The sequence below is a fragment of the Anomaloglossus baeobatrachus genome, chromosome 4, assembly GCF_048569485.1.
Source record: "Anomaloglossus baeobatrachus isolate aAnoBae1 chromosome 4, aAnoBae1.hap1, whole genome shotgun sequence".
NCBI classification, from domain to species: domain Eukaryota; kingdom Metazoa; phylum Chordata; class Amphibia; order Anura; family Aromobatidae; genus Anomaloglossus; species Anomaloglossus baeobatrachus.
The window spans coordinates 75633791-75765883 of NC_134356.1; the positions used below are offsets into that span (position 1 = coordinate 75633791).

Consider the following 132093-nt stretch of genomic DNA (forward strand, 5'->3'; position numbering starts at 1 on the left):
TGCTTTAGAAGAGCAAGCTCCTCTGCCTACATGAGCACGCTTACATTGTTGTATAGCAATGTTGCACCTCAACATGCAAGAAATGTTACAGAGGAGAAGCAGCACCTGCACAATGGGATCCACAATTTGATAAATTTAAGGTTGAAAGAAGTCCATCGAGGTTAGGCTATAACCTAACATGTTGATACAAAGGAAGGAAACAAACCCTCTGAGGTACAGTGCCTTGCAAAAGTATTCGGCTCTTTTGAATTTTTAAACCTTTTCCCACATTTCAGTCTTCAAACATAAAGATGAAAAAATGTAATGTTATGGTGAAGAATCAACAACAAGTGGGACACAATTGTGAAGTTGAACGAAATGTATTGTTTATTTTAAACTTTTGTAAAAAAGAATAAACTTAAAATTGGGGCGTGCAATATTATTCATCCCCTTTACTTTCAGTGCAGCAAACTCACTCCAGAAGTTAATTGAGGATCTGTGAATGATTCAATGTTGGCTTAAATGACTGATAATGATAAATATAAGCCACCTGTGTGTAATCAAGTCTCCATATAAATGCACCTGCTCTGTGATAGTCTCAGTGTTCTGTTTAAAGCACAAATAGCATCATGAAGACCAAGGAACACAACAGGCAGGTCCGTGATGCTGTTGTGGAGACGTTTAAAGCCGGATTTGGTTACAAAAAGATTTCCACAACTTTAAATATCCCAAGAAACATTGTGCAAGCGATGATATTGAAATGGAAGGAGTATCATACCACTGCAAATCTACCAAGACCTGGCCGTCCCTCAAAAATTTCATCTCAAACAAGGAGAAGACTGATCAGAGATGCAGCCAAGAGGCCCATGATCACTCTGCATGAACTGCAGAGATCTACAGCTAAGGTGGGAGAGTCTGTCCATAGGACAACAATCAGTCGTACACTGCAACAAATCTGGCCTTTATGGAAGAGTGGCAACAAGAAAGCCATTTCTCAAAGATATCCATAAAAAGTGTTGTTTAAAGTTTGCCACAAGCCACCTGGGAGACACACCAAACATGTGGAAGAAGGTGCTCTGGTCAGATGAAAGCAAAATAGAACTTTTTGGGCACAATGCCAAATGATATGTTTAGTGTAAAAGCAACACAGCTCATCACCCTGAACACACCATCCCCACTGTCAAACATGGTGGTGGCAGCATCATAGTTTGGGCCTGCTTTTTTGTCAGCAGGGACAGGGAAGATGGTTAAAATTGATGGGAAGATTGATGGAGCCAAATACAGGACCATTCTTGAAGAAAACCTGTTGGAGTCTGCAAAGGACATGAGACTGGGATGGAGTTTTGTCTTCCAACAAGACAATGATCCAAAACATAAAGCAAAATCTACAATGGAATGATTCACAAATAAACATATCCAGGTGTTAGAATGGCCAAGTCAAAGTCCAGACCTGAATCCAATCGAGAATCTGTGGAAAGAGCGGAAAACTGCTGTTCACAAACACTCTCCATCCAGCGTCACTCAGCTCGAGCTGTTTGCAAAGGAAGAATGGGCAAGAATTTCAGTCTCTTGATGTGCAAAACTGATAGAGACATACACCAAGCGACTTGCAGCTGTAATCACAGCAAAAGTTGGCGCTACAAAGTATTAACTTAAAGGGGACGAATAATATTGCACGCCCCACTTTTTAATTATTTGCTTTTTAAAAAGTTTAAAATAAGCAATACATTTCTTTCAACTTCACAATTGTGTCCCACTTGTTGATTCTTCACCATAACATTAAATTTTTTTATCTTTATGCTTGAAGCCTGAAATGTGGGAAAAGGTTGAAAAGTTCAAAGGGGGCCGAATACTTTCGCAAGGCACTGTAGATGCTAATTGTCTCCATATTAGAGGAACATTTCCTTACTGACTCCACCTCAGCGGAATGTGACAGACCCCATTATAAGGCATTGAGGTCCATCGGGTGCTGCTAGAATCCCACCTTTGACAGATGTGCAGAACACTGTTGTTTTCGCTACTGTATGTGAACAGAGTCCAATACATCCTTTAATGATTATTTATTGTCCTGTTTTGTGTCATATAGAGAAATCCCTTAAAGGGAACGAATGATTATTTATTGCCCTGTTTTGTGTCATATAGAGAAATCCCTTAAAGGGAACGAATTACATGATTCATGGTGTCCAAACTAAGGGCAAAATAAATCTGAGACCAGTTTAAACATACATTGGTTGTAATTAATGATAGGTGAGTGTGCTCACACTGCTCGTTACTCCATCAAGCATCGAGTTGCTCCAACGTGACTTGAGTACCAAGTATAATGGAAGTCAATGGGAAACGAGCATTTTCAAAATCAGATGCTCGGGGCTTGATCAAGTAACGAGCAATGGCGAGCACGCTCACCCATCACTAGGTATAAGACAGAATCCGGTCTCTTGATTTTTGTTGCCTATGGTTCGGATAGATTTATTCAAGGGACAGGTTTCCTTTAATGGAAATCTGTCAGGTCATTTCTGTGTAGCATACTAACAGTGTCCTGAAAAAGGGCTTGGGAATCTCTTTCAGGATATGTAACATTTGCTGCTTTTGGATTACAAAAAAACACAAACAAAGGGATACAGCAGAACTCTGTAATTGCCAACAAAAAATATATGAAATTTAAATTACATTAATGCTATATAGAATATACTTAAAAAATGAAGTGTTTTGGGGCAAAATTGGCCAGTTCTTGTGAGCCCATCAACCGCGGCAAGGTGATCTTTCGTTGATGGGAGCATATACTAGTGTCATGCCTCTCTGGACTGAAAGTCTACAAATATATGGGCAGATAGTCTTGGCACTTACAGAGTGTTACTGTATCCCTTTGTGTTTCATGTAGTTTTAGCAGTTAGCACATGTTCACACTTGCTATATTTGGAGATGCAGTTTTTTAGTTTTGACATTACATGACCAAACCTTGCTGACATATTCCATTTACATCATAAATGACTAATAACATCAGATATTTTTGGAAGAAAACATTTTATTTATTTTCATTTTTTTCTTCAAAGAAAGAAAAAGCAATATAAATATTATTGTATAAAACGTGAGTGTAATACATTGACATTAGTCTATACTGGTATAAGAAGAAGGGTGAAAGCATATTTATAATCAAAGTACGGGTCAGAAATAGACACAATGAAAGGACAGATGGGTTTAATGTACATTTATATCACAAACCACACAGAAAGATACAGGAGGAATTAAAGTACTGCAGCCCACAAGTTATATACAGGGGTGAAAGGATCACGTAATTACTATATTACAATACCATCTATACTACAATGAAAGTTTTGTTATAAAGTAAGGAACTAAAGAAAAAAACAAAAAAAAAAATCACCTAGCACTAAACAACTTGTGTGACCGCCCTATTCAATAGTGTTACAAGCTCTGGAGAAGGTTATTGTATAGATACCCACATAAAGGGGCGAATTAGTGGTTGCGACCTGATGATACAGGAGAGGCATTGGCATAGTACGCAGCGGTTAGTGTATGATGCTTTTATATGGTAGAACTGTAATTAATGCTGTTCTCATTGTCAAGCAGCAAGCACGAGATACAAGACTGCTCAAGGCATCGGAAATTCGTATCTGCCTCCAAAGATCCCAGAACAGAAATTCAAGCAATAATGAATATAAAAATGAACATTTTCTTATATCCATTGCAATAAACCGGATTAATCGTTGCCCTTTTTTGCCTGAAAATATAATGTAATATATGCGAAACATAAAAAAAAATCCTTAAAAAATAAGCGTGCTCTACTTTCTCTTATGTCACATGTAAATCAATAAAAAAAAATCACAAAATATATCACATAGAAATGTAGAATTAATAAAGGGGAAATCTATCTATTTGTCTTCGAGAGTCTTACAAGAATTTATTTAGTGTTTGTGGAGTTGGATTTATTTTAATCTTTTGATTTCTGATGTCGCCTTATGAAGAGGTTTGATTTGTTTGTATCTGGGAAATTACACCTCTCTGAGAATTCATCTACAGGTGTACTGACAGTTTTGACTCCATAGTTGATTTCCAGTAAAAGCAGTGAAAATGTAATTATGTCATTGTAGTGCTCCACACATTGTAGTGCCCAATACATTGTAGTGCCCATACGTTGTTCCCAGCTTGTGCGCCTGGAGACACACCCCCCCTCCTACTCTAGCTACATTACTGGAAATGTACAGATCTTTGCTGTGATTTGATTATGAATATTTTATATATTTTTTTATCATGAAAAATGATAAAATCCTTTCCGCCAATCTTTCTTATACTTTTTTTTTTTACCAAAAAATGGCTCCTTTGGAAACTTTAATGCTTAAAAGCTAAATATCTGGCCTGCATTAAACAAGCTTACTTTATTTTTTCTCATTCTATATAAAGAATGCATAGACTCCATGCTGGGTACATACATGCAGAAGGAAGACTATCCTGTAGAAATGCCGACTGAAAGTAATTATTACACATGCATACCTTGGTACAGCAAATTAAATCGATAAATTGCTCTGTAAGAGCTGAGAATAATCGTAATCTTGTCCCCACTCCACACCATGACTTGTGCGTCTAAATCTTCTGGATTATGGCATGTTCCCAAAACATCTAATTTCCCCAAATTTCCAAAATTTACTAACTCTGACCCCCAAATGGCAAATCATTAGCATTTGTCCTTTCGTAGACATACAATGGTTTTCTCGGCTTCTTTTTTTCTTCTAAAGCCACAAATTTCATTTGTTTTGTTGAATTATTTTTATGTTTTTGTTCTTTCGAGTGTCGTAAAATTATTTTTACCGAAAATCCTAAAAAACTAATATTTATTTACCAAAGAAACGTGTTTGCTCTCAAGTCTACAACCAAACATCAACGTATTATTTTTTTTTCTTCATTTTCTTAAAATAATTTTCTGCTAAAAAAAAAAGCCACCTGGGTTAACGAAGCTTAAAGAATACGTCTCTGATGCTGATAAATTATAAATAACTATTTAGCAATACATATATACATTGGAAGAATTTCTATAAGAATGTGGAATACTACCAGCCGAGCTGGACCCTATGTAAAAAGAGTACATCATTGGTTAAGAAATGACTTTGCAAAATAGAATAATTTGGCCAATAGAAAATCTTGGCGCATTTCGAAAGGGCTCAGATATCCAGTGTCCATACTAGTATATTCATCATAGGAGCTAATAGCAGAGTGGACCCTTCTACTAGCCCTGATGATGACAGATACAACCAATTTTAACGCTCTCTTCCTTTGTAGATAAGACATTGAACATCGCTCGGAGATATTTGCTGGGGATGTTCTTGCGGGATTCTGCGCTGTTTACAAGCAGGCGTTATCTTCATTTCTTCTCCTTTTTGCCGGATTTCTTCTTGTTTCCTGAAGGTGCTCCTGCTTTTCCATCTCGTTTTCCAGCAGCGTTAGTAAGTGTTGATGTTGTTCCTGGAATGTAGATGTTTTGTCTGTAGTCTGGGACATGCTGCAGTGTGAACTGTGGTCCATAGCGAGCGCTGAGGCCCATTGTGCCTGCTCCTGGTCCGACAGCAGAACTTCCTTCAGCAGCTTCTGTTGGGAAGAAAAGAATACCAATCAGCCAAGGTGTGTGAAATAGATCACTATACTGTGTTCTGGAGCACAGTCATAAAAAAGGGTTATTCCCACCCTTTGGAAGTTATCACCTATGGTAAATTGCTGATTAGTCTGAGCCCATCCACTGGGGCCCAAACCGATCCCAAGAATGGGGCACTGCAGGGCAGAACTGCATCTGAATGGAGTGCTGGACATGTTGTCTACCACTCCATTCATTACTTTTGGGACTGATGGAAAAAGCAAAGGGGATCAGTGGATCAGACTTAAGGCCCCGTCACACTAAGCAACATCGCTAGCAACATCGCTGGTAACGAACAACTTTTGTGACGTTGCTAGCGATGTTGCTGTGTGTGACATCCAGCAACAACCTGGCCCCTGCTGTGAGGTCGTTGGTTGTTGCTGAATGTCCTGGGCCATTTTTTAGTTGTTGCTGTCCTGCTGTGAAGCACAGATCGCTGTGTGTGACAGCGAGACAGCAACAACTAATGTGCAGTGAGCAGGGAGCCAGCTTCTGCTGAGGCTGGTAACCAATGTAAACATCGGGTAACCAAGAAGCCCTGTCCTTGGTTACCCGATATTTACCTTTGATACCAGCCTCCTCCGCTCTCACTGCCTGTGCTGCCGGCTCCTGCTCTGTGCACAGATAGCTGCAGCACACATCAGGCAATTAACCCGATGTGTGCTGTAACTAGGAGAGCAAGGAGCCAACGCTCAGTGTGCGCTGCTCCCTGCTCTGTGCACATTTAGCTGCAGCACACATCGGGTTAATTAACCTGATGTGTGCTGTAACTAGGAGACTGGGGGCTGGTCACTGGTTGCTGGTGAGCTCACCAGCAACTCGTGTAGCCACGCTCCAGCGATCCCTGCCAGGTCAGGTTGCTGGTGGGATCGCTGGAGCGTCGCAGTGTGACAGCTCACCAGCAACCTCCTAGCAACTTACCAGCGATCCCTATCGTTGTTGGGATCGCTGGTAAGTTGCTTAGTGTGACTGGACCTTAACATCCATCAGCATGTTATCACCTATCCTAGATAGGTGATAGTTTCAAAAGATGGCACTAACCCTTTAAAGGGAATTTGTCAGCAGGATTTTTCAATGTAAGCTGAGGACAGCATGCTGCAAGGGTTAAAAAAGAAAAAACAACTGTGTTTCTCTTATCTGTGTGTGAGCTATTATTTACCTAAACTAAAGGGTTTATTGCTTGCCTCCTGCATGGAATAAACACCTCACAGTCAATGCACAATCTTTATTGAGAGCCTGGAATTGGAGGGCTGAATTCTTTGATAACATCAGAACGGCTGCACACAGTGATCTATGTTATACATCGTTTGTTTCAGAATCTCTTTGCCTACAACATGCTGCTCTCAGATGAAGTAGCAAAAACCCGCTGACAGATTCCCTTGAAAGGAAATCTGTTACCAAATTTTTGCCAACTAATCTGAGAGCAGCATAATGTAAGGGAACCCCTAATTCCAGCGATATGTCACTTACTTGTCTGCTTGCTGTACTTTTGGTAAAATCAGTTTTATCAGTGGGAGATTGTCACTAGAAGGCTAGTAAACTACTGCCATGTAGTCCTCCATATTCATGAATTCTGTAATCTCGCCCCTCTCACTGATTTCTGCCTACACACAGTGTACACAAAAAGCTGCCAATCAGTGGTGTTTGAAGAGGGCAGACAGTAATTTTATCACAACTACATCAAGCAGCCCAGTAAGTGACACAGTGCTGGAAATAGAGTCTCGACCACTACGTTATACTGCTCTAAGATTAGGTGGACTAGTAAACCTGCTAAGATGTAATCTTCCATATTCATGAGTTCTATCTAAGGCCTCCGACACACATCCATGCCGCCGGTACGTGTTTGCCATTTTTTGCACGTACCGGCGGCACGGAGACACGTTCAGCAATGCTACCCTATTGTAGCAGGCACACACACGTAAAACCACACGGAACGTGTGTCCGTGTGCGTTTGTACGTGTGTGCGTTTTTCTACACGCTGACATGTCCATGTTTTTTCCGGCAGCACGGGTGTCACACGGCCCGCACCTGTACCACACGGATGTAGTGTGGATGCGGTCCCGTGTGACACGCGCTGGAGAAAATACACGTGTCAGTGAAAAAAACCCAAAACAGTTACTCACCTTCTCCAGCCCTCCTGTCTGCCGCTGCTGCCACTTGCTGCCGACCGCCGCTCATTATGCTCATTTAATATTCACTTCACTGCGGCCGGCAGCAGCGGGGAGACGGCAGGGCTGGAGACCGAAGATCAGCACCACAGACAGCAGCGCGGACCACGTGCGTATGAAAATTACCGGCTCTTCGTGTGCTATCGCGGATAGCACACGTAGAACACACGTGGACCGCACCTACCCGAGACACGTACTTACCACACGCAACACGCAGGGTAAATACTTGTCTCGTGGCACGTGCGTGTTTTTAACGGAAGTGTGTTTCAAGCCCAAAGGGTACTTTACACGCTGCAATATCGTTAACGATATCGCTAGCGAGCGTACCCGCCCCCGTCGGTTGTGCATCACGGGCAAATCGCTGCCCGTAGCGCACAACATCACTGACACCCGTCACACGGACTTACCTTCCCTGCAACTTCGCTCTGGCCGGCGATCCACCTCCTTTCTAAGGGGGCGGTTCGTGCGGCGTCACAGCGACGTCACACGGCAGCCGTCCAATAGCAGAGAAGGGGCGGAGATGAGCGGCCGCAACATGCCGCCCACCTCCTTCCTTCCTCATTGCCGGTGGACGCAAGTAAGGAGATGTTCGTCGTTCCTGCGGTGTGACACATAGCGATGTGTTCTGCTGCAGGAACGACGAACAACAGCGTACTTGCAGCAGCAACGATATTATAAAAAGGAGCAACGTGTCAACGAGCAACGAATTTTCACGTTTTTGCACTCGTTGACCGTCGCCCCTAGGTGTCACACGCTGCGATGTCGCTAACGGCGCCGGATGTGCGTCACTAACGACGTGACCCCGACGATATATCATAAGCGATGTTGCAGCGTGTAAAGCACCCTTAACCCTGACCACTGACTGGCAGATTTCTGGATATGCACATTGTACACATAAAAGTGGCAATCAGTGATGTTTGCAGCATTCAAATAACTAGTTAATCTGCAGAAGTGAAAACATTGGTTTTATCAAAACTGCAGCAGGCAGCCCAGTAAGTGATACATTGATGGAATCAGGGTCCCTGCACCTGCATCATACCACTCTCAGACAGAGAAGCAAAAAAATAGTGACAGATTTCCTTTCAAACCTCATGAACATTGTTTTCTCATATAGAAACCAGTGGTATAGTTTTATGGCGTACAGGTGCAGCTGTGGTTGGAGCAAACAACTGCAGGCTTATGCTGTACAGGAACTGTGATGAGCAGACACATGGCGCTGTGTTAATTGTTAGAGTAATTTACATTGTGTGTAAGCTCTTTCTTACAGTATATCTTCCATTTGATGATGATACATATCATGGTTGCTGCATGTCTCAAGTATAACAGTTAATTCTCTCACAATATGTGAGTGCTGATGACTGAATTGAACTGAGTGAAGAGCTGTTCAACCTGGGTCCTATCCACGCACGACTTTATGCCCCTCAGTAGTGAGCTTCTCTGATGTTGGGTGTATGTGAAGCACCCCACAGGGCCTTGGGAATACTCGTCACCGGGCCAGGGAGGGTCAGGGGATGTCACGGGTGGCCATGCGTTCCTAACTCCCCCTTGTTGGTCGCTCCTTCCCTGAGACACTGTCATTAGTGGGTGGAAGCCCTAGTGTTTGGTTGGCAACCTTAAGACCCGACCCTAGCCCGGTCCCCAGTGGAGAGGGCAACCTACTGTGTGTATTGAATGAATGGGTGTGGAACCGGCACCGACCTCCTCCGGACCCGGGATGAGTACCGCACATTAAGTGAGGTGCAGTACCCCGTGGCGACTGAAGTCTCAGGGGCGCCACATATGCATCCTGGCTTCAGAGAGGGTCACTGTGCATGATCAGAAGTTGTCTGCATTTTCGGTCATGCGCACTACGCCTCTCTGTAGCCGGGACACAGGAATGCGCATGACTGGAAATGTGGACAAGTTCTGATTATATTCAGTGAGCCTGGTGTCAGAATCACTCAATGCTGCGGGGAAGAAAGCCGTGGCAATGTGCGGATTTGTACTGCGCAACTGATGATGCTAGCTGTTGTATAGCATTTATCATACCCACAGGGGTATGATCACGTACTTAATGGGCCAACTAGTCATTGAACTAACTCCCCTGCGACTAGAGGCCTAATTAGCATCTCATAAAGGGTCTTTAGAAATACTTTTTCTAAAGATCTGTTTATCTATGCTACTACATGAAGGGACTGTTATGAAGGGAATATAGATATGTGCACAGAATTGCTGATGCTTCTGGGTTCATATGGAACCTGACAAGTTCCCTTTCATTGATAGCGCACACTTAAGCGGGCTTTACACGCTACGATATCGTCAATAAATTATCGTCGGGGTCACGGTGTTTGTGACGCACATCCGGCGTCATTAACGATATCGCAGTGTGTGACACTTATGAGCAACCTTAAACGATCGCAAAAGCGGTCAAAATCATTTGCCGCGGAGAGGTCGTCCGGAAACAAAAAATCGTTTTCTGCTTATTAGCGATGTTGTTCGTCGTTCCTGCGGCACCACACATCGCTGTGTGTGACACCGCAGGAGCGACGATCATCTCCTTACCTGCCTCCACCGGCAATGCGGAAGGAAGGAGGTGGGCGGGATGTTACGTCCCGCTCATCTCTGCCCTTCCGCTTCTATTGGATGCCTGCCGTGTGATGTCGCTGTGACGCCGAACGAACCGCCCCCGTAGAAAGGAGGCAGTTTGCCGGCCAGAGCGAGCAGGTAAGTGCGTGTGACAGGGGCAGCGATTTGCCCGTGTCGCACAACCGACGGGGGTGGGTACGATCGCTTGCGATCTCGCTAGCGAGATCGCAGAGTGTAAAGCACGCTTTAGTGAGGGGCGGCCGCAGACTGTAAAAGTCTGGATGAGCGCAGTTTTAAAGGTAACCAGGTGCCAGACGGAGGTATTGCTCCAGATCCGACACATGGGAAATTAAATAAAATAAAGGAAAAATACAGAAAATAAGAATGAAGTTAGCACTTCATACTAACCGAGGCTCTGGCGTGGCTGTACACTGCTCCTGTGTTCTCTCCTTCACTTCCTGGGCAGGTCATTAATGCTCACACATATTCACTGCTTTCCCCGCCCACTGGCCGTCCTGGTGTCTGTGATTGGCTGCAGTCAGATGCGCCCCCAGCCTGTGTGACAGTGTCTGACTGCAACCAATCACAGGCGCTGTCTGTGGGTCAGTATCACGGTGTGAAAATAAATATATTTGGCGTAGGGTCCTCCCATATTATGATACCCAACACAGATAAAGCATATGGCACACAGGATGTTATCCTTGACTGGCACCAGACTTCACACAATTTGCTATCAATCAAGCTAAAATGTCTGGTACTAAGCAGGGAAACAATTTGGGGGGAGGATGCTCAGAAAGTGCTCTCTCACACCGACAGCACTTAACGCCTAATTGCATGTCAATTAAACCTCTGATTTCTTGGGAAAGTTGCAACAGATAGAAGATGTAATCAATGGATTAACTTTCATAGATCTGTATGCCCGTGTATGCGGTTTGGTGTGGGAAGGGTTAAACTTACTGACATTACTTTTAAGAAATCTGCTCGGAAATAAATAAAAATATAGTACAAATACTGATAGGCACTACAGCTCAGTGTACCTTGTGCTGTACAACGCATAGATCTCCATCTTTGAGCTGACTGATTTGATGTGCTGTAATTTCTCAGAGGAGTTAGATCATAGATGATAGCGGTGGAGGATTACCAGTGAGCTGCCATAGCTGAAGGCAAAGCTCCGCCATATGGAGCACTCCTGCTTCTAATCAATATCTATTATTATGAGGAGCAGTTATAAATCTGAGAGCACTTGTCATAAAGCTCATCTCTACCCCCCATTATACTCAAGACATTTCTCAGAGGATAAAAACTTTAAAAAGTCATAATTTTTTGTACTTTCTTTCTATAGCACATATGGCATTAAGAAATTTTTACAGTATATCTTAGGATAGATTCTTTTTTTTTTCCGCAAATAAGACTCATTTAAAGGAAATCTGTCATCACAGTTTTGAATAATATAGGCAAAGAGACACTAAATCTAACAATGTATCACTTAGATTACTGGGTGCAGCAGTTCTGACACAGATGTAGCAATGCAGCAGAGCTGAGAAAGCTGCCCCCGCCCACACCAGGCTCACTATAGACATTGTAAATAGACAGTGAGGTGCTACTTAGAGGAGAGGGCATGTCAAACTGCCCTGCACGGGGCAATGTAGTGCAGCAATGATAAGACCCTGGCGCTAAAACAATCATTGCAAGTAAACAACACCACAAACCTTGAAAACAGAGGCATCATTGAAATATCTGTGTGAACCCTTACAGCACGCTGTCTTCAGATTACATAGCATGAACCTGCTGACAGCTTCCCTTTAATCTAAAACTCAGAAAATATATATTTTCAATGTGTGTGGCATTGTATGTCTTTTTAAACCTTTTTTACATTATTATCAATAAAGAGTATTTTTAATTTATGTATTGAGTTCTGCACTTTTTTGTATAGATATTTTAATAAGTTGTACATGTTGAATCTTACATATGGCTGTAGGACACCTACTGAATGTATGTGTAGTCATGTATCACATCCTTATCATATTTTAATATACTTTTATTATATGTATATACAGTATATATATATATATATATATATATATATATATACATACAGACACACAAGCACATATATATATATATATATATATATATATATATATATATACTGTGTATGTGTATATATATATATATAGATATATATATTTATATGCATGATGTGCTTCTCTGTTGCAGTAGCGTGAGCCTGATTTAGCTATGGGGCTCCATGATTACCAGTTATTCTCCCGCAGACAACCATGACACGTCATTGATAGTGATCATTGATATTGATGATATGCGAAAAGGTCATTGAGATGTTTGATCCTTCATGACCTTGAGAATTGTCCTTTCTCGATAGCCTTGCAAAATCATGAATATCACATCCCTCTGCTTTGTACCCAGAAACTGTTTTCTCAATTTGACCCAGAATTTTTCCATTAGCTGTCACTGAAACTGACCATTTGCTGACGCCAGGATCATTGCTTGTAGTCTTTCAGTTTCAAACTGGTTGTTTGGCCACACTCCAGCTTCTTCCGTGGGTTGTTGTGCTCTAAAGAAATGAAAAGATATTTTCCTATAAGAAATAGGCCAAACATGAAGGAGTAACAGGTGTCTGCCTCTCCTGCCAGGAACGCCGAGAGATGAGGCCAACAGATGGTTAATGTTACAGTGTTGAAGAAGACATTTCAATTTTTATGCTATAATTAAACCAGGTTATTAATATTATTGAGGATGAATATATTTATATAAACAGATTCATTAAAGGGGTTGTCTTACAAACGTATCACTAGGAGTGGCAAGACCGCCATAGCTCCTCATAATGAACTTGCTGTTTTTCCTGATCTGTCATCACAGCCCCTTTCCCTTGAGTTACCGTAAGTTGTTTTTGAGATACCCACAGCACAATGATGGAAATATCTAAGGATTGTCCTTTCCAATCCCTTACTGCTCCTGTGCCGTTCCATTTCCGCCGGCTGATATTTATTTACTAGGTTCTAGATATGACGTATTGTCTTTGTAAACACTGCTGTCAATCACTGGTGATATCAGTGAGGCCAACACCTCAGTGATCCATGGAGCCAGGTTTACGAAGAGCAGGGAGATATGATGTGGGAACACCTGGGATTTGGGAGACTGAGTACCTTCCTTTATTTCTTTTACCATAGTTAAAAGAAAATGTGGTACTGGGAAACCCCTTTAAAGGGAACCTCTTGGTGTGTGATCTGCAAACTTAGGGGCACTTTGCACGCTGCGACATCGCAAGACGATGCTGCGATGCCGAGCGCGATAGTACCCGCCCCCGTCGCAGCGGCGATATCCTTGTGCTAACTGCCGTAGCGAACATTATCGCTACGGCAGCTTCACATGGACTCACCTGTCCTGCGACCGTCGCTCTGACCGGCGACCCACCTCCTTATTAAGGGGGCGGGTCGTATGGCATCACTGCGACGTCACACGGCAGGCGGCCAATAGGAGCGGAGGGGCAGAGATGAGCGGGATGTAAACATCCCGCCCACCTCCTTCCTTCCGCATATCCTACGGAAGCCGCAGTGACGCCGGTAGGAGATGTTCCTCGCTCCTGCGGCTTCACACACAGCGATGTGTGCTGCCGCAGGAACGAGGAACAACATCGGGCCGTCGCGTCAGCATAATCATGGATTACGCCGACGCTGCACCGATGATACGATTACGACACTTTTGCGCTCGTTAATCGTATCATCGAGCCTTTACACACTACGATGTCGCATGCGATGCCGGAAGTACGTCATTTTCAATTTGACCCCACCGACATCGCACCTGCGATGTCGTAGTGTGCAGAGCCCCCCTTAGTGTTATTAGTAGTTGGTCAGATTGATATACATTGTTGTAGGAAAAGTTTCAGTTAAACTTGCACTTCATTCATTGAAATCCTTGGTGTTTGTATGAATAAGCCGAGTGGACGGTACTATTAAGTGATTGACAGTGCACACAAAGATAGCTGCCAATCAGTAGTAGGACCACCTATTGTACTCATTACTACAAACTCTAGGATCTTCAATGAATAGAATGAAAGTTTTACTGAACCTTTCCCTACAAACCTATACATACACACATAGGCTATGTGCGCACGTTGCGTACAGTCTCTGCAGAAATTTCTGCAGCGATCTGAAGAGCACACGTGCGCTTCAAATCGCTGCAGAAAATGTCCGTAGTGAAAAAAAAAAAGCCGATTCCATGCGCTCTGCCTGCAGCTCCTGCCATAGACAGAGCAGGGGCTGCCGGCAAAGCGCACGGAAGAAGTGATATGTCATTTCTTAGAACGCGCGCTTCGGGCAGCAGCCGAAGCGCTGCGCTCTAAGACGCCACGTGCGCACGGCCCCTGCACAATCTCCATAGATTATGCAGGGGACACAGGACGCATGCAGTTATGCTGTGCTACAAAGCGCAGCGTAACTGCATGTAATTACGCAACGTGCGCACATAGTCATAGACAGTATAGACCAAAGTTTGGACACATCTTCTCATCTCTAGAACAACTGTTAGCAGGCCTTCATGGTAAAATAGCTGCTAGGAAACCACTGCTAAGGACAGGCAACAAGCAGAAGAGACTTGTTGGGGCTAAAGAACACAAGGAATGGACATTAGACCAGTGGAAATCTGTGCTTTGGTCTGATGAGTCCAAATTTGAGATCTTTTGATCCAACCACCGTGTCTTTCTAGAAAAGGTGAACGGATGGACTCTACATGGCTGGTTCCCACCGTGAAGCATGGAGGAGGAGGTGTGATGGTGTGGGGGTGCTTTGCTGGTGACACTGTTGGGGATTTATTCAAAATTGAAGGCATATAGAACCAGCATGCCTACCACAGCATCTTGCAGCGGCGTGCTATTCCATCTGGTTTGCGTTTAGTTGGACCATCTTTTATTTTGCAACAGGACAATAATAATAATAATAATAATAACAATGACCCCAAACACACCTCCAGGCTGTGTAAGGGCTATTTGACTAAGAAGGAAAGTGATGGGGTGCTACGCCATATGACCTGGTCTCCACAGTCACCAGACCTGAACCTAATCGAGATGGTTTGGGTTGAGCTGGACCGCAGAGTGAAGGCAAAAGAGCCAACAAGTGCTAAGCATCTCTGGGAACTCCTTCAGGACTGTTGGAAAACCATTTCCGGTGACTTCCTCTTGAAGCTCATCAAGAGAATGCCAAGAGTGTGCAAAGCAGTAATGAAAGCAAAAGGTGGCTACTTTGAAGAACCTAGAATATAAGACAGATTTTCAGTTGTTTCACACTTCTTTACGTATTTCATTCCACGTTTTTTAATTTATAGTTTTGATGCCTTCAATGTGAATCTACAATTTTCAGAGTCATGAAAATAAAGAAAACTCATGGAATGAGAAGGTGTGTCCAAACTTTTGGTCTGTACTGTATATGTATATATATATATATATATATATATAAAAAATAATTTTTCTCAGCTTCTCATTACCAGGCTCTCCACAGATCAGACACCATGACAAGTTCCTTTTAAGTCCATCCTCGATTGGGAACCAGTGTTGGACTTGAGTACTTTTGGCCCACCAGAAGAAATTGTCTTCAGCTGGACTCCTTGGTCCCATTATTGGACAGAACTAGAACCCATAAGATGGGCCAGTTCTACACTACTAGGAGCAGTTTAAAGGGATTATCCACTACTAGGGAGCACCCATTCTTTTTGGCCTGCATAAATTAAAACAAAATCTATATTTACTTCTTGGACCAGTACTTCTCCTCTATTACCCTATGTCCCTCGATGGTCTCCAGACATTTCTTATTTCCATCCAACATAAAGGACACTAACACAGAAACCTGAAAGCGGCATCGACCACTGATTGACTGCAGGGACATTGTTTGTCAGTAAATCAGTGTGTGATGTTGGCTGAGTGTAAAGGAGCAGTGCGGTCTAGAAGTGAGTACATATATTTCAATTCATTCAGCATCCTGGTACCATTAGTAAGGGTATGTGCGCACGTTGCTTTTTACCTGCTTTTTACCTGCTTTTTTGCTGCTTTTTCTTCTGCGCTGTTTAATGCCAAAATGGATGTGTTCTTCTATTCAAGCAAAGTCTATGGGAATTTGGGTTTCTTGTTCACACTATGTTGTTCAAAATGCTGCCTTTTTGTGGCAGAACTTTGGTCAAAAACTCAGCTTTGCAGTGCAAAACCCAAATGGCAAAAACAATTGACATGTTGCTTCTTTGAAAAGCTGAGTTTTTGACCAAAGTTCTGCCTCAAAAAGGCAGCATTTTGAACAACATAGTGTGAACAAGAAACCCAAATTCCCATAGACTTTGCTTGAATAGAAGAACACATCCATTTTGGCATTAAACAGCGCAGAAGAAAAAGCAGCAAAAAAGCAGGTAAAAAGCAGGTAAAAAGCAACGTGCGCACATACCCTAAAGGGTTGTGCAGTAGTGGTCCCCCCACTTGTTAAACCTTAACAAGCACAAACAAACATTGTGTTAAAATAAGGATAATGAAAATTGGGTTTATTGATGTACAGTCGTGGCCGAAAGTGTTAGCACTAGAGATGAGCAGACTCGTGGAAATTCGGATTTTGCTGGTCAAGTTGAACTTTTTTGAAGTTCGGTTTTGGACCCGGATGTGACCTGAACTTCATTTGTAGTCAATGATTGGCCTAAATACAGAGAGCCTTAAACAGAACACTTCTGGGGGCACATGGGTGTTTTTTTCCATTATTCTTTGTTTGGTGCACACTACATCCGATCACGCTGTTGTTACCCCCAGTGCAAACCGATGAAACACTGCAAGTGGATCGCAGTGGGCTGAGCACCGAGCGTACCTGACCACAGCGATGCTTGCGTGAGTGGTTTGCATACGTAAAGTACCTGAATTTTGTTTCCTTGGAAAGTCTGCATTCGTATCGAACACTGAACTTCAGGTTCACTCATCTCTAGTTGACACCTTTGAAATTGATCCAGATAATGAAGTATTGCTTTCAGAAAATTATAACAATTACTCGTTTTGTCATACACATGATTATTTCCTTTGTGTGTATTGGAACAACACACAAAAAAAGAAAAAAAATGTAAATTGGACATAATTTCATGAAAAACATCACCAAAGACGGGCAGGACAAAATAGCTGGCACCCCCAAATTAATGGTTGGTTGCACACCCTTTGGAGTGAATAACTGCTATCAATCATTTCCTATAACTATGAATAAGCTTCTTACACCTCTCAACTAGAATTTTGGACCACGCTTCTTTTGCAAACTGCTGTCATATATGGAGGTGCCTTGTTCCAACAGTTATTTGAAGATCTCTCAACAGATGTTCAATGGGATTTAGACCTTGACTCATTGCTGCTATTTCAGAACTCTCCAGCGCTTTGTTTCCATTTATTTCTAGGAGCTTCTTGAAGTATGTTTGGGGGTCATTGTCCTACTTGAAGACTCATGAACTAAAACGCAAACCTCTGACTCTATGCACTATATTGTGACCCAAATTCCTTTGGTAATTTTTAGATATCATGATGTCTTGCACACAGTCAAGGCACCCAGTGCCAGAGGCAGCAAAACAAACCTAAAACTTATTTGAACCTCCACCATATTTGACTGTAGGTACTGTGTTCTATTCTATGTAGACCTTATTCCATTTTCAGTAAACAGTAGTTTAGCTTATTCACATACATTTTGGCATATTGCATTCTAGTATTTTTAAGTTTTTGGAGATGATCTTTCAACCTTTAGATTGTTGATTTCTTTCATCAACTTTAGTTCTCAAGTCATCAGACAGTTCTCATGTCTTTTTTCTGTTCTCCATGCTTAATGTGGCGCACACAGACACACAATGCAAAGACTGAGTCAACTTCTCCCCTTTTTATCTGGTTTCAGGTATGATTTTCATATTGCCCACACCTGTTACTTGCCACATATCAGTTTGAAAGAGCATCACACCCACAATTTTGAAAAGGTGCCAATATTATACGGCCAATTTTTGCAGTTTTGTGTGTATGAAATTCTGTTTCATTTGCTTTTTTTCTCAGTTTTTTTGTGTTGTTCCAATAGACACAAAAAAATAAACATGTTTATGACAGAACATGTGTAATTGCAATTATTTTATGGGAGAAATGCTTCATTTTCTGGAACAATTTCAGGGAGCCAACACTTTTGACCATAACTGTATAGACTGACATCTATGAAAAAAATCGCACTCACACTTCTGCAACAATATCCATTAAATAGCTGGGGATTAAGACATGAATTATTTGTTGTTTGGGGGGGGTGGGGCTGGGGGTTGCCACATGTGACTGGTCACTGGACACCACTAATGAATATGGTTGGAGTAGTGTGTCTGCCGGAGGTAATTGGTGGCTGCTCTATTTCTGCTCATGTGATCAACTCTTGCTTGGCGTAAGAAACATCATTTTTTTTATTTACACCATTGCACTGATTTATTTTCTAACGTGTTTTTTTTCCAAAGCTGTTTTTTACATTAACCCATGTAGGACAACCAGAAGACAGATAAGAATAATCGAACTGGCCCCCACAAGAACTGGTGAATTCCCCGGTGGGCCCCTGAATTCTCCGACCACCCTCTTAGGGCATTAATTGACACAATATACTTGATTTCCTTATGTACAGACAAGGGCAGTATTGAGTCATTCATTTAACAAGCTACCCCAATTATTATATAGGAGCAGAGGTAATGTGTGAATGAGGGTGATGATATATTTCCTTATAGCTGAACTGTGGCCCCCAGAGTCAATATTACTGGTGGATCCTTGGCAGTGGCACCCAGGCCGACACTGCACATAGGTGTTAATATCATATAGCAAACAGTAAGGTGCACGTCTACTTTGTAGAAAAATATAGTACAAATATCAAATTACACTTCATATGCATTATATACAGGGTCTGGAAAAAAGTATTCATACACTGAACATTTCCACATTTTTTCATGTTACGCTCCATATCTAAAATGTATTTTTAGAGAATTTTATATGATATACCAACACAAAGTAGCAATTATTTGTGAAGTGTAAAGGAAATGATAAATGATTTTCTAAATATTAAAAATATATAAATCTGAAAAGTGTGATGTGCATTTGTATTCAGCCCCCTGTAGTCTAGTACTTCTATATAAAATCCTGAGTAACCAATTGCCTCCAGAAATCACCTGACTGGAAAAATTAAGTCCACATGTGTAATTTATTCTCAGTATAACTAAAGTTGTTCTGTGAAGGCTTTAGACGACTGTTTGAGAATATTAGGGCTCAAAAAAAGCATCATTAAAACCAAGAAAAAGACCAGACAGGTCAGGGAAAAAGTTGTAGAAAAGAGAAAAGCAGGGTTAGGTTATAAGTTATAACCGAAGCAGCCAAGAGACCCATGATCACTCTGGAGTAGCTGCACATATCCACAGGTCAGGTGGAAGAATTTGTCTATAGGACAACTATTAGACATATACTCAACAAATCTACCCTTTATGGAAGCATGGGAAGAAGAAAGTAATTTTTGAAGGCAAGCTATAAGACGTCCCATAGGCAGTTTGCAAAAAGCCCTATAGAAGACACAGTTAGCATGTGGAAGAATGTGCTCTGGTTAGATGAGACCAAAAGAAAACATTTTGGGCTAAATTCAAAATGTTATGTGTGGTGGAACACTATTACTGCACATCACACTGAAAAAACCATCCCCACCATCAAACATGGTGGTGACAGCATCATGCTGTGGGAATGCGTTTTTTTTTAGGAGGATGATGGATGGAGCTAAATACAGGGCAATCCTGGAGAAAAACCTGTTAGAGTCTGCAAAAGACTTGAGACTGGGGAGTAGGTTCATCTTCCAGCAGGACAACGGCCCTAAACATACTGCCAGAGCTACTATGGATGGTTCAGATCAAAGCATATTCATGTGTGTGAATGGCCTGGGCACAATCCAGAGATAAATCCCATTGAAAATCTGTGGCAAGACATGAAAATTGCCATTCACAGACACCTCATCCAATCTCACCCAGGTAGGGATATTTTGCAAGGAAGAATGGGCAAAAACTTCAGCCTCTAGATGTGCAAAACTGGTAGAGACTTATCCAAAAAGACTTGCAGCATTAATTGCAGCGAAAGTTGGTCCTACAAAATATACACTCAGGGGGCTGAATACAAATGCACGTCACAATTTTCAGATTTATGTTTTTAAAATATATAGAAAACCATGTATCTTTTCCTTTACACTTCACAAATACTTGCTAACCCTGTGTTAGTACATCACATGAAATCCCAATAAAATACATTTAATTTTGTGGGTGTAGTGTGAAAGACTGTGGAAAGTTCACAGCAGGGTATGAATACTATTTTAAGGCACTGTATATATTCATTAACAATTGTTACAGCATATATGCTCAATTTACACTACATTGACATTTGCCGTTGAATAGTAGAAATGAGTAGAACCTCGGAATTTTGGGTTCACCTAGTTCAGCCGGACTTTAGATAAAGTTCACTTCGGGACCCGGACTTGAGCTGAACCCCATTGGAAGTCAATGATTGGGCAGTCTACGCCCATATAAAGCCAGCCAAAAATAGAGCATTTTCAGGGGACGTAGGGTGGGTTTTTTGTTTTTGGACCCACTACATCCAAAAATGTTGCAAGCCAATCAGAGACTGCAAGTGGCTCGCAGTGGGCCAGCATCGAGCGTACCCGAACTCAGCGATGTTTAATCAAGTGGTTAGCATACGTAAAGCACCCCAATTCCAAACTCGGACACTGATTTTTTACAGTTGGCGTCTGCTCATCTCTATTGCCCAGGGCAAATCTAGCAAAACAGAAATGTGACTTGAAGTAAATGTAAAATATGCAAAAAGTTCTAGAGAAATCAAGAGACCCATAAAATCTAGATTACTGGTGGCTTATTCAAATAATTCTGGAGAAACTTGCCAAAAGTGATGTGTATAGGGGTGTCCAGACTACCGCAAATATTTTGGGAAAGAAATTCAACCTGTCTAACTCTTTGATCTCACAGTAGATAAGGCACTGGCTTCGGAGTCTGGTAGCACTGTACTCCTTTTTTTCCCTTAAGAACACATGGATGCATCCTTAACCGAACAAGCATGTATATGGATAGTAAACAGGAATATCTATCAACTATCAACAAGTATAATCTCCTAAATTATGTAATTAAACTGTCAGAGGCATTAATATAGTTGGTGCAGGGGTTGCAATCACACCCTTGACCTAGCCTAGGGAACAACAAAAGGCCTCTTTGGCCCATACGAGATGGCCTATTGGAGATTTTGCATTGAGGCTCATGAGCTTCAAGTTACAACATCACTGGAAACTATGACACTTTATAATACTTGGTACTATTTCTTTCTCCATTAGGAAATGTTACTATAGAAAAACATGGCAATAACTCACCCACTGGGTCCGGGTCTCTGTGCCTGGGTGAAACGCCAGTCCGTGTTAGGTTGTCCCTGCTGAAAAAAAACAGAAAAGTGTACTTAACGGGTATTCAGATCAGCCAGATTCTATTCTCTGCAAACAAAAATTCATCATTTTCGTTAGTTCACATGAATTACTTAGAGATCCACTTCTGAAGAAAACATGACACATAAAAGGTACTTTCCATAAAACTTACCATATGACACACCCAAGTATATAGTGTAGGAAAAATGATTATTGTGTTTTGTAAAACTTCCTGGCCCCTGATTTACCGGAGCTAGACAGTCTGAACACCAATATTCTTCATTTTTTTAGCGCTTTAGTGCAATGATCTGCAACCTGTGGCTCTCCAGCAGATGCGGAGCTATAACTCTACAGGTTGGACATCAACGCCATGGAAGAAGAAGGTATATAAGAGGGGAAATTTAAGGGGTAAACCAGAAGTTTGTAAACTAGCTCTTGATCTTCTCATTCATTGTTCAAACAAATTTGGTACAGCAATGAATATAAGTGAAAGCATGAAAAATAATCATCAAAATTATTATTACCAAATTTTGAAACTCATTTAGTGACAAAATATAAAGTTTGACAAGGTACACACTGCATGTGTGCTCCCGCTCAGTCGAACAAGCTCAGGAGGTATGCCCTCAACAGTGGCCACAGTCAGGATATATGCTGAGACATCCATCTCCCATAAGGACCCATTGTAAGTATAAATACACAACATAGGATACGTTTCTACGTTTCCTTGCAGTGTTCGCTGTATATCAAAGTCTAGCCTGCTTTGCTTTCCTATATAGAAAAACAAACAATATACTGCCTCATAGACAAAAAGGGAAAAATTAGAAAACCAGTCCCAACCACAAAATCCAAAGAATTCATTCAAAATGTATTAAAATCCAATGTGCACACAGCAGTATAGAGCATGGATAAACGTACATGGCAACGCGTTTCTGACCCTTACTTGTAATGCTTTTCTGGCACTTAAGGTTCTTAGTCATTGACTAAGAACCATAAGGGTCAGAAACGCGTTGTCGTGTACGCCTATCCATGCTCTGTACTGCTGTGTCCATTAGATGTTAATCAGTTTTGAAATAATTCTTTAGATTTTATGGTCGGGACTAGTACTGGTTTTCTATTTTCCCTCTTTTTTATTTAATAATTTTTTATTTTATTTTCCCTCTTTTTGTCCATTGAAGTTTTGATCATGCACTACCCAACCCAGGTGAGCTGATTTTTCTTTTCTTTCCTTTATATACCGCCATATACCTGCCAGACGGTGGAAAGAACACACTTTTGACCTCTGTCCGGTGAATGGCCACCTATAGGCCCGTTGCTGTGTAGCTTGGGGAAAGCTCGGGATATACACTGTAGAATAAGTGCACATAGAGTTTTGGGGGTACTTTGCACGTTGCGACATCGCTACTGCGATCTCGTCGGGTCAAATTGAAAGTGACGCACATCCGGCGCCAGTAACTACATAGCAAAGGGTAAAGCCTAGATGCACCGATAAACGATCGCAAAAGCGTCGTAAATCGGTGATCTGTGTAGTGTAGATGTTGTTCCTCGTTCCTGCGGCAGCACACATCGCTGTGTATGAAGCCGCAAGAGCGAGGAACTTCTCCTTACCTGCCTCCACCGGCTATGCGGAAGGAAGCAGGTGGGCGGGATATTTACGTCCTGCTCATCTCTGCCCCTCCGCTTCTATTGGCTGCCTGCCGTGTGACGTCGCTGTGACACCGCACGACCCGCCACCGTAGGAAGGAGGCAGGTCGCCGGCCAGAGTGACGTCACAGGGCAGGTAAGTGCGTGTGAAGCTGCCGTAGCGACAATGTTCGCTACAGCAGCTATCACAAGAGATCGAATCTGCGACGGGGGTGGGTACTATCGCGCTCTGCATCGCTACAATCGGCTAGCGATGTTGCAACGTGCAAAGTACCCCTTAGTCCTATTTGTTTCAACCAATGGTATAATTTCGACCTAACATTTCTAGTGATAGTAACATTTATTGATGCGTTTATGGCCACCAAAGAAAAATGTATGATATTTTACAATCACAAGAGAGAAAAATTCTATTAGTAATGCGACCAGTTACTATTAATGAAGGTATGACTGAATGTGGAACATGCTATGGTGGACTGCAGGCAAATCGACCCAATAATATTTGTGCATTAGAATCATTGACACATTTAGCTCTGCTACATCTGCATGAATTTTCCTTTTTCTATCACACAGCTGGATGGTTTTGAAATAAATAACACTGAAATACACATAAATCTGCTACTGTTCATGTTTTATATTGGAAATGTTTATTACACTTGGCCCAATACTGTTATCCGAATGTATTTCCATAATACTGAGAATATTACATAAGATTATAAAAAGACATAAAAGCAAACAGTTGCTCTAATAAATTCCACAACTAAACAGATTCATTCATTGGCAAGCAAGTATAAATTACAGAGAACTTCCGATCTCCGGCTTTGAGTTGCGACGTCTTTCTTCGTTGTGTTTCGCTGTAATTACTATTACTATTACTATTCTTGCTGTTTTACACAAAACTTTGCCACAACATCTGTATTTTATTAACCAGATACAATGTGACACATTCCGGACCCCGCTATACAGTCCTGTGGTATGTGCCATTGGAACCCGCACAGCTCCTCACATCGCCTTGTGGCTGTGAATGGTACTGCAGTCCTCTCCCAGTCAAAGCCCCTTCTATCAGCTGATCAGTGGGGGCTCTAAACATTAGGCCCTCACTGATCTGATCTTTATGACCTATCCTAAGAATAAGTTACGAATAATAAAGTTCATAGAAAACCATAGTTAGTTATGTACTAACACCACTGGAACTTTGACTATTGAGGTATTATTATAGGCAACTCCAACTTTTCTTCATGTGTGATATCAAGGGTTTTCTTTGCCAGGGACCTCACACAGCTAAATAAAATAAACATAGGTGTTCTGAAAAATGTACAATTAGTCAAAAACATTTCTTTATAACCCCACAGAGCTGGAATTTCAGGAAAACACTCATCAGCCAAACAATTCCCCATAGCTCAGCTTCCTATGAGTCACTTACAGAGGTGGAGGATGGGAATAGTAAGATACTGGAATTGACTGATACTTTCAAGTTGTGAGTGGAGTTTGGCTTAAAGGGAACCTGTCACCACTTTTTTTGGCTATAAGCCACCACCACCGGTCTCTTATATACAGCATTCTAACATGCTGTATATAAGAGCCCAGGCCACTTTGAGAACATAAAAAACACTTTATAATGCTTACCTAACGGTTGCTGCGGTGAGCCATATGGGTGTCTCCGTTCTTCGGTGCCGGCGCCGCCTCTTTCGGCCATCTACGTCCTTCTTCTGAAGCCTGTGTGCATGACGCGTTTACGTCATACACACTCGCCGGTCCCGCGCAGGCACACTACAATACTTTGGTCTGCCCTGCTCAGGGCAGATCAAAGTGCACCTGCTCAGGACCTGAATGCCGGCGAGTGTGTATGACGTCGGACGCGTCATGCACTGCGGCTAGAGAAGAAGGAGGACGAAGATGGCTGAAAGAGGCGGCGCCGGCACCGGAGAATGTTTTATATACATAGATTATACATAGATACAAAGAATCAAATCTGACTCACACATCCTAACAGAATAAAGTAAAGGTGAATTTCTCACGTCACATCACCACTTGTGAGAAATTCCGGGCATGCCGCTGACCGGCAGTAACTTATGAAGCTTCGTTCTGAGAAAGTTCTCAGAACAAAGCCCCATAAGAATCAATATCAATAAGCGTAGTGAGACATTACTTCTTTGGATTACATCGGAACTTTGAGGATTTCTTTTTAATTAATAAATTGGTGAATGAGGGAGTGTGGGGTAGTGTTTCTTCAAATAAACTTTGTTACCCTGTGGGTGTGGGTGGTTGTCTGATAGATTCCTCTCCATTACTAACCCCTGGGCTTGACGTCAGCTGTCATTTCACAGCTATCAACCCCAAAAATATTACCTTGATTACCACAGCACCAGGGTAAAAGGGAAGAGCCGGACAAAGTGTCAGAATTGACGCATCTAATGGATGTGCCACTTGTGGGCTATTTTCAGGCTGGGGAGGTACAAATAACCATTGGCCTTCCCAGTCTGATACTAGCCCTCAGCTGTTTGCTTTACCCGTGCTGGTTATCAAAACTAGGGTGGAGCCCACACCATTCTTTAAAAATTATTTATTTAAATAATTAAAAAAAACACTGTGGGATCCCCTCTATTTTTGATAACCAGCTAATGTAAAGCTGACAGCTGAGAGTGGCTAGCCCGCAGTTGTCTGCGATACCTGTGCTGGTTATCAAAATAGGCAGAAGCCCAGGTTTTTTTTCTGGCTGTCTGTGTTCGAGTCCCAGTGTTCAGTAGGAACCGGGATTCACTCATTATTACACACTCATTATTACACACAATTATTAGCCAATTTTAATAGATAGATTTTATATAGTAAGTTTAGTTGCTAAGATCCAGACTCGCCATGTACTTCTGCTCTCTCTTGTGACCCAAAGTGAACCTGATGATCACACACTTTCATTTCCACTGCCTAGAAAACCAGATCATCAGGGGATTTCAGGCAATCCCAGCACTGGGATTATTTGTATCATGTGCTGAATTACCATTTTCAGCGGATGTTACTCTCTATGTTAATGAAGGTTTCTCAAGATGATTTTGCATGTCCTCTGCTTTTATATTAAGAATTGGTAATAACAAGATTTCTATCACTAAACAGCTTTTTTATATACCGAACATTTTATATATCTATATATATATATATATATATATATATATATATATATATACATACATATATATATCTATACACACTGCCATTGTCTCTGTGAATACATACATCTCCGATCCTCTTAACCATATGACACATTTGCATATGTTTAGGAATCCTCCTTAATTAAAAAAATATCCTGTTGAAATCATAAAAGGGTTTTCCAGTCCGAAAGAAAAGTCTTCAGTCACTCTATATAATTGCAGAGTGCTGAATCATGATAGTGTGTGATGTGCACATTGTCACGATTTGCATGTGACCACATGTGTGTGATTTGCAGTCACATACTGACTAGACTTTCCTGTGCTTATCTCAATACAATATTGAGAGAAGCCAGATGAGAAGCTGGTGGGCATGTGATCAAAAATATGCAAATTACTTACATATGGTCATGTGACCATCCACTTGCACAGGAACTTTAGGGAAATTATCGCACACTGTCAAGATTTAGCAGTCTGCAAACACATAGAGTAACTGCAGACTTTTTCTTCAGCCTGGAAAACTCATTTAAATCAATCTCATTTCAAAGCAATTTCTCAAGGAAGCCATTTTATCTGGGAAAGTTGGGTAAAAAAATAGGATCCCATTTATAGCAACCAGTTTACTTAGAGCCCATATAAATGAGCCAAATGCAGCAGGTAACAGACCACTGATTGGCCACATGCACGTGAAAATCGTTTAATGGTCGTTTAGACAGGCTAACCCAAATTTGATACGCACAGAACAATAAATAATTATATTTTGATCATTCTCATTAATGTGATCCTTCTGTGTGCACAGAACTTCATGTGATCAGTAGCATGTCGCCTATCTACACAGGATGATAATTTTTTGAAAATATGTGCACCCAACAAACTAACGTTTTGAATGTTCTTCAGGTAATTACCAGACTCTTTAGATGGGCGGATAATAGGAAAAATACACTACTGCAAACACTCATTGTCCAATTATTGGCCCATGGAAAATGAGCATTAAAGGGAATCTGTCACCAGGATTTATCACCTAATCTGAGATCAGCATAACGTAGAGATATAGACCCTGATTCCAGCGATGTGTCACTTACTAGGCTGCTTCATGTAGTTTTGGTAAAATCACTGTTTAATCAGCAGTAGATTATCATTACAGGACTACTTGGCATGCTGCAGGTAGTCCAGCACATTCATGCTTGTTCTGCAGCAAAGAAAACAGTGATTTTATCTAAATGACACAACAGCTTAGTGACACATCGCTGGAATCAGGGTCTCTACCTCTACATTATGCTGTTCTCAGATGGGAGAGAAAAAACATGGTGACAGATTCCCTATAATTTTGCGATAAGATATTGGAGATGGGAAGACCACTTTAGGCATCACAGAAGAAATTAAGCCTGGTTAGAAAACTGATAAACCATTAGAAATCTCTCATATTGGTGAGATTTGTCCTTTGGGGCTGCAGGAATGCTGAGTAAAATCATATGTAGAAGCAGCAATACTGACTGTAAAGAACATGGACCGATGTCTATGGATTATTTTTTAATTGTATGAGAAAATGCATTTACTCAAGCTATAAATACACAATTAATCAGATCTCATGCACAAGATTGTATTATGGGTCAGAGCAGTAAGGAGCAGCACTAGGGCACCAAGATATATCTGTATCTGTATCATTTTGAATGCAGACATACAGGTTTAGTTTCAGATATCCGATGCTATACTTGCGGCTTTATTGTTCAAATTACTACATCTGTTTTGCCGAAACTAAAAATGTAATTAAATATACTAATTTGGGCGCTTGGTGCACCCTTGGTGTTGCTAAGAAGCTCAGTGCACCGTTACCCTGCTTGCTTGCATGCCCCGCCTCCCTCACTGATGATTGACAGCCTAGGGCATGCAATGCCTGCAAAGAAAGTTCATGCATGTCAGTCACCAGGGAGGGACGTGGGGTCAGGCAAATATTGGACGAACGGTACACTGAGTGTCTTTGAAACACAGAGGGTGCGTCAAGGAACCTTATTTGCATATTTGATTAAATTTCAATTTTGGAGGCGGCAATTAGAACACTAACAGTATGATTTTTATATGGTCTGTATCCCCTAAGACTTTATGTCTTTAGGTTGTGCTGTCAGTTTGGGCTGACAGGTTCCCTTTTTAGATATTCCCACTGACAGGAGAATTTCTTATTTATCAATTAGAAGCCGAACACATCGGCTCACATCTGCTGCCCCACCACCGTGCGGAGCCGCCTCCCCACCACCGTGCAGAGCTGCCACCCCACCTACACCCCACCTACTGTCTCCTCCCCAATATCCTATAGAATGTAAGCCTGCAAGGGCAGGGTTCTCTTCCCTCTGTACCAGTCTGTCTACTGTACTTGTATATGTATTCTGTATGTAACCCCCTTCTCATGTACAGCACCATGGAATCAATGGTGCTCTATAAATAATAATAATAATAATAATAATTGAAGTCTTCGTAATCATTTATGAGGAGACACCTCAAAATTACCTTTCAGAAGCAAAATATAACAGTGTCTGTCTTTCTATAATTACATCTGTTTTTTTCATAGTAAAGGCCCAGTTACACGTTACGACGTATCTAACGATATATCGCCGGGCTCATGGATTCCATGACGCACATCCGGCGTTGTTAGCGACGTCGTTGTGTGTAACAGTGCTGAGCAAGTGTTAACGATCAAAATACTCACCTTATCATTAATCGTTGACACGTCGTTCATTTTCAATAAAATCGTTGCTGTTGCAGGACGCTGGTTGTTCATCGTTCCTGCAGCAGCACACATCGCTACGTATGACACCGCAGGAACGAGGAACATCACCGTACCTGTGGCCGCCCACAATGAGGAAGGAAGGAGGTGGGCGGAATGTTACGCCCGCTCATCTCCGCCCCTCCGCTTCTATTGGGCGGCCGCTTAGTGACGCCGCTGTGACGCGAATGAAGTGCCCCCCTTAGAAAGGAGGCGGTTCGCTGGCCACAGCGACATCGCTAGGCAGGTGAGTCCCATGTGACGGGTCCTAACGATGTTGTGCGCCACGGGCAGTGATTTGCCCGTGACGCGCAACCAACGGGGGCGGGTGCTTTCACCAGCGACATCGCTAGCAATGTCGCTGCGTGTAAAGACCCCTTAATACTCCAAAGGAAAAACTGTAAACAATCACATATTACCCCAGCCTTAACTCATAAATCGATTCATTCCCAGTTCACCAAATAAGGAACTTGTAACTATTATCTATTCTAGGATAAGACTTTGTTTGGCCCTCAATAAATTTTTATCTTTTGCCCAATTGCCCAGACAGAAGAAGCCTAGATAAACATTTTGGACAATAGCTTACACTTCTCCTCTTCATACATCAGCAGATACTGAGTCATGAGTACAAAGAACTACAATTCATTATAATATCCAGCTATTAATATGAGACTAAAATTTCTATAACACTACTTATAATGAATACAGACTATCTCATATTAATTCAAGATTAAAATTCTTATAACATCCAATTTTGCGTAGAACCTATAAATATCGAGCATCATATGCCACCAAACAAAAATGTCACCCTTAACCGTGCAGAAAGTGTAAACTAGTGATGAGACATATGATGATACATCAGGTTCTGATCAGATACTTTGTAATGACCTCTGTACTCCAATATCTCCCTCCTCCGGACTGCAGGATCCATGGTCTTCAACACAACCCAGCTGTACATATAAGAGGTTTAGAAGATTTATCCGCACTGTTGGAGTGACCTAATGCCGCCCACTCTTACTTGTAGGAGCGCTGATCTAACCTGTTCTCGTATGTTGGAAGGAACTGAACTATTACTCAATCTGTTTGCTATTCTATTATTTTACAGGAACAGAAGCTAGGACTGAGTAATCGTATATCACAGCCTGAAAAATACGCAAGTGGATAGTGAGAGTTATCACTAGAGATGGAAATAGTGCATTCAACAGACGTGCACTGAGATTGTCATGATTTACATTCGTCATTTTCCACAATAGAGTACAGAGCCACAGAAAACCCACTATACACAAGAAAAGCATACAAACTACATGGATGAGTCAAATCTAGGACACATCACTGCAAGGAGCAGTAACCGTGCTAATCATTCAGCCACCGCATTGTCCAAGGTAGCAATGGTCCAGATTTATGTGATTAGATTGTTTCAGGTTTAAAGTGGTTTTTCACTACTGGACCCGGTCGGACCCGGTATAAAGTAAAATCAGTGTATACTCACCTGCAAAGATTTGGTGCCACTGTTCTCGCAAAGTGAAGGGACATTGTTGTGTCATGTGCAGGGTGTACATCACCACTGGGAACAGTAATACCAACATCACTGGAGGTGAGTATACACTGTTCTCATTATGCGGTCCAGAATTGATTAAAATGGGGCTGCGAAGAAGAGAACAACCTCTTTAATTTTGTTTTAACCAAAAGGTTCTGAAATGGACATGAAAACAGGATAATTGACCGCACCAGGTTGCATGCAATTTTTTCCTGTTTTGCTTAAAGGGAGTCTGACACTAGGTTGTTGCCACCTAATCTGATAGAAGCATAACGTAGATGCAGAGATCCTGATTGCAGCGATGTGTCCCTTACTGGGCTGCTTCGTGTAGTTTTGATAAAATCCCTGTTTAATCAGCAGTAGATTATCATTACAGGACTACTTGGCTTGCTACAGGTAGTCCAGCATGTTCATGAGCTCTGTATAACTGCTAAATCTGCAGCAGCAAAAACATTGATTTTATCAAAATGACAGCAAACAGCTCAGTAAGTGACACATTGCTGGAATCAGGGACTCTGTCTCTACATTATGCTGCTCTCAGATGGAGGAGCAAAAACCTGGTGACAAATTCCCTTTAATTTTTTCTTAACCATAAGGTTCTAAAATGGATATAAAAACAATACCACGTGACAAACATAAAAGTTTGCATGCAATGTTTTCCTGTTATACCTAAAGCCCCTTTAGAGATCTATCCCTCCCAACACTCCAATACGACTCACCCTTGTTCTTTATGACATTGCCTCTGCCAGACTTCTCTGGCATTGGCTTTTTCCTGGGTAGAACAAAAGTATCCAACAGGCTGAATCGTTGTCTCCCCGGCATTATTATTAGGGGCGCACATTAAACTTTCGACCAATCGGGGTGTTTTAACAACTTTAGTCTAATATAGTGTTAGAATATTACTTTAGATTGCTGCATTAAAGAATTTACTTTATCAGAGATCCAATAATAACAAAAGCTTAAATATGTTAAAACAAGACGTAAAAACTGACTTCTACCTTAAATACTGCCATATTAGAAAAATGAGTCGAGTTGAAAAGACTTCAATTTCGCACTCCGGGAGATTTATGCAAATCAGTTTTCTGTAACATTTTTGCATAGATCACTACTGAGCCAAACAGAATAGAAGCAATCTGTTATAGGTGGGTGTTATGCGTAAGTAAATTTATATGATTAATGCTGTAGGGGGATTAAAGTTGGCACTTGGTAGTAATAAAAAAAAGTACAAAAGCACAATGTCACAAAATAAAGAGCAGAATACGTAATAACAGTGCAAAATGGGATAGTTCTCACCTGAGAAGCATCTCTCATGGTATTAACATCTGTAGTTTTGTCGAACAGCTCTCCCATTGTAGGAATTGTGAAAGGCTTCAGAAGTGTGAGATTGATATTTTCCGCTCCTTGGGAAAAATATGTTCGGTAGCAGTGGCCTTCTGGATTGGCAGAATCTGTCCTAACCTCCATGTACTTTAGTGTGCCATCCATGTTGAAATACAGTGTTGGTTGTTGAATCCCATGGCAGCTGTCTTGATTTGATGGATTTAAGAACCAGCAAGGATATTGGCACAAGTGAAGGTCTCTTTTAAAACATTTTACTACCAACAGCATCAAAGTAACCAAAAACGCCAAGGTAATGGCCACCAGTGAAATGACCAGGTACATCAGTATGTCAGTGCTGTTTCCTGAATACAGAAGAGAAAACGATGTTCTAGAGCTATCGGCGTTGTTCATCAAGGCCACAAGAAGTGTAACGGTAATGGATAAAGATGGGTATCCCTTATCGCTGATCGATAACACAAGCTTCTGCTGGGATTCATCAGTTGGCAAGAAATTCCGGACAGTTTTAATTTCTCCAGAATAAGATGATATATTGAAGGGGAAATCGTTGACCGGTTCCACAAAACTATAGGATAACAAAGCATTTTGGCCTGAATCTGAATCCAATGCAGACACTTTAGTGACCAAGTAACCCACCGGCACAGTTTTCGAGATATTTAGCTCTCTGGAAAACTTTGGGTATAGCAGCTTTGGAGGGTTATCATTCATATCCAAAATAAAAATATACAAAGTCATATTGGTAGACAGTTTTGGATCTCCATCATCCTCTACTTGAGCAATGATTTCTAAAACATTAACCTGTTCATAGTCAAATGAGCTGGTGGCATAAATGACTCCACTTATGGTGTTGATTGCAATGAAAGATGAGACAGTTACATTTCCAACCTGGTATTCAACTATTGAATAGGTAAATTTGGCATTCGTGCCTTCATCTCGATCAAAAGCAGATAATGTATAAAGTGAATGTCCGGGTTCATTGTTTTCAAGGATAAATGTATTGAAATCTTCATTTAAGAACATTGGTGGATTATCATTAACATCAGAAATATTTACTGTAATTGTAACCTTAGAGGACAGTGGTGGAAATCCCAAATCCCCGGCAGTCAACACTACTTCATATAGTGAAACATCTTCTCTATCAAGGGGGTTACTTACAATTAAAGCATAGTGGTCCTTGAATGACTTTATTTTAAATGGTCCATCAGGTGACAGAGACAATTGTACTTCCCCATTTTTTCCTGAATCCATGTCAATTATGGAAAAAAGTCCAATAGTTGTTCCAACAACGGTGTCCTCAGGAATCTCACCCAACAGGGACGTCAGCAATATCTGTGGCACGTGATCATTGACATCTTCAATTGCTATCTGAACGATGCAGCTGCCCTCCATTTGTGGAATGCCTTTGTCTTTCGCTCGTACAGTAATCTCATAAAAGTTAGAGGTCTCAAAATCCAAAATTGCATTTGTCGTAATAATTCCCGTGTCTGGATCAAGAGAAAATAACTGTCTGACGGAAACTGGTGTGCGACCATCCAAAAAGTATTCTATTTCAGCATTCACACCCTCATCCAAATCAGAGGCATTTAACTGAATTATTGGAGTGTCCGGAGGTAGATTTTCTGTGACATTTATTCTATAGAACGTCTGTTGAAACATGGGAGCATTGTCATTGAAATCTAAAATAATGATCATTATTTGTGCTGCCCCAGACTTTGGAGGGTCTCCACCATCGAAGGCAGTGAGGATGAGCTGATAGTCTCCTCTCTCCTCTCTGTCCAGAACCTTCTCTATGACCAGTTCTGGAGACCGAGCGCCATCGTTTAGACTTCTCGTGGACAGTGAAAAGTACATGTTTGCACTTAAACTATATTGTCTAACCCCATTGATGCCTGAGTCTCGATCTTGCGCTTCTTCTAAAGGGAACCTGGCACCTGGATATGCAAATATCTCTGTTATTTTTATCATTTGCACTGAGCTTGAGAACATTGGAGAATTGTCATTTATATCTAAAATTTCGACTTCCACTCGATGCAACTCCAAAGGTTTTTCAAGCACGACTTCTACAGTCACTAAACATTGTAAGGTAGAACCACACATGCTTTCTCTATCTATAGTCCTATTTACAAAGAAAGTGCCATTGTGTTGGTCCACAGCAAAATACTGACCACCTCCTGATGACTTTAGCTGTACCCTACGCTCAGACATAATAGCTGTTGGTAGACCCAAATCATATGTAATATTGCCAACTAAGGTGCCTACTTCTGCCTCCTCCAACACAGAATATTGAAGGTTTTTAGAAGATCCAGAAGAGAAAAATAGAATGATTACTTGCCATTTCCAAACTGTTGTGGAGATCTGCAGACCCATTATTTCAATGTCATCCCTAGTGTGATATGTCCTGCTGAAGCCACATGTAAATGTATATGAGCCCAGCCCGTGTCTCAAGTATGTACAGGGTTTACATTGTAATGTCAGCTGTGCATTCTCCTCTACAAAATATGGCCATGGAGATTACTAAAATGGAATATGGGGAGGAGAAAATACTACACCCGCACATACAAGAGTTTTAATAGTAAAAAAAGTAGCAAAGTTTTCAGATAATTTATCACGTCTATCAAAGAAAAGTTACAAAAATGTTTCGAAAGCACTGACTAGTATAATGCACTTAAAAAGTAGTAAGAAAGTAAAAAAGCAAAAATTAGGAATGTGTTTGAACTATATATAGAGTAGTGTACAACACCACTTATTACTGCTCCATCATCCATAATAATTAAAAAAATATATAATTTTCTCCTTCGATTTGTTTTGCTTATTAGCAAATCTGACATCATCATTCAAGACATTGCAGAAGTTCATGTAAGAAATGGGAAATGTGCTGCCCTCTGCTGGATCTATTCAATATATATGGAATGTGAAATCCAGAAATAGCTGCCTGGGGCTCTTATCTAGTATGTGCTCTAGATGATGTATCGATCAAACTACTTTATAAATTGCAGGAAAATCCAATTAAAAAAAACAATCATCATATAACAGAACAGAATATTGGCCATCTAATTATAAATATTGCACTTTATAAAGCGTGCCTCTAAGTAAAAAAGCAACAGCAGCAACATATGAACTTGTTACCAATTAACTATGCAACGTACAAACCCCAAACTAGGCCCTATCTCACCTGTGCTGTGTCCCTCCACTCAAACTGCCCGGAAATAACGTCATCACTTTCATTGACAAGTTGCTTTAACTGCGGGAAGTTCAAAGACTTCATCATGTTCAGTGTGTCCCTATTAATGTCTGACGTACCACCTGCCTTGGAGTATTGCTTTTGTAGACTTCCTGGCATCATAGACACCTCCATGTACCTGAGCGTGCTATTGGGGTTCAGCTGTAAAGTTTTTTGGGTATGCCCGATGTAGTTGTTCATTTCAGAGTTGGTCATTTGCCGTTTGCTCCTAAGACATTTGGTCAGCAAAATAATCAATGTTACAAATGATACTACACTTATGGCAACAAGAGAAATAATAAGATACATAGTTATGTTGGGGGTTTGTTTGGCGCCAGACGGTAGATCTGCAGAATAACGGCTTTCTTTGGATGAGCCATCTTCTAAAGAAATTACTAAGGTGGCTGTAGAGGACAATGCAGGTGTCCCATTATCTTTTACCACGATACATAGGTTTTGCAATAAGGAATCTGTCTCTTGGAAGCCTCGAGCCAATCGGACTTCCCCAGTATGAGGAGCAACTTTAAATAATGTGAGATCTGTTGCTTTAGCGATGTTATAATTGAGCCACGCATTGTATCCAGAATCGGCATCAACCGCTACAACTTTAGTTATCAAAGAACCAGCTGGAAGAGACCTTGGAATCGGCTGCTGTGCTGGAAGATGTCGTGAATTTCCTGGATAAAGTATTGAAGGGTGATTATCATTTTCGTCCAGAATGTGCAAATAGACCGTACTGTTTGATGATAATTTTGGGGTTCCAGAATCCTCTGCTCTGATTGTGAACTGAAGAACCTGAGCTTGTTCATAATCAAATGATTGCTGGGCATAAATGTTCCCATTCTGAGTGTCCATGTAGATGAAGGACATGGCCGGGGACCCATTGATGAGACTGTTAATTATGGAAAAAGTGATCTGTGCATTTTCTCCAAAATCCTTGTCAGATGCTGAGACAGTACAAAGTAACGCTCCCGGCTTATTGTTTTCTTTTATGTCTACATTGACCACTGATCTTTCGAAGCTTGGTGGGTTATCGTTGACATCTGTGACAGTTATGTTTATTGCTGTTTGTGTCTTAAGTTGAGGATCTCCAAAATCTGTCGCCTGAAGTATTATTGTGTATTGACTTGCTTGTTCTCTGTCCAGGAATCCATGTGTAACAAAGGAATAATGGTTTTGAGTGGATGTGATAGTAAATGGAAGATCTGTAGAAATTTCTAATTGTACTTCCCCGTTTTTGCCGCTATCTTGGTCACTAACTCTTAAGAGTCCCACAGTGGTTCCTGGAGGGGTATCCTCTGGAATGGATGATACCAAAGAAGAGATAAGAATTTCAGGAGCATTATCGTTGACATCTTCAATATCCACTTGGATTACGCAATGTCCTTCCATTTCTGGCATCCCATGATCCAGAGCCTTAACTGAGATTTCATAAGAATGATGCTTTTCATAATCCAGTTGTCCCTTAAGTCGTATATCTCCTGTTTTACTGTCCAAACTAAATACGTTGGTTATATCATCTGATGATATGTCTTCAAAGGTATAACGAATCTCCCCGTTGGGGCCTTCATCCTTATCTGTTGCATTTAGTCTTATTACAAGAGTATTTAACTGTGCATTTTCTTTTAAACTAATCTTATAGAATGCATTATCAAACACCGGGGCATTGTCATTCTGATCTATCACAATAATCGTGATTAAACATGTTCCGGATCTAGGTGCACTGCTACCATCGAAGGCAGTCAGGACCAATCTGTGCTCCCCTTGTTCTTCCCTATCTAGAGCTTTTTCAAGGACAAGAACAGGGGAGGGTCTTTCATTTTTTCGGGTCTGTACATTTAAAGAAAAATATTTGCTTTGACTTAATTTGTAGGTGCTCACGGAGTTGATACCCAAATCAGGATCTTGAGCTCTTTCTAGAGGAAATCTCGTACCCACTGCAGCTAGCTCTGTAATTTTTATGGTGCGTTCTGCGTTCTGAAAAACAGGTGAGTTATCATTCGTATCCAGAATTTCTATTTCCAAGCGATAAAGTTCCAGAGGCTTCTCGAGAACGATTTCCACAGGCAGAATACAGTTTACATTTGTGCCACATAACTTCTCTCTGTCTATTCTACTCCTTACTATTATTTCTCCGCTTTCTAGATTGAGAGCAAAGTATTGCTGGCTTTGTTCAGACCCCAGCCTCAGAGCTCGTTCTGAAATCCCCGCTGTGTTTAATCCCAGATCCTTAGCAACGTTGCCTACTAAAGTCCCAGGCTCCGACTCTTCGAGTAAAGAATATCTCAGCTGTGCAGAAGCTAGTTTCAAGATACTGACACAAAATAAACCCATTACTTGCCAGTGCCGGGAACTGCAGACTCCTTTCCGCTCCATTTGTAAATGTTTTCAGGATGAAAGACGATGAAACGTGGGAAAATAAAATGAACACGACGTGAGAGAGAGCAGAGCGGCTCTGTCTGCTCCAATGTGCTTTGCAGATCTGCTTTCCCGGACTGCTGTCACTTTAGTGCGCTGCGCAGAGACATTGAATGGTAACAATAGAGTTTCCAAGAGAAGAAATCATGTTGCCATCTAGTGGTAAAATTTTAAACAGCATTAGAAAAACAACATGTACTTTTCCTTTGGATGCTTTTCACATAGCAACAAAGGTACTAATCTCCCTCGAAAACCTCGACAAAGCCTCCTGATCTTTGTTAAATGATCAGATTACAAAATTAATCAAGATGGACCGTAAGCCAAAAACAAAGAGCTGACTTACTGCAGAAAGCGGCATTACATGTTCTACAGTAAACAAGAAAAAATTATATATATATATATATATATATATATATATCTGTCTGAAATGGAATACACCAATAGAGTCAAGACACGATCACTAAAAGACAACAAATCAGCAGCCAAACCATAGCGTGTCGAAAACAGCCACGTCCATTCAATATTCTTTAGGAAAAATAGTGATGTATATTATATATGTACGAAACTTATTATTATGAACAATATGAATTGGTTTTCATGTTATTCTTGATAAATGAGTCACTGATACAATAAGAAAACAAAACAAATTTACCAAACACATTTACATTAAAATGGGTCCACGAATATATATGTGATATGTTGGTTATGTCAACAACAACAGATTATCCCGCCTGCCCTGGGTATCTGGAGACGTCAGTAATGTTATTGTCAAACCTTACATTAAGAGTATGGGCGTTCGTTATGAATTTGTTACAAATCCTAAAATTCTGCCAGGAAAAACGCAGTATAAAATACTTACCTTTTTTATGCATTTTCCCCCATTCATTAGAAAAGGTGAAAAATACTGAAAGAATTGACATGCTGCAGATATGAAACTGCCTCAAATCTCCAAAGTAAAAAATAAGCAGCGTGAGGATGACTATGATGGTACTTGACTGTGTCAAAACTTTCCAAAAAGAAAAGCGACAAACAAGAAAACAGCAAATACTTAATATGTGCACATACCCTTCTAGGTATAGTGAATATCATTGTGTGTATATATATATATATATATATATATATATATATACATTGCCATGGGTAACCATGGATACCTAAGGTCTTACTGAATCAGGAGAACTATATATATATATATATATATATATATATATATATATATATATAAAATCAACTGAATGATACTCACTATACCTAGAAGGGTATGTACACATGTTAAGTATTTGCTGATATATATATATATATATATATATATATGATACAGAATTCACATTCTACATTCACTGCACTTAATCATGAAGATAAGAACGGAGGGCACTCACCGTTTTTAGGCAGAAGAAAACTTGTATTTATTAGTTACATGGAGAAGGCATAAAATAGGACGGAGGGGTGAGGGACTGCCACACGCGGATGACAGCTGTTACGCACCGGCAACCGGCGCTTTGACAAGTCCCTCTCCAAGATCCTATCCCAATATGCAGTAGGTGTAATAATAATATTAGCAAAGACCTCCAATTAGAAATGTAGTATAGTTCGTCTAATTAACTATGTTGCTTACCTTAAGTTCAGGACAATGCAGGACCTTAGGTATCCATCCTTCCCATCCATGCATATAGTCACAGTTAGTTACTTGTGGTCATAACAATAGATACCGAAGGTCCTGCAATGCCCTGAACATGAGGAAAGAGACATAGCTAATCAGGAAAACTATACTACATTTAGAATTGGAGGTATTTGCTAATTTTCTTATTATTACACCTACTACATATTGGGATAGGATCTTGAAGATGGGAAAACCCCTTAAAGTAAATTATTTACTGTTTTTGTATCTCAGGTGATTATTTGTTTTTATATCCACATCCATCCCATCCACGTGTATTTCACTTATGGAATGGTGCTCGCTAACTTTGTCTTTCACCTGTATAACCCAAAAGAAAAAACAGGTTTTTCGCCGCGCTTGAAGACCACAGACATTGGTGTCAAACAGATGATTCTTTTTATTTCATTCCTACGCGTTTCGGAGAACCCATTTGTCTCCTTCTTCCTTTTCCCTGAAGAAGGAGACAGTTGGGGTCTCCAAAACGCGTAGGAATGAAATAAAAAGAATCATCTGTTTGACACCAATGTCTGTGGTCTTCAAGCGCGGCGAAAAACCTGTTTTTTCTCCAGTTTCCTTTTGACGTTCCACTTGTGCAACAGGGCTGCTGCTGGACCGCTTAGGCGCTCACTCTTTGCTGTTAAAGGAGTTGTGACTGGCACAACCCGATCAGGTGAGTGCACCACTTCTATATGATTTGCCCAATATATCGAGTAAGACCCTATTGCGCCTTTTCTCTCCTATTTAGTTTTACCTGTATAACCCAATTAGCTTTTACATGAAGGAAAAAAAAGCATGAAAACTGCTCTCTTAGGGCTTGTTCACAAGTTGTGTTTTTTTTACACATTTTTTGAGAAGGAAAAACGCAGCATTTGACAATGGATGAGATTTCTGTAATCTCACCCACATGCTACGGTATGCATTTTTTCTTTGCAGATTTGATCACTCAAAGGTTTGTGGTTTTTTTTTCAAATCTCCATCAAGTTAATTATTCAGACTTTTTCACTCATTCAAATGAATGGAAAAAAAACGCAAGTAACAAATCGTCAGAACAGAATTTACACAATGTTTTTCTGGCTAACAATCTAGTTTTTGCAAAATCTGTTACAAACACTAGACGTATCTCTTTGTTTAGAATATCAAGGTCAGTTTTCCTGTTAGTACAGGTATCGCCTGTACATTTCCTCTTGCATTTAGACAATTTTTTTATCCATTTTGTATAAAAGGGTATCTGTCACCGGGTTTTTGTCACCTAATCTGAGATCAGCATTATGTAAAGACAGAGACCCTGATTCCAGCAATGTGTCACTTACTGGGCTGTTTAATGTAGTTTTCATAAAATCACTGTTTAATCAGCAGTAGATTATCATTACAGAACTACTTGACGTGCTACAGGTAGTCCAGCATATTCATCAGCTTTGTATAACTGCTAGATCTGCAATAGAGGAAACATTGATTTTACCAAAATGACAGCAACCAGCTCAGTAAGTGACACATGGCTGGAATCAGGATCTCTGGCTCTACATTATGCTGCTGTCAGATGGGGAGTAAAAAAACCTGTTGACAGATCCCCTTTAAGAAGAACCCCATTTGATTATTAAGGGAAAAACCTGGGCTCCCTTATGTGTCCTGTTTTAAAATGAAGGAAAAAAGTGCATGATACAGAACTTTATCTTCCTAACAACTGACAGATATCGGAACCCAGATGCAGCCAATGTTAGTCAATACGGTCCATCTGCTTCCTTTTGCATCGGTTATGCAATGAATCCTTTTTGTCCAATGAAAACAAGTTATCACCTATTTGTAGGATAAGTGATAACTTTCTGACCTGAGGGGGTCCGACCTCTGAGATCTGCACCGATTGGCGAACGGGAACTTTTCATCCCTGATGGGGCACTTTTATCCCTATTACAAAATGGAGGAGCAGGTCAGATATCTGACACATAAGGAATGAATGGAGCCGAGGTGGAGCATGTGGACTGCCGCCTCCATTCCAATAGGGATAAAGTGCCCAGTCCCTGCCAATCACTGCGGGTCCCAGTGGTCAGATCTATTGTTCAATATCCTCCAGAGAGGTGATAACTTGTTCACCAGACAACTCCTTTCATTACATTTGCTGCTTATAAAAATGGAACAAACAGAATGTAAAACTGCAAGTGTGAACGCGGCATATTATGATCAAATAATACAATATACTCACCTCTTACTTTAACGTATGTTTGCACGCCACCATTATGGACACACACTCCCTCTCACCCACGGTCAATCACATTATCTCCTTAAAACTATTGACATTTTTCCATTTTAAGTAGATTTTTACATAATCGTGATAACAAAGACTATATTCTAGTGTCTGCACTAATGTAGTATACAGTTTATGCAGTAAATACTTTTTACCAGAGAGATACAGTGTAAGCAGAAGCCACCTGACCTTGCGATACATAATATTGAGATGTCCCAAACCGGTTGACCTTGAAAAAGTCAAAAGAAAGTGACAGAACAGATTAATCATATGGTTGCGGTCTGACATGTAAAACAAGTAGGACACTTTGTCCATATTGTTAGAATTGATTATAGAACTTGATGGATTCTGGCCCATGTGCTGTTAGATTTCTAAAACTTGGCAGTATAATTGTAGGACACAACTGTGACGCGGACATAAAATGACGCCAGGTTGCTTGGACCGTCCATTTGTCTTTACTCGACTCGAATTGGAAAAGTTTAAGAGAAACTATTGGACATGTTAAAAAAGTGTCGGACAACAAAAACATAAACACTGATACAGCTGATCTGCCCCTATGTATGTAAGCTTCATATCGGCCTAAACATTTTTACTATTCATATGCACTTGTAAATATTGTTACCTGTTTAATGAGATCTGTAGATGAAGAGTCACTTAATGCGTTAATCCCAATCCCGGAATCGTCAGACTCAATTGGATTCTCTATTGGAGCAATCTCTCCTGGTTTGAGATATGCAAACTCATTTTCGGTTGAGTCCACGGCTATAGACATATCACATGGATATGGCAGAGTTGATGCTGCATAATTCACTGGAAATCGTGGTCCAACCTGAGAATACATATCCGCTGTTAGGTAGCCAAATGTTTTAGGATGACTTGACCTTGATCTCCTCCATCTTGATATTATTGCAGCCATAACAGTCAAAGTAAACAGAAAAGATATGGCCGCCAAAGCTATCACAAGATAAATGTTCATGTTGGATGAGAGGTCCGAGTTCTGTGATTCGGTATTTAGTTTTGAAATATCTTGTTGAAAATTTTCAGCGATTACTAGATTTAGGGTCACAGTTGTAGAAAGAGGTGGCTTTCCATGGTCCTTCACAATCACTACTACAGAGTGTTTCAATGGGTCTTTCTCTTCAAAAGTACGAGATGTTCTGATCTCACCACTGTACTGGCCAATGGTAAAGGATGATGGTTCTGGACTGCTCTGGAACTCATAGGAAAGCCAGGCATTGTGGCCAGAATCGGCATCTACTGCCACCACTTTGGTTACTAAATGACCTTTTTGGGAAGAACGAGGGACTGTTTCATACTGTGCTGTCCCACCTCTTCCACTGGAGGGATACAGGATCTTGGGATGATTATCATTTTGATCTATAACGTAAATTCTTACAGAGACAGTGCTGGACAATTGAGGATTTCCATGATCTTCGGCCATTATTTGAACTTCAATCTCCCGCAACTGTTCGTAGTCAAATAGTCTTTGAGCATAAAGGTCTCCAGTTTCAATGTTAATGGAAAGGTACGATGATACTGGTACATCACCTATATTGGTGTTGATGATAGAATACTTAATTTTACTATTGTCATTAAGGTCCAGATCAGACGCCTGCACTGAAAAGAGTGAGGAACCTGCTGCTTTATTCTCTGGGACATACACATCATACCTTGGCTGGTCAAAAACAGGAGCATTATCGTTTACATCTGTTACCTCCAGCCTAATGGTTTTAGTGGTGGACAGCGGAGGAGATCCTTTATCTGTGGCTGTAATGGTGATGTTGTAGATGTCATTTTCTTCTCTGTCCAAGATATTTGATGTTTGGAGTCTATAGTAATTGCTAGATGATGACATGATTTCAAAAGGCAGCGAGCCTGTGATTTTGCAGGAGATATCTCCATTTGCTCCCGAGTCGACATCGCGTATGTTAATAAGTGCCACCAGTGTCCCCGGTAATGCATCTTCCAGTAACGTGTTGGAGATAGATGAAAGGACGATCTCAGGAGCATTGTCGTTTGCATCAATAATCTTCACAACCACCTTGGCATGAGAGACTAGGCCTCCTCCATCCTCAGCTTCAATGATCATGTCATAGCTCTTTGTGGTCTCGAAATCCAGATAACCTTTTGTTCTAATTTCTCCAGTCTTTGGATCTATTGAGAAAACCTGTTGAGCTATTTTGTTGATATGGCTGAAGGAATAGGTAATCTGTCCATTTATACCTTCATCTCCATCGGTGGCATCTAGCTGTAACACCAGGGAATTGACGGGGACATTTTCAGCCATGCTCACCTGGTACAGCTCTTTTGTGAATAATGGGGGATTATCATTTATATCACTGACACTTATTTTAATGACAGCGGTCCCCGTCTTTACAGGTTGGCCTCCATCCAAACCTGTTAGAATAATTTCATAAGAGGACTGCTGCTCTCTGTCCAGCATCTTCTGCAACACCAGCTCTGGGTATCTTCTACCGTCGTTACTTATTTTTTCACGCAGATTGAAAAAATTGTTTTCAGAAATTTTGTAGCTTTGTAAAGAGTTAATTCCAGCATCTAGATCCACTGCATTTACAAGTACAAATTTTGTCCCAGGATGGGTCAATTCACTTATTTCTAAATTAATGACGCTTTTGGAAAACACAGGAGGATTATCATTGATATCCAGGATTTCAACCGTCACTGGAAACACAGACAAAGGATTTTCAGCCACAGCTTCCAGGCTTAGGAAACAACTGGATGGCGTCTCGCAAACAGTCTCTCGGTCTATCCTGTCTGACACATAGAGGTTGCCATCTTCTAGGTTAACATGAAAGAAATTCTCTGCATTTACAGCGGAGAGGCGGAATTTCCTCATTGTCAACTGCCTGACATTCAGACCCAAGTCCTTCGCAATGGCCCCTACCAAAAAGCCTTTCTTTGTCTCTTCAGGAATAGAATAACGAAGCTGACCAGAAATAGCCTGAAGCCAACAACAGAGTAACACAAAGCATATTACTTGCCATTCCATTGTACTCCAACTTCTTCTGCCCCTGATTTCCTGGAGAACCTTTGTAAAAAGTTGTGGTCTGTCCTCAAAGTGCAGCAGAAATCTCCTCCACGTCTAATTGCTGATGGATGAGGATGAAGTGCAGGAGGCGCAGTCTTTGTGAGCCTTACAATCCCGTGTATCAGGGGAGGATGTCTTTCCTAGTCCGCTCCATGTATTTACTGAAAACTCCAACGGCCCTGCACGTCTAACAATGTCACCATAGTGGGCAACAGCGACACACAGTGGCTCACCTCGGAAACGCAGGTCCAATGCTTCCTAATTTTTTTCAAATTTATTTTACTCACTTATGTAACACTATTAATTGCACAGCGCTTTATGGGTGTGATCATCACTATTACCCTATTTTATATAATTATCTAACTCGTATATCTCAAATTTACATACATAATTTAATTTGGTAGCATTACCCAATCAGTTATACTATAGATGCACTTTATACAATGATCAGTTATGTTATATTGTGGAATTATTAAAATAGAAGATAGTTAACTAAGGCCACGTTCACACATTGAGTATTTGATGAGTTTTTTACCTCAGTATTTGCAGCCAAAATCACCAGTGGGTGATAAATACAGACATGTTTCTATTAGGCGCCGCTTATATCACCGGTATTTTGCTGCAAAGCTGGATCCGTTACAAATGCGTTTCAGTTCAATTCATTTCCAATGGAATCGCGGCAAGATGCGGTCACATGCGGTTGCGTGTGTCATACACAACCACATGTGACCACATCTTGCTGAGCTTGAGACCGTGAAGAAGGCAGCTTATTGTCTCCGCCGAAACGCGTAGTCTGTTCGGCGTGATGTCTGCACCTTGCCATTGAACTCTGGAAACTTTTTTAGTCCATTTGCAATAAATTTGGGATTTTAATTACAATACCTAAAGTCTCCATTCCTGCTGGACCTTTCCACGTTGATTTTCTACATTGTTGGATTTGTTCCCAGTCCTGGTCCGTGCAACACAGAGAAAGCAGGTATATATTATCCAGAGTTCGGAGGACAGCTGGTCCACCTTGCATGTTGATATATATATATATATATATATATATATATATATATATATACAGTATAATCATCCACTACAGTGGATATACTATCTACATCATAAACCTCCTAGTTATTCTCTATCTTTCACTGAGAATTACAGAAAGTCCTTTCTCTAAATGTAGTTTTTCATTTAAATTGAATGCAAAAAAACCAAGTGAATTGTAATCAATAGGCCGAAGCACTTTACAGCAGCATCATCTGAAGCAGCTTGTAAAGCATTGCAGCTGTCAATATGAAGTATGCACTTAAGACATCAGTTGTCAAGGCAAACAAGCACATAGGAAGAGCTGAAACTGATCTATACCAGATAGTACTAATTGTTTATAATGCCATATCAAGCACAGACATGATATGATGGGCCTAAAGCCGAACACCGGCCTCTTTAAAGGGAACCAACCAGCAGGTTTTTGGCATCGGATATCTCAGTAGGCGCATGTGCAGATTCCGGAGCCAGTTTGTTGAAGACAACGTCAATAGCAATTCGCACGCGTTGACAACAGAGGTAACTTGAGACTTCAGGATTCTCATTCACTTTACTAGCATCCGGAAACCTTTTAGGTTTTGTGACAAATCTGCACTCAACACTCAAAAATGCATCATAAAATGCAATAAATACGCTACATGTGCACACAGCCTTAGGCCTCCTTCACACATCTGTGAAAAACAGGAACGTTTTTCAACGTCCGTGGTGAAGGTACCTATAGGTATGCATGTGTCCATGTGTGTATTCTTTGTGTGCTATCTGTATGACATCCGGATAGCACACGGAGAGCATGAGCTGACATATTTACCTGTCCCCAACACTGCTGTCTCCTGCGCTGCTGTGCGGTGAGTGCAGTGAATATGCATGAGCATAATGAGCAGGCCAGGCAGAGACAGGTAAGAATAAAAATTCATTATTTTTATGTGACTTTAACTTTCTCTGGTACGTGTCACACTGATGTCACATGGATCACAATTGTGTGCGGTCCGTGTGACACCCGTGCTACTGGCAGGAAATAGACATGTCTCCGGTACATAGTAAATAAGCAATGGCACTTCCACTTTATAAAAAAATTGTGGACAATGGGGTGCACTTAAGGTTCCAAGGCCACAGATTTCAAATAGAAACAAGTTACTCCCAAGGTTGACTGAAATGTGTATTTATTCAAATGTGCATGAAAAAAATGTTTTTGGTCCCTCTGGACCTTCTTCAGTTGAACATTGTCTGGGTGAGATGCCTGTGCAGGATGGCAAGAAACCGCGGTGTCTCCGGTACATGTGAAAACTTGGATGTGTGACCAAGCCCATTGATTTTAATGGGTCTACAGGTACGTGTGAAAACGGACGTCACACGTACCGGAGACACGAATGTGTGAAGGAGGCCTTACTACTGCAAATAAGTAGGTTTTCGCTAAAATGGAAAATATATCTGTATAAAGACGCAATATTACCTAACAATCTCAAAATTTCTATATGATTGGGCAACAAAGGCCATAAAGTACAATATATTATTGCTTTGTATTCTAGTCCATATTACTGGCATTGGCATTGTTCTTACAGATAAGCGAATCTGATGATATTCAGCAGTTTGTTCGAATTTAACAAAAAAAAAATTAGATTCACATTGAATTTGTGCAATATGAATCGAATGCTCTTTATTGCATTGTGGAGTCTCTCTGAACCCTACAGCATAATAAACATAGAAGGTAAAGTAAAAAAATGTATACTCACCTCGCCGCTCATCTGTCTGACCCCACAGCCATAGCCTGGTCCTCCTTATCGACTCCTCTTTCTTTGCCGCGTTACATCCTCTTCACTCTGCGCCAGGTCTTCCGTAGCCTCTGTTGTCACGAAATGGATCACCCAAAGCCTAGTCGAAGGCTTGCATTTTTTAACCCATCCAATTTCCAAAACTGGCATTTTTCTGGCTGCCATTTTGATGAATTTGCACAAAAAAGTTGGGTTTAAGAAATGCAATTTTATTGTGAACAAATTTGGTCAATCTTTAATATTAATAGTGTAGAGTGTCTCTCCTGCATATCATTGGGCACGGACATATACAAGAGACGGGGATATGGTAATGATTGTTATTATATGAAAGTAATTTTTTTTTATTACTTCACAACTTCCACCTCTTTATATATCGGCATGAATGTCTTCAATGGGCTCCCCAGACGAATGATAGACAGGTGGAAGTTACATGCATTGAGCGACATATTTAGATTTTACGTATTCCTATGTACTTTAAATTTTATGGACACTTTAGTAGATTATCATAATAAATATTTGATCAGTGTAAATAGATATCGATTTTTAATGCACAAATGAACAGATAAAATGACAGTACTTCACTAGCAGTCAGTGTACCATGGGATGCACCACACACAATTCTTAGAAATGTTATTGCACTGTTAAATTATTTACTACTGATTCTAATATTGCCATATAGGAGAAATGTTTACTTTTTAATGCAAGTAAAAACATTTCATTGCACTTTTTATACTGTACTACTCAAGGCCATAGGGCGCGTGCCCACGATCAGGGTTCACAGCGCTTTGGACGCAGCGTGTTTTCGCCGCATCCAACACACTGCATTGTACATTACAAGCACAGTGGATGGATTTATAGAAATCCCATGCCCACTGTTCTTGTTTTTCCCGCAGCGAAAACTGACCTGCGGTTCGGATTCCCGAGCTGCAGCATTTCAATTCTTTGCTGTGGAGACGCGAGTGTTCTCCGCAGGAAGAACAGAAGAGAGAGACCACAACTGCCCGAGTCCGGATCGTGGGCACAAGCAGCTGCATTCTCCTGCGGAGGAGACTTGTGGCCCAGCAGGTCTGGAGTCAGACCTGCTGTGTCCAGGAGACAGCGGGTCTTGATCGTGTGCACGTACCATAACATAGCATAGAGGTGACCAAAGCAACTAAGTCATTTGGCCACATGCTTCTTCTATAGGTCTTTATAGAAAAAAAAAGTAATCAAAAGACATATACACAGAAAGTCATTTTACAACAGAAATGAATAGAAACTGTCTTTCAAACTTTTTTTTTGAGTGATTTTTGTTTGTCATTTAGCGCAGAACAGTTCCAAAAGACTCCTCAGAAACCCTAATCTACTGGCCTGTTCACATGTTAGTGCTTTTTTTGCAGACCAAGTGTCCATATTAGGGTGCGCTCACATGACTCGCATGAGTCTCGCATTGCATCACCGGGCTTCTCTCCTGACAGGAGTGGGTCGGCTGCATGTATTTCTATGCAGCTGACACGCTCCTATTCGGAGAGTGTGCAGCTGTGCCGGGTGATGTGATGTGATACTTGTGCAAGTTATATGGCTCGCGTGAGCGCACCCTTACAAAAAATATTGTGACGTCTGTTTTTCATCCAAGTCATTGATCAAAACTCGCCCATAGAAATCTATAGGTATGTGAAAAACGTGGGTGGAATTCCAGTGGCGTCCTAGTACTCTCTATTTTTCATCGACTGATAGGAGAAGGTAGGAAACAGTCATCAGTTTTTTGTTTTTTTTCTCTTTTGAATACGACACAAATGATAAAACACTGATGAAAATCTGATTGAGAACACTTATTTCACATGCGTTATCCCCCTTCCCCCAAAAAATCCCCCCAAACATCTAAATGAAGCCTTCAACTGATCTGTGTTGGAGCAAATGTGCTTACACGCAGAAAATGAATTCTACACTTTCTAAACAGATTTAGATTTGGAATTAAATTTGAATTTAATTGGAATAATTTCGTATATTCTTTAATAATAAATATCTCGGACTTTTGCATCCGCTCTCTTCTTTCTGAGTGAGACAGCCACATCCAACTAACAATACATCTAGACTACAGTGCTAGCCAGTGAGTAAAAAAAAAAAACATAGGAGGAACGTCTAAGAATAGAAATATTTATTGTGACCAACCAACAACAAACATCTAAAAAGAAGTAAAAACAGTCACATTGTTCAAAACAACCACCATACGGTAAACAACTCAGGTCGGGACAGATATAGACTGGAAAGTTCCCTCATTTCAGCAAAATATATAACAAGGATGCCAACGATATAAAGAAACGTCCAGAAAATATACTAAGTGCTGATAACAAGAAGTAAATAAATAACAAAGCAAGTACAATCCAGTGTATCAGGGTTAGATAACATGGAAAAACATGTCCAGAAAGTAACCTAAATACATGGGAGGAGTGGTTACTGAGCAAGGACAATAAAGTGCAACCAGAGACCAAACACCAATGGGAGAGGTTCCCTTCTTTCTAGTTCATTATGAAACTTTTTAAAAGGGAATCTGTCAGCAGGTTTTTGCTATATATCATCTGATAGGGTAAGATAGCCTGATTCCAGTGATGTGTCATTTACTAGGCTGCTTGGTGTAGTTTTTATAGAATACCGGTTTTGTCTGATGTAGATCTAGCAGAGCTATGTCTTCTGGGCTGTGCATAATTCCACCCACAGCAATGACTGACAGCTTCCTGTGTACACTGTACATTGTCAGCAAGCTGTCAATCAGTGGTGGAGGCAGGGTTATGCAGATTAGCCTGACTGCTCTGCCTCAGGCCTCCGACACAATCACGTGAAAAACACGCACGTGCCGCGAGATACGTATTTTCCCTACTTGTTGCGTGTAGGTAAGTACGTGTCTCTGGTATGTGCGGGCCACGTGTGTTCTCCGTGTGCTATCCGCGATAACACATGGAGAACCGGTAATTTGCATGCTCACGTGGTCCTTCCTGCTGTCCGTGGTGCTAATCTTCGGTCACCAGCCCTGCCGTCTCCCCGCTGCTGCTGCTTCTGGCCGCAGTGAAGTGAATATTAAATGAGAATAATGAGTGGCGGTCGGCAGAAAGTGACAGCAGCAGCAGAGACAGGAGGGCAGGAGAAGGTGAGTTAAGCTTTTTTTTTTTTCTTTCACTGACACGTGTGTTTTCTCCGGCGCGTGTCACATGGGACCACATCCACACTACATCCGTGTGGTACGTGTGCGGCCCGTGTGACACTTGTGATGCCGGAGAAAAACTGACATGTCAGCATGTAGAAAAACACACACACAATAGGGTAGCATTGCTGTACGTGTCTTCGTGCCGCCGGTACGTGCAAAAAATGGCAAACACGTACCGGAGGCACGGATGTGTGTCGCAGGCCTCAGATGTAGTCCTGCAGTTATAATCTCCTGCTGATAAAATACTGATTGTATTGAAACTACAGCCCACAACCTAATAAGTGACACATCCTTGGAATCAGACTCTCCTGCCCTGTATTAAGCTAAAGACCAAAAACCTGTTGACAGATTCCCTTTAAGAGGCTTGAGAGGTGAGAAAAGTAGCAAGTATTATGGTAAATATGCAACTTTTTTTATAGACATTTTTTTCTGTAAGTCTCTTATGTTTCCTGGTAATATTTTTCAAAAATCAAACAAAATAAAACAAAAATAAAATACTAAATCAAATAAAACAAAATTAAACTATATGTATGACTGAGATGTTTGGTTTCTTTTTTTAGTTTTTTTTCTTTAGATTAGTTTTGCATGTTTATAGTTTTTTTTTTTACAGAGATGCATACTGCTATAATTCACTTATACATGGACAGAGACGTTCATGAGATGCCAGCCACATTGTCACAGGACTTATAAAAATAAAAACTACACCCCTCAACACACTTCTACACTCTACAAAAAGCAAAACATTTTTTGTTGTCTGTTGCCCAGAGCAACCAATCACAGCGCAGCTTTCATTTTTACCAGAGCTGTTTAAAAGGTGACAGCTGCAATCTGATTGGTTGTTAGGGCAGCAAAGACAGATTTTTATTTAGGACAGTTATGATCAATGAGAGCTCATTATGACTCAACCATGAGGCAGACAATGACCAGGAATAGTGTGTATGGAAGCATAAGGAAAAAAAAACATTATTCTCTCAGAGACAGCACTAAACACGGGCAGTTTTGTCATATTAAGTCACAAAAATTAGTTATCTTTATAGTTAGGCCAGCCGTATAACAGGCATGTGTGGAACTGCTCACTACTGTAATACCCTAATGACACAACATTATATGGTATGATTTAGCCGCTAAATAATTCCTCAAAATGGCAACTGGGCGACTGAATAAAAGATGGAGACGTGAGAGACTACTGAACCCTTCTCAGCCAATCAGCAGCTCCTCAGAGCGTCACATGACTCCACAGAAGCAGGAAGAGCTTTCAGTTAACCTCATGATTGTCACTTTGGGGGCTGTATATTGTGTGCATTATATTATTGCATTAACACATATATGTCCTAATTTTAAAGGTGTTGTCCACTACTTGGATGACAATTCTTTATTTAAATGAAATAGTCCCCCCCTGTAAAGTAAAAATAACAATTGCACATCTCCCACAGAGGCGCCTTTCCAAAAATGTCGGCACTTTGTTGGCCGGAGTTGGTGAAACATTGTTAGGCCACATGAGACATGCAGTCAGTAAGTGGCCACTATTGGGTTGTGGTGCTCTCACTTCCCTCACATGAATGTCAGACAAGCAGAATAAATGAGAGTCTGCAGCCCAATAGCGACTACTAATTGTTTTCAGGGATTACGTGGCATAACAATGTCCCATGAACCCTGGCAAGACTCAGTGGCACCACTGTGGGAGGTGAATATCTGTTATTTTTATTTTATAAGGGTGACTACTTTGTTTAAAAAGGAGTTGTCCAGGTATTGAATAACGTTTTAACTAGAATAGATCTAAAAAAAATAGTAACGGTAATCATATAAAGTATATAGAAACAGCAAAGACAAGATATTTCACTTTAATGGTTTCACAAAAGTGAGTACACCCCTCACATTTTTGTAACTATTTTATTGTATCTTTTCATGGGACAACACTGAAGATATGACACTGATAGAATATAAAGTAGTCAGTGTACAGCTTGTATAACAGTGAATTTGGTGCCCTCTATATAACCCAACACACAGCCAATAATGTATAAACAAAACAAAAGTGAAAATGCACAAATTGTGCCCAGTTAGCCATTTTCCCTCCTCATGTTATGTGACTCATTAATTTTACAAGGTCTCATGTATGAATAGGCACTAGGTGTTTTAAATGTGGTGTTCTCGTTCACACACTCTCTCATACTGGTCACTGGAAGTTCAACATGGCACCTCATGGCAAAGAATTTTATGAGGATCTGAAAAAAATAATTGTTGCGTTTCATAAAAATGGCCTAGGCTATAAAAAGATTTGCAACACCATGAAACTGAGCTGCAGCACTGTGGCCAAGACCATACAACGGTTTAACAAGACAGCTTCCACTCAGAACAGACCTTGCCATGGTCGACCAAAGTAGTTGAGTGCACGTGCTCAGCGTCATATTCAGAGGTTTTCTTTTCAAAATAGATGTGTGAGTGCTGCAAGAATTGCTGTAGACGTTATAGGGGTGGTGGCTCAGAATATACATCACACACTGCGTCAAATTGGTCTGCATAGCTGCAGTCCCAGAAGGAAGCCTCTTCTAAAGATGATGCACAAGAAAGCCAGCAAACAGTTTGCTGAAGACAAGCAGAATAAGGACATGGATTACTGGAATTATGTCTGATGGTCTTAAGAGACCAAGATAAACTTATTTGGTTCAGATGGTGTTAAGCATGTGTGGTGGCAGCCAGATGAGGAGGACAAAGACAAGTGTGCCTTGCCTACAGTCAAGCATAGTAGTGGGTGTGTCATGGTTTGTGGCTGCATGAGTGCTACTCACTGGGGACCTACAGTTCATTGAGGGAACCATGAATATCAACATGTACTGTGACATACTGAAGCAGAGCATGAACCACTCCCTTCGTATTCCAACATGAAAAAGATCCCAGACACACCTACAATACGACCACTGTTTTGCAAAAGAAGCCGAGTATAAAGGTGCTAGGCTCGCCAAGCATGTCTCTAGAACTAAACCCTATTGAGCATCTGTGGGGCCTCCTCAAACAGAAGGTGGAGGAGCGCAAGGTTTCTAACATCCACCAGCTCCGTGATGTGGTCATGTGGAAGTGGAAGAGGATCAAGTGGCTCCTGTGAAGAGAGTTAAGGCAGTGCATGAAAATAATAGTGACCACTGACCACACCAAAAATTGATTGACACTTTGGGCACAAATTGGCCATTTTCGCTTAGAGGTATTTTCTCTTTTGTAGCCAGTGGTTTCGACATTAATGGCTGTGTGTTGAGTTATTTAAAGGACAGACCAAATTTACACTGCTATACAAGCTGCACACTGACTACTTTACATTGTACAAAAGCATCATATCTTCAGTGTTGTCCAATGAAAATATATAATAATATATATTTTCAAAAATGTGAGGGGTGTACTCATGTTTGCTATATTCTGTAGGTACTAAAGATGAGCGGAACCATAGAAGTTCGGGTCCTGGGGGTTCAGACAAACTTTTTATAAAGTTCTGTTCTGGACCTGGACTTGACCTGAATCCCAATAGAAGTCACTAATTGGGTAGTTCTGGTCTCCGCCCACATGCAGCCATCCATAAACAGATCACTTCTGAGAGAGGGTGGGTGGGGTTTTTTCTTTTTTTTGTGTGTGCACACTACATTCGATCATGCTGATTTTACCCCCAATCTGGGCCGGTCAAAGACTGCAAGCGGCTCGCACTGGGATGAGCATCAAGCGTACCCATGCATAGCACTGCTCACTCGAGTGGTTTGCACACATAAATCACCAGGACTCTGAACCTGAACTCTTTGACTTTTTTTTTTTTTTAAAAAGTCTGTGTTTGGTACAAACTCTAAACATCGAACATCGGGTTCACTCATCTCTAATAGGTACCATTGATTGCAATTAATATTTATTTATTTAAAAAGTAAAGTAAATACATACCTGAATCAAATGATTTTCTGCAGCCAACGAGTTCTTTAAAGGTTCACTTCCAATACCAGAATCATCAGCATCTATTAGACTGTCCACAGGAACATTGTGTTGGGGTTTCAGGAAAGGGAATTCCTGCTCACTTGGATCTAGAGTTACACAAACATCATAGGAATATGGCAGAGGTAATGTCCCAGGGTTAAACTGTGAAATAAATCGGGGATCCACCTGTGGGTATAGACTTGTACTCAAGGAACCAAAAGAAGTCGACTTAGACTCTTTGTACTTGGAAACTACTGCAATAATCACAGTCAACATGAAGAAAAAGGAAATTAGTGCCAAGGCGATCACCAAGTAGAATTGGAGGTTGAACTGAGATTCCTCCTTATTTGACTGACTGCTCAGCTCAGGAAGGACCTGATGAAAATGATCAGCAATCACCATGGTCAGAGTGACTGAAGCTGAGCGGGAGGGAATCCCATTGTCTTTAACTAGAACCACAATTCCATGTTTCATGATGTCCTTTTCATGAAATCCACATGATGTCCTGATCTCTCCTGTGTGCTGGTCAATGGTGAAGAGTGATGGTTCTGAAGATTGTAAAAAGTAAGATAACCAGGCATTGTGTCCAGAGTCAGCGTCCACTGCCACCACCTTAGATACTAAAGAGCCTTGTTCAGACGTCCAAGGAACCATCTCAAATGTTGAGCTATCAACTTCTGGTGATGGATACAGAATGACTGGTGAATTATCATTCTGGTCTACTATAGATATTCTTAGTGTTGTGCTGCTGTTCAGAGATGGAGATCCATTGTCTCTGGCGATGATTTGGATATTAAATTCTTTATTCCTCTCATAATCAAATGACTTCTGAGCATAAATGACCCCAGTTACTGGATTTATTGAGATGTAGGAAGACAGGGGATCATCATCATTTTCTATAGCCACTATAGAATATGTTATCTTTGCATTGTGCTCACTGTCCAGATCTCTTGCTTGCATACTAAATATTGAAGCTCCTGCTAAATTATTTTCTCGTACGAATGCAGTGTAACCTAATTTCTCAAACATTGGAGCATTGTCATTGACATCTGACACATCAAGCCTAATAACCATTTTAGAAGTATTTTCTGGAGACCCTTTGTCTGAGGCTTGTATTGTGATGTTGTAGGATGATATCTTTTCTCTATCTAGACTGCGTTTTGTGACAACTTTATAAAAATTACCTGCTGATGATATTAGTTCAAATGGTAAATCCCCTGTTATTATACATTGAACTTCACCATTTTCTCCAGAGTCACGGTCATGAACTTTTACCAGCGCCACCACAGTACCAGGGGGAGAATCCTCCGGAATAAGATCGGATGATGAGGTTATAGATATCTCAGGAACATTGTCATTTTCGTCTGTTACTTCTATTAAAATTTTGGTATGAGCAGCGAGGCCTCCTCCGTCTTTGGCTTGCACAGAAATGTCATAATATTTTGTCACTTCATAGTCTAAGCGTCTCCTTGTTCTAATCTCTCCATTCTTGGAATCAATAGTGAAGGCTAGAAGAATGTTTTTTGCTGTGGTACTAATAGAATAAGTGATCTGTGCATTGACTCCTTCATCTTCATCACTTGCACTGACCTGCAGAATTGTAGAATTCACCGGTATATTTTCTCTGACACTTACTTTATATACATCCTGTGTAAATACTGGAACATAATCATTAAAGTCAGTGATGATGATATTGATCAGGGCAGTGCCTGTCTGTACAGGATTTCCCCCATCAGAAGCTGTGAGAATGAGTTCATGCTTGTTCTGTGTCTCTCGGTCTAGAGGTTTCTCTAGTATCAGCTCTGGAAATACACTGCCATCAGTGCTGACCTTCTCTCCAAGAGCAAAATACTGGTTCTCACTGAGTCTGTAGCTGATCAGAGAATTAACACCGACATCCAGATCTTCTGCTTTTTGCAAAACAAATGTTCTTCCTGGGGAGGACGATTCACTCATTTCTATTCTAATGGTATCAAGAATAAATGTAGGAGGATTATCATTTATGTCCTGAACATTAATCTTTACACTGAAGACATTCAGAGGATTTTCCACCACAGCATCAAATGTAAGGACACAATCAGCTACGTCTTCACACAATGTCTCCCTGTCTATCCTATCAGCAATGTACAGGTTTCCATTATCCAGATTTATATTAAAATATTTCTCAGACACATCAGACACAATACGTAATTTCCTTCTGGAGAGATCCTTAATATTTAATTCAAGATCTTTTGCTAAATTTCCTACAATAGAACCTTTTCTTAATTCTTCATTAATGGAATAATGAATCTGACCAGAGACTGAATGACACAGCCAGGAGAATAAGAAGGGAAATATTACTTGCCATCTGAGTCCTTGCACTGATTGTCCTTCCTGTAGTTGTAATCCAGCCATTCTTCTTCTTATCAGAAATAAATTGTAAAATTCCTTGCTTTTTGTATTCCAGAAAAAAAGGATGAATTAATTCTTTATGAGTCCTGTACCCAGCACATCCCAGTGTGAAATGCTGTGTATTTCTTCTTGCAGTTGAACACTGTCTGCATCATGGAGGAGATTCTGGATTTGCAGAATATTTTCCTTATTGGTGAACAGCGGCGCTCTGAGGTGAATATGGGGAACTGCGGCGTCAGTGACAGGTTTATTGTTAAGATAGTATTTAAAATTTTGAGTAGAAATTTTTTAAAAAACTATATTGTTATGACTTTAATAGGAGGTAATTCAACAAAATCAATATATTTACTATATGTTCTATAATACAAATTGGAAAACAACCATCACCTTGATTTCTATAGTGCACTAGGGTGAGTGGTACAAAAGAACTGTAAGTATGGGGTCACAAGATCATATAAAAAATCAGTCCCATTCTCATCTGGAAAAGTGGAATGATTTTTTCTCACTTGTCATCCATGTTCTCAACGTGTGCATTGAGTTCTTTTACTCAGCAGCTATTAATGTTTTACAGGACTATTTAGGCTACGATCCCATGATCAGTATCAATAAGACCACGGAGAATATTCCAGCGAGTTCATGTGAGTAGTTCAAATTCCCAAAAACTTTATTCCGTAGAAAAAAACCTTTAAAAGTAGAGGAAGGCATAGCTGAAATGCATCTCATCTTATTTCAACAGCAGAACCTCTGTTTGACTTACATTTTGTATGTGAACTACTGTTAAAGTTTTTTTTTCTATGGAATAAAGTTTTTTTTTGGAATTTCAGCTACTCACTTGGGCTTGCTGGAATATTGTCTGTGGTCTCTTTCATACTAAGCCAGCGGGAACTGCTGCCTCTTCTCCGTGCTGAACCTCCAATGTCAAGAATCACATACTTTATAGATTGTCAATAGCGATAAGCTGGCTAATTTGCTGTTTGTTCACGATCAGTATCTGTTGAGTTTCTGCGCCATCTCCGCTCCTTGTTTACTTGCGTTTTTTAATTGCATTTTTGATGCTGGATTTTTTGCCATCCTTTATAAAGTAGTATAGATCTCCTGATATAGCCATGTCTCTTACCTCATGTACAGAGCATTTTAGCTTAGGTACCTATGGTTACGACCACGAGCAACTAACTAATTGTCACTGTATGAGCGGACGTAACCATGGATACCTAAGCTGCAATGCTCTGCACATGAGGTAGGAGACATGGCTATATAAGGAGAACTATACTACGTTTGTAATTTGAGGTATTTGCTGACATTATCATTATTACACCTACTACATATTGGGATAGGATCTTAGAGATGAGAATACCCCTTTAAGATGAGCATACAAAATGCCATTCCTAATGACTTGGGTTCTAAGTTTATATTATTAGTTTCTGTACTCTGCATAGGAAATTTGTGCCAAAAGTCAGTGTAATTTTGGTGCATGGTGTTACAGCTCAAGTCAGATCCCTTTTCTGGTGTGTAAGTAGGAAAAAATATGTTAAACATATATTAAAGGTTTTGCATAGTATGTAAAACAGTTTTGGGGTGCAGCTCAAAGAGCACCAATCACCAGGATTTTCCTGTATAACCTAAAGCCAGTGGCACTATCAGGCTGATTCTATACATACCTTTAGTTGTCAGCTCGGATGTATAGGTTTTAAAACACAAGCAAGTTAAGCTTGTAAAATGAGCAGTTATTTGATTGGCAGCAGCTGCCGATCAGCTAATAAGCTGGGGTGGGTATTCATAGTGATTCCCACCCCCCTGCCTGTCCATCCTCCCACTATCTATTTTTTATGCTAATTCCATTATAGACGTTTGTGGCTATAAATCATGGTGGCTAAAAGGACCTGTGCTGATATCATACCCATGTGCCCAGAAGGGGCATGGCCTCAGCCTACAGAAAAATAATGTTGCTTCCTGGTATCAGCTATATTGGTTTAGGCCCCGCCCCTTCTGGTCACATGAGTATGACATCAGTAAAGGTCCTTTTTTCCACCATGATTTAGCCACAACCATTAGTAAAACACTTCTATAATGGAATTAGCATACATAATAGTGGTAGTATGCACAGGCAGGGGGGCAGGAATCAATATCAAACACAACCCCAGCTGTCAGCTGCTGCAGCTGCTGTCACTCAAAAAACTTTATTTTACAAACTTTACTTTCCTGTATTTCAAAACCTATACATCCTAGCTGACAACTAAAGGTATGTATAGAATCAGCCTGATTTAGGTTATATAGGAAAATCCTGGTGATTGGTGCGCTTTAAGCAAGCATTCCAATGTATTTATCTTATCTTTATTTCCACAATTGTGTTATTTAGAATGGCACAATGATTATTTACTCTGTATTACAATTGAAAATACACTCAACTTGCAACATCAACAAGGACATTGATTTGAATTATAGAAATCACAGGATGGATAGACATTTTACTGATATGCAAGTGATGACAAAAAGCATTTTCAAAACGTCCCCATTTATTCAGTATCAACTATGAATGCCACATATGAAAATCCCCACATTAACAGTCTCGACTCCTATCAATGAGGTTATTAATGGTTTTATGAGGAAGGTTCTGCCACACTGAATGTACTTGGGAAAATCATGAAGATACGCTGCTGGCAGCATGGCTAGCAATCCAGTGATTTTAACAATTCCACGACTTTTCCTTCTTGTAATTGCAATTTCTGATGTTGATGAGTCTATAAATATTCTTTATGTTATTTCAAATTTTTAAACTTTTTTTAAACCCTAATATTTTCTTTAGTAATCATTATACATTATGCTATAATACCATTTACATATATATGATTATTAGTCATGAGCCAACACTAGATATTCGGGTTATTCGTACCGAATACCTAGGACTATTCTAGTATTCTTCACAAATAAGAAACCTAATGTAAGTCAATGGGGGATTTTTCTGGTAAATCTTCAAGGAAAATGCTCTGGTTCCCCATTGACTTGCATTAGGCTGGAATAGTTCTAGGTATTAGGTAAGAATAACCTGAAGCTGAATATTTAGTATTTGCTCATCACTAATGACTATATTACTATATGTATAGCTAAGATCGCGCTAAGCATGCCATAACAACTTACTATACGAAAAGACAAACCTAATGTCATTCAGTTAAAGTAGTTGTCTGATCTTATTAAATGGGTGAAATATCAATGTGCTTGTAAAAACAATTTATTACTTATTAGAAACCTTTTTTGTTTTAAAAAATTTAGGTATTTTAAATTCTATAGTTTATTGGTTACCAGTTACCTCTGCAGTATATCAGAGAAGGCCGGTTTCCAAGGCAAGGAACACATGATTAGAAGCTCTTTGCTTTAAAGCACACAAGTGCTACTCTAAGGGTGGTGTCACACACAGCGACGACGACAACGACGTCGCTGCTACGTCACCATTGTCTGTGACGTTGCAGCGACGTCCCATCGCTGTCGCTGTGTTTGACATCCAGCAATGACCTGGCCCCTGCTGTGAGGTCGCCGGTCATTGCTGAATGTCCAGCTTCATTTTTTGGTCGTCGCTCTCCCTCTGTGACGCACACATCGCTGTGTGTGACAGCGAGAGAGCGACAAAATGAAGCGAGCAGGGAGCAGGAGCCGGCGTCTGGCAGCTGCGGTAAGCTGTAACCAGGGTAAACATCGGGTAACCAAGGGAAGACCTTTCCCTGGTTACCCAATATTTACCTTCGTTACCAGCATCCGCCGCTCTCGCTGCTAGTGCCGGCTCCCTGCTCTCTGCACATGTAGCTGCAGTACACATCGGGTAATTAACCCGATGTGTACTGTAGCTAGGAGTGCAGGGAGGCAGCGCTAAGCAGTGTGCACGGCTCCCTGCTCTCTGCACATATAGCTGCAGTACACATCGGGTAAACAACCCAATGTGTACTGTAGCTAGGAGTGCAGAGAGCCAGCGCTAAGTAGTGTGTGCGGCTCCCTGCTCTCTGCACATGTAGCACAGCGACGCGTGTCGTTATGATCGCTGCTGCTTCTACTGTGTTTGACAGCTAAGCAACGATCATAACAGTGACTTACAAGGTCGCTGTTGCGTCACATAAAATGGTGACGTAACAGCGACATCGTTGTCGCTGTCGCTATGTGTGAACCCAGCTTAAGACTTTTCAGAATGGTGGATTTAGTCAACTTCAGCCCCCTGTTCTCCCCTGATGATAGATAGGCAAAGTTGCTTCTACTTGGAACATGGAAGATTACACGGTTCAGGTCAGTGGTGCAACCTTAAAGGGGTTGTCCACTACTTTTACATTGATGGCCTATCCTTACTATAGGTCATCAATGTCTGATCGGCACCCGCACCCCACCGGTCAGCTGTTCTCACTCCCGGCGGCAGCATCCGGAAATGCTCAGTTCCGGCACTGCTCCATCTTCTGATAGCAGCCGTAGTCGGGTTTTGCACATCCGCCTTCTATTGATTAGACTATGAGGCGGATGTGCAATACCTGGCCACGGCCACTATCAGAAGACGGAGCAGCGCCAGAATTGAGCATTTCTGGCTGCCTGCTGCTGCCATCAGCACCAAAAATAGCTGATCAGCGGAGGTGCGGGGTGTTGGACCTTGGCCGGTCAGACATTGATGACTTATCCTAAGGATAGGATATTAATGTAAAAGTAGTGGACAAGCCCTTTAATGCTGTCCCAAAACTGTCAATTATCAGGAGCACATTGCCCCTCGGCAAGCAGGAAGTCAGGATTCAGAGGAGAGGTGCGCTCCTGAATGAAAAACTTGAGAAAACCCCTTTACCATTGATTTGTTTTCCCATCCAATGTATGGATGGCAATCATGTTATAGGAAAATCCTATTATGCTTACAAAGAAAAATCATTTTCTTAATTTTCCTCATGTTTACTATGTTGATCATTGATTGTTGAGTAGAAAGTGTTAACTTTAGAAAGAAAAATTTGCATGTGTCTGAACTGCCCTTCTCCAATATTAGAAAATAATGCTCTTATAAATGTTTCACCAAGGCCAGTTCTACATTTAATAGAAGATTCAAATTCCTACTATTACCGCTTCCCAGTATTGGTGCCCAATTGCAAATGCTATATGTTGAGTGAAAAACCCTTTGATGCACTGAGTACAGAAGATATATACCACAGAGATAAGATATAGCTTTAGGGGTAGTTCTCACATAATGAGATCGCTAGCGAGATTGCTGCTGAGTCAGAGGTTTTGTGACGCACCAGTGACCTCATCAGCGATCTTGCTGTATGTGACACTAAGCAGTGACCTGGCCCCTGCTGTGAAATTGCTGATCGTTACAACCTGCTCTGGTTCATTTTTTGCTCGTTGCTCTCCCGCTGTGAAGCACACATCACTGTGTTTGACAGCGAGAGAGCAACGATGAGAATGTGCAGGGAGCCGGCTTCTGACAGCTGCGGACGCTGGTAACCAAGGTACACATCAGGTAACCAAGCAAAGTGCTTTGCTTGGTTACCCGATATTTACCTTGGTTACTAGCGTACACCGTTCTCAGGCTGCCAGTACTGGCTCCCTGCACACATAGCCAGAGTACACATCGGGTAACTAAGTGAAGTGCTTTGCTTAGTAACCCGATGTGTACCCTGGCTACAAGTGCAGGGAGCCAGCGCTAAGCGGTGTGCGTAACCAGTGTAAATATCGGGTAACCAAGCAAAGCATTTTGCTTAGTTACCCGATATTTACTTTGGTTACCAAGCGCAGCATCGTTTCCACGAGTCGCTGCCGGCTGGTGGCTGGTCACTGGTCGCTGGTGAGATCTGCCTTATTGACAGCTCACCAGCGACCATGTAATGACACACCAGTGATCCTGACCAGGTCATATCATGGTCGGAATCGCTGGTACGTCGTTTAGTGTGATGGTACCCTTAGACTCACTTTGTAATCAGGTTACAGTTGTTGACAATAGAAGTATATAAAGAGGGGAAGAGGAGGAGAGAGCATTTGAAAGGAGAAAAAGGTGCAAATACACAGTGATGTTGAGCTGCTGTTACATTTTACTAACTCACTCAAGTGCCAGACTCCCATCTACACAGCTCACTACTGAAAATAATTTTCATTTATGCTGATACTTCAGTGTGTGATACATTGAAAAAAGAAGACCAGGATCTCAATCTCATGTAAGTATGACAGGAGACAGTATAGCATTTAGTCTCTACCGACTCTAGAGCTTAACTCTAAAGCTTAGTTCTAGAGATGAGCAGACTCATAGAAGTTTGGGTTCTCCGGGTTCAACAGAACTTTAGATAAAGTTCTGTTAAACTTGATCTGAACCTCATTGGAAGTCACTGATTGGGCAGTTTGGTTCTCCACCCACATACAGCCATTCATAAACGGAGCACTTTTGGGAGAGGGAGGGTGTGGTTTTTCATTATTTTTTTTTTACACAGTATATCTGATAATACTGATTTTACTGTGAGTGCAAGCCATTACAAACTGTATATGGCTAGCACTTGGCCGAGCAGCGAGTGTACTTGATGCTCACACGAGAGGTTTGCATACGTAAAGCACCTGAACGCCGAAATCGAACACTGATTTTTTTTTTTGTAAAGTCTGTGTTTGGTACAATTAACAAAACTTAAAGCTCGGGTGCATTCAAAACTGACAAGTAGAAATATAATATGAATCGACTGATATCTAACACATTATCATTTTCATAAATGTAATTTACATAACAGCCATTTACAATGTCATAAACATACCTGATAAGTCAAATTATCAACAGGTTGACCACTCTTTAATGTTTCATTTTCCATGCCAGAATCATCAGCATCTATTAGACTGTCCACAGGAACATTGTGTTGAGGTTTTAGGAAAGGAAAATCTCTCTCACTTGGATCCAGAGTTAAACAAACATCATAGGAATATGGCAGAGGTAATGTCCCAGTGCTAAATTGTGAAAGAAATCTGGGATCCACCTGTGGGTATAGACTTGTACTCAAGGAACCAAATGATGTAGAAGATTTGGACTCTTTATATTTGGAGACAACTGCAATAATCACAGTTAACATGAAGAAAAAGGAAATCAGTGCCAAGGCGATTACTAAGTAGAATTGTAGGTTGGACTGAGATTTCTCCTTATTAGACTGACTGCTCAGCTCAGGAAGGACCTGATGAAAATGATCAGCAATCACCATGGTCAGAGTGACTGAAGCTGAGCGGGAGGGAATTCCATTGTCTTTAACTAGAACCACAATTCCATGTTTCATGATGTCCTTTTCGTGAAATCCACGTGATGTCCTGATCTCTCCTGTGTGATGGTCAATGGTGAAGAGTGATGGATCTGAAGATTGTAAAAAGTAAGACAACCAGGCATTGTGTCCAGAGTCAGCATCCACTGCCACCACCTTGGATACTAAGGAGCCTTGTTCAGAGGTCCAAGGAACCATCTCAAATGTTGAGCTATCAACCTCTGGTGATGGGTACAGGATGACTGGTGAATTATCATTCTGGTCTACTATACATATTCGTAGTGTTGTGCTGCTGTTCAGAGATGGAGATCCGTTGTCTCTGGCGATGATTTGGATGTTAAATTCTTTATTCCGCTCATAATCAAATTGCTTTTGTGTAAAGATGACCCCACTTACTGGATTAATGGAGATGTAGGTGGGAAAAAGAGGCTCTTCTTCAGCACTTTTAGACATTATAGAATAAGTAATCTTTGCATTGTCTTCACTGTCCAGATCTCTTGCCTGAATACTAAATATTGAAGCTCCTGGAGAATTATTTTCTGGTATAAATGCAGTGTAACCTAATTTCTCAAACACTGGAGCATTGTCATTGACATCTGATACATCAAGCCTAATGACTTTACTAGAAGTTTTTTCTGGAGACCCTTTGTCTGAAGCTTGTATTGTGATGTTGTAGGATGATATTTTCTCTCTATCCAAACTATTTTTTGTAATTATTTTATAAAAGTTCCCTGTTGCTTTTAACTCAAACGGTAAATCCCCTGTTATCATACATTGAACTTCACCATTTTCTCCTGAGTCAGGATCATGAACTTTGATCAGAGCTACCACAGTACCAGAAGGAGAATTCTCCAGAATAAGATCTGATGATGAGGTTATAGATATCTCAGGAGCATTGTCATTTTCATCTGTTATTTCTATTAAAATTTTAGCATGAGTCGCGAGGCCTCCTCCATCTTCAGCTTGTACAGAAATTTCATAATATTTTGTCACTTCAAAATCTAAAACACCCTTTGACCTAATTTTCCCACTTTGTGAGTCAATATTGAAAGCCAGAAGAACATTTTCTACTGTGGTACTAATAGAGTAAGTAATCTGGGCATTGACTCCTTCATCTTCATCACTTGCACTGACCTGCAGAATTGTAGAATTTACCGGTATATTTTCTCTGACACTTACTTTATATACATCCTGTGTAAATACTGGAGAATTATCATTGATATCATTGATGATGATATTGATCAGGGCAGTGCCTGTCTGTACAGGATTTCCCCCATCAGAAGCTGTGAGAATGAGTTCATGCTTGTTCTGTGTCTCTCGGTCTAGAGGTTTCTCTAGTATCAGCTCTGGAAATACACTGCCATCAGTGCTGACCTTCTCTCCAAGAGCAAAATACTGGTTCTCACTGAGTCTGTATCTGATCAGAGAATTAACACTGACATCCAGATCTTCTGCTTTCGGTAAAAGAAATCTCCTTCCTGGGGAGGTTGATTCACTCATTGCTATTCTAAATTTATCATGCACAAATTTGGGAGGATTATCATTTATATCCTGAATATTAATCTTTATATTGAAGACATTCAGTGGATTTTCAACTAAGACATCAAATGTAAGGACACAATCAGCTGCAACTTCACACAATGTCTCCCTGTCTATCCTATCAGCAATGTACAGGTTTCCATTATCCAGATTTATGGTAAAATATTTCTTAGACACATCAGACACAATATGAAATTTCCTTCTGGAGAGATCCTTAATATTTAGTTCAAGATCCTTTGCTAAATTCCCTACAATAGAACCTTTTCTTAATTCTTCATTAATGGAATAATGAATCTGACCAGAAACTGAATGACACAGCCAGGAGAATAAGAAGGGAAATATTACTTGCCATCTGAGTCCTTGCACTGATTGTCCTTCCTGCAGTTGTAATCCAGCCATCCTTCTTCTTATATTTATAATCCAGCAGAATTAAAAGCAGAAAATAATCCGTCTTCTCTATGTGTCCTGTACCCTGCACATCCCACTGTGAAATGCTGTGTATTTCTTCTTGCAGTTGAACACTGTCTGCATCATGGAGGCGATTCTGGATTTGCAGAATATTTTCCTTATTGGTCAATAGCGGCGCTCTGAGGCGAATATGGGGAACTGCAGCGTCAGTGACATTTATTGCTGTCAGTGAACTTGGACAACTTAACAGTACAATCGTAAGATATCAAATATAATAATTTTAAGATGGAATTCTAGAGTAAACTTTCACATATTTAATAACCTTTTGATATTTTTCTGGACATAGCTGAACTCCAGTCTAATATTAGAAATAAAAAATAGAGAACAAAATGTGACAGAGCTCACATAGCAAAGTACTGTAATTAGTACTGAGTTGATCTTTAATTATAGACACAAATCTACGTGAAGTAAATACTTTTTCTACTTTAAATAATATCATTTAGGCACAAAAACATTAAATGTGATCTGTCAGCAGGATTTCACACCACAAACTATTTATATGCACATGTAGCTCTTTCAAAGACAAATCCAGCAATACCTTTACATGGCCAGCCTGTTCCTCCATCACTGAGAAATAAGCATATGAATATACAAATGAGGATGTAGAATTGAAGCTTCTGTCACTCCAGCTCTATTCTATACTGCTGCCTTCTCCCTCCTTGACTGGCAGTCTCTATGCTGTGTGAATTCAATCAAAGGAGCTGTCAGTGAAGCAGGAGAAGGTGGCACTGGGTAAGGAATAGAGCTCGACTGACATGCTTTAGATCATCCATAGCCATTTGCATATTAATTCAAATGCTGATTTCTTAGTAATGTAGCAATGGACTGGTCACATAAAGGTATTACTGAACTTGTCCTTGAAAGAGCTAAATGTGCAAATAAATAATTTGGAGGGGGTGAAATCCTGATGACAGATTCCCTTTAACAAATTTCAAATAAATTACTCCTGGGAACTTCAGTTTTAGGCTGCTGTTATTCTTGATGATCCTCAATAAAGTCTGTTGCTTTCCTTCTTTCATGGGTTGGGTTTAATTGATAGGATGCCTGTATACATGAATATACACAGTAGCATTGGCCCATTGAAGTTCTAATCATGTTTACAGGGGCCCATTTGGTGTGACAGAGAGCTTGCCATAGTCAAACCACCATGGTTACTGTTTACCACTGCGTCTAAGGGAAATCCTTTGAACTATAATCAAACTAGTTGAAAGCCATGTCACACAACCAGCATCCACCGTGTGGAACAGGCTCACCATGTAAGCTTCTTTTAAATTGTTCTGCCATACATATACCGTTCATGCATGATGGTAGTACTGGGCCAAAGCCAAACAAGGGGCTAAAATGTACTAGAACCTCCTTGGCCATTTCAAGCTAATGGACCTCATAGTAGTCATTTGGCCTCTCAATCCCAGCATAGTCCTTTACTCACTAGTTGAATAAAGAGGGCAGAGCTTGAGAAATCGCTTTACTCATGAATCTGGAGGATTCATAGCTGTAATTAAGCCATATTCCTTCATAGTTACTCTTAGCCAAATGCCATAATTATTGTATCCACTATTTATCCAAATAGGAGAGCAAATATGTTCCCCAAATATGCTGCCTTTACCCAGTGACCCATAGCATGCTGACAGATTTGCGGTCAACTCACCGTTAGTAGTAAATGTCAGGCCTAGCGTCAAAAATACAGCACAGAATAATGTTAATGGTCCACTAAGAGTAGATAGGAAAGAGTGGAAATATTAAAGCATAACTTTTGTTAGGTCATATAAAATAATAATCAACCCGGTCAAAAACACTAACAAACACAAAAAACACAACTAGCAAACACAGACAAAGTAACATAAAGGCACACCTGAATTGATATTCCATGGGTGCCAATAAAAGCACACATACACCTCCTGCTATGCAACACCCCAACACAAAGCAACTTGTTGGTATATCCTATGGTGTCTAAGCCAGAAATCAAGATTGATTTATAACATGGAGGCTCATATAGAAATGTGATATCGAAAAGGAAAAATGTCACCAGAAATGTGTGACAACATCAACGGTGCTTTCATCAGGCAATCATATGTGGGTACAGGACTTGGTCATAAAGCCCAAAATCTTACCATACACGAGAGTGTAGAAAGAGCTCACGACATGTTTCTGCATATAAGATCCATCAGGGAAGTATAGAATGCTGTTTGGCCCTTGGCAGCATAAACCTCTCCAAATACTGTATAGCGTCTATGTTCAAGAGTTGTACTTCCTGGCGCCCACTGAAAGAATGGACTTCATTCTATATTGCTGTGGAACACAAGATGTCACTTTCTGGCGCTAGATAGTCTGTGGAATGCATATATAGAACACAGACCATATTGACTGTGGTGGAACGCATATGTGGAATGCCTGACGTCATTTCTGGGTTCCAGTTGAGTCGTGGAATACTCCTGTGGAACGCAAACCAGATTTGACGTGGCAGCAGAGCCTCAGCGCTCCAAGATACATATAATCCATGACAGACTATCAGAGTCCACGGATAGCACTTGCACCAACCATTATAACGTATATTTGTCTTCTTGTGGCAATCAACAATCTTTGAAAATACCAGATATTTATCTATATACCTCAGCGACACAAAAGAGACCAGATAGGTCATTATACCAAATGTGTCCTATAATAGCAATAGGGAGGGGTAATAGTCATAACCCCCATTTACCATTTGAGAGCTAAATGAAGTATACAAAAATGAAAAATGAGTTTAGTGACTGAGGAACAGCAGAGAGAGACAATAATGTGACTCAGAAAAATTAGACTGACCTAAAAAAACTCAATTTGTGTTCAAAACAGAAAAATTATTACAGAATAGGTACAAGAAAAGAGTATTTGCTAACCTGCCTCTATATCATCCTATCTAGCAGCTGAGATCTACCTAACCACAAGGGTTGGCACCCCAAATATTGCAAATTGGCACCCCTCTCAATGTCGACTAACCTTCACTACTTGACTGTGTATCTTCATGTTATATCAAATAAAGCAACTAAAGGAAAGCTGTTCATTTAGTTCTAATAGGGACACAGTTTTGAGGTGATAAATACCCTCGGACTCTTGTTGCAAAATTGATCTACCCAATCCCCTCCCCTAACAGATGTATTTACTTTGCAAAGGCCTACTAACTTGATACAGGATGTAGAACCCCCATGGATGGAGTCAATGTGTTTAGCTACAGGTGTATCACGTTTATTGATAATATTCCTATTATTATTATTATTATTATTATTCCTATTATTATTATTATTGTTATCTGATTCTCTTGCGGAATTCACGGTTTTGCCTATATAATCCAATCTACAGGGGCATATAGCTTTATAAATAACTCCTCTTGTCTGCCAGTAAATAAGAATGTAATGGTGTTGACTTTTCTACTAACCCTACTTTCAAAGGTTTTACTTCCTGAGAGCAAGGGACAAGTTACACAGCCATGACACCTATAGCAACCCAAAATATCCATTGATAGCCAACTGGTCGACTCCAAGGGAGGAATGTAATAACTGCTAACAGATCTATCCCTCAGTGATCTCCCCTTCCTGAATGAATCTGATGGTAGGAGGCAATAGAGTCACTAATTTCTCTATCCATTTTAAGGATAGGCCTATATTTTTCATTGATAGATCTAATTTTGTTGGCCCCACTGTATAAGTAGTAATAAATGGTATCTCATTTACCACTCTTTTTTCCGGTGTAGATGTAAACAGTTGTGTTCTGTCTCTCTGTTTGTCCTCAGCAAATGCTTCATTCAAAATTCTCTTGGGGTATCCTCTTTCAAGTAATGTAGTATGTTTTGTCTTTCTTCATATTTTCAATGAACAATACTGAATGTGGTATAGACAGCGTTAAATTATGTAATTATATGCAGAAGAGGAGGAAATTAAGATTGCAGCTATGATTACAGCACCTGGTGATGACTCTCAACTACTTTGACAAGCTTCAAAAGGAACCTGAAGACCCACCTCTTCCGACATGCCTAAAACCTGATGTAACCCTCAGTCTGATATAACACCGCACGACCAGCTCTACCATAACCTACTGTATTCTCACCTATCCCTTGTAGACTGTGAGCCCTCGCCGGCAGGGACCTCTATTTTTCTGTACCAGTCTGTGCCTTGTATTGTTTATGATTATTGTACTTGTCCCTATTATGTATACCCCTTTCACATGTAAAGTGCCATGGAATAAATGGCGTTATAATAAATAATAATAATAATAATAATAATAATATTTTGCCATTGTTAAAGTAAGGGTAGAGTTAATGTCTTCAGACCAGTCAAAAAGTCATTAGGGTGTGAGATTTCACTTTTGGAACAAAGACTTGTTTAGGCAATGTGGCTAAGCTGGGTGGATGCTGGAAGTGTCTCTACTTATTATGCAGTTATATATTCTACTATTTGCTATCATGTAAGGAACGCCTAAATTTATGCATGGTATGCTTGTACTTTTGAAGACTATAAAAGAACCTATTCTCATTAAACTAATTTGGAGAGTTTTGCAAATCACAGGCCTATGTATTTCTTTAATTCTCACCTGCACCATAGAATTAATCCCAGAAACTTTTAATTAGAGTAAGAATTACTTCAACACCATATTGTGGGAAAATGTTCCATAGTTGTAGCAGACTTTCATGCATCCACATGGACCATGTAGATCATGTACCTGAACTTTCATTTTCCAACTTCACAAAATTATAGCCTTATGTTTGTTTCACCAGTGCCAGCTTAAATTTATTGATGCCTTGCATGGTACCCACTGTTATGGCATTACCAAAATGGTTCCAAAAGATTGCTATACATTGACCAAATGGTACTGCCATTCAGTTAGAACAAAAAAGAAATTCCCATAGAGTGCTCAATGCAAACCAAAAACAGTGACCAAATACTGTAATAGTTCTATGCATCAGATATATATATATATATATATATATATATATATATATATATACGTTGCTGCCACTCCGTGGTGTGGGTAGAGTTATACAGAAATTAACATTCGGAGAACTGGCAAATTTGGAATCAGGATCTATGTCCCTACATCATGCTGCACTCAGACTACATAGCAAAAACCTGCTGACACATTCCCTTCAAAGAATTGTTCTTGCTTCAAGAATGGAAAGGAAGATGAGAATGTGCACTTCTGCTCCATTTATTATCTTTGAGACTGTCCAAATTACCTATACTCAGCATTCTCCAGAAGTTTCCAGAAGTTTTTTTTGTCTTTGTTTGTGAAAATAATGTAGACTTTACGTGTAGTATGTACATTTCTTGGGCGCAAATTATATCCTAGAAGCTTTAGATGAACCTCTGTAAATGTAATCTAGGTAGGTAAATGCAAGTTTTGCATTTTGTGATAAAAGTCAATGCAGTGTGATCGGTAAAGTAGCCTATCTGCCACTACTTTATTTTAAACCTCTAAAAGTTGACATCATCAACAATCACTTCTAAAAATAAAATAGTAAACAAATGTCTTGCAGAACATACAAGGACACTTTTATATTGACAATTAATTCTTAGCTATACCATATTATTAGACAAAATTGATTTAATAAATCTAACCATAGATGAGATCTTACTGACAATAACAACGTATTTCCTATCCATAGGATAGAGAAGTGGGTAATTGGTGTCCTTGCCCCGTGACCTACATCACAACCAGGCGTACTTTGTCCTACGGATATCATATACCTACCTAATACTTTAACTTTGAAACCGGAAAGGGTCACATAAATATATGTAAAATATATTTGAAAACAGCAATCAAAGTTCTCAAGAAGATATTACGTCTAATATTTTTGTTCTACAAGAAGCAAACATGTAAACGATCTATTACATTTAACTAAAAGTTGTTGATATCCAACATCTCAATATTTTATTATGTCAAGTTTGTAAAATCATTTATAATGTTATGAACATACCTCAGATATAAGATTTTCTACAGGTGGACAATTCCTTAAACTGTCATTTCCAATACCAGAATCATCAGCATCTATTAGACTGTCCACAGGAACATTGTGTTGGGGTTTAAGAAAAGCAAATTCTCTCTCACTTGGATCCAGAGTTACACAAACATCATAGGAATATGGTAGAGGTAATGTCCCAGGGTTAAACTGTGAAATAAATCTGGGATCCATCTGTGGATATAGACTTGTACTCAATGATCCAAATGAAGATTTGGACTCCTTATATTTGGAGACAACTGCAATAATCACAGTCAACATGAAGAAAAAAGAAATCAGTGCCAAGGCAATCACCAAGTAGAATTGTAGGTTGGACTGAGATTCCTCCTTATTAGACTGACTGCTCAGCTCAGGAAGGACCTGATGAAAATGATCAGCAATCACCATGGTCAGAGTGACTGAAGCTGAGCGGGAGGGAATCCCATTGTCTTTTACTAGAACCACAATTCCATGTTTCGTGACATCTTTTTCGTGAAATCCTCGTGATGTCCTGATCTCTCCTGTGTGCTGGTCAATGGTGAAGAGTGATGATTCTGAAGATTGTAGAAAGTAAGACAACCAGGCATTGTGTCCAGAGTCAGCGTCCACTGCCACCACCTTAGATACTAAGGAGCCTTGCTCAGAGGTCCAAGGAACCATCTCAAATGTTGAGCTATCAACCTCTGGTGATGGGTAAAGAATGACTGGTGAATTATCATTCTGGTCTACTATAGATATTCTTAGTGTTGTGCTGCTGTTCAGAGATGGAGATCCATTGTCTCTGGCGATGATTTCGATATTAAATTCTTTATTCTTCTCATAATCAAATGACCTTTGAGCATAAATGACCCCAGTGACGGGATTCATTGAGATATAAGAAGACAGAGGATCTTTTCCTTCACTTCCTGTCATTATAGAATATGTTATCTTTGCATTTTCCTCAATGTCCAGATCTCTTGCTTTTATATTAAATAATGAAGCTCCTGGTGAATTATTTTCTAGTATAAATGCAGTGTAATCTAATTTCTCAAACACTGGAGCATTGTCATTGACATCTGATACATCAAGCCTAATAACCTTTCTAGAGGTCATTTCTGGAGATCCTTTGTCTGTTGCTTGTATTGTGATATTGTAGGATGTTATTTTTTCTCTATCTAGAACATTTTTTGTAACAAGTTTATAAAAATTACTTGCTGATATTAGTTCAAATGGTAAATCCACTGTTATTATACATTGAACTTCCCCATTTTCTCCTGAATCACGATCATGAACATTAATCAGCGCCACCACAGTACCAGGGGGAGAATCCTCAGGGATTAAAGAAGATAATGAGGTTATTGATATCTCAGGAGCATTGTCATTTTCATCTATAATTTCTATTAAAACCTTGGCTTTTGCTGCTAGACCTCCTCCATCTTCAGCTTGGACTGAAATTTCATGAAACCTTGAGACTTCATAATCTATTTGTCTTTTTGTTTTAATTTCTCCATTTTTTGGATTAATAGAAAAAGCCTGAAGAATATTTTTTGCTGTGGTTCTAAAAGAGTAAGAGATCTGTGCATTGACTCCTTCATCTTCATCACTTGCAGTGACCTGCAAAATTGTAGAATTCACCGGTATATTTTCTCTGACACTTACTTTATATACATCCTGTGTAAATACTGGAGAATTATCATTGATATCATTGATGATGATATTGATCAGGGCAGTGCCTGTCTGTACAGGATTTCCCCCATCAGAAGCTGTGAGAATGAGTTCATGCTTGTTCTGTGTCTCTCGGTCTAGAGGTTTTTCTAGTATCAGCTCTGGAAATACACTGCCATCAGTGCTGACCTTCTCTCCAAGAGCAAAATACTGGTTCTCACTGAGTCTGTAGCTGATCAGAGAATTAACCCCGACATCAAGATCTTCTGCTTCTTGTAAAAGAAATCTCCTTCCTGGGGAGGTCGATTCACTCATTTCTATTCTTAGTGTATCAAGAATAAATGTAGGAGGATTATCATTTATATCCTGAATATCAATCTTTATACTGAAGACATTTAGTGGATTTTCCACCACAACATCAAATGTAAGGACACAATCAGCTGCAGCTTCACACAATGTCTCCCTGTCTATCCTATCAGCAATGTACAGGTTTCCATTATCTGGATTTATACTAAAATATTTCTCTGAGATTCCAGACACAATACGTAATTTCCTTCTGGAGAGATCCTTATCATCTAATTCAAGATCCTTTGCTATATTTCCTACAATAGAACCTTTTCTTATTTCTTCATTAATGGAATAATGAATCTGACCAGAGACTGAATGACACAGCCAGGAGAATAAGAAGGGAAATATTACTTGCCATCTGAGTCCTTGCACTGATTGTCCTTCCTGCAGTTGTAATCCAGCCATCCTTCTTGTTATATTTATAATCCAGCAGAATTAAAGGCAGAAAATAATCCGTCTTCTCTATGTGTCCTGTACCCGGCACATCCCAGTGTGAAATGCTTTGTATTTCTTCTTGCAGTTGAACACTGTCTGCATCATGGAGGCGATTCTGGATTTGCAGAATATTTTCCTTATTGGTCAATAGCGGCGCTCTGAGGCGAATGTGGGGAACTGCGGCGTCAGTGACTGATTCTAACAGACATTGCATTTGGAGGGCACATACACTGATAGTTTATAATAATAATAATAATAAAAAAATACAATAAAAATTGAATGTTACTATATTAGAAACAATGAATGACTTATAAGAAGATATCTATGGTGGACCAGAACTTTAGTTACATTTTAGATACAATATATAGATAAAATCATATCTCTATATATATATTTAAATGAAAAACATTATCAAATAAGGTATGGCAAATTTTGCGTGTTATACTGTATATTTTGCTTTTTCTAAATGACCTTTTGTCCCAATATAATAAACTATTTTTAAATAACTACCAGGTCTACTAATTTTTAATTATAAAATTCCTATATAGCAAAAAAGGTTTAAAATATGCTAACAATCATTGCTGTGATGCTTATTAATTACATTGTAAGTTACATATCATATAGTATAAAATACAATTTAGATTAGTAAAATTAGCAAATTAGAGATTCTCTGCTTAGAACATTTTTGGGCTTTTGGTAAATGAGTTCTATACCAATAAGTTGATGATAAGGTGCCCTGATTTTGGGAGCCGCAATCTTCAATCCTGTGGGGGAGTACAGAAGCAAGTGTTCAACTTTGCTGTAGTTCCACCAAAGGAAAAATTAAACATTACATAAGTTTTATATGTTTTTTTAATACATGGAACCCACTAAGATCTCAGCCTTGTACTAAGAATCCTGATCCTAAACCATGTTGGCTATAGACGTTCATTAGTGATAGACTCTACATTTTAGCCAGGCCCTACTCTTTAGCTGCCACCCAGCCAATGGGATATAAACGAATGAACCACCACAAGGTTTTCAGAAGCATTTCAACATATTAACTGTATCAGGAAAATTCAGATCATTATGGAAACTGACAAATACATTGGCGCTAAGCTTACTGTTTCTAAAAAATAATATTTCTGAAACATTTCCCAATATCCATGATGCTGAAAGTATTGTACTTATAATAGTGTTTTCAGAGCTTTGAAATGTCCAAAACACATAAAATACACAAAAATATCAACTTTACAAAAAGATCCTTAAAATTACATTGTGTATTTGATCAAAATTCACAAACATTGAATAAATGAGGCTATGTTCACATGTCCTGTAGTCATCTGTTAGAATTGATCCATTGGGAAACTGATTTCAGCTGGATCAGTTTTTTAAACATTAGAGTCTATGGACAATGGATCCATTAATGGATTACTTTTTAGCCATCCATTGTACTTGCATTTGTAATAGTTCCATTGTTTTTTTAACGGATCCATTACAAATAGAGGATAAATAGCAATCCATTAACGGATTTGTCCTCCATAGACTCCACATGTTTTAAAACAGATCCGGCCGACATGCGTTATTTAACAATAGCCATAAAAGTTATGTTTGCATAACTTTTTTACAAACGGATCTCTAACGGATCCATGATAATGAATTACTACAGGACATGTGAACTCAGCCTGAGGGTTTATAGAGGTTTTCTCAAAATTGTAATTTATTGTATTATGTAACCGTAACATGGAAAACTGTGTTTGAGCATGTGGTGTAGGACTGACAGACACTTTAAGAACTATCTGTAAGTGTCCCTATTTTAGCGATGGGTGCAAGCATAATGATACAAATATGAATCATGAATCGTTCTAGCCTAAAAGATGAGATTTTCCCTCCTAAATCCAAGTATTGATTAAATGTATCAACATTTGACTGAATCAATATATTTTACTCAAAAATCTTAGGCTGATTTCAAAACTGATAGCAGCAGTTTATAGTATATGTGGCTCCTAGGAGCTACACCCCCTTACAGAAATTAATTAAGAGTAAGTATACAATTGGTTTTAAAGCATATTTTATGTGAATGGATGGGACATTTTAATTTACTGCAGCCATATTCTACATATCCAATTTTTTTTCCCTATTTTTCTCTGGGATCTAGTGATTGCAATCTTTCAGTAGACCACTCTGGTCTCCCAGAACACTAGAAAATCTTCACCTTACATAACCTTACCTTACCTTACCTTACCTTCACCTTACATAACAATGTGCCTGAAAGACCCAGACGAAGACAAATCCATCTGAAAATGATTTGGGAGGCTGATAACTTGCATTGTTGATTTACAATTAAAGCTTTGGAGCAATTAAATATCGACCTGCCCATACTCTATTCAGATAAAAAAAAAAATCTTAATGATTTGCACTAGTTGTCCCAATTAGAGATGAGCGAACCTGAGGGTTGATATTCAGAGTTCGGGTTCAGAAACCGACTACCAAAAAAACAAACTACAGGTCCGAAGTTTGAGTGAGTTACGAGTGCAAACCACTCAAGGGAGCAGTGCTGTGTTCAGGTACTGTATGAGTGATGCTCAGCCCTGAGCGAGCGCTTGCAAAATTTGAACGGTTCATACTTGGGGTAAAATCAGCATGACCAGATGTAGTGTGTACACACACAAGAATTTTTTTTTGAGAAACTTTGCCCACCCTTCCCCGGAAGTGTTCTGCTTATGCTTGTCTGATGTGGGTAGAGCCATGAACTGCCCAGTTACAGAATTCCATTGAAATTTGGATCAAGTTGGGTTCACAAACCAAACTTTTTTAAGGTTCAACTGTACCTGCAAAAACGAACTTCCAAAGGTTCTCTCATTTCTAGTCTCAATGGAACCTGCCCAAAACATCTTTCAGTATGTTAAGAAGGAAGCAGTTTACTATAAAATGGTGGTAGCTAAGTGTACTCATTTAATAGCCATGGTCCAGGACAGGATGGGTCGTGTAACCCATACTGCCCTAGCTTTGGTATTTTCTACTTTCAGTTAAAACACCATTTCTACATAGTCTTCTATTTTAGACTTTACGTTGTAATGTTGTAATGCCCACTATACAATATTATTCTTATAAGTAGGATATGACATTGATATTAATGTGTGCAGGTTGGGATCAACACCTCTTATTGCTCCCAACTAGCAGAATAAATAGGTTGCAGTTCTAGCTTTTGTTCATGCAGTAGTACTCTAGTATTTACTGTATTACTACACGACCATTGATAAATGCAGTGAGATTACCAGGGTATTTCAATGAATACTCTGCCCCTGGTCAGGGGGGTTCAATGGAGCAATGGTATTGTCTGGAAAATTATTTTAAGACTCTTACAAAAATATGAATTACATCCAAATGGTTCTCCTTCAGATTATCAGAACTCCAAAGGTTTGTTAGCCATGCACGGTCAAGAAAGGATTAGGCACTGTTCACACTTATTTATTAATTATATTCCGTGTATGTGCTGGAGAGGTCATCAATAAAGTGATCAGAGTTGGTGCGAATTTAGCTGAAGGACCGCCGCAATGATGATGTTAAACCAGGCTGGATAATCAAAAGAAGAGTCATGGAGGCCAGGAGGTATGAGGTGGTTCTCAGGTCTCTCTTGTCCGGGCCACTAAACTGGGTACTGTGAAATGATTAGCACCAACTTTAAAACTAATACATACAAGAAGAGTTGACTTCACTTTATCACTGTATGCTGTGCATTCGTACATAGAGACAAGAATTAAAAAGCTTTTAAAAAAATATATAGAATATACCATATGATACACCTCTTTTTGTATTACTGCAGTCATAGGGGTCTCATATAGCAATGAAAACATACACAGTGGCATATACATCCCAGCTGTGATGCTAGCCACGACTTATGAGGAGTGTGGCCAGGAGCGTAGACAGGAAATCCGGGGTCTGTTAAGAGGAGGACACATATAAGTACAAGGAGAAAACAAAGGCATAGTCAGGGCAATATCTGAGGGTTAAAAGTCCAGGAAAGCATGTAATAAGTTCAGGGGGAAAGCAGAGATGCAGTTAAATAATGGTCCGAGGTCAGAGAACAAACATCAGAGCAGAGACACACCAACAGCACAACTTGCAGAACCAGAAAATTCAACTGGCGATGCCCTGGGCTAGCATGCTCAGTAAAGAAGCCTGAGCAATTACCAGGAAGGTGGTACCCCTGCGTAATCAGCACCAACATTGGAATCCTGTGAACACACTGCTAGCTCAATAACACAGGAAAGTGCAGCAGAGCATCTCAAAAGGCATGATGCTCTGCACAGAGGAATCGTGATATCAGCCCTGTACATCTTTTTGTCATCTAATAATCAAGTTTTAATGTCATGGTTTTCATATTAAACTATATTTAACTTTAAAGAACTATTTCTTACTGTAAAGTAGTAGAATTCCTGATTTTAGTAGACATGTAGGAAATTTGTACATTAAATAATGATCTTATGTGACGCTAAGCAATCACTTATTGATTGGTGGGAGCTCTAGCCCAAACCCTACAGTGCCTTATAATAAAAGGGCTGCACTACTAGATAAGCAAAATATCTTCTTCAAAGTTTGACCAACATCATATTACATTCCAGAGATTACATTCAAGTGATATTATATCTCACTGATATTCTAGAACATTGCATTAGGCGAGTATTCTTTGTTGTTTAAACTTAATTAGCTATGAACCCATCTAAATAACCCAAATGGAGAAAACAATAAATTATTTAATTTAATTATATGAATCTGTCATTTTTTTTAGACATAACCATGTTAGTTGAGGAAGTAATAATAGACAATTCTTGACAGACATGTCTCAATTACTAGATAGAGAACAATATGAAACATAGCTGCACTATGAGATTATCTGCAGGTGAAGAGTTCTTTAAAGGTTCATTTCCAATACCAGAATCATTGGCATCTATTAGACTTTGCACACGTACATCACCAGAACTCTGAATCCGAACTCTGTTTTTTTCTTTAAAAGTTTGTGTTCGGTACAAACTCTGAACACCGAACATCGGGTTTGCTCATTTCTAGTAGGTACCATTCATTGCAATTAATATTTATTTAAAAAACCAAACCTCTCATAGTAAAGTAAATACATACCTGAATCAAATGATTTTCTGCAGGCGAAGTGTTCTTTAAAGGTTCATTTCCAATACCAGAATCATCAGCATCTATTAGACTGTCCACAGGAACATTGTGTTGGGGTTTAAGGAAAGCAAATTCCCGTTCACTGGGATCCAGAGTTACACAAACATCATAGGAATATGGCAGAGGTAATGTCCCAGGGTTAAACTGTGAAATAAACCTGGGATCCACCTGTGGATATAGACTTGTGCTCAGGGAGCCAAATGATGACTTAGACTCTTTGTATTTGGAGACAACTGCAATAATCACAGTCAATATGAAGAAAAATGAAATCAGTGCCAAGGCGATTACCAAGTAGAATTGTAGGTTGGACTGAGATTCCTCCTTATTAGACTGACTGCTCAGCTCAGGAAGAACCTGATGAAAATGATCAGCAATCACCATAGTCAGAGTGACTGAAGCTGAGCGGGAGGGAATCCCATTGTCTTTTACTAGAACCACAATTCCATGTTTCGTGATGTCCTTTTCGTGAAATCCACGTGATGTCCTGATCTCTCCTGTGTGTTGGTCAATGGTGAAGAGTGATGGTTCTGAAGATTGTAAAAAGTAAGACAACCAGGCATTGTGTCCAGAGTCAGCGTCCACTGCCACCACCTTAGAGACTAAGGAGCCTTGTTCAGAGGTCCAAGGAACCATCTCAAATGTTGAGCTATCAACCTCTGGTGATGGGTAAAGAATGACTGGAGAATTATCATTCTGGTCTACTATAGATATTCTTAGTGTTGTGCTGCTGTTCAGAGATGGAGATCCATTGTCTCTGGCAATGATTTGGATGTTAAATTCCTTATTTCTCTCATAATCAAATGACCTTTGAGCATAAATGGCCCCAGTTACTGGATTCATGGAGATGTAGGAAGACAGGGGATCTTCTTCATCACTTCTATTTATTATAGAATATGTTATCTTTGCATTGTCTTCGATGTCTACATCAGTTGCATGAATACTAAATATTGAAACTCCTGGTGAATTATTTTCTGGTATAAATGCAGTATAACCTATTTTCTCAAACACTGGAGCATTGTCATTAACATCTGATACATCAAGCCTAATAACCTTTCTAGAAATCATTTGAGGAGACCCCTTATCAGAGGCTTGTATTGTGATGTTGTAGGATGATATCTTTTCTCTATCTAGACTATGTTTTGTAACAATTTCATGAAAATTATGGGTAGATGAGATTAATTCCAATGGCAAATTCCCTGTTATTATACACTCAACTTCACCATTTTGTTCAGAGTCAAGATCATGAACATTTATCAGTGCCACCACAGTACCAGGGGGAGAATCCTCTGGAATAAGATCTGATGATGAGGTTATAGATATCTCAGGAGCATTGTCATTATCATCAATGATTTCTATTAAAACCTTAGTATGAGCAGCGAGGCCTCCTCCATCCTCAGCTTGCACTGAAATTTCATAAAACTTTGAAAGTTCATAATCTAATTGTCCTTTTGTTTTAATCTCTCCATTACTCATAATAAATGTCTGTAGAATATCACTTGCTGTGGTGCTAAATGAGTAAGTGATCTGTGCATTGACTCCTTCATCGTCATCACTTGCACTGACCTGCAGAATTGTAGAATTCACCGGTATATTTTCTCTGACACTTACTTTATATACATCCTGTGTAAATACTGGAGAATTATCATTGAAGTCAGTGATGATGATATTGATCAGGGCAGTGCCTGTCTGTACAGGATTTCCCCCATCAGAAGCTGTGAGAATGAGTTCATGCTTGTTCTGTGTCTCTCGGTCTAGAGGTTTCTCTAGTATCAGCTCTGGAAATACACTGCCATCAGTGCTGACCTTCTCTCCAAGAGCAAAATACTGGTTCTCACTGAGTCTGTAGCTGATCAGAGAATTAACACTGATATCCAGATCTTCTGCTTTCTGCAAAAGAAATCTCCTTCCTGGGGAGCTGTACTCACTCATTTCTATTCTAATTGTATCAAGAATAAATGTAGGAGGATTATCATTTATATCCTGAATATCAATTCTGACACTTCCAATTTTTAAGGGATTTTCCACAACAGCATCAAATGTAAGGACACAATCAGCTGCAGCTCTGCACAATGTCTCCCTGTCTATCCTATCAGCAATGTACAGGTTTCCATTATCTAGGTTTACTCTGAAATATTTCTCTGAGATTTTAGACACAATACGTAATTTCCTTCTGGAGAGATCCTTAACATCTAATTCAAGATCCTTTGCTAAATTTCCTACAATAGAACCTTTTCTTAATTCTTCATTAATGGAATAATGAATCTGACCAGAGACTGAATGACACAGCCAGGAGAATAAGAAGGGAAATATTACTTGCCATCTGACTCCTTGCACTGATTGTCCTTCCTGCAGTTGTAATCCAGCCATCCTTCTTGTTATATTTATAATCCAGCAGAATTAAAAGCAGGAATTAATCCGTCTTCTCTATGAGTCCTGTACCCGGCACATCCCAGTGTGAAATGCTGTGTATTTCTTCTTGCATTTGAACACTGTCTGCATCATGGAGGCGATTCTGGATTTGCAGAATTTTTTCCTTATTGGTGAATAGCGGCGCTCTGAGGCCAATATGGGGAACTGCAGCGTCAGTGACAGGTTCTAACAGACATTGCTTTTGGAGTATATACACAATTAAAAGACAATCAAAATACTTAGAAATTGAATCTTACTATATTAAAAACAATGAATGACCTATAAGAAGATGTTTATTCTGGACCAGAATTTTAGTATATATATATATATATTTAAAAATTTAAAATAATATTATCGAGAAAGGTATGGCAAATTTAGCGTTTTATATATTTTGCTATTTCCAAATTACTTTGCGTCCCCATATAATAAAATATTTTTAAGTAACCACCACGTCTGCTAATTTACAATTACAAGATTTTTATATAGGAAAATAGGTTTAGAAGATGCTACCAACTATTGTTGTGATGCTTATTAATTAAATTGTAAGTTATATACAATATTGTATAAAATACACATTAGGATTGTAAAACTGGCAAATGAATGATTCTCTGCTTAGAATGCTAAATATGTTTGGTTTTTTTTGTGTTAAATGAGTTCTATACAAATAAGTTTATGATAGTGTGCCCTGACTCTGGGAGCCGCAATCGTCAACCATGTGGGGGAGTACAGGACCAAGTGTTCAACTTTGCTGTAGTTCCACAATAGGAAAAATCAAACATTACACAAGTTTCTATTAAGTATCTTAAAATTAGTAAAAGTCCATTGCTATTGGGTTACCTATTATGTTTATTACCATTTAATAAGTTTGTCTTTCTGATCCTGTGCTCTTAAAGGAATTCTTCGGAAATGTGAAAATATTAATAAAATAAATATAATTACAAATCCATTCCTAAACTCCTTTAATTACAAAACTCACACTCAGCTTTTCCTTCACAGGTAATCAATATAGTGCTGTCTTTCTAAATTGCCTGAACTGTGTCCTAGAATGTTAATAGGACAGGTGCCTGTGAGTAGAAATGACCGAACCTGAGGTTTGGCTTTTGAATCGAACACCAAATTTAAAAATCAAGGCTCGAATTTGGGGTTCGGATGCTAAACGTGCAAACATAACTTGCGCAAGCAACGCTGTGCTCAGGTACGCTTTGTGCTCAGCCCTGTGCGAGCCGCTTTCAGTGTTTGAACGGCACTCACTGGCGAAATTAAGAGTGTGCTCGGATGTAGCGTGCCTCAAAAAAAGTTTGAAAAAGCCTGAACACCCTCCCCCGGAAGTGATCTGCTTATGGCTGGCTGTATGTCAGTGGAGACTCGAACTGCCAATCACTATTTCCAAACCTCATCGTGCAAGGTTTGGTTACGTAGAGGTTCGGTTCATTTGTGAGCCAGCTAGCCAGCTAACAGAATATTAAAGAAGGAGCCACCATGAGCTTTTCAGAAGCATTTCAACAAATTAACTGTATCAGGAAAATTCAGATCATTATGGAAACTGACAAATACTCTGGCGCTAAGCTTACTGTTTCTAAAAAACAAGTTCCCAAAACATTTCCCCATATACAAGATGCCGAAGTATTGTACTCATATTAGTTTTTAATGAGCTTTGAAATGTCCAAAACACTTAAAATACACAAAAATATCAACTTTACAAAAAGACAAATAGTAGTAGATTGTGTATCTGATCTTTCACAAACATTGAATAAATGAGGCTATGTTCACATGTCCTGTAGCAATCTGTCAGACCAGATCCATTAGGAAACTGATTTCTGCTTGATCCGTTTTTTAAACACAAGTCTATGGACAATGGATCTGTTAATGGATTGCTATTTTGCCATCCATTGTACTTGCATTTGTAATGGATCCATTACAAATGGATGACAAATTACAATCTATTAATCTATCCGTCTTCCATAGACTCCACATATTGTCCTGGCAGACATCCCTTATTTAACAATGTCCAAAAAAGCTGAGTTTGCACAACTTTTATGCAAATGGTTCTCTAATGGATCCGCGATAACGGACATCTGAACTCAGCCTGAGGGTTTATACAGGTTTTCTGAAAATTGTCATTGATTATGTAACTGTGACGCCCTGGCCTGTCAGGTCGTCACAGGGTATTGTGCAATCTGCCCTTCTGCACAGTCTTCACCTTCTCCTTGGTTACGGGTTCCTGACCTTTGGTGTTGCTAAGAACAAGCTAATCAAAATCCTAGAAACACTCTGCACCACACCTACCAGACATACCAGTGGCTGACCTGAAGGGAATAGGGTCACCCACTTGGGGGGTTGGTTCAGGGGAGGTCAGAAGTGTTAAGAGACAGTTAGTTGAGGAGTGACTCTCAAGAAGAGAGGTCAGGAGCTGGGCTCCTTCGTTTACTAGGTGGTAGACGTTGGTCTGGGCCTGGTAGGAGCTGGACCCCGCTTGCAGGGGGATCGTGACAAGGGGCACGGACTGTCAAGGAGGACAGCCGGCGGCCTTGTGCCATCACCTGGCAGGGACCAGGGCACGACAGGGTACGTGGACCCTAGGTCGAGAAGGAGCTTCAAACGTCTTGACAATTTACCTGACGAGGACGGAGCCTTCAAGATCCGTTCTCCACCCGCTCCAAAATCGGGGTACTAGCGCAACGAAGGGGATAGGACTTTCCCAATACATAGTCCAGAAAATCCCAAGCGTGAAACCTGAGATCAAGCTCACCCAGTTAGCCATACTGGTGAGCGAGACTCGATAGTTCCAAGCTAGAGGGACCATTTAGAAGAGAGGTGCCACAGAAAAGGCCACAGGCTAACAATCAACACCATAGGGCACGATATCCAGGCGTGCTCCTTCCCTGCAGCAGAGGTACTATGAACTTTGGTTTACCCAGTTGTCGGTGTCAGCGTTATTGGACTGAGTACTAAAACGATCCCTGACCGTATTAACGGCACCTCCCTGCCACTAACACCGAGTCCCAGGGCATCTCCCCCTACCCGTGGAGGGGTTAAACATCTGGCTGCCCACACCATCGCCACCGGGTACTCCACATTGCAGTGGTGGTACTACACCTTACCACGCACCACGGGTGGTGTCACAAACTGTCCAAACAATCCCCTGTAAATAACCCCCCTTTAATTCCGAGTGGTCGCGCGACACCAACCCTTGAGTCCAGAGACCCCTCGAGCCACCGTGGATCCGAGCAGCGGCGGCAGGCTGCTGACGCGGGGGCGGTACATAATCATAGGATGGAGCGGTGTTTGAGCATGTGGTATCGGACTGACACTTTAAGGACTACCTGTAAGTGTCCCTATTTGAGCGATGGGAGGCAAATTCAGCACTGTGCTGCCCTCTGGTCAGAAGTTTCACATAGACAAGTTATACATGAAATTTATGGAAAAACCTTAAATTTTTAATACGAAAATATATTTACTTTTACAACAAACTTTTAAAAATTCCATCTCTCACATTGATAATCGCATATTTTAAATATTCCATCAAGTTCAAAGGGAATAGGAGAAGATATAGGGAAGGGGCACGAGTGCAAGCATAATGGTACAAACATGAATCATGAACTGTTCTAGCCTAAAAGATGAGATTTTCCCTCCTCAATCCAACTATTGATCTATCGTATCAGCATTCGACTAGATCAATATAGTTTGCTCAAAAATCTTAGGCTGATTGCAAAACTGATAGCAGCAGTTTATAGTATATGTGGCTCCTAAATGCTATACCACCTTACACAAATAAATTAAGAATAAGTATACAATTGATTTTAAAGCATATTTTATGTGAATGGATGGGACATTTTATTTCACTGTATCCATATTCTACATTTCCAAATATTGTTTCCCTATTTTTCTCTGGACTCTAGTGATTGCAATCTTTCAGTAGATCACTCTGGTCTCCCAGAACACTAGAAAACCCTTAACAATGGCCCTGAAAGACCAGAGAGGATAACTCCATCTGAAACTGATTTGGGAGCTGAAAACTTGCATTGCTGATTTACAAATAAAGCTTTGGAGCAATTAAATATAGACCTGCCTATGTTCTTTTCAAATAAAAAAAAATAATCTTAATGATTTGCACTATTGGTCCCAATAGTCCCTGCCCCAAACATCTTCCAGTGCCATAAGAAGAAAGCAGTTTTCTATAACATGGTGGTAGCTAAGTGCACTCATTTAGTGGTCATGGTCCAGGACTGGATGGGGCGTGTAGCCCATGTTGCTCCAGCTTTACTATTTTCTGCTTTCAGTTAAAACACTATGTCTACCTAGTCTTCCATTTTAAACTTTTTGTTGTAAAGTTGTAATTCCCACTATACAACTTTATGCTTAAAATTGGCATGTGACATTGATATTAATATGTGACAGGATGGGATCATCATCTTTTATTGCTCCCAACTAGCAGAAAATTGAAGTCGTGTAGCTGAGACAGTGGTAGTTTTGCTCATGGAGCAGTACTCTACTTATTATATTACTACATCTGCAGCTATGGACAATTCCCATAGGACGATTGATAAGTGCAGTGAGGTGGCCATGGTGTTTTAATAAGCGCTCGGTCCCTGGTCAGGGGCTTCTATAGACGAATGGTATTTCCTGGAAAAAAATTTTAAGACGCTTACAGAGAGATGAATTACATCCAAATGGTTCTCATTCAAGTATCAGAACACCACAGGTTTGTTAGACATGCTAGGTCAAGAAAGGATCAGGAGCTGTTAACACTTCTTTTTTTAATTATATTCCATGTATGTGATGGACAGGTCATCAATAAAGTGATCGAGTTGGCGTGAATTAATTTGCAGGACCACCGCAATGATGATATTAAGGCTGGATAATCAAAAGAAGAGTCATGGAGACCAGGAGGTATTAGGTAGTTCTCAGGTCTCTTTTGACCTGGCCACTAAACTGGGTATTGTGAAACGATTAGCATCAACTCTAAAACTAATGCAAGCAAAAAGAGAGTTGACTTCACTTTACAATTGCTTATGGCAGCGAGTCTGCTGTGTATTCCTATAAATGAACAAGAAATAAAAAGCTTTTCAGGAAATATATAGAATATACAATATGGTACACCTTTTTTTTTATTACTGCATAGTAATAGGATTGACATATATCAATGTAAATCAAAAAGGGTCCGTGGAGCCTCTGTTAGGAGACTCAACATGGAAAATAGCCAGATATTCCTCTGGGAAGTACTTAGCCAAGGAGTGGCTCCTTTTAGGAGACCACCATAACCACCATATTAAGTGGCCCTTTTAGTCAATATCCAACTTTTGACGAGTTTAAAGATATGATAAGGGAAATACCAAGGCCAGGTATCCATCCACAGACAGCTGTTTCGTGGTATTGCCCCTCATCAGTGTGGAGTAGGATTCTGGCTAGGTGGGAGATATGCCTAGTAGACCAGCAAGACAAAACAATAACTGATCTCGGGGAGACCATCCAGAGAAAACACTGCCGGCAGCCAGCGGAGGCACTCAACACAGTGAAATACTAGGTGCATTGCCCCTTGGGAAGTATGCAAATCAAAAAGGGTCCGTGGAGCCTCTGGTAGGAGTCTTGACATGGAAAAGGCTCCACGGACCCTTTTTGATTTGCATACTTCCCAGGGGGCAATGCACCTAGTATTTTACTGTGTTGAGTGCCTCCGCTGGCTACTGGCAGTGTTTTCTCTGGCTGGTCTCCCCGAGATCAGTGATTGTTTTGTCTTGCTGGTTTACTAGGCATTGCTCCCACCTAGTCAGAATCCTACTCCTTACCGATGAGGGGCAATTCCCCAAAACAGCTATCTGTGGATGGATACCTGGCCTTGGAATTTCCCTTGTCATATCTTTAAACTCGTCAAGAGTTGGATATCAACTAAAAGGGCCACTTATTATGGTGGTCTTCTAAAAAGAGCCACTCCTTGGCTAGGTCCTTCCTGGAGGGATACCTGTCTATTTTCCGTGTCGAGACTCCTAACAGAGGCTCCACGGAAACCTTTATAATTTGCATACTTCCCAGGGGGCAATTCACTTAGGATTTCACTGTGTTGAGCGCCTCCGCTGGCTGCCGGCAGTGTTTTCTCTGGCTGGTCTCCCCGAGATCAGTGATTGTTTTGTCTTAATAATATGAATCAGTCATTTGTTGAGAAATAACCATGTTAGTTGGGGTAGTAATAATTAACTTTTTTGGACAGACATCTCTCAATTACTAGATACAAAACAATATGAAACATACCTGCTTTATGAGATTATCTGCAGGCGAAGAGTTATTTAAAGGTTCATTTCCAATACCAGAATCATCAGCATCTATTAAACTCTCCACAGGAACATTGTGTTGTTGCGGTTTAAGGACAGCAAATTCCCGCTCACTGGGATCCAGAGTTACACAAACATCATAGGAATATGGCAAAGGCAATGTCCCAGGGTTAAACTGTGAAATAAACCTGGGATCCACCTGTGGGTATAGACTTGTACTCAGGGAGCCAAATGAAGACTTAGACTCTTTGTATTTGGAGACAACTGCAATAATCACAGTCAACATGTTTCATTATGTCCTTTTCGTGAAATCCTCGCGATGTCCTGATCTCTCCTGTGTGCTGGTCAATGGTGAAGAGTGATGGTTCTGAAGATTGTAAAAAGTAAGACAACCAGGCATTGTGTCCAGAGTCAGCGTCCACTGCCACCACCTTAGATACTAAAGAGCCTTGTTCAGAGGTCCAAGGAACCATCTCAAATGTTGAGCTATCAACCTCTGGTGATGGGTACAAGATGACTGGCGAATTATCATTCTGGTCTACTATATATATTCTTAGTGTTGTGCTGCTGTTCAGAGATGGAGATCCATTGTCTCTGGCGATGATTTGGATGTTAAATTCTTTATTCTTTTCATAATCAAATGACCTTTGAGCATAAATGACTCCAGTTACTGGATTCATGGAGATGTAGTAAGACAGAGGATCTTCAGCATTTCTATTAATTATAGAATATGTTATCTTTGCATTGTCTTTGATATCTATATCAGTTGCTTGAATACTAAATATTGAAGCTCCTGGTGAATTATTTTCTTGTATAAATGTAGTATAACCTAATTTCTCAAACACTGGAGCATTGTCATTAACATCTGATATATCAAGCCTAATAACCTTTCTAGAGGTCATTTGAGGAGACCCTTTATCTGATGCTTGTATTGTGATGTTGTAGGATGATATCTTTTCTCGATCTAGACTACGTTTTGTAGCAATTTTGTGAAAATTATTACCTGATGAGACTAACTCAAAAGGCAAATCCCCTGTTATTATGCATTGAACTTCACCATTTTCTCCTGAGTCAGGATCATGAACATTTATTAGTGCCACCATAGTACCAGGGGGAGAATCCTCCGGAATAAGATCTGATGATGAGGTTATAGATATCTCAGGAGCATTGTCATTTTCATCTGTAATTTCTATTAAAACCTTGGCTTTGACTGCTAAACCTCCTCCATCTTCAGCTTGCACTGAAATTTCATAAAACTTTGAAAGTTCATAATCTAATTGACCTTTTGTTTTAATCTCTCCATTTCTAGGATTAATATGAAATGTCTGTAGAATATCACTTGCTGTGGTTCTAATAGAATAAGTGATCTGTGCATTGACTCCTTCATCTTCATCAGTTGCACTGATCTGCAGAATTGTAGAATTCACCGGTATATTTTCTCTGACACTTACTTTATATACATCCTGTGTAAATACTGGAGAATTATCATTGAAGTCAGTGATGATGATATTGATCAGGGCAGTGCCTGTCTGTACAGGATTTCCCCCATCAGAAGCTGTGAGAATGAGTTCATGCTTGTTCTGTGTCTCTCGGTCTAGAGGTTTCTCTAGTATCAGCTCTGGAAATACACTGCCATCAGTGCTGACCTTCTCTCCAAGAGAAAAATACTGGTTCTCACTGAGTCTGTAGCTCATCAGAGAATTAACTCCGACATCCAGATCTTCTGCATCTTGTAATAGAAATCTTCTTCCCAGGGAGGTCGATTCACTCATTTCTATTTTTATTGTATCAAGAATAAATGTAGGAGGATTATCATTTATATCCTGAATATTAATCTTTATACTGAAGACATTCAAGGGATTTTCCACCACAGCATCAAATGTAAGGACACAATCAGGTGCAGCTCTGCACAATGTCTCCCTGTCTATCCTATCAGCAATGTACAGGTTTCCATTATCCAGATTTATACTAAAATATTTCTCAGAGATTTTAGACACAATACGTAATTTCCTTCTGGAGAGATCCTTAACATCTAATTCAAGATCTTTTGCTATATTTCCTACAATAGAACCTTTTCTTAATTCTTCATTAATGGAATAATGAATCTGACCAGAGACTGAATGACACAGCCAGGAGAATAAGAAGGGAAATATTACTTGCCATCTGAGTCCTTGCACTGATTGTCCTTCCCTCAGTTGTAATCCAGCCATCCTCCTTCTTATATTTATAATCCAGCAGAATTAAAAGCAGAAAATATTCCTTCTTCTCTATGAGTCCTGTACCCGGCACATCCCAGTGTGAAATGCTGTGTATTTCTTCTTGCAGTTGAACACTGTCTGCATCATGGAGGCGATTCTGGATTTGCAGAATATTTTCCTTATTGGTGAACAGCGGCGCTCTGAGGCGAATATTGGGAACTGCGGCGTCAGTGACTTTCATTCCAACAGAAACCACTTTTGGAGGGAACATACACTATAAATATGTTATCTTATAAAATATAGTGAAAGCTGAGGTATTTCACAAAAATGGAATAAATTAATCTTAATTTTATAGCTGGTGGGAACTAATATAATGAATGACAGGTAAAATATACCTCTGCTTGACCTGATCTATTTATTTTTCATCTCTATTTATTACACATTATGAAAATTAAACTAGTTTGTTTTCATAGTTTTTAGTATAAATGTATAATGATTCTAACAACTTAAAAAGACCATAGTCTTGGCATTACTCCTTTACACTATTATTCTCCCTTTCCCACCTACACAGGGATCTGGCTGTCAAGTCTGTTGGTTAAATTGCTTGAGCTTTGGAGTGAAATTGAAGGAAAAAGTATCAACAAACAAATAGATTTGTACAATGACATTATATCCAAACATATTAAGAATATTATCAGTTTCAAGTTTAGAGGGTCAGGCAGACACATATAGGCAAAGCTAGTTATCAGGAAGTCAAAGGTAAAGAATAGAAGATCATCCAAGAGTTAATGAAACAGCCTGTCCTACCATTTGTTCACGAGCTCATGTGACATAACAGCCATCAAGACTGACATTTAGCATTACACACTTTAACATTGTTGACTAGATGGAGTACATGTTACCCAACAAGATAAGGGAATATTCTCTCTTCCGGAAATTTGGACGCTGAACTGAATTCTTTGTAAAAATTCCAAGTTTGGTCACAAAAGCCTAAAAGTTCATGTCCATAAAGGGATAAAAAATGGCACAAAGCATTAAACAAATATACATCTGACAAATGTGTTTCGTACACTAATCCTTTATCATTGTATCCAAGATACAATGATTAAGGACTATCATCCAAAAACGCGTTTGTGAGATGTAAATTTGTTAAATGTTTTGGGACATTTTTTATTACTTTATGGACCTGACATTTTAGCTTTTTGTGAATAAACTTGGAATTTTTACAAAAAGATGGCTCTCAGAATCCTACTTCCTATTTTCATTACTGAACATCCCTTTCAGAATCTGCAGTAACGTTCCTTCTGGGATAGGTGAGCTGACCAACAAAGATTTTTCCTGAACTGAATAGACTGAACAATGAGCCTACTGCCGAAAATTGATGGACACATTAGTCAGAGCAACAAGCAGTAACAGAGCAGTGAGTTCTGACAAGGTGGTAACCAGTGCAAAAGCTGGGACAGATGAATAAATTCCTTTAATAACAGTTAAGCTCTAAACATCAATCAAAACCCACTCTTTATTTGTCTTCCAGCCAAGAGAAGGCATAATCAAGAATCTTGCTGATAACTTTGCAGACAGATACTGTTGTCAAATTTTTTTTTATATACAAAAGTTTTAAAGTCCTTAAAGGGAATCTGTCAGTAGTATCAACTCTCCTAAGCTGTCCATATGGGCATACAGGTCCTAGACAGCTGAAGAAAATTATACTTTGATATCTAGGATTTGATGTCTTATTCCACAGTAATCCACATTTTATGTCATATATAACATAGCTGTTAAGATCTATGGGTTGGACACCGATCTCCCTGGGAATCTACCTGCAGAGCTTTTGTTAAATGAAATGACGCATTGCCAGTGTGAGACATGTAATGACTAACAGTCTGCTCTTCTGATCTCACTACAAAATTTCTTTTCAGTTAAAATAACCTCTAGAGGAAGAATCTGCAGGAAATATGTGTTCTGCCCTTAAATCTTAACAGCTCATTAACATTTTAAGGAAAACCTGGATTTCTCAGAAGTAAAACACCGTACTGCAGATATCAAGGCTTCATTTTATTCAACTTTCCTTGACCTGCATGCTTATGATGATTGATCCTATTGACAGATTCCCTTAACAACTTACTCCTATGTATTCTCCACATGATGTATGGTATGGCAGTCTATGGAAATTATGGAGATAACTGTGTACTAAAATTAGTCATCAGGACCCCTGTTCTAATGATGGTGGGGTCCAATGGATAGGTTTAAAGGGAAAATACATGTATCACCAAAATATATTTAACTCTATTCAAAGTTTTCTAAAACGTATCTGAAATTGCAAATTTATAATGCTTGACTTCAAAATATTCATATTCCAAGACCGATAGCTTAAGTTTCCAGTATAGTTATACAAATCCTATGCATAGCATCTTATACAAATTCCTCAGAGATATTCTGGTGGGCATTTGTGAACTCCAGTCCAAAACGTCTTCCGGTGCCTTAAAGTGGTTGTATAATTTATCTATCTTCAGGAGTGAATTCTTCCTCAACCTTTTAGTAGGAATCTAAAAGGTTAAGGAAGAATTCACTCCTGAAGATAGATAAATTATACAACCATTTTAAGGCACTAGAAGACGTTTTGGACAGGGGCAGTGCACTTCTGATTCATTGACATTTTGGACCAGCGGCATAGTTGTATCACTGGCCCCAAACATGCAATTAAAGCTGAGTCAGTTTTGCCTGTGGAGCATCAGAGGAGCACAGTGACATTGAAACTGCTCAGATCCAGGGATTCAGCCATCATTGTAGGATGGTCTAAAAACTCTATTGAAATGATCTTGTAAACAATGTGTTCATTGCCTTGATGACTGGCCACTGCTGATGGACTGCAGTGGTGGTAGGTAACCAAGGCAACAAGCAGTAAACAATAAATTTAAAATTCCATGGGTTTAAAGAGTGGAGAGGAGTTTTAATGACAAGTAAATTGCAAAGTTACTTGCTTTTACTTTATTATAATGAAAATAAAACTTTAAGAACTATACATATTTATATCCTACAACACGGTTCTAAATTGGTATACACATTTCTTAGCCACTGTACATAACAGGATAGGTAGTGTAGGCCGTGCTTTAGTATTTAAAAAGAAACAAGGAACAGCAACAGTCAATTGTAAGGCAGGAAATTAGACAACTAATTGGGCCAATTAATGTTAAGAATATATAAGATCACAAGCTGCTCCTATATCAGTGACAAATGATTGTAACATAGATTTACTGTTATTTGCTAAAACACTAAGGATAACATATGGCACTTTATTAAACCCAGTGACATACATATCAGCCTTATAAAACTTTCTGTTGATCAAGGTTTACTTATAAACTGTTTAATTGGAAAACCCCTTTTACTCAGGAGCTCTACTTTATAATGTTGTGTAGCAGAATTACCGATATATGTAGTTTACTTGGAGTTCCATGGAAGCGTTTACTTTTTTTAAGTCTTTTTCAAAGTATTACTAGTAATGGTGTGGTATGTTGTTACTAAAAATATTGTGTAGGACAGGATATCTCTCTTGATTGGTGGGACCTCTAGACCAACCCATCCTGGTCCTCATAATGAAAAGGCTACATTACCAGTTAAAGAGTAACCAAGGTTTCTTCTTGATTTTCATATATAGCAAGCAGTGAGGATCTGGATACTGAGACCCCAGCAATTGCACTATAGCCCTTAAGAAGTGTGCACCTGGACAGACAGGAGAGTACAGCTCCTGTCTGAGAAAGCACAAAGTCCAAAGTATGAACTTTAGGCACTCAAGTCTATGCTTTCTACTAAATTTATTCTCCAGCTGTGTGTATGCTCAGACAGGAGCCACTGGCGGACACAGACAGAAAAAGTCCCCTGTGCAAGAACAAAATATGGGCCCTTTGCAGCCCAAAAACTCATCAAATGCAAATTCCACCTGCTTTGGAGGTGATAATTGGCACCCCAACCTCTTTGGCCCCTGTGTGATTACGCAAGCTGCACCAATGATATGTCTGCCCCTGACAGGTATGGGGCGCTGGACTGTGGATTTAATAGAAAGCATAGTCATTAATTATGCTTTTTATTGCTTCCATTTTCCAGTCTGTGTGCTCCTGTTTGCTTATCTGTTCAATTATCAGGCATCTTAAGTGTGATCGCTTGTGATGTCTCAGGATACAGACACCTGCTGATATACAGGAAATGTAAGAGCCTGCTAAATATGAGAACTTAAAAAAGTTATCCACTACCCTTTATCATTTCACTTTTTATTTATCAATCATGCCACTATGTGCCACTAAATGCATCCATGCTCTTATTACAGTAATATAAACCTTTTATCATGCAGATAGCATCACTTGGTATCCATCACTTCCTCTCCCCAAGCTTACTGTGCTCTGTTACTACAACTTCCATCATGCAATGCAGTACCCTGTGAGCTAGTACTTAGCATGTCCCCTCCATTCTCCACCCTCCAGTGATGAAGATATTGGGAGATACCAAGTGTCAGAGTGGCCCAGAGTAGGTTCCAATACATGCATCTGAAAATTGCCAGATGGCCAGTACGGCCCTGCCATTGTGTTTGTTATGCAAATTTCAGTGCTTTTCAGCAGTCCATGTCAGTGATTGTATTACTTAAACCATTTACTTTTGAAAAGCAGAGCACAGCATTTCTCTAGCAAAGGTATCAGCCCCTGCTGTTTCGGCTAGATAAAACTGTAAGCTCAGCTTGTATTCGACAGTTAGGCAGACTAATTGTGTCTTCAGGATGCATGCTCAGGCAGCTGTCATTCATCCAAAACGTCCACACCCACCATCAGGAGCCCAGTGACAACTTCCTTTCATTTAGTTTGATTTCTGTGCCAGAAAAGAAGGTATTGATATAGAAGGGTTAATAGTTTCTCTTTTTCTTTATTAAAGATTTATTGTTATTAGTAAGTATATCTGATGGTAGTTCATAGTCATTATGGAGCCTACGGAATAAGAGACAGACTCAAGGATTATTATGGTTTCTAAATGTTCTTCTTATCTCATATGCATGACTCTACATTTTTGTTTTGCTAAAACTTAAAGGTCATATGAACAATTAGTAAAGTTCAGCTCGAAGTTTTTTCTTTTTCTTTTGCAATATCACATTGATCTGTAAATGGTATAAATAAACTGTATTTTGATGAAATAAACAGAAGAAATTGATCATGCCCACATGGATGCTGGTCTTTTCTCTCCGAGCGCTCGATCTTGATTAGGTCTGAAGAGGCCTACCTCAAGAGGACCTCACTGGTGATCCCATAAGCTGACTTGTGACAAAACAGAACAGCTACAACAGTTTGGTGCCCAACGTGGAGCCGTGGCCAACCAGCCTATTCGGAAGAAGTTTTGGGGACTCTTGAGACAGTGAAATTTCAGCTGCAGCAAGGTGAGAAGCTTTATTCTTACACTTCATTTCACTCTCTCTGATTTCCCGAATATTCTGGGTAAGGCTGTACACACGGTTCAAGAACTCTGGCATCACCAGTGAGTATTGTTTTTTTCATGCATGTCTGAATGAGAGTTGAAATATAGAGTAATAAGATAATCTGTTGTCCGTCCATTAACTGATTGCATAGAGTGCATAGCACGGAATTTGGGATAGTCTCTAGTCTCTGTATAATTGCATTTGCTGTGTTGCTGTGTTTTGTGTTTTTGTGGCAATACACTGGTCTAGGGATATGTGTTCATAAGTGGTTTCATATTAATGCCTAGATAAAGTAGGGAGGCAATAGGTTGTTGTATATTGATGAGAAGCCTCTGAATAACAAAGTGACAAGTAATTGTGATAAGAGACTTGGTGAAATAATATGTATGTATAAGTCTAATGGTTATATGTCATACTGTGGACTGTGAAAAGATGTTCCGGTTGTGAAATGTCACAGGGCATAGCCATATAGAGTATTTGAGTGGATACCTGACATATGTATTTTTTTCCCATCAGTATCAAGAGCGGTTTAGATAATTTTATTTGCATGTGAGGTTAACTGATCCTTGGAAGGTGTATTGTTACCTATGCTTCTGGAATCAATGAATGAGTAAGACAAGTGGTCCTGGGATCTGTCCTTATAGTGAGATATTGTGTGTTTCTTCCCCTCAAAATGGGGATGAAGGTTTTATAGTAAAGTAGAATATTAGTGCTGTGAAGGTATATAAGTGGTCTCAATTTTCTGCAGGGATTGTGTATTATACCAGTGGGTATTAGGATTGTGTTTTGGAAGCTGAATCTGAACGAGATAACACTCTTGCTAAACAAACTGTGTGCTGCTGACATTCTTTTGGGAGGGGTCAAGTGAACAGCTGCGCGATTTTCTGCCCTCTGTGAGAAGTCAGCTCTGTTAATTGTTTTGGTTTAACTCTTACGTTTGTTGCTGAAATACTTTGTAAAGGACCAGCATGGAGTAGCCAAACTGCACACATCAGGTCAAGTGGGTTAGAGAGCCGTGTGGCCTTCCCACTTACATGGAGGTGGTCTAGCAGGTGAGAGGACTATCACACCTGGTCCTTCCTGCTTTAGTCATCTGGTCTATTGGGTGAGAGAGGTTTTTAACCCTTCCCAATACGCCCTACAAGTGTAGCAGGTGAGAGTGAATGCTGATTGAGCCTTCTTGCTACCACTTGAGAGCCCATTCTGACTTGCCAGGAGACGTGTGGCCTGTTAACAAGGTTCAGGGACACTGAGAGGGCATTTGCAGAAAGGTGGGCTGTGTGGGAATAAGTTGAAGCCATGGGCAACTTGTTCAGTGTGCAGCATGGGGCTCCAGCAGGATCCAAAACAGCCAAACAGATAGTGCAAGAAAGAGAAGGCAAAGAAGCAGTGAAAAATGTCAGACCGATACTCAAAAAGGCAGACATGCCAGAGTACGGATGTTTGGATGTTGAGAAATGGCACAGATTCAGGGAAGAAAAGAGAGGTTGGATAAAAGACAAGAGGGTAGAGCAACAAGTAAATAAATGGTGTCGTGTGGCTGAAGAGGTGCAGCATTGTGGATATAAAGAGACCACAGCGGGAGATAAGGTGTATTATGAATGTTTTAATGCACCAAAAGCAGGAATTGTGACTGCTACCGCCCCCCCTTCTCATAAGCAGAAACCCAGACCAGATGAATGGACTTGTAAACATTGTAGTCAGAAAAACCCAGACTGGAGAGGTACTTGTGCTACATGTAATGTTACTCGCCCTAAGCGGATTGCACTAAATCCTGTTCGAACCAGATCACATGTGATGACAGAGGACGCTGACACTGAGACAGAGGTAGTGAAGGAATTGAGTTTTGCGGAGGAAGCTGACGGTGAGGAAAGGAAAGAACGCGCTGGGACCAGTACAAAAAAATCAGATACATCCCGACCGAGGAAGGTCACAAGAATCAGACAGACACAGGAATATTACCCCTGGAGCCCCTCTGACCAGCTAGCTATGTTGAAACAGTTACCTGACCCTGAAAACCAACCTTTCCCATTTTACAGGCAAATACAGACAATACAGGTGACTTATAAATGCACTTGGGCAGACCTCGAGAGTTTGGTGACTGCAAAAGCAGGTGACGTGCTGGGACACATAATTAAGACGCATACTGATATGATGAAGGAGCAATCATGGGTCATGGACGTTGAGTCTGAGAGGTCTGGAATGACGTACTGTGAGGCATTGAAAGGATGGGCTACAAAGAAACAAACAGAGCAGTCTGTACTGATGACTGACGTGACACAGCAAAAAGGGGAGAGTATAGAGACGTACTTTGGGAGGTTACAGCTGAAGTGGACAGACATGGGGTACAGTGCAAGAAATGACCTTGATATCAAAATATTGGTGAATGCATTCATTGACGGTATGAATAAGTTTTTACGAGAAGCAGTACAGACGGCCAGACCTGAGTGGAGAAACATGGACCCAACAGACCTTCTGCAAGTAGCTAAGGGGGTTGAACTGACAAAATGCAAGCGACCAGTTATGTATGCTAGAGCACAAGGAAGACAGTGGAAGCAGAGAGGGGGGGCACCAGGTGACCGAGCGACCGTACAGTGCTGGAATTGTGGACAGAATGGACATTATGCCAGACAGTGCAAAAACTCCAAAAAGGAGAGTGAGCAGACTGATTTCCCTCCTCCCTTGCCTCTGACCTAGGAAACCGGCAACCCAGTGACAAATGTGTACCCTGTTTTCGTTCCCTCAGGACCTGGTCCCACCTTACTTACGACCATAACCATGCCAGGGGGGAAAGAGGCAGAATTTTTAATTGACACTGGGGCAGCCGGCACTGTGGTACATAAAGACCTGATAATGCCAGACATGATTACTGACGAGACTGTGGAGTGTGTTGGGGTGGAGGGATTGGTGTCTGAAACTCCCTTGACAAAACAGATGAAGCTGAGATTACAAGATAGCCAGGAAATTCTCACAAAGCTTATTGTTAGTGAAAACACTCCTATGAATTTGCTGGGGGCTGATGTGTTAAGTGCTATCCAGGCTACCATACAATACACCCCAGAAGGTATTACAGTCACAAGTCCCCTCTCTGACAAACACTTGTGCAAGATTGCAGCAATGGTGTACATGTCCAAATCTGCGAGAGTGTCCGATACCAGAACTAGTGAAGACATAGCAATGCAACAAGTTCCAGACATTGTATGGGCAAAGGGAAAAACTGATGTTGGTCGGCTTCCTATTCCCCCAGTCATGATAAAATTAAAAGAGGGCTCCACTCCTCCTTGTTTAAAACAGTATCCCTTAAGTCCAGCCAAATCAATGGCCCTGACCAGAGATATAAGAGAATATGTGGAAGCAGGAGCTCTAGTACAAAGGTCCTCCCCCTGTAACACTCCCTTGTATCCAATCAAGAAAAAAGGGCCCAAAGGTTCCCCTGACACGTACAGAATGGTGCATGATTTGAGAGCTGTCAATGCTGTCACTGAGAGTGTAACACCAATTGTTCCAAACCCACATACCTTACTGTCACAAATCCCAGGGACCTCCAAATGTTTTACAGTAATTGATTTGGCAAATGCCTTTTTCTCAGTGCCTCTACACCCTGACTGTCAGTATCTTTTTGCCTTCACACATGAGGGGAAACAGTACATGTGGACAGTCCTCCCGCAAGGAGGAATGAATTCACCTACCATTTATTCTACAGCTATGGCAGGAATTCTGGAGCAGTGGCAACCGCCTCATCCACAGGTTACGCTATTGCAGTACGTGGATGACCTTTTGCTCTGCTGTCCAGACCAGACGTCCTGCAAGGAAGCCACAATTTCTTTGTTGTGTTTTCTGGCAGAGAATGGTTGCAAAGTTTCACGTGAAAAATTACAGTACTGTAAGCAAAAAGTAACATTTTTGGGTCACTGTATCTCTGAAGGTACGAGACACCTGACTGAGGAGAGAAAACAAGCAGTCCAAAATCTCTCCTTACCCAGGTCCCACCGGCAACTGCGCACCTTTTTGGGCTTAGTGTCATACTGCAGGCCTTGGATAAGGTCTGCCTCGCAAATGATGCAACCCCTCTATGATTGTCTGTCATCTGACCCCTTTGACCTCACTCAGGAAGCTATTGATTCCTTTCACTCCCTTAAACTACTCATTGTATCTGCCCCAGCCCTGGGTATTCCAAATTACGATCAACCATTTTTCTTGTTTTGCACAGAACAGGGAGGGCATGCGACAGCCGTCCTCACACAGCAACATGGTGACAAACAAAGACCAATAGCTTACTACTCAGCGCGATTGGACCCAGTTGTCAGAGGGTCACCCACGTGTGTCCGTGCTGTAGCGGCTGCTGCAGTACTGCTAGGGAAAGCTTGCGAGATCACATTGACATTTCCCTTAACAATTTACTCCCCGCATGACATTCATGCTATACTTGTGCAAGTCCAACCAAAACACCTGTCTATGGCCAGACAGCTCAGACTTGAATGTGCCCTTCTGATTCCTGAGTATGTCACCCTCAAGAGGTGTAATGTTCTGAATCCAGCCACCCTTTTGCCAGTAGATTCAGAAAAGGGGGAATTGGTGACAATGGTAGCAAGTGAGGATGAATACTTTGACATGACGCACGAGCATGACTGCATAGAGCTGATGAGTCAGGAGACAGCAGGTTTTCCACATGTCTATGATACACCTATTACTAATGCAGATTTTGAGTTTTTTGTAGATGGCTCCAGATACCACCTGGATGGGAGATTCTACACTGGATATGCAGTAGTATCCTCACATGAGGTAATCCGAGCTGAACCACTCCCGCCGCACATGTCCGCGCAGGAGGCGGAGCTAACAGCGCTCATTGAGGCGTGTAGAGCGGGTTCAGGTAGGAAAATTAATGTTTATTCAGACTCAAAGTATGGATTTGGGATCTGTCATGATTTTGGCCCTATCTGGAGAAGTAGAGCTTTTCTTACGTCAGCTGGTAAGCCTATTAAAAATGCAGAATTGGTAAAACAGTTAATGGAGGCACTAATGTTACCAGTCCAGGTTGGCATCATTAAGGTGAAAGCACACACAAAAGGTGACTCACTGGAGGTAGCGGGCAATAGAAGGGCGGATGCGGCTGCGAAAGCAGCGGCAAAGAGGCCTAGGGATCAGAGGATAGTGGCAGGGAGCCAGCAAGTCCCAGCCACAGTGAGTCTGGATGTCCTGAAATCCCTCCAGCATCAGGCTGCCCAAACAGAGAAGGAACACTGGGGGAAAATGGGAGCTGGGCTGAACTCGAATGGAGTATGGGAAAGTAAGGACAGGTTGTGTTTACCAAGGTCCCTGTTCCCTATGATGGCACAAGCAACACATGGCCCCACTCACGCCTCAAAAAGTCACATGTGTAACCAGGTGAATGCCTTCTGGATCGCTCCTGGCTTCAGTTACGTAGCCTCCAAACACGTACAATCCTGCATTATCTGCGCACAACACAACCCAGGTAAAACAGTAAAAGTCCCTAAGAAAGCAACACCCAAACCGCTCTATCCGTTTCAACGACTGCAAATAGACTACATACAACTACCCAAGGTAGGAGTGTATGAATACGTCCTGGTATGTGTAGATCTCTTCTCAGGATGGGTTGAGGCCTATCCAGTAAAATGTGCAAATGCTAAAACAACTGCAGAAAAACTGATGAAGGAACTAGTCTGTCGGTATGGCATCCCAGAAGCCATAGAAAGTGACAGGGGTACACACTTCACTGGAGAAATAATGAGGGACATTATGCAGGCCCTGGGAATAGAGCAGGCATTCCATACCCCTTATCATCCACAGAGCAGTGGAAAAGTAGAGAGATTAAACGGGACACTTAAACTAAAAATTCAAAAGGCCATGGCAGAGACAGGAAAGAATTGGGTAGAGTGCTTATCCCTGGCACTCTTTTCAGTCAGACACACTCCAAATAGGAAGACAGGCTTGTCTCCTTTTGAAGTCCTTTTTGGTAGTGCCCCAAAAACAGGTCTCTACTTTCCACAAGTGTTACAGATGCAACACGGCACTATGACAGCCTACGTCCAGGCCTTACAGGAAAGACTTAATGTGGTGCATAAACATGTCTTTTCATCCATTCCAGATCCCAATGCAAGTGCAGATGTGCATCAGCTGAATCCAGGTGATTGGGTGGTCGTGCGCAGACACGTGAGAAGGAGCCTAGATCCACGCTTTGATGGCCCATTCCAAGTCCAGCTGACCACATCCACCTCAGTGAAACTTGAGGGAAAACCCACCTGGATCCACGCCAGTCACTGTAAAAAGGTCACTCCACCGGCAGAATGACAGTTTTGCTAATTATCCTGCTAGGTGTAGCAGGGTTGCTGCAACAAACAAAGACACTGAGCGAACTTTTTAATACGGACTGGGATAATAAACTCATTCGCCACCATATTTCTCTTACTGAGGACATGGAGGGAGAAAAGCCAAAAGACTGTTGGATCTGCACACACAGTCCTATTTCTTCAAAGACTATGCCTTATTTAGCCTTACCTCTGGAACCACAGGAGGTGTTGGTACCAGACTGTATACACAATGAAACCTGGACTCAATCTAGATTTTTGGGAGAAGATGTACCTCGTGATGTATCTGCTACATTGACTATAGTTGGATGGGTCACTAAACCCTGGTTCCAGCTAAATATCACTCGACCCGATGGATACTCGTGGTGGATGGAATACGATTCAGACATGGGCATAATTGCCAAAATAAAGACTAAGATTCCTCATTCGGGCCCCATTCCTCATGATGGATTATGGTTCAGTCTTCAATACAATGGTGTTGGAAATTGTGGAAAAGACAATAACTGTTTCTATATACATACACATGACTCAACCAAGGACAATGAGACAGTATATCAGAAGGGTATTGAGGGCTGTACATCATCATTTATTAGACGGACTTTTAGGAGGGAGCGGGGTAGCTGTATCTCGGGTATGACCGGAAAACAAATGAACAATACGTGGTGTGCTCATAAAGTCATGAAGGGGCTTCTGAATCTGCTTTATTGTGTACAAAGTCAAACTCACTTTTGTATTTTCCCAGAGGGAGTGTTTTTGGTTTGTGGGAATCGTGCTCACAAGTGGGTGAGCCCTGACATGAGAGGGGTTTGCACACTTGCCAGACTTACACCAGCCACTTTCATAGTTCCTCATAGTGAAGTAGATGTAGCAGCTGTCCCAATTCATACCTTGTATAAACGAGCAGCAGATAATAAACCCCGGCCAAATGGTAGGCCTCATGTAGTAGAATTGGGAAAAGCAAATAAGGTATTTAGTGCTATTTTCATACACCCTTTCTTAATGCAAATGTGGGACAAGCTAGTAGAGTCCACTGACTACCTGGATGATCAAATTTTTCGGGTTCTTGAGATTCTAAATGCTACCAATGCTATACAAAAACAATTAATTGTAGTCACTAACCAGCATACTATAGTACTAGACTTTGTGACAGCAAAAGACGGCGGAATGTGTCAAATAATTGGTCCTGCCTGTTGCCATTACATTGACCCTGCAGGCAACCTCCAGGTTAGAGCAGATATACAGAAAACAAGTGAACTTAGGGATAAATGGTTAAAAGAGCACGATGCCAACAAGGACTCCTGGTGGGGAAATACATTTTCTTTTATGAATCCAGCCAATTGGTTTAAAGGCATAGCAGGTTGGGTTTCTGGCATTATACAAACCTGTATGCAAATATTGTTGTTCTGTCTACTGCTTTATATAGCTGTAAAAACATTGATATATGCATTACCTAAACTATTGAATAATGTATGTTCTAAGAGTCCCAGCATTGAACCCTCTGTAGTTTACTACGGACCCCAAATGGCCTCTGCTGACCGGGAGTAGGTGTCCACACTGAGGGTGGATGGGTGAAGTGGTAGGAAGACCCCTCATGGGTACTAAGCCCATGAGCCAGCAGCTCCTGTTTGGACGCCTACTGACCCTGTAGTGAAGGTTAAACCATTTACAAAAGGGGGAAATTGATATAGAAGGGTTAATAGTTTCTCTTTTTCTTTATTAAAGATTTATTGTTATTAGTAAGTATATCTGATGGTAGTTCATAGTCATTATGGAGCCTACGGAATAAGAGACAGACTCAAGGATTATTATGGTTTCTAAATGTTCTTCTTATCTCATATGCATGACTCTACATTTTTGTTTTGCTAAAACTTAAAGGTCATATGAACAATTAGTAAAGTTCAGCTCGAAGTTTTTTCTTTTTCTTTTGCAATATCACATTGATCTGTAAATGGTATAAATAAACTGTATTTTGATGAAATAAACAGAAGAAATTGATCATGCCCACATGGATGCTGGTCTTTTCTCTCCGAGCGCTCGATCTTGATTAGGTCTGAAGAGGCCTACCTCAAGAGGACCTCACTGGTGATCCCATAAGCTGACTTGTGACAAAACAGAACAGCTACAACAGTATCGACCACAACAGAGGAGGAAGAAGAATCTGCATAACAATCCAGTACTATGTGATCCCTGCTGAGATGCGCTAATAGAAGCTAGACATTCAGTACTAGTATATTACAAAAGGTATTGTTTTGAAGAGCTAAGATATTATGGCAAGGGGGTAAAAAAGTCTTGGAAAACTCCTTTAAGAAAACAGTTTAGTACTCTTTAAGTTGGCTGGTTCTTTCATGATTACATGATAGGATATACCCTTTACATGTTACTTAAGATCTTAACAATATTTAGTAATGTACACATGAAAACAACACATATATGAATAAAATCTAAAAAAAGGTTACAGTGGTGTTGATTGCAATGAATGCTCAAGACACTGAACAGTATCATAAAACCCAATAAAATGATAGTTTTATAATATTAATCACTTGTGATTATAAATTACAATCAACTAGAACTATATGAAACATACCTGAGAACTAAGATTTTCTGCAGGCAAAGAGTTCTTTAATGTTTCATTTCCTATTCCAGAATCATCAGCATCTATTAGACTGTCCACAGGAACATTGTGTTGAGGTTTAAGGAATGCAAATTCCCGTTCACTCGGATCCAGAGTTACACAAACATCATAGGAATATTGCAGAGGTAATGTCCCAGTGCTGAATTGTGAATTAAACCTGGGATCCATCTGAGGATATAGACTTGTACTCAGGGACCCAAATGATGTAGAGGATTTGGACTCTTTATATTTGGAGACAACTGCAATAATCACAGTCAACATGAAGAAAAAGGAAATCAGTGCCAAGGCGATCACCAAGTAGAATTGTAGGTTGGACTGAGATTCCTCCTTATTAGACTGACTGCTCAGCTCAGGAAGGACCTGATGAAAATGATCAGCAATCACCATGGTCAGAGTGACTGAAGCTGAGCGGGAGGGAATCCCATTGTCTTTTACTAGAACCACAATTCCATGTTTCATGATGTCCTTTTCGTGAAATCCACATGATGTCCTGATCTCTCCTGTGTGTTGGTCAATGGTGAAAAGTGATGATTCTGAAGATTGCAAAAAGTAAGACAACCAGGCATTGTGTCCAGAGTCAGCGTCCACTGCCACCACCTTAGATACTAAGGATCCTTGTTCAGAGGTCCAAGAAACCATCTCAAATGTTGAGCTATCAAACTCTGGTGATGGGTACAGAATGACTGGTGAATTATCATTCTGGTCTACTATGCATATTCTTAGTGTAGTGCTGCTGTTCAGAGATGGAGATCCATTGTCTCTGGCAATTATTTGGATGTTAAATTCTTTATTCTTCTCATAATCAAATGACTTCTGAGCATAAATTACTCCAGTTACTGGATTCATGGAGATGTAGGAAGACAGAGGAACTTCTTCAACACTTCTAGTTACTATAGAATATGTCACCTTTGCATTGTCTTCACTGTCCAGATCTCTTGCCTGAATACTAAATATTGAAGCCCCAGGTGAATTATTTTCTGGAATAAATGCAGAATAACCTAATTTCTCAAACACTGGAGCATTGTCATTGACATCTGACACATCGAGATTAATGACTTTTCTAGAACTCATTTGAGGAGACCCTTTATCAGATGCTTGTATTGTGATGTTGTAGGATGATATCTTTTCTCTATCTAGACTACCTTTTGAAACAATTTTATGAAAATTATTGGCTGATGAAATTAACTCAAAAGGCAAATCCCCTGTTATTATACATTGAACCTCACCATTTTCTCCTGAATCAGGATCATGAAGTTGAATCAGCGCCACCATAGAACCAGGGGGAGAATCCTCCGGAATATGATCGGATGATGAGGTTATAGATATCTCAGGAGCATTGTCATTTGCATCTGTTATTTCTATTAAGACCTTAGCTTTGGCTACTAGACCCCCTCCATCTTCAGCTTGCACTAAAAGTTCATGAAATCTTGAGGCTTCATAATCTAATTGTCCTTTTGTTTCAATCTCTCCATTTTTTAAATTGATAATGAAAGCCTGAAGAATGTTTTTTGTTGTGGTTCTAATAGAATATGTGATCTGGGCATTGACTCCTTCATCTTCATCACTTGCACTGACCTGCAGAATTGTAGAATTCACTGGTATATTTTCTCTGACACTTACTTTATATACATCCTGTGTAAATACTGGAGAATTATCATTGAAGTCAGTGATGATGATATTGATCAGGGCAGTGCCTGTCTGTACAGGATTTCCCCCATCAGAAGCTGTGAGAATGAGTTCATGCTTGTTCTGTGTCTCTCGGTCTAGAGGTTTCTCTAGTATCAGCTCTGGAAATACACTGCCATCAGTGCTGACCTTCTCTCCAAGAGCAAAATACTGGTTCTCACTGAGTCTGTAGCTGATCAGAGAATTAACACCGACATCCAGATCTTCTGCATCTTGCAAAAGAAATCTTCTTCCTGGGGAGGTCGACTCACTCATTTCTATTTTTATTGTGTCAAGAATAAATGTAGGAGGATTATCATTTATATCCTGAATATCAATTCTGACACTTACAATTTTTAAAGGATTTTCCACCACAGTATCAAATGTAAGGACACAATCAGCTGCAGCTTCACACAATGTCTCCCTGTCTATCCTATCAGCAATGTACAGGTTTCCATTATCCAGATTTATATTAAAATATTTCTCAGAGATTTTAGACACAATACGTAATTTCCTTCTGGAGAGATCCTTAACATTTAATTCAAGATCCTTTGCTAAATTTCCTACAATAGAACCTTTTCTTAATTCTTCATTAATGGAATAATGAATCTGACCAGAGACTGAATGACACAGCCAGGAGAATAAGAAGGGAAATATTACTTGCCATCTGAGTCTTTGCACTGATTGTCCTTCCTGCAGTTGTAATCCAGCCATCCTCCTTCTTGTTATAATTATAATCCAGCAGAATTAAAAGCAGAAAATAATCCGTCTTCTCTATGAGTCCTGTACCCGGCACATCCCAGTGTGAAATGCTGTGTATTTCTTCTTGCAGTTGAACACTGTCTGCATCATGGAGGCGATTCTGGATTTGCAGAATATTTTCTTTATTGGTGAATAGCGGCGCTCTGAGGCCAATATGGGGAACTGCGGCGTCAGTGACTTTCATTCCAACAGCAACCACTTTTGCAGGGAACATACACTAAAATTATGTCATCTAATAAAATAGAAGTCAAAGCTGATGTAATTCACAAAAATGAAATAAATTTACTAAGAAATTTACTTTTATGGTTGGTGGGAACTAATATAATGAAAGAGAGGTAAAAACATACCTCTGCTTGACCTAAGCTATTTATTTTTAATCCCTTTTTGTTATGCATTATGAATTTTAATCTAGTTTGTTTTGATAGTTTTAAGTATAAATGTGTAATGATTCTAACAACTTAAAAAGACCATGGTCTTGGGATCGCCCCCTCCCAAGGACACACTATTGTTCTCCCTTTCCCATCTACACAGGGATCTGGCTGCGAGGTTCGTGGGTTAAATTGCTAGAGCTTTGGAGTGAAATTGAAGGAAAAAGTATCAACAAGCTGATCCAGAGCCAAAGAAACTAGTACAATTACAGAATTGTAGCCCACAACATATTAACAGTATTATCAGTTTTACGTATAGGAGATGAGGCAGAAACATATAGGCAAAGATAGTTATCAGGAAGTCAAGGGTGAAGTCTAGAAGACCATCCAAGAGTTAATGAAACAGCCTGTCCTACCATTTGCTTACTGGATCCTATGAAATAACAGCCAGCAAGACTGACATTTGGCATTACACACTTTATTATTATTGATTAGACAAAGTACATGCTACACAACAAGATACTGGAATAGTCTCTCTTCCGGAAATTTGGACACTGAACTGAATTCTTCGTAAACATTCCCATTTTATTCACAAAAGGCTAAAAGGTCATGTCCATAAAGGGATAAAAAATGTCACAAAGCACAAATATACTTCTGACAAATGCGTTTCGTACACTAGTCCTTAATCATTGTATCCAAGAAACAATGATTACGGACTAACGTCCGAAATGCGTTTGTAAAATGTAAATTTGTTAAATGCTTTGGGACATTTTTTTTTATGGACCTGATTTTTTAACCTGTTAATTTAAACTTAGATCTTAACAGCTCATTAACATTTTAAGAAAAACTTGGATTTCTCAGAAGTAAAACACCGTACTGCAGATATCAAGGCATCATTTTATTCAACTTTCTTGACCTGCATGCTTAGGATGATTGATCCTATTGACAGATTCCCTTTACAACTTACTCCTATATATTCTCCACATAATATATGGTATGGCAGTCTATGGAAATTATGAAAATAACTGTGTACTAAACTTAGTCTTCAGGACCCTTGTTTTAATGATGTGGGGTTCAACGGATAGGTGTAAAGGGAAAATACCTGTATCACCAAAATATATTTAACTCTATTTAAAGTTTCTAAAACGTATGTGAAATTGCAAATTTAAAATGCTTGACTTCAAAATATTCAGATTCCAAGATCGATAGCTTAAGTTTTCAATATAGTTATACAAATCCTATGCATAGCATCTTATACAAATTCCTCAGAGATATTTTGGTGGGCATTTGTGAAGCCCAGCCCAAAATGTCTTCTGGTGCCTTAAAGTGGTTGTATAATTTATCTATCTTCAGGATTGAATTCTACCTCAACATTTTAGATTCCAGCTTACAGGGGGACACTTCTGATTCATTGACGTTTTTGACCAGCGGCATAGTTGTATCACTGGCCTCAAACATGCACTTTTGGATGCTGAAAGCTGAGTCAGTTTTGCCTCTGGAGCATCAGAAGAGGACAGTGACATTGAAGCTGCTCAGATCCAGTGATCCAGCCATCTTCGTAGTATTGTCTACAAACTCTATTGAAAGAGCTTGCAAACACTGTGCTCATTGCCTAGGTGACTGGCCACTGCTGATAGACTGCAGCAGTGGTAAGTAACCTAGGCAACAAGCAGTAAACAATAAAATTTAAAATTCCATGGGTCTTAAAGAGTGGAGAGGAGTTTTAATGACAAGCACATTGCAAAGTTTCATATTTTTACTTCAATATAATGAGAATAAACATTTAAGAAGCATATATATATATATATATATATATATATATATATATATATATATATATATTAGTATACAAAATTTCTTAGCCACCGTACAGAACAGGATAGGTAGTGTAGGCCGTGCTTTAGTTTTCAAGAAGAAACAAGCAACAGCAACAGTCAATTGTTGTAAGGCGAGAAATTAGACAACTAATTGGGCCAATTAATGTTAAGAAGATATAAGATCATAAGCTGCTCCTATATCAGTGACAATTGATTGTAACAGAGATTTACAGTTATTTGCTAAAACACCAAGGATAACATATGACACGCTAATAAACCCAGTGAAATACATATCAGCCCTATAAAACTTTCTGTTAATCAAGGTTTAGTTATAAAGTGTTCAATTGGAAAACCCCTTATACTCAGGAGCTTTATATTATAATGTTGTGTACTAGAATTATCGATATATGTAACTAACTTGAAGTTCCATGGAAGCATTTACATTTTAAGGATTTTTCAAAATATTATTAGTAATATTGTGTAGGCTAGGACATCACTCTTGATTGGTGGGCCCTCTAGACCAACCCATGCTGATCCTCATAATGGAAAGGCTACATTACCAGTTAAAGAGTAACAAAGGTTTCTTCTTGATTTTTTATATATAGCAGGGAGTCGGGATCTGGATACTGAGACCCCAGCAATTGCACTATAGGCAATAAGACGTGTGCACCTGGACAGACTGGAGAGTACAGCTCCTGTCTGAGAATGCACAAAGCGCTGGCAGACACAGACAGAAAAAGGCCCCTGTGCAAGAACAAAATATGGGGCCTTTGCAGCCTAAAAGCTCATAAAAATGCACAATTCCACCTGCTTTGGAGATGGTAATGGGCCCCCCAACCTCTTGGACCCTTGTGTCACCGCACATGCTGCACCAATGATATGCCCGCCCATGACAGAAGCTGTGCACTGGAGTGTGGATTTAATAGAAAGCATAGGCTTCAATGATTATGCTTTTTATTGCATCCATTCTCCAGTCTGTGTGCTCCTGTTTGCTTATTTAATCATTTCTCAGGGGTCTTAAGTATGATCACTGTGAGGTCTCAGGATCTAGACACCTTGTGATATACAGGAAATTTAAGAGCCTGCTAAATATGAGAACTTAAAGAAGTTATCCACTACTTTGAATCATTTTAGTTTTTATTCATCAATCATGCTATTATGTGCCACAAAATGCATCTATGCTCTTATTACAGTAATATAAACCTTTTATCATGCAGATAGCATCACTTAGTATCCATCACTTCCTCTCCCCAGGCTTACTGTGCTCTGTTACTGCAGCTTCCATCATGCAATGCAGTAGTCTGTGAGCTAGTACTTAGCATGCCCCCTCCATTCTCCACCCTGCAGTGATGAAGATATTGGGAGATACCAAGTGTCAGAGTGGCCCAGGGTAGGTTCCAGGCGTTCCATCTGAAAACTGCCAGATAGCCAGTATGTCCCTGCCACTGTGCTTGTTATGCAAACTTCAGTGCTTTTCAGCTGTCCATGTCAGTGATTCAATTGCCAAACCGTTCACTTTTGAAAAGCAGATTGCAGCATTTCTCTAGCAAAGGTGTCGGCCCCTGCTGTTTCTGTTGAATGAAACTGTCAGCTCAGCTTGTATTAAACAGTTAGGCAGACTAATTGTGTATTCAGAATGCATGCTCAGGCAGCTATTATTCATCCTAAAACATCCACACCCATCATCAGGAGCCCAGTGACAACTTCCTTTCATTTGGTCTGATTTCTATGCCAGAAAAGAAGGTATCGGCCATAACAGAGGAGGAAGAAGAACTGCACAACAATCTAGTACTATGCGATCACTGCTGAGATGCACTCATAGAAGCTATACATCTAATATAAGTATGTTACAAAAGGTATTGCATTGAAGAACTATGATATTATAGCAAGGGGTAAAAAAGTCTTGGAAAATCCCTTTAAGAAAACAGTTTAGTACTCTTTAATTTGGCTGGTTCTTTCAAAGTTGGCCCCCACCAGTCAAAATGTCATATATATCCCACAAAGGGAAGACTATTCTCCCTGCGGAGACCTGACAAACCAGTTTGGCTGCCAGTGAGGGGACTTATAGCTGCAATGCCCCTCTGGGAAATATTCAAATTGTCTCTCCAGGGAAGAAGAAGACAAACTCTAGCACCACGAGGGGAAATCCCCCCAAAACACTGTGTCTGCAAATTGGGATTCTGATCTGGCATAAATGCAAGGTCATACGAAAAGGCTTGTTTAAAGGGCCACTTTTCACTTTTAGGATTGCTACTTCAAATAGGAGTTTGTCTCCTTCTTCCCTGGAGAGACAATTTGAATATATATCCCAGTGATATGTTAAAAATTGACATGATAGGACCTTTACATGCTACTTATGATCTTAATATTTAGTAATGTACACATTAAAACAACCGATATATGAAAAAAATCTAAAAAAAGTTTACATTGGCATTGATTCCAGTGAATGCTCAAGACATTGAACAGTATCATAAAACCCACTAAGATGATAGTTTTATAATATTAATCACTTGTAATTATAAATTACAATGAACTAGAACTAGATGAAACATACCTGTGAGCTAAGGTTTTCTGCAGGCGAAGAGTTTGGTAATGTTTCATTTCCTATTCCAGAATCATCAGCATCTATTAGACTCTCCACAGGAACATTGTGTTGAGATTTAAGGAAAGAAAATTCTTGCTCACTTGGATCCAGAGTTACACAAACATCATAGGAATATGGCAGAGGTAATGTTCCAGTGCTGAATTGTGAAATAAATCTGGGATCCATCTGTGGGTATAGACTTGTACTCAATGAACCAAATGAAGTAGAAGATTTGGACTCTTTATATTTGGAGACAACTGCAATAATCACAGTCAACATGAAGAAAAAGGAAATCAGTGCCAAGGCGATCACCAAGTAAAATTGTAGGTTGGACTGAGATTCCTCCTTATTAGACTGACTGCTCAGCTCAGGAAGGACCTGATGAAAATGATCAGCAATCACCATGGTCAGAGTGACTGAAGCCGAGCGGGAGGGAATCCCATTGTCTTTTACTAGAACTACAATTCCATGTTTCATGATGTCTTTTTCGTGAAATCCACGTAATGTCCTGATCTCCCCTGTGTGTTGGTCAATGGTGAAGAGTGATGGTTCTGAAGATTGTAAAAAGTAAGACAACCAGGCATTGTGTCCAGAGTCAGCGTCCACTGCCACCACCTTAGATACTAAAGAGCCTTGTTCAGAGGTCCAAGGAACCATCTCAAATATGGAGCTATCAACCTCTGGTGATGGGTACAGGATGACCGGTGAATTATCATTCTGGTCTACTATAGATATTCTTAGTGTTGTGCTGCTGTTCAGAGATGGGGATCCATTGTCTCTGGCAATATTTTGGATGTTAAATTCTTTATTCTTCTCATAATCAAATGACCTCTGAGCATAAATGACACCAGTTACTGGGTTTATAGATATATAAGAAGACAGATGATCGTCTCCATCACTTCTAGTTATTATTGAATATGTTATCTTTGCATTAACGTTACTGTCTAGATCTATTGCTTGAATACTAAATATTGAAGCTCCTGGTGAATTATTTTCTGGTATAAATGCAGTATAACCGAATTTCTCAAACACTGGAGCATTGTCATTGACATCTGACACATGAAGTTTAATGACCTTTTCAGATCTCATTTGAGGAGACCCTTTATCAGAGGCTTGTATTGTGATGTTGTAGGATGACACTTTTTCTCTATCTAGATTAACTTTTGTAACAATTTTATGAAAATTATTGGCTGATGAGATCAACTCAAATGGCAAATCCCCTGTTATTATACATTGAACTTCACCATTTTCTCCTGAATCAGGATCATGAAGTTCAATCAGTGCCACCATAGTGCCAGGAGGAGAATCCTCCGGAATATGATTAGATGATGAGGTTATAGATATCTCAGGAGCATTGTCATTCTCATCTGTTATTTCTATTAAGACCTTGGCTTTGGCTACTAGACCTCCTCCATCTTCAGCTTGCACTAAAAGTTCATGAAACCTTGAGGTTTCATAATCTAATTGTCCTTTTGTTTTAATTTCTCCATTTCTAGAATTGATAATGAAAGCCTGAAGAATATTTTTTGTTGTGGTTCTAATAGAATAAGTGATCTGTGCATTGACTCCTTCATCTTCATCACTTGCACTGACCTGCAGAATTGTAGAATTCACCGGTATATTTTCTCTGACACTTACTTTATATACATCCTGTGTAAATACTGGAGAATTATCATTGACGTCAGTGATGATGATATTGATCAGGGCAGTGCCTGTCTGTACAGGATTTCCCCCATCAGAAGCTGTGAGAATGAGTTCATGCTTGTTCTGTGTCTCTCGGTCTAGAGGTTTCTCTAGTATCAGCTCTGGAAATACACTGCCATCAGTGCTGACCTTCTCTCCAAGAGCAAAATACTGGTTCTCACTGAGTCTGTAGCTGATCAGAGAATTAACACCGACATCCAGATCTTCTGCTTCTTGTAAAATAAATCTTTTTCCTGGGGAGGTATACTCACTCATTTCTATTTTTATTGTATCAAGAATAAATGTAGGAGGATTATCATTTATATCCTGAATATCAAGTCTGACACTTACAATTTTTAAGGGATTTTCCACGACAGCATTAAATGTAAGGACACAATCAGCTGCAGCTTCACACAATGTCTCCCTGTCTATCCTATCAGCAATGTACAGGTTTCCATTATCCAAATTTATACTAAAATATTTCTCAGAGATTTTAGACACAATACGTAATTTCCTTCTGGAGAGATCCTTAACATTTAATTCAAGATCCTTTGCTAAATTTCCTACAATAGAACCTTTTCTTATTTCTTCATTTATGGAATAATGAATCTGACCAGAGACTGAATGACACAGCCAGGAGAATAAGAAGGGAAATATTACTTGCCATCTGAGTCCTTGCACTGATTGTCCTTCCTGCAGTTGTAATCCAGCCATCCTCCTTCTTATATTTGTAATCCAGCAGAATTAAAAGCAGAAAATAATCCGTCTTCTCTATGAGTCCTGTACCCGGCACATCCCAGTGTGAAATGCTGTGTATTTCTTCTTGCAGTTGAACACTGTCTGCATCATGGAGGCGATTCTGGATTTGCAGAATATTCTCCTTATTGGTGAACAGCGGCGCTCTGAGGCGAATATGGGGAACTGCGGCGTCAGTGACATTCTATTAGACACTGTTTTTGGAGTACACTATAAATATGTCATCTTATAAAATGTAATAAAAGCAAATATACTTCATAAAATGGAATGTGATGAGTTTACATATAATTTTAGTTTTGTAGTTGAATGGCAGGTAAGAACGAAGATGTTTATGATTCAGCCTATTCAGTTAATTTTTTGCTCCTATTCAATAAAATGATTCATCATGAAAACTGAATGTCATATTACAGTCTGGTGAGGATTGTCAGAATTGTGAAATTTCATGTCAAATCAATTTTAGGATCTATGGAAATTCTGATTTGACTTTGTGTCACCATAATATAGGTAATATATATATATATATATATATATATATATATATATATATATATATATATATATATATATATATATATATATATATATATATATATATGTGTATATATATATATATACATATATATATATATATATATATATATATATATATGTATATATATATATGGTCTCTTGATTTTCAGTCACAAAATTCTTGCAGTTTTGTTGATTCTGCCATCCGCACAAATAATGCCTAATATTGGGCTTAAAAGTTCAGGAAATATAAATAAGTCATAACATTTTGCAAGTTAGAGACTGTCAGCTTTGGACAAAGTTTGATCAGTTCTAATCTATAGGGGACTCATTCAGAAAGTGTTTACCTTCCCTATAGTCCACAGGGGAATTAAATGTTAGACTGGTCCCTAAATACCATAGGGTATGGTATTTGATTATCTGTAAATCTGCTCAGTTACTCCCCTTCACCACCCGGCAATGTTCCATTTTTTTTTGCTTTTGTTTTATCCTCCCCTTCTTCCAAGAGACATAACTTTTTTATTTTTCCAACAATATAAAATAAATATGAAGGCTTATATTTTTCATGACAAGTTGCTCTTTTGCATGAAGCCATGCAGTTTACCATAAAGTGTTCTTTGAAAAAATCAGAAGTTTGTAAAACTAAAATTTTGCTTTTGGCACCATTTTCCCAGACCCCTAACGTTTTTACTTTTCGGGATCTTGGGATAAGTGATTGCTTGTTTATTTTTCGCCCTAAGCTGACATTATTATTGATACCATCCTTGGGTAGATGTGATGTTTTGATCGCCTCCTATTTTATTTTATTGCAATGTTTTGGCGGCCAAAGAAAGTAATTCTGGCTTTTTAATTTTTATTTCTCGTTATGCTGTTTACCAATCAAATTAATTTATTTTATACTTTCATAGATCAGACATTTCTGAATGCAGAGATACCACATACAAATATTTTTAATAGTTATATTTTCAATGGGGAAAAATGGGATGATTTTAAGTTTTTTCTATTTTTTATATGTTGAAAAACTTTTTTTCACTTTTTATTTTATTTACTAATCCCCTTAGGAGGACTTGAAGCTGTGATAATATGATCGCTTGTTTTGTACAGAGCAGGGCATGATAATCAGCACCACTCTATACAGTGGAAACACTGACTTCCTATGAACACGGGCTCGCAGCTGCCGTTCACTGGAAGTTCATCATAACAGACATATACAGTCATATGAAAAAGTTTGGGCACCCCTATTAATGTTAATCTTTTTTCTTTATAACAATTTGGGTTTTTGCAACAGCTATTTCAGTTTCATACATCTAATAACTGATGGACTGAGTAATATTTCTGGATTGAAATGAGGTTTATTGTACTAACAGAAAATGTGCAATCCGCATTTAAACAAAATTTGACCGGTGCAAAAGTATGGGCATCGTTATCAATTTCTTGATTAGAACACTCCTAACTACTTTTTACTGAGTTACTAAAGCACTAAATTGGTTTTGTAACCTCATTGAGCTTTGAACTTCATAGGCAGGTGTATCCAATCATGAGAAAAGGTATTTAAGGTGGCCACTTGCAAGTTGTTCTCCTTTTTGAATCTCCTATGAAGAGTGGCATCATGGGCTCCCCAAAACAACTCTCAAATGATCTGAAAACAAAGATTATTCAACATAGTTGTTCACGGGAAGGATTTATATGTTCCCAATGACTGTGGGGAACAACCCATTGGTTTCCCACAATCAGGTCATGGGGCCGCCAATGGTAGTGGAGAATGACGTGCTTGCTACTGGCGTGTGTAAAATCCCATTGTCAAAGATTGACCCCGGGATTTAACTGCTTAACATCAGCAGGTGGATCAGAGTTGCCCAGATCAGAATAACCAACATGTGAAGGTAAAGCGAGTAAGCCAGCATCAAAGCATGGGACACGACCTATGACGTAAATAATATACATCATGGGTCGTGAAGGGGTAAAATGGGAACTATCAGAAATAAGAAGTAGATCACTATTTATTGCATATTCTAAATATAAATAACAGTTTTGATAAATGATTTAGTATAAATTTGTAATGAGTCTGAAAACTTAAAAAGGCTTCCATGGTTATTCTTGACGTTACCAACTACCAAAGACTCATTATTGCTCCCCCTTTCAGATCTACACAGGGTGCTGCCTGCAGAGGACCTTGGGTTAAACTGAGCCATTGGAGCAAAACTGCAAGAAGAGGTGTTAACAAGCTGATTCTGAACCAAAGACATGGAAACAATGACAGACTTCTATCCAAATCTATGGTCAGGGGTTAGTGAGGCTCAAATCTAGAGGTTTGGGCAGAAATGTTAAGGCAAATATATTTTATCAGGTAGTACAAGGGTGAAGCATAGAAGACCTTCTTAGAGTTAATCAAACATGGGTCCTACCATTGGCTCTATGGCTTTCTCATGTGACATGCCGGCTACCAAGACTGATATTACAAACTTTAATATTATTGATTGGATGAATTACCGCTGCAGGACAAGATGGGAGAATACTCTCACCACAGGAGAATTGGAAACTGAAAAGAACTGGATGGACAGTCAACCTACTGCCAAACATTCATGGACACACCAACCAGTCAGAGCTAAAAGCAATAGCAGAGCAGTGACGCCAGGCAACGGTAGTGGCCGGTACAGGAATACGTTAAAAATGTTGACATTTGTCTGGATTAAATTGTAGATATCTCCATTCATAAGATATCAATCTACCATCCAGTACCTCCTGGGTAAATATTATCACTAGGATATAGCTCCTTCTGGATAAATATCATCAGTAGAAAACAATGTTAATATCGTCCACAGCAACATAGATTAGTACTCAAGAGAAGTTTCCAACAAGTACTCCATCACATCTTTCTTGTGATCACTAAGACGATATACAGCTCATTTTCACAGAAATCCCATTTTGGATTATTACAGATAATAGCATTAAATGGAGCTTCTGTCCCAGGCGTGTTGCTTATTCACTACGTCAAGTGTGTCAACCATGTATGATCATAAAAGGGCTAAAGTCTATTTAGATAGGCTGAAAAGCAAACGTCACATCGAAGGAAGGAGGGGGGGAAGGAGATAATCCAGCACCGACGTAATAAAATATGTCTTTTATTCAAAAAATCATTAAAAGTTGATTCCAACCATAGTGCAAAGAAAATAATATGCTATACGCATTTCAGAGAAGATGGACTCCTTATTCAAAAGCAAACGAGCTTCATAAAAACACTTGCACCCGATTATCAGCTGATGTAAAGACATAGTCAACCAACCCATGAGAAAACAGAATGTTCATTTGTCAGATGACCGAATTGTTTATGCCGACAAAAAAACTTTGTTATTGGCCGTAAGTCATCATCCTGTGTAAACAGTGGATTTACTCCTGACAAAGTGATGCTATTTGGGGACAAAACAATTATATGTATGGACAAAACAATCATTTATGTTGCCTATTCCCAACAGACCAATTGACTTGCTTATAGACGATCAAAGCTCATAAAGGGACGAAATCTTACTGTCTGGAAAAAGTCTTTAGGCTCTGTTCACTTTTTTTCATTATGAATGGTGCATGTGTAAGGAAATCCCTTTAAATTGGATATGCAAAAAGTAAATTTTTTGAGAATATATGCCAGTGTGTGGTCATATTTTTTCACCTTATGGTAAAAAAATCTTTTACTTTTTGCTCTAATTCATGTGACATATTCCACTAAATGGAAACTGAGTAGCCTATATATTAGCATAGTATATGGGTTCAAGTAGAACTTTCACTGATGAGAACAATTATAGTTTCATATAACACATCTACTTTGTTAAAGGATTTTTTTTTAGGTATTACAAATAATATTGTGCTGCCAGAGTATGCAATCACTTCTTGATTGGTGTGACATCACACAATCCCCGCAGATCTTTGTTATGAAAGGGCTGCTGTAAAGTCAGCTCCCCGAAACTTTTTTCAGTGTAATTGTACCAATAAAGCATCAGAACACTTAATAATAAAGTAAACCTCGCAAAGAAAAAAACATTTCATAATCAGTTGGCGATTGCAAATTAACATGTACAGTTAAGTTACATTTCTGGATGTCTCATTTTCTAGATGGAAAGCAACATGAAACATACCTGCAATATGAGATTATCTGCAGGCGAAGAGTTCTTTAAAGTTTCATTTCCAATACCAGAATCATCAGCATCTATTAGACTGTCCACAGGAACATTGTGTGGAGGTTTAAGGAAAGGAAATTCCCGCTCACTTGGATCCAGAGTTACACAAACATCATAGGAATATGGCAGAGGTAATGTTCCACTGCTAAATTGTGATATAAACCTGGGATCCACCTGTGGATATAGACTTGTACTCAGGCATCCAAATGAAGTCGACTTAGACTCTTTGTACTTGGAGACAACTGCAATAATCACAGTCAACATGAAGAAAAAGGAAATCAGTGCCAAGGCGATTACTAAGTATAATTGTAGGTTGGACTGAGATTCCTCCTTATTAGACTGACTGCTCAGCTCAGGAAGGACCTGATGAAAATGATCAGCAATCACCATGGTCAGAGTGACTGAAGCTGAGCGGGTGGGAATCCCATTGTCTTTTACAACAATCACAATTCCATGTTTCATGATGTCCTTTTCGTGAAATCCACGTGATGTCCTGATCTCTCCTGTGTGTTGGTCAATAATGAAGAGTGAAGGTTCTAAAGATTGTAAAAAGTAAGACAACCAGGCATTGTGTCCAGAGTCAGCGTCCACTGCCACCACCTTAGATACTAAGGAGCCTTGTTCAGAGGTCCAAGGAACCATCTCAAATGTGGAGCTATCAACCTCTGGTGATGGGTACAGAATGACTGGTGAATTATCATTCTGGTCTACTATACATATTCTTAGTGTTGTGCTGCTGTTCAGAGATGGAGATCCATTGTCTCTGGCAATGATTTGGATGTTAAATTCTTTGTGCTTCTCATAATCAAATGACCTCTGAGCATAAATTACTCCAGTTACTGGATTCATAGAAATATAAGAAGACAGATGATCGTCTCCATCATTTCTAGTTATAGAATATGTTATCTTTGCATTATCATTACTGTCCAGATCTCTTGCTTGAATACTAAATATTGAAGCTCCTGGTAAATTATTTTCTGGAATAAATGCAGTGTAACCTAATTTCTCGAACACGGGAGCATTGTCATTGACATCTGAGACATCAAGCCTAATAACGTTTCTAGAAATCATTTCTGGAGACCCTTTATCTGAGGCTTCTATTGTGATGTTGTAGGATGACAGTTTTTCTCTATCTAGGCTACCTTTTGTAACAATTTTATAAAACTTACTTGATGATGATATTAGTTCAAATGGTAAATTCCCTGTTATTATACATTGAACATCACCATTTTCTCCAGAGTCCCTATCTCGAACTTTGATCAGAGCTATAACAGTACCAGGAGGAGAATCCTCTGGAATAAGATCTGATGATGAGGTTATAGATATCTCAGGAGCATTGTCATTTTCATCTGTTACTTCTATTAAAACCTTGGCTTTGGTTACTAGACCTCCTCCATCTTTGGCTTGCACTGAAATTTCATACAACTTGGATAATTCATAATCTAAATACATTTTTGTTTTAATTTCTCCATTATATTGATTGATACTAAAAACCTGAAGAATATCACTTGCTGTGGTTCTAATAGAATAAGTGATCTGTGCATTGACTCCATCATCTTCATCACTTGCACTGACCTGCAGAATTGTAGAATTCACCGGTATATTTTCTCTGACACTTACTTTATATACATCCTGTGTAAATACTGGAGAATTATCATTGAAGTCAGTGATGATGATATTGATCAGGGCAGTGCCTGTCTGTACAGGATTTCCCCCATCAGAAGCTGTGAGAATGAGTTCATGCTTGTTCTGTGTCTCTCGGTCTAGAGGTTTCTCTAGTATCAGCTCTGGAAATACACTGCCATCAGTGCTGACCTTCTCTCCAAGAGCAAAATACTGGTTCTCACTGAGTCTGTAGCTGATCAGAGAATTAACACCGACATCAAGATCTTCTGCTTCTTGTAAAAGAAATCTCCTTCCTGGGGAGGATGATTCACTCATTTCTATTCTAATTGTATCAAGAATAAATGTAGGAGGATTATCATTTATATCCTGAATATCAATCTTTATACTGAAGACATTGAATGGATTTTCCACCACAGCATCAAATGTAAGGACACAATCAGCTGCAGCTCTGCACAATATCTCCCTGTCTATCCTATCAGCAATGTACAGGTTTCCATTATCCAGGTTTATACTGATATATTGCTCAGACACATCAGACACAATATGTAATTTCCTTCTGGAGAGATCCTTAACATCCAATTCAAGATCCTTTGCTAAATTCCCTACAATAGAACCTTTTCTTAATTCTTCATTAATGGAATAATGAATCTGACCAGAGACTGAATGACACAGCCAGGAGAATAAGAAGGGAAATATTACTTGCCATCTGAGTCCTTGCACTGATTGTCCATCCTGCAGTTTTAATCCAGCCATCCTTCTTGTTATATTTATAATCCAGCAGAATTAAAAGCAGAAAATAATCTGTCTTCTCTATGAGTCCTGCGCCCGGCACATCCCAGTGTGAAATGCTGTGTATTTCTTCTTGCAGTTGAACACTGTCTGCATCATGGAGGCGATTCTGGATTTGCAGAATATTTTCTTTATTGGTGAACAGCAGCGCTCTGAGGCCAATGTGGGGAACTGCGGCGTCAGTGACTGGTTCATTCTTGGCAAATGCATCTTAGATTTTGTGTATAGGAATTTATAAAAAGTGTCCATATTATTGAAAGACTTTTATAGTAAATGCGATTGCTACTTTAGAAGTAAATAATTTTTCACAAGTAACATAAAAAAACAAATATTGGTACAAGAAATAAAGTAGAAAAGTGGTATAATGCAATTATTTCTATACTGATATTAAACTAATAATAGTAGCTAGAGATTAGATACACAAGGCTTATTTTGACTTTTTACTAATCTTTATCTCATAATATTATTTAAATAAATGTTGCTTTTCAATGTCTCCATATTAGGCAGATGTGAATCATAACTAATGTTAAACACTTAGACTGTGTTCAACTTAAACTTTTAATGATTAAAAAGTCAACATATACCTTAAATCATACATGCAACTTCTAAGCACCAGCAAAATGACCAGGTATTGCTCAATGATTACTAGGAAAGTCATGACATTAGTATAAGGTCCCATCAAAGAAAGGTCACCGCTGCCGCAGTTGATGGGCACACAAGAATTAGCCAATTTCTGAGCTAAGAACCTTCATTTTTCTAAGTATATTCTATATAGCCTTAATTCAGTTTACATTTCTATATTCTATGTTTGCATATGTCTTGGTGCTTACAGACCGCTGCTGTATACTTTTGTTTGGTTTCAATTAACATATGTTTGAGAAAATTAAATAGTAATACAGTTTATCTCCTAAAGTTGCTTAGGTTATGCTTAGTAGAGGACATGTTCAGTCTCAACTTGTAAGAATTCAGGCGGGCAGAAAAAGCTGCACAGAAATTTCCAGTTGAATGTTAATTGGGTGCTGAAAACCCAATCACATAAATGAGATGGGGATTATTGGCTGATTTTCATGAGTTTGGATGCACAAACATCAATGTCAAATCCCACACATGTGAATGAGGCCTCATCCAACAGCTTTCTCCTCCTGGGCACACACCAGTCTCTATAAATTGTATGTCCAGCCCTGGAAGATCTATCTACAGCTTCCAGCATTTTTCTCAATGACAAGCAACTCATATCTCTCTTTTCATTAGAGTATGATGCTTCATATCTTTCTGAAAACTTTCTTAAGATTATTTGGAAATAAAGTTGATAGATAACAACCTTTATCTCAGATAATGATCTTTCTGTATAACAATAACACAACAAATCTTACAATACTAAACTACTCATTACCATATATTTTCATTTATCCATCAGATGCCGATAAACTTTTGCTGTTATACCTCCTTCTCCTCAACTGTATACCTTACTGTATCGGTGACTATGCTGATGATGAAGATGTAATTGGCACTATATCCCTGATCAATAGTTCTCATAATGCAGGTGATATTTAGCATAGCATAGCATTGTAGTTTCTCCAAGTGGCTCATGTCTAAATTCAGTCTATAATTGGCATCTGGTAGACTGAATATAGCAATTAAATCACAGGAATGACCCCAATACTTGCAAATATAAATTTGAGTTACATAAGTCCACCTTATCTTAATAAGAATTTGAATGATGCCTTGTACAATACAATAGTACTAAAATAATCATGAGTTTCTGTAATGCTCATTGGTAGGTACAAAATACTACTACTAAATAAATATGGTGTACCCTACATCTGATTTATTTTAGATGAAATACTATTTCACATATCTGATCAGTTGGAAAAATGGTGGACTTTCTCTAATTTGATGGACTTTCTCTAATTCCAAAAAGGCAGTGACATTATGATTAGGGATGAGCAAACCTGAGGTACGGAGCACGTACCCAACACAGACGCTATGAAAAAAACACAGTTTGGGTGCTTTACGTTGGCAAACCATTCACGTGAGCATCACTGTGCCCCAATACACTCAATGCTTAGCCAAGTGCAAGCCTCTCGCAGTGTTATAATTGCTCTCACTGGAGGTAACAACAGCATGATCAGTATTAGTGTGGACCAAACAAAAACAAATGGAGAAACCCTTCCCACGCACACCTGGAAGTGATCTGTTTATGGCTGGCTGCATGTGAATAGAGACTCGAACTGCTCTAATAGTGACTTTCATTGGGGATCAGGTCAAATCCAGGTCCCAAACTGAACTTCATCTAAAGTCTGTCTGAAGCCGCCAAATTGAACTTCAACGAGTCCTGTCATCTCTAATTATGGATAATATTGCATGAAGAATCTCCGCTAATTATAAGCACCAACAATGATCAATTTACTTCACAGAAGACACTTGCCACGCTTATTATCTTCATTATTAGGCACTTACAGATGTAGCAAAGTTTACCTTAAGATTTCATAGTACTGGGATACCACAGGAGAAAAAAAGTTTTATTTGACACAGAATATGACATCGCTTAATGGCTCGTGCAATGTTAACTTAGTCCTAACCTTAATGTCAATCTCAATGTTAACTTAACTTTAGACTCTCATGTGAGATAACCTTCTGTGAAAGATGTCAAGATTGTGCAGATAAGTCAAGCTAATCTTTGCTACATCTGTATTTAATAGGTTTCTCATATCAACAAAGCTTTTCTAATGTCACACCAATTATCCCGTTTTTTTCCCCATAGAGCAGAATTTATGACACACTGCTAACATTGACATGAGGCCCCACTCTAACAAAATCAGAAGGAATGATAACACAGGTCTGCAATGGTAAAATTGTTTGAAAAGGAAGAGGTGATTTTTATATACTTTGGATCACAGAACTCAGTAAAAATATATAATAGAAAATAAATCCATCAATTACAGTTGTTTCACAAATACTAACTCCATAGGTTTTTTCTTGCACTATACTTTGATCCCTTTGTGTGACCTTTGGTGGATGCTTTTGGTGTGTCATAATTTACTCCACTACTTTTGATACCTTTGCATAATTAAGAAACATTATGGAAGTTATAAAAGTGTATTATGCGTACTTTGGTATAAAATTAGATGATCAGTACAAGTCGTGGGCCACACATGTATTCTGTTCTGTTTGTGTATAAGATCGACAATAGTGATCAAAAAGGAAGAAAGCGAGCTTTCATTTTGGTGTGCCTATGATCTGGAAGAAACCATAAAATCATAGAGATGACTGCTATATTTGTATGTGCAACATGGAGGGATTCAACCTTAAAAGTAAGAAGGAGATTGTATACCCAGGTCAGTGCCTCATGGTCCAGGAATACCTGTCCATTCACCTGTGGAGAAACTTGAAGATAAGCCTGATTCAGAAGATTCAGAACATGAACATGAGGATTCTGACAAAGACTTTCATACTAGTCCCAATGAGCTATCACTTTTCTCACAGTTCAAATTAAATGACTTAGTCAGGGACTTGGACTTTACTAAACATTCTGCAGAATATTCTGCAGAACTTTTAGGCTCTAGGCTAAAGGAAAAGAACCTGCCAGCTCCAGGTACCTGTTTTTCATGGTACAGAACCAGAGAGAATCCCAAACTTTTCTCAAGATGGTGATGTTATGTATTGCAGTGATGTTCCTGGGCTGATGGAAAAATTTAGCATTGAGTACAATGAGAGTGAGTGGAGATTCTCTATTGAGTCATCCAAAAAAGTCTGAAAGCTGTTCTACTGCACAATGGCAGCAAGTATGCTTCAGTGTTACGGGGGGCTGTCTGATAATAACCGAAAGGAGTATCAGACAGTCAGGGTCCACCGTGCAAAGACTTTGCTGCAGACTATGGCAGAGTGCGATACCTCTGTTAACTCACAGAAGGATATAATAAGAAAGTAAAGCAATTCCTCCCTTACTTGGAGGGTGTGTGGAATGATCTCTGTTAATAATCACAGAGACAAAGGCAATGTGTGCGAAATGGCACCTACCTAGGTCCGCTCTTCTAGTGGTGCAAAAGAGACGAACAGCAGCGTAAGCCGCACAAAGCTCCTACCTGCGTTCGCTCCACTAGTGTGCGAGGACACGAACCACTAGATATGGCACCTGCCTAGGTCCGCTCTTCTAGTGGTGCAAAAGAGACGAACAGCAGCGTAAGCCGCACAAAGCTCCTACCTCTGTTCGCTCCCCTAGTGTGCGAGGATACGAACAACTGCCAGACGCAGTATAAGGAACGTTACCCTAGCGGCAACGTCCACCTACGAGTACAATCACAAGGCCCAGCCAGACCATGTGCCTCAGGCACCTGCCTATGTCCGCTCCCCTAAGAGGTAAGGATACGGACAGCAGCCGAAGCTGTAAGGTATAAGAACGCTACCCTGCCGGTAGCGCTCACCTAGCATAGACAGAGGAATGCCTAGAGGAACGCGCACAGAGCGTCTACTCATATGCATGAACCAAGAGGACTGAGCACCATGCGGCGTGTGTCAGGGTCTTATATAGACTCTGTGCCTCATCCAAGATGGAGGACACCAGAGCCAATCCGCTTCCAGAACGACAGGAGTGACGTCATGCTGGCCTATCACCGAGCAAGACGTCACAAGCACATGACCAGCGACCAATCGGCATAGAAGGTGTCAGAGACATGTGACCTCGTGTCAGCGATGATGTCACCCGCACATGTGCAATGGCTCCAAGATTGGACTTAGTCTCCGGCGCTCGCACATGTGCAGTAGCAAGAAATCTGGACTTAGTCTCCAGCGCTCGCACATGTGCAGTAGCAAGAAATCTTGACTTAGTCTCCAGCGCTCGCACATGTGCAGTAGCAAGAAATCTGGACATAGTCTCCAGTGCTCGCAGCAACCGTAACAGTACCTCCCCCTCAAGGGCCCCCCTCCCGGCGACGCAGATAATCGGCAACTAAGTCGGGAGCATGGACAGCCTCCTCAGGCTCCCAAGAGCGATGTTCCGGGCCATAGCCCTCCCAATCTATCAAGAAGAACCTGCGCCCTCTAACCATCTTAGAACCAACTATGGCTCGTACCTCATAGCTAGAGCGAGAGGAATCAGAGGCAGGAGAGTGCACTTCACGAGCGTGAGGTAAAATAGCCGGCTTTAGCAGTGAGACATGGAATTTGTCATGAATCCTAAGATGGACAGGTAACTTCAATTGATAGACTACAGGATTTACCTGTCGAAGAACCTCATAAGGACCCAGGAAGCGAGGAGCAAATTTGACAGAGCTCACTCTAAGTCTCACGTGTTTTGCAGAGAGCCACACAAAGTCCCCTGGAGAAAAGACAGGAGCCGGGCGACGAAACCGATCGGACACCGTCTTCATACGGTCCTTAGCTGCTTGGATCGACTCTTGAGTCCGATCCCAAACCTCTCTGGCATTAGTTGCCCAGTCGGCCACAAGAGGAGGAGGTGCAGCAGCGGGAAACGGTACCGGTACCCTAGGGTGTTGCCCATTATTGAGTACGAACGGTGTCTGCCCAGTGGCTTCAGCCAGCGAATTGTTAAGGGCAAATTCTGCCCAGGGTAGGAGGGAGGACCAGTTATCGTGGTTCTCAGCAACAAAGTGTCGAAGGTATATAATCATAGATTGATTGGTACGTTCAACCAAACCATTAGTCTCCGGATGGTATGCCGAAGAGAGATTCAACTCAATTTGCAGAAGGCTACAAAGATCTCGCCAGAAACGGGAAGTAAATTGCGGGCCTCTATCACAAATGATACGATCTGGCATCCCGTGAAGCCTAAAGACATGCTTGAGGAATAGTTTGGCTAGTACCCTGGAAGATGGGATTCTCGATAACGGTACGAGATGAACCATCCGGGAGAAATGGTCCGTAATGACCCACACAAATCTATGTCCCTGTGAACATGGAAGATCACCCACAAAGTCCATGCCTACCACCTCCCATGGTCTATCTGGCACTGGTAAAGGATGCAAGAGCCCAGCCGGTCTCTGCCGTAATGGACGGTTGCGAGCACACGAGTAGCAGGAACCGACATATCTCTTGACGTGGCTGGCTAAGTGTGGCCACCAATACCACCTCTCCAGTAACTCTCGTGTCCGCCTAATACCAAAATGCCCACCCACCTTTGAGGTGTGGGCCCATGACAGTATATCATTCTGTCGATCAGGCGGAACAAATGTCTTGCCCGGTGGGATTTGGTCTAACGTCACAGGGGAGAGCGTATGAAAAACCCTGGAGGGAAGGATAAGACGAGGTTCGTCAATCTCTTCCTGGGTAGAAAGCATAGAGCGAGACAGGGCGTCTGCCTTGTTATTCTTACTCCCAGACAAATAGTTGATGGAGAAGTGAAAGCGGGAGAAAAACAAGGACCAGCGGGCTTGGCGAGGATTCAGACGCTGAGCAGTTTGTAAGTACGTCAGATTCTTATGGTCTGTATAGACCTGGAAAGGATGTTTCGCTCCTTCCAGCAAGTGACGCCACTCCTCCAAGGCTAATCTCAAGGCGAGCAGTTCCCTATCCCCAATGGTATAGTTTCTCTCTGCCGGTGAAAAGGTTTTAGCAAAGAAGAAACACGGCCTTTTTCTACCTGCACCGTTCTTTTGATACAAGACCGCACCAGCACCCACTGAAGAGGCATCAACCTCTAAGAGGAAGGGCTTACTCTCATCGGGTCTTTGAAGAACGGGAGCAGTTGAAAAGTGTCTTTTTACTGCCTCAAAAGCCTGAGATGTCTCAGTAGACCAGGCTTTGGGATTAGCACCTTTCTTAGTCAAGGCCACCAAAGGGGCCACCAAAGTAGAAAAATGGGGTATGAACTGCCTGTAATAATTTATAAATCCTAAGAAGCGTTGCACCGCCTTCAAGGAATGAGGTTCGGACCATTGCAGGACAGCAGAGAGCTTCGCAGGATCCATGGCCAGACCCTCTTGTGAGATAATGTAACCCAAAAAAGGCAATGAGGACTGCTCGAATACACATTTCTCGAGTTTAGCAAACAATGAGTGCTCCCTTAAACGGGAAAGGACACGAACGACATCCTGACGATGAGTCTCCAGATCAGGAGAAAAAATCAGGATGTCGTCCAGATACACCACTACTGAGGATAACAGTAAATCCCTGAACACATCATTTACGAAGTCCTGAAATACTGCGGGTGCATTACATAACCCAAAAGGCATGACGAGGTATTCATAGTGACCGTCTCGGGTGTTAAAAGCGGTCTTCCATTCGTCACCCTCTCGAATTCGTACCAAGTTATACGCACCCCGCAGATCCAACTTCGTAAAAACTTGAGCTCCTCTCAGTCTGTCAAAGAGCTCCGAAATTAAAGGTAATGGGTATTTGTTCTTTATTGTGATTGCGTTGAGACCCCTGTAATCTATGCAGGGACGCAAATCACCCTCTTTCTTCCGAACAAAGAAAAACCCAGCTCCCGCGGGAGAGACAGACTTACGAATGAACCCCTTCTCTAAGCTCTCTCTTATATAGGTCGACATGGCCTCCGACTCAGGTATCGACAGGGGGTAAACCCTGCCTTTAGGTGGAACCGAACCTGGGATAAGGTCTATGGCACAGTCATACGGCCTATGGGGTGGAAGAACCTCAGCACCCTGTTTGGAGAACACGTCAGCGAAATCCAAATAGGGTGTAGGTATGGGAGAGAGATCAGTTGATGCAACTGCAATGACCTTAGGTGGTAAGGGAAGACATCGGGACTGACATTTCGAACCCCAACTAATAATGCTGTCAGACTCCCAGTCAATGTGAGGAGCATGAGTCCGAAGCCATGGAAGACCCAGAAGGACGTCGTCTATACCCTCAGGCAAAACAAGAAAAGAAATCTCCTCTATGTGACCCTGAGACAGGGAAAGGCGCAAGGGAACTGTCCTCAATGTAATGGAGTCAGACAACATAGTTCCATTAACAACACGGACAGGAATAGGCGCCTCTAACATGATAGAGGGAATATTGTGTCCCTTTACAAATCCTGAGGACACAAAAATCCCGTCAGCTCCGGAATCCACAAAAGCCATAATAGGCCATGTATTCTCAGATAACGAGAGCTGACCTGGGATACAACACTTAGAGGGTGCAGAAGACGTCTCTAGTAACCCCCCTCTAATGGTTACTAGGCCAGGGAGTTTCCCTGACGACTAGGACACTTGTTGGCATAGTGCCCAGCCTGACGACATACGTAACATATAGGAGGACCAGACTTGCGTAGTCTGGAGAACGTATGACCTAACTCCATAGGAGTGGGAGATGTTTCAGATGCTGAGGAAGATGATAGTGGACCCTCAACAACTGGAATAGCCCGATGCTTAGGGCGTGAGGAAGAGACCTCGAGTCTACGTTCCTTATGGCGTACATCGATCCTCGTTGCTACTGTGATCAAGTCCTCCAGAGAAGCAGGGACTTCACGAGTAGCAAGGGCATCCTTGACATAGCCAGCCAACCCTCTCCAGAAGATAGGAATCAACACCTTCTCTGGCCAATCTAGTTCTGCCACCAGAGTTCTAAAAGCAATGGCATAAGAACTAGTGGATAACGAACCCTGAGATAGATCTAACAGTCTCAGGGCCGCATCATGGGTAACCTGCGGACCCATGAATACCGCCTTAAGAGCATCAAGAAAGTCTTGATGTCTCAGAGTAACCACATCAGAGCGCTCCCATAGGGGAGTCGCCCATTTTAAGGCTTTGTCCTGAAGTAAGGAGATGATAAAGCCTACTCTGGACCTCTCCGTAGAGAAGCGAGAAGAGTTAACCTCTAGGTGTATCTGACACTGACTAATGAAACCACGACATGATCTGGCATCGCCAGAATATCTGTTTGGTAGAGCAAGTCGAGGATCATGTGCAGATGTCACCATGGTCTGAGGTTTATCCTCTATACTCTTGAGCCGTGACTCAAGTACTTGTATGTAACGGTGTAACTGCTGATATTCTGCCATAACTGCCAGACCCTTGGCTCAGTCCTAATGTTACGGGGGGCTGTCTGATAATAACCGAAAGGAGTATCAGACAGTCAGGGTCCACCGTGCAAAGACTTTGCTGCAGACTATGGCAGAGTGCGATACCTCTGTTAACTCACAGAAGGATATAATAAGAAAGTAAAGCAATTCCTCCCTTACTTGGAGGGTGTGTGGAATGATCTCTGTTAATAATCACAGAGACAAAGGCAATGTGTGCGAAATGGCACCTACCTAGGTCCGCTCTTCTAGTGGTGCAAAAGAGACGAACAGCAGCGTAAGCCGCACAAAGCTCCTACCTGCGTTCGCTCCACTAGTGTGCGAGGACACGAACCACTAGATATGGCACCTGCCTAGGTCCGCTCTTCTAGTGGTGCAAAAGAGACGAACAGCAGCGTAAGCCGCACAAAGCTCCTACCTCTGTTCGCTCCCCTAGTGTGCGAGGATACGAACAACTGCCAGACGCAGTATAAGGAACGTTACCCTAGCGGCAACGTCCACCTACGAGTACAATCACAAGGCCCAGCCAGACCATGTGCCTCAGGCACCTGCCTATGTCCGCTCCCCTAAGAGGTAAGGATACGGACAGCAGCCGAAGCTGTAAGGTATAAGAACGCTACCCTGCCGGTAGCGCTCACCTAGCATAGACAGAGGAATGCCTAGAGGAACGCGCACAGAGCGTCTACTCATATGCATGAACCAAGAGGACTGAGCACCATGCGGCGTGTGTCAGGGTCTTATATAGACTCTGTGCCTCATCCAAGATGGAGGACACCAGAGCCAATCCGCTTCCAGAACGACAGGAGTGACGTCATGCTGGCCTATCACCGAGCAAGACGTCACAAGCACATGACCAGCGACCAATCGGCATAGAAGGTGTCAGAGACATGTGACCTCGTGTCAGCGATGATGTCACCCGCACATGTGCAATGGCTCCAAGATTGGACTTAGTCTCCGGCGCTCGCACATGTGCAGTAGCAAGAAATCTGGACTTAGTCTCCAGCGCTCGCACATGTGCAGTAGCAAGAAATCTTGACTTAGTCTCCAGCGCTCGCACATGTGCAGTAGCAAGAAATCTGGACATAGTCTCCAGTGCTCGCAGCAACCGTAACATTCAGTGCCTGTAGGGCATTCTGTGCACTTGCAGAAAAGTTTTAAGAATTTAGACTTT

At 40.2% G+C, this 132093-nt stretch overlaps 2 protein-coding genes across 2 annotated transcripts; both read right to left on the minus strand.

The window, feature by feature from the left end:
- Positions 1-2983: 2983 nt before the first annotated feature.
- Positions 2984-114836, minus strand: LOC142302309 (protocadherin gamma-B1-like). The gene is made up of 5 exons (XM_075343374.1): positions 112377-114836; positions 105163-107616; positions 21774-21832; positions 12831-12922; positions 2984-5574 (listed from the first exon to the last, which is right to left on the minus strand). Exons 1-5 carry the CDS (start codon positions 114801-114803, stop codon positions 5351-5353), a joined length of 5256 nt encoding a protein of 1751 aa, XP_075199489.1. The 5' UTR covers positions 114804-114836; the 3' UTR covers positions 2984-5350.
- Positions 114837-117155: 2319 nt separating this feature from the next.
- LOC142302310 (protocadherin gamma-B2-like) lies at positions 117156-121903 on the minus strand. Its single transcript, XM_075343375.1, has 3 exons — positions 119483-121903; positions 117463-117586; positions 117156-117367 (listed from the first exon to the last, which is right to left on the minus strand). Exons 1-3 carry the CDS (start codon positions 121901-121903, stop codon positions 117156-117158), a joined length of 2757 nt encoding a protein of 918 aa, XP_075199490.1.
- Between the last annotated feature and the right edge of the window lie 10190 nt (positions 121904-132093).

Excerpts from the sequence above, each read along its gene's own strand:
- LOC142302309 (XM_075343374.1), bottom strand. The coding sequence starts at position 114,803 with ATGGCTGGATTACAACTGCAGGAAGGACAATCAGTGCAAGGACTCAGA. Across the intron at positions 21,833-105,162 it reads CAGAAAATCTTAGTTCTCAG|CAGGGACAACCTAACACGGA; the intron begins GTATGTTTCATA and ends GTTTTTTTTCAG. Across the intron at positions 12,923-21,773 it reads CAGAGACCCGGACCCAGTGG|AGCACAACAACCCACGGAAG; the intron begins GTGAGTTATTGC and ends TCATTTCTTTAG.
- LOC142302310 (XM_075343375.1), bottom strand. The coding sequence starts at position 121,903 with ATGGCTGGATTAAAACTGCAGGATGGACAATCAGTGCAAGGACTCAGA. Across the intron at positions 117,587-119,482 it reads CAGATAATCTCATATTGCAG|AATCAGCTTGTTAACACCTC; the intron begins GTATGTTTCATG and ends TCTTTGGTTCAG. Across the intron at positions 117,368-117,462 it reads TAATGAGTCTTTGGTAGTTG|AATATGCAATAAATAGTGAT; the intron begins GTAACGTCAAGA and ends ATTTATATTTAG.